The sequence below is a fragment of the Benincasa hispida genome, chromosome 12, assembly GCF_027475165.1.
Source record: "Benincasa hispida cultivar pf3 chromosome 12, pf3_genome.v1.1, whole genome shotgun sequence".
NCBI lineage: Eukaryota > Viridiplantae > Streptophyta > Magnoliopsida > Cucurbitales > Cucurbitaceae > Benincasa > Benincasa hispida.
The window spans coordinates 3,702,439-3,843,561 of NC_143489.1; the positions used below are offsets into that span (position 1 = coordinate 3,702,439).

The 141,123-nt window shown below is 33.4% G+C and overlaps 4 protein-coding genes across 9 annotated transcripts; 3 read left to right on the plus strand and 1 right to left on the minus strand.

The window, feature by feature from the left end:
- The first annotated feature begins 34,462 nt into the window (after positions 1–34,462).
- On the plus strand, positions 34,463–64,815 carry LOC120067924 (RING/U-box protein). 6 transcript variants are annotated; one of them, XM_090308522.1, is made up of 15 exons: positions 34,473–34,991; positions 35,188–35,270; positions 35,492–35,598; positions 39,847–39,937; positions 40,145–40,194; positions 52,573–52,639; positions 54,378–54,483; positions 56,309–56,374; positions 56,872–57,458; positions 57,548–57,628; positions 57,775–57,850; positions 60,927–62,127; positions 62,222–62,296; positions 63,178–64,230; positions 64,347–64,815. In XM_090308522.1, the coding sequence occupies exons 9-15, from the start codon at positions 56,942–56,944 to the stop codon at positions 64,560–64,562; spliced, it is 3,219 nt and encodes a 1,072-aa protein (XP_090164648.1). In that variant the 5' UTR covers positions 34,473–34,991; positions 35,188–35,270; positions 35,492–35,598; positions 39,847–39,937; positions 40,145–40,194; positions 52,573–52,639; positions 54,378–54,483; positions 56,309–56,374; positions 56,872–56,941; the 3' UTR covers positions 64,563–64,815. The 6 variants fall into 6 exon arrangements, with proteins under 6 accessions (XP_038875492.2, XP_090164648.1, XP_038875493.2 ...); XM_039019565.2 differs by having other exon boundaries at positions 34,525–34,991; positions 35,492–35,561; positions 54,374–54,483; XM_090308523.1 differs by having other exon boundaries at positions 34,525–34,991; positions 35,492–35,561.
- A 7,154-nt stretch (positions 64,816–71,969) lies between these two features.
- LOC120068365 (Galactose-binding protein) lies at positions 71,970–75,760 on the plus strand. Its single transcript, XM_039020103.2, has 4 exons — positions 71,970–72,416; positions 72,878–74,229; positions 74,322–74,407; positions 75,269–75,760. Exons 1-4 carry the CDS (start codon positions 72,203–72,205, stop codon positions 75,501–75,503), a joined length of 1,887 nt encoding a protein of 628 aa, XP_038876031.2. The 5' UTR covers positions 71,970–72,202; the 3' UTR covers positions 75,504–75,760.
- Positions 75,761–78,758: 2,998 nt separating this feature from the next.
- LOC120093006 (Glutaredoxin family protein) lies at positions 78,759–81,128 on the plus strand. The gene is made up of 2 exons (XM_039051298.2): positions 78,759–79,756; positions 80,605–81,128. Exons 1-2 carry the CDS (start codon positions 78,924–78,926, stop codon positions 80,843–80,845), a joined length of 1,074 nt encoding a protein of 357 aa, XP_038907226.2. The 5' UTR covers positions 78,759–78,923; the 3' UTR covers positions 80,846–81,128.
- A 742-nt stretch (positions 81,129–81,870) lies between these two features.
- LOC120093005 (DCD domain-containing protein NRP-B-like) lies at positions 81,871–86,278 on the minus strand. The gene is made up of 4 exons (XM_039051297.2): positions 85,703–86,278; positions 84,367–85,190; positions 83,224–83,307; positions 81,871–82,213 (listed from the first exon to the last, which is right to left on the minus strand). The coding sequence occupies exons 1-4, from the start codon at positions 85,923–85,925 to the stop codon at positions 82,061–82,063; spliced, it is 1,284 nt and encodes a 427-aa protein (XP_038907225.2). The 5' UTR covers positions 85,926–86,278; the 3' UTR covers positions 81,871–82,060.
- Positions 86,279–141,123: the final 54,845 nt, after the last annotated feature.

Genomic DNA, 141,123 nt, shown 5'->3' on the forward strand with positions numbered 1-141,123 from the left:
CACAAAGCGAAGCATGAATCTCGATGTGAAATCGTAGGGACGCAAGAGCTAAAAATAACATATCACATATGTTAATAATCTCCCACTAAAGTGTTCTAATAACATATCATATATTCTATTAAACTCCACTGAAGTGTCTAACATTTGTTTGGGTGTATATTTACTCATGTTTGTTTCGGCTAATTAAACAACCTAAGTCTAGGTGTTTATCCAAGTATAACATTTATATTTGAATTTAACCTACGTTGTCTAGGTGATAAACCAGTTTTAAAACCTAACACCGCTTACGTATTACTCATAAAACCAGTTAACAACATTCAATTATTCGGCCATAATCCCCAGGTAGGAGGATTCTATAGACCGTCAACTTAAATACCCCAAGCATTAGATAGGATTATATACCAGTTGAGTTTGTAACCAAAGTTTTATAAGATAACGACCTATTTTAACTATTAAAACAAGTAGTTAGCCTACGCGAGCATGCAACTTATCTTTGTTATGGATTTTAATGTCTAATTAATTTTATAACAACTTATAAAACTTTAGACATACTGGACATCCATAACCTACATCAGATATCTCATGATTTAATATAACACTTGTATTAAAACATCTGAAACCCTAAACATGTATATTACATATTAAAACACCTTATAATATACTTTCAATGCATGTAACATGCTTCCTATGGTGGAATTTTAAATCTACATGGCATACTATATGCATATACAAGATTTATTTAATTATAACATATATCACATGCATAAATAATTAAACACAAATCAATATGATTTAGTTTTGGCATTCTCAAGCAAACAAAAACCTAGATTATTACAATAATAACCAAAACTGGCTCCAAAACACATCTAGACCGCTCAAACTGCCCTGAATCGAACCTAAACCTCTTGAACCGGATCTTCAATGCTCAAAATTGGGTTGAACAGGCTTGATGCCATCGAGTACCATCGAGTAAATACCAAAAATACCATCGAGTAAAAGTCATCGAGTACCATCGAGCATCGAGTTACCGAGTAATTGAGTAATCGAGTACCATCGAGTACCATCGAGCATTGAGTAATCGCGTAAGCCATCGAGCACGAGCATCAAGTATGCCATCGAGCATCGAGTAAGTCATCAAGCATCGAGTAAGCCATCGAGCATGAGCATCAAGTATGCCATCGAGTATCGAGTAACAGGGCAGTGATTGAAAAAACAATTTATGCTACTCGACCTTCTTCACTTCTTTCTTCAATTACAACCTAATTTCAACTCTAATGACTCTAATTGGATTACAGACACTTGATCACACATTAAGGCCCATCAATCAAGAGCCAATTACAAGAATTATAATATGATTTAAGAGAATTGAATACCAAAACACAGAAAAAACATATCAATTCACCATTTTCATACAACTTATGAAAAACGCCCACCAAGCCAAAATTAACTCAAATTGAATACTTAAATGATGCTCTGATACCAATTATTGGTTTACATAAACATGCAGCAAAAGAAAACATGATCATTAGCCATTCTAATTCCTCAATTTTGACATCAAATTAAGAAGATTCATGGGGTATCAAGTCGGTTTCATTACATACCTTTGAAAATCCTCTTCTTCAACGAAATACAGCTGTAATCTTCTCCAATTCAGGTTGTGGGCCACCACTAGAGCTTTCCTACTATTCTCTAGGAGCCTTAGATTGAGTTGTGGGACTCAAAACAAGCTTGAACTTAGGGAAATTGAATGAGAGGTTTTCTGATTTTTCAGCTTGTTGAATAATAACTTCTTCAACTTTCAAAAACACAGCAATTCAGCAAATTGCATGTCATTTCCAACTGAATCCCTTTTGTATTTTATACCATCAACCCATGCTTTGAAGTCTTCATCCCATGAAGACACCGCCTACTTGGTGGAATTAGTGGATTATGGTGATTAAGGTGCTTTGAAGTTGAGTGGAAAAATCCCACTTTGTGGGTTTTTCCAAATTTCCATTTTTTTCCATTTTGAATTTTGAATTTCAATTTTAAAATCAAAATAAATTTTTAATTTTAATTCTTTAACTAAAATTGATATTTTATTAATTTTACAAAAATTAATTCAATAATTAATTTTTCTAATAAAAATAATAATTAATAATTAATTAAACATTTAATTAATTCTATTAATTTAATATCAAATATTAAACTAATTTGTTCCCAAATTCATCACCATGAATCTCTATTCATGAAATTAATATTTAAATCATAACTATATATTAATCTATTCTTCAATTACGTTTAATTCCAAAATTAAACGTGTAATTATATCACATATAATTACTAAATCCCTTAATTCGAATTTGGATGTTTCAAATCAACTTATCACGTTATCCTAAGGATAATTCCGTTTATGAGATAGTATGGGGACCTAATGAACCTATAGATCATGGGCTCTAACGATCCAGATTAATTGGCTAAACTCTTTACACCGAATTAACCCCTATTTGTTAACTATCGGGTCTTTCCACTAAAGCCCAGTAGTTGCACTCCTCTCACTGTAGATATATTGTGTCCACTCGATATAACCATGATTAGTAAGTTAATCTTACACAGGTTGTTCGTAATAACGACTGGTTCAAATGACTATTTTACCCCCGAGATTACCTTTTGTTCCTTAAGTTCCACTAATCCTCTAATGAACAATTTGTTTGTGATTCAATCAACAAAAAAAATCCTTATCGGGCCAATAAGAGAGTGAGGTCCCTTGTTTAAGCCTTGGAATCAGCACTTAAGGGAACAACCTCTCTACTATCCCTAAAAGCGGGTAGGAACGAATTCCATCTTGCACCCTATGTCCCTAGTTATCTAACGAGTCTTACCCCTGAAATGGGAGGCTTATTGAGCCGGTGCTGTTGAGCCAATCCTCACCTGCAAATCTAAGGATAATCCCGAATAAACAGGAGTTCATAATTAGCTTAGAATTAAGGTTAAGTTACCTAGGTGATCATTATGAAATAGTCAACCTTAAATAGTAAACAACGTTATAAAGTAAGAGTGACTTATTTCTTGGTCTGATCTTATGCAAACTCATTGCACATGATGCCCCCATTCCTCATGTCACCACATGAACAAATTAGGATCACTTCGTTTGTAGCACTTTATAACTCCTTGTAACAACTACAGAGTGGGCCGCATCCGATAGTGTTACCAAAATAAGGCACCCAAACTTATTCGTATACTATAGATCATTTTGACTATTTACTTGAACCTGATCCACTTTTATGTCTCCACATAAAGTTCAAATATTCATATAATAGTCATAGATCTTTTAGTTTATCGGATTTATTTCTAAAACAAAATAAGCAATTCATATATTCAATAACAACTTTATTGATTTACAAAATGAGTTTATTGTTTACAAACCACGAGTTTTAGGACATAAAACCCAACACCAATGGACACAAAAATATATCTATAGTGCGAAGAGTGCAACTGTAGGTCTTTAGTGGAGTGTCTGATAGTTAATGGATGTTGAGTAAATTAGTTAAAGAGTTTAATTCATTATTCAAATACCATTGGAGCTTCAAGCTACAGGTCCATGAGGTCCCCTCTATAGCTCAACGGGGATTTATGAGAATCAATTTTGAATTAATTTGAGTTATTCAAATTAATTGAGGGAATTAGTTATATGTGATATAATTATTTTAATTTAATTATCTATGATACAATTACTATAATGTATTTGATACATTATAATATAAAGTTTATTTAAGAGGAAATAAATATTTGAATATGATTCAATATTAATTATGTGAATTGGATTCATATAATTAAATTTAATATAAATGAAAATTTATATTAAATATCGTTGTTGAGAGAATTAAACTATAGGTTATATATTATATTTGATATAACATATAGTTTAATATATATTATATGATAAAGTGGTTATGATATATATATATATATATATATTAACGTTTTTTTATTCAAATTAATTTTATTTTTTGAAAAATAATTTTAGGACTTCCTCCCCTTTTTCTCTCTACTACGTGTTAGTGGGAAGGGGTTGGTTGAATTATGATTCATTATCTTCTTTCCCCTTTAGGTTTTATAGAAAAAGTTATGTAATTGTAGATCTATCCCTATCTCTCAAATCTCTCTTAATTATTTCCCTCACCAAAAACCTAAGAGCCCACGACTCCTTAGTGATTCTCATCCCATTAGAGACTACAGGAGGCTCTTTTCGTGGTGGTGACCATTTGGATCGAGTTTGTTTGTGACAAATCAGGAGAAAGGAAATACGTGAACAATGGTTCTTAAAGAGTAAGTTTTCTCTCACCCCAATTCTCTCATTTCATTTTTGTTTGCATGTTATAAATTTATGATTATGCATAACATTAGTACTTTGTAATTTTGATTATGTGGAAATAAATTTTGGATTGATCTCTACACTTCCACTCAAGGACCTTCAAAGATTTCTTCACCTACAGATTAGAGGCTCCAACGATATGATATATTAGTTAAACTCATTAACTAAATTAATCAATATTCATTAACTATGGGTACACTCCACTAAATACCCACAACTGCACTCTTCTCACTGCAAATATATTTTTATGTCCACGAATATAGACCAACGACAGCAAATTAGTCCTTCACAAGTGTTCGAAACACCAGCTAGGTCAAATTATCGTTTTACTCCTGGGTTACCTTTATATCCTTAACTACCAATGCTCTTCCAATGAATAACTTGTTTACGGTCCAATCATTTAAGGATAATTAAATTAAATTAATTAATTTAAACAATGCATAATTAAATTAATTTAAATAGAAAAAATTGGACCAATTTTGACATCCTAAAACAAAATTAATTAATTAAATCAATATAACTTTTATATCAATTTAATTAATTAATCCTAAAAATAACAAAAAAAAAAAAAAAACCAGGCCTTCAGCAGCCTCCTTATCACAGCACCACCAGGGTCTGTCACATACTCGGAGCGTCGCAACGCTAAGGGGCAACATCATGATGCTACGAATCAGTTCACGTATACCTCGCCTCATAGTGTTGTGGCCCTGAAAGGAAGAATGACTCTCTTTTGTGCGTTTTCTACTCCAAACTTACCCTGAACACCTCCCCTTTTTCCCGATCTCTTCAGCAACATTTGCTCTTTCGATCAACATGGACTTACATACTCGAAACAATAAGTAAATGCCTAGAAAATACAATAGGTCCTTACATTTTAATCACATTAAAAGCAATTAAAGTGCTAAAATTAAAAATATCCAATCTTGCAAACCTTCATTCAAAATGCAGATTTAAAAACTCACCTCTAAACTGATTTTTGTTTCGAAAATATAAAGAACAAAGATGTAAGAAATTGGCTCTAATACCAATTGTAGGGATCGAACCCTGAGTGGAAACGTGTGAACGCTTTGCATCTCGAAGATCGATTTTTTTATAAACAAAAATAGTGTTCTAAAACAAAACATATGAAGGATAAACATATGAAATAGCATGCTTTGGAGAAGGGAAACTAAGAGAGAACCATTCTTTCCTTTGAAGATTCTCGAGCTTTACGAAAAATCCTCTTGATCTTGGCATGAACTTCTTCTAAATCGAACTTGAACACAACCACGAGTCCTTGTTATTCTCAAGGATTCTAATAGAAGGATACGTGGTATCCAACTAATTGGAAGAGGAAGAAGTAGAAAGATTTTTCTTAGAGAGTAAAGAGAGGATTTGCTTTTTGGTGGCTAGGGTAAATCTCACCAAAATCAATTCTTGCTCTAAAAGGGCCATAAGAAAGATTTTATATGGAGAAGGTTTAATCCCTTCTCCAAGTCTTTCCCAATTTACCCTTGTGCTCAATTAATTAAATAACGTTTATTTGATTAATTAGCACATTAATCAAATAACCATCTATACATTAAATCCAATTTAACGTATATATTTAATTAACATAAATAATCATTGTATGTTTATGTGTATCACCTCTCTATCAATTAAATTAATTAATTCTTTATAAATCTTAAATCACTTGAATTAAATATTTGAATCTCATTCAAATATTTCTCTCGAACTTAATTTAAATTATAGATCACATTCATAATCAATTACATATTAATCACATTAATATTCATTTTTCTCAAATTAATTCGAACATTTCAAATCATTAATCTTTAATATCCTTTAGTGAGCTAACAAGAGGACCTAGTGGATCTGCAGATCAGAGCTCCAACGATATGAGATTAATTGGCTAAACTCATTAACTAAATTAATCGATTTTCGTTAACTGTGGGTACACTCCATTAAAGACCCACAACTGCACACTTCTCGCTACAGATATATTTCTGTGTCCATGGATATAGACCAATAACAACAAGTTACTCCTTCATGAATGTTCTTAACGCCAACTTGGTTAAATTACCGTTTTACCCTTGGGTTACTTCTAACTTCTTAAGTACCAATGCTTCTCTAATGAACAACCTGTTTATGGTCCAACTAATGAACAGAAACCCCTCTCGGGCCAATGATAGGGTAGGGCCCTTTGTTCAAGTCCCTGAGACACCACTTAAGGGAACATTCATCTACTTACCCTGAAGTCGGGAAGTAGTGAATCCATCTTCTATTATTATGTTTCCAACTCCTCACTCAATTTTGTCCTCAAAATGGTAGGCTTATTAAATCGGCAAACTAGCCATTCACACCCATACAAATCAAAGGGCAATCCCTCATGAACAGGAGTTCCTAATACACTCAGATTAAGACTAAGTTGCCTAGGTCATCCAATTGAAATAGGAACCAAACTAGTTAACGGTGTTACATCTAGTAGTTACTATATCGTGGTCTGATCTTATGCAAAGTCATTGCATAGGATACCCCCACTCGCGTGTCACCTAAACAAACGCGTTGGATCATTGCGTTTATATCAAATACAAAGTGGGTCATATCCATAGTATCACCAAGATAAGGTACTCAATCTCATCCCTATACTATAGACTCTTTAGGTTGTTTCTTGAATATTGATCCCAATATGTCTCCACATACAGTTCAAGACTCATAAGATAGAATTGGATGGTTTATTGGATTTAGGGTCATTAAGACAAAACAGAACACAACACAATCAATAACATGTATTGAATTAACATCAATAACTTGTTATTGATGACAGTCAATTGATTGCATTTACTATCTATGAATTTTATGGCATAAAACCTGATGGAACACGAGACATACACAGCGGAATAAGGATCTAATTACACTCTAATTGCTTTTAATTAAACGGAAAATAACATGCAAATATAGGAAAAAATAGTAAATAAAAAGGGATATAATACAACCTTTGTAGCTCCCGAAAAATGCTTTTCCTCACTGAATCTCGACCCGAACTCTTTCGAACCACCACTAGAGTTTACCCGCTATTCTCTGGACTCAGAACCGGGTTGTGGGACCCAGTGAATGAAGGAATGAAAAGGGGAATAAGTGGTGACTCAAAGTTAATGTGAGAAAAAGGGGATTTTTTGTGAGAATTTTGGAAACCAAAATTATAAAAATTTAGCTTGCTTAAAGGGGGAAAAACAAAAAGAAGAAATTATTTTTATAAAACTTCCTTTTTATAAAACAATTACATGCATCTAATGCATGTAAAAACTCACCAAAAATCAACACGTCACAAAGCACTAAATCAAAGTGGGCTATATGTTATTCTATAATATTTACCCATAGTTCACTTAAGTTAGTGGGATTATCCAACAAAAATGTTGGATAATTTCACTAACTCTTAATCAAGGGCAAAATGGTCTTTTTCTATTTGGTCAAAGTCAAACTTTGACTTTTAGCAAAAAATTCAACCCTTTGACTTTTTATAGTTTTAACTTTCTTAACTAATTTTGACCTCCCGAACATGAATCCGCATTCATATTTTTGAAATTCAAATCACATTTGAATATAGAGCGCCATACAAAAAACTGATAGCGATATCGCATATACTTGTCGGTTTTAATCCCTTTTCCTAATTCGAACAATTCGAATTAATCCAACATACTGTTCTAAGTTTAATCCATATGAGCTAGCAGGGGGACCTAATGGACCTACAGATCATGGACTCTAACAATACGAGATTAATCGGTAAAACTCTTTAACCTAATTAATGAACATTTTTTAACTAACTGGCTATTCCACTAAAGTCCCGTAGTTGCACTTCCTTCACTGTAGATATATTTTTGTCCATCTGATATAACCGTAACCAGTAAGTCAATTTTTCACAAATTGTTCGTGGTCTTGGCTGGGTCAAAATACCGTTTTACTCTCGAGAACACTTCTTATTCCTTCAGTACCACTGAACCTCTAAAGAACAATTAATTTGTGGTCCAACCAACAAATCCAGTTCCTCTTAGTCTAGTAAGAGGGTGGGGCCCCTTTTTCTTATTCCGAAGTCAGCACTTAAGGGAGCAACCTATCTACTACCATTAGAGATGGGTAGGAGTGAAGTTCATCTTGCACCCTATGTCCCCAACTATTTAACCAGTCTTACCCATGAAATGGGAGGCTTATTGAGCCAGCGCTATTGAGCTACTCTCACCCATGCAGATCTAAAGATAATCCTGAATAAACAGAAGTTCATAATTAGCTCAGGATTGAGATTGAGTTACCTAGTTCATCAAATTTGAATTAGTCAGTTTTATACAGTAAACGGTGTTATAAAGCAAAAGTGACTAAGTCATGGTCTAGTCTTATACAAACCCATTGCATAGGATGCCCCCACTCACATATCTCTGTATGAACGATTCAGGATCACATCGTTTGTACTAACTACAACGTGGGTCGCATCCATAATGTTCCCAGTTTTAAGGTGCCCAACCTTATCCTTATACTATATACCATTTTAGGCTATATACTCGAACTTGATCCATGTTTTATGTCATCACATAAAGTTCAAGTCTACATTAAATAACCTCAGGACCTTAGTTTATTGGATTCAAGATTACAATTTCAATAACAATTTTATCGAAAAACAAAACATAATATGTTTATCAATTTAGGATATAAAATCCAACAAACTCCCTCTTGGACTAAAACTCCTAGTGGAGTATCACAATGTTGAATTTAAGTGAGAAACATATGAGTACAATAAACATATAAATACAATAAATTAGGGCATATACCCAAAAGTTCTCCCACTTGTCCTAGTTTACAAACTTCGTAGACCTAGACTCTATAGGTGACCTTCAAACACTTTAGCCATGAGGGCCTTTGTAAAAGCATCAGCAATGTTTTGCTCAGAAGATATCTGGGTCACTAAAACGTCTCCATGATGTACAATCTCCCGGATAAGATGGTATTTGCACTCAATATGCTTGTCGCGCTTATGGCTTCTTGGTTCTCTTGAATTTGCAACTGTACCACTATTATCACAATATAGGGTGATAGGCATATGCATATTTGGAACGACTTTCAAATCTGTCAAGAATTTACTCAACCATACTGCTTCCTTTGTTGCTTCACATGTAGCTACGTATTCAGCTTCCATTATGGAGTCCGCAATACAGTTTTGCTTCACACTTCTCCACACTGTTGCTTCTCCATTCAAAATGAACACTGATTCCGATGTAGATTTTGTTACATCTTTATCGGTTTAAAAATCAAAGTCAGTGTATCCAGTAAGGATCAAATCCTTAGTACCATAAACGAGCATGTAGTTCCTCGTTCTCCTAAGATACTTGAGGATATTCTTAACGGCAGTCCAATGATCATATCCAGGATTGGACTGATACCTACTAACTATCCCTATTGCGTAGCATATGTCAAGTCTAGTACATAACATTGCATACATCAGGCTCCCTACTACGAAAGCATAGGAAATGCCTCTCATATCCTCAACCTCTTGAGGTGTCTTAGGACATTGATCCTTTGACAAATGAATTCCATATTTGTAAGGTAACATACCTCTTTTGGAATTCTGTATCTTATACCTAGACAATATTTTGTCTATATAAGTTGCTTGAGACATGGCTAGTGTTCTGTTCTTGCGGTTCCGAATAATCTGAATCCTGAGAACATACTACGCATTACCTAAATCTTTCATTTGGAACTACATTGCTAGATATATCTTGATGTCAGTTAGGTAACCTACTTCATTCCCAATGAGTAGAATATCGTCAACATATAAAACTAAAAATGCTATAGTAAAATTGACGATCTTCTTGTAAACACAAGGCTCGTCAACATTCTGCACAAAGCTATAAGATTTGATCACAGTATCAAATCTTATATTTCAAGATCTAGAAGCTTGTTTCAACCCATAAATGGATTTTTGAAGCTTACAAACCTTTTGTTCTTGACCCTGTGCAATAAACCCCCCTGGTTGAGCCATATAGATACTCTCCTCAAGATCGCCATTTAGAAAAGTTGTCTTGACATCCATCTGCCAAATTTCATAGTCATAAAAGGTTACAATGGATAAGAGTATTCTAATCGATTTAATCATGGCAACGGGAGAGAAAGTTTCTTCATAGTCCACTCCTTCTCTCTGGGTATAACCCTTTGCCACAAGTCGAGCTTTAAAAGTCTGTACTTTACCGGCTTGGTCTCGTTTTCTCTTGTAGATCCACTTACAACCAATTGGTTTTACATCATTTGGTTGATCTATAAGTTTCCAGACAAAATTGAAGTACATAGACTCCATTTCGAGGTCCATGGCTTTGACCCACTGATCACGGTCCACATCTTTCATCTTCTATTTATAGGTCGATGGATCTTCTTTGTCGTCATCAAGTATGACGACTTGTGTTTCTGTTAAACCCAAGTAACGGTTAGGCTAATGAACAACCCTCACACTACGTCGAGGCATTCTCAACTCTTGAGAAGGATGTGACCGACCAGATTAACTAGTTTTATCTACTACTTTAGTAGATGAACTAGTTCTATCTGTAGCGTCTTTGGAAATTTCATTCAATACTAGTCTACTGCAAGGTTGATGACTTCTTATATGGTCTTCCTCTAAGAATGTGGCATTTGTCGATACAAATACCTTATTCTCTTGAGGATTGTAAAAAAAGACCATCTTTTGTTTTTTTTTGGATAACCTACAAATAGGCATAGTTTTGAACGACGTTCCAATTTTTTAGGATTTTGCACCATACGTGTGTCGTGCATCCCCAAATCCTAAAGTGACGTAAACTGCCTTTACGCCCTTTCCATAGCTCATAAGGTGTTTCTGAAACACTTTTAGAGGGAACGTAATTCAAAATATAGACAGCAGTTTCTAATGCATGACCCCAAAAGAAATCAGGTAACATAGCAAAGCTCATCATTGAGTGAACCATGTCCAACAAGGTTCTATTTCTTCTTTCAAATACACCGTTCTGATGAGGCATATTAGGTGCAGAGAGTTGTGACTTGATTCTATATTCTATCATATAGTCCTGGAATCTTAAGTCCATGTACTCCCTACCTCAATCTGATCGTAGTGTCTTAATTGTTTTACCTAACTGGTTCTCAACCTCAGCCTTATATTCTTTGAACTTTTCAAAAGAATCAGACTTATGATGCATTAGGTAAATATGACCATACCTTGAATAATCATCAATAAAACTGATGAAATATTCTTACCCACCTCGAGCTTTGACATTCATCGGTAGACAGAGGTCCGAATGTACAAGCTCTAAGGGTATTATGGCTCTGAGACCTTTTCCAATAAAAGATATCTTAGTCATTTTTCCCTCAAGAAAAGACTCACATGGAAGTAAAGAATTGTCTTCTAACTGATTTAGGAGTCCATTCTTAGCCAATCTCTCAATCCTTTTGAGATTTATAAGGCCAAGTCTTAGGTGCCATAGATAGGCATTAGAAGAAACTTTTTGTATTTTATTCTGAGTTTTGGCTGCTCTAAGCATCTCAGTATTTAAGACAAATTTTGCTTTAATTGGTCTTAACTTATATAAGTTATTTTCAAGTATAGTAGAGCAAATTTGAATACCTTTTCTGAAAATGAACGCTTCATTAATTTCAAAAGATATTTTATACATTTGTTCCAATATATATGTGATAGATATTAAATTCTGTCTCATTTTAAAAGCATACAAAACATTTTTAAGTATGATATATCTATCGTTGAAAAACAACTTCAAGTCTTCCACTGCTTCGGCCAAGACAACCTCTCATGTTCTAACCTTGAGGGTGATCTCGCCTTCTTCAAGCTTTTTCCAGGAACTAGTTTCCTGAAAAGAGAAGCAAATATGATTAGTGGCTCCTGAATCCAATATCCAAGTTGAGGTATCATACTCCACTAAACATGTTTCAGCAACTAGTAAATCATATTTACCTTGTGCTTCTTTCGAGGCAGGGACCTGAGGACATTCCTCAGTTAAGACAAATCGCAGGTCATCTATTACTAGTATTGTATTCAGATTTGTTTTCCATGTTGAGTAGTTGTCGCCGTTAAGTTTTTCAGAAGCTAATATTTGAACTAAAGAGCTAGTCATACTGAAAAGAAAAACATATCCTTTTTATTAAAAAACATTAATCTTTTAAATCCAATCAAGTTTAGCAAAAAAATAATGTACCCATCATTATTTATATTTGCAACGATATTTCAACGGTTTAGAATAACCTTCACCGAGGGGTGATCGACTATTCCTCCATTGAACCAAGACTATCTTGACTAGATACTATCACCAAAATAACTCTTATTCCTATAGTAACTTAGTTATCGATACTTTGGTCAAGAATTTACTAACAGTTAGTAATTCTCGTAAGTGTGACCCTCCATTTTCATACCTCAAAGATCAAAATTATTATGCTCTCGAAGTTGGAAAGACAAGAATGAAAACGAACCTGAGAGACCCTACCAATTTCTAAAGTTCGCGGTGTTCCGAATCCTATAATACAACCCTCTGATTGGTAAGGTCACTCCAGGGCAGACATACAGCGCATTATAGGAATCTCACGGTGCGACCTAATAGAAGAGACCGTAGGATGTGTTGACACACTTCCTTCTCCCAATTACTATTAACAACTTCCCCTATTCACCTTAGTATTGAATCATGAAAACACTCTTTGAATGGAGTCCGCTCTCAGGGCGGCCCAAAGGCAAGCATGAATCTCACGTTGTGAACTCTTAGGGACGTTAGAGCTAAAAGTACATTACTTCTCTCTAGCTGAAGTGTTTTAGATGGTTAGGGTATAAAATACTTAGCGATACATTTCGGCTAACTTAAACATATCCTAAGTCTAGGTGATTCATCTGAGTATAACTTTTATACTGGATTTTTAACCTACGATGTCTAGGTGATAAACAAATTTTATTATCTCACACCGCTCACGCATGCTCATAAAACCGGTTTAACCTAACTCAGACGCCAGCTCGATCTCCAAGTAGTAGGTGTTCCGTGAATCGCAACTTAAAAACCTTCCACCTTAGTCATCTTATCTGACTTTCGCCAAGATCTTATCGGATGAGTTTTCTTGTAACTTCAGTTTTACAAGATATCGACCTATTTTCTATGAAAATTGGGATTGCTCGATGGTTAACCCTAAGTGAGCATGCATCTTGTTTGTATTATAGATTTTAGAAGTCTAGGTTATTTTATAACAATTATAAAATAAATTATAACAATTATAACCCTAGAGCATTCATCTATAACATGCTTCATTCAAATAAAGATGCTTTAATATAACACTTATATTAAAACTAAGTATGCATAGTATATATTTTATCACTTATAACATATAACAAATGCATGTCACATGTTTTTCCTTGGTGGGGTTTTAAAACTATATAGCATACTATATACACACATAATCAAACAACATTATACATCACATGCATAACAAGTAAACAACACTAAAGTGATTTTGGCATTAAAAACAAATAATAACTAATTTATTACAGAAATCAACAACCAGCTTCCCGAAACTAGCTTCAAACACTTTGAACCATTTGGAACCGCTCAAAAACCACTCGAACCGACCCAAAAACACCAAAAACAAAGTTGAACCGGTCAAACGAACCAGTCCAGACCGTCTGGACTGGCTGGTTAACGCGCGCTGGCACGGTCAACAGAAGCACGAGTAGGTCGGGTCGAACGAAAAGCACGAATGCGCGAGCGCGAATAAGCGGGTAGCGAACTAAGTCGGCGCACAGGCACGTGGGTCGCGGGCGAGCAGCGCACGCGGCTGCTTCGAATCGGGTTGGAACTCGAGCTGCCAGGTCGGGTCGTCAGGTCTGGTGGCTAAAACGGGTCTGGAAGCAAAATCCCTTCAATTTTGATGTTGTCCTCTCTCCCAGAATCGAGTAATTACAACCTAATTTCAATTCTAATGACTCTAAAAATTTACAGACCTTTTTCACACATTAATGCTCATAAACATGTGAGCAATTACAAATTTCCATAAGAAATTTAAAGAAAAACAATGCCAAAATCATAAAAAAAATCACTTTAGTCCACATTTCATTAAACACTTGAAAGAAAAAAAAAAAACTACCTACCAAAAGCAATTGAGCGTAATTAAAGCATGCTCTGATACCACATGATGGAACACGAGACATATGCAGCGGAATAAGGATCTAATTACACTCTAATTGCTTTTAATTAAAAGGAAAATAGCATGCAAATATAGGAAAAACAGTAAATTAAAAGGGATATAATACAACCTTTGTAGCTCCCGAAAAACGTTTTTCCTCGCTGAATCTCGACTCTTCCGAACCACCACTAGAGTTTACCCGCTATTCTCTGGACTCAGAATTGGGTTGTGGGACCCGGTGAATGAAGGAATGAAAAGGGGAATAAGTGGTGAACTCAAAGTTAATGTGAGAAAAAGGGGATTTTTTGTGAGAATTTTGGAAACCAAAATTATAAAAATTCAGCTTGCTTAAAGGGGAAAAAAAAAAGAAATTTGTTTTATAAAACTTCCTTTTTATAAAACAATTACATGCATCTAATGCATGTAAAAACTCACCAAAAATCAACACCTCACAAAGTACTAAACCAAAGTGGGCTATGTGTTATTCTATAATATTTACACATAGTCCACTTAAATTAGTGGGATTATCCAACAAAAATGTTGGATAATTTCACTAAATCTTAGTCAAGGGCAAAATGGTCTTTTTCTATTTGGTCAAAGCCAAACTTTGACTTTTAGCAAAAAATTCAACCCTTTGACTTTTTATAGTTTTGACTCTCTTAACTAATTTTGACCTCCCGAACATGAATCCGCATTCATATTTTCAAAATTCAAATCACATTTGAATATAGAGCGTCATACAAAAAATCGATAGCGATATCGCATATACTTGTCGGTTTTAATCCCTTTACCTAATTCGAACAATTCGAATTAATCCAATATACTGTTCTAAGTTTAATCCATATGAGCTAGCAGGGGGACCTAATGGACCTACAGATCATGGACTCTAACAATCCGAGATTAACCGGTAAAACTCTTTAACCTAATTAATCAATATTTGTTAACTAACGGGTCATTCCACTAAAGTCCCATAGTTGCACTCCCCTCACTATAGATATATTTCTGTCTATCTGATATAACTGTAACCAGTAAGTCAATCTTTCACAGGTTGTTCGTGGTCTTGGTTGGGTCAAAATACCGTTTTACTCTCGAGAGCACTTCTTGTTCCTTCAGTCCCACTGAACCTCTAAAACAATTGATTTGTGGTCCAACCAACAAATTCAGTTCTTCTCAGCCTAGTGAGAGGGTGGGGCCCCTTGTTCTTATTCCGAAGTTAGCTCTTAAGGGAACATCCTATCTACTACCACTAGAGATGGGTAGGAGTGAAGTCTGTCTTGCACCCTATGTCCCCAGCTATTTACCCGGTCTTACCCTTGAAATGGGAGACTTATTGAGCCAGCTGTTGAGCTGCTCTCACCCATGTAGATCTAAGGATAATCCCGAATAAACAGGAGTTCATAGTTAGCTCAGGATTGAGATCGAGTTACCTAGGTCATCAAATTTGAATTAGTCAGTTTTATATAGTAAACAGTGTTATAAAGCAAAAGTGACTAAGTCATGGTCCAGTTTTATACAAACTCATTGCATAGGATGCCCCCACTTACATATCTCTATATGAACGATTTAGGATCACATCGTTTATACTAATTACAAAGTGGGCCGCATCCATAGTGTTCACAGAACAAGGCGCCCAACTTTATCCCTATACTATAGACCATTTTAGGCTATATACTCGAACTTGATCCATGTTTTATGTCATCACATAAAGTTCAAGTCTACATTAAATAGCCTCAGGACCTTAATTTATTGGATTCAAGATTACAATTTGAATAACAGTTTTATCGAAAAACAAAACAGAATATGTTTATCAATTTACAAACTATGAGTTTTAGGATATAAAATCCAACAAAACCCAACACTAATCACTCTTCCCCACCAACAACAACTGAGGGAAAGGAAAAAGAAAAGTAAGAAGAGATTGGTGAGAAGGAAACAAATGTTGTTTATAAGAAGAAAGTTTAAAATCCTTGTAATTAGCCTACTTTGGTCAAGTGTTTTAGGTGTGGCCAAATGGGTCACTTGTCTAATGAGTGTCCCCAATAAAAAAAACACTAGTATATGTGGATGAGGAAGTCGTTGGCTGAATACAGTGAAGATGATGAGGAAGAAGCCAATTATATTAAGATGGAAAAAGGTGATAGGGTGTCTTGTGTTCTCCAAACGGTGTCGATTACTCCCAAAGGAGATTTTAATCCTCAACTAAATTGCAAAATGTTTGTTAAAAAGAGAGAGACTAATATATTAAACATTGTAGTTGCTAAAAAGACAAACAAATCCAAAAAACAGTGAAGATATTCAACACCATATTGACTTTTTGGTTTTAGGTGCTACAATCCCTTATATTCCTCACTATAGGATGAGTCCTAATGAGTACGGGATCTTCCGTCAACATATTGAAGAATTGTTAAAAGGGGGGCATATTTAACCAAACCTTAGTCCATGTGCAGTGCTAGTCCTACTTATGCCTAAAAATGTTGGTAGTTGGAGGATGTACGTTGATAGTAGAGCTATCAACCAGATTATATTGAGGTATAGCTTCCCAATCCTTAGAATGGGTGATTTACTTGATCAATTTGGATAAGCCTTGATTTTTTTTCAAAAGTGGATGAATAAGGTCGAGGGATAAGCGGAAGACTATATTTAAGCCTTACTTTTCATTCACAAACTGATGACCAAGCCAAGTTACTGCATTGAGTTGCCTTGTGACCTACATATTAATCCAGTCTTCAATATTGCTTATTTGAAGCCATATTAAGCACATATGACTTTTATTTAGCTTCTTAACTCACTCAAGGAAAAGTTTGATTTAGGGAGGGGTGGATCGGTGTAAGGCCGAAAGACCCTTTTTGTAAACAAGGAAGAAAGAGTTAGTTAATTGTTAGTTGTTGTAATAGTTAGTTAGACATCTTGTAACTAATTTATTATATGAATAAGATTATTCTCTCCCATTTTGAGAGAGAATTGATAACGGGTAGAAATGCACGTTATTACAGTACTAAGTTATTAAACAATGAAGGTTTGCGTTGATAAAATATGTTAGATTGCGTCCAAAAAGCATTAAGTTCATAATATTGCGGAAGCATGTGTTCATCGCATTAAAATAATTAACTTTGGTATTTTTATGCAGAATATACGTTAACGTAGGGCGAAAAGCGCGATCACAAGAAATCAATGGTCGAGCGTAGCATTACCGCAAGACTTTGCGATGATTTGTGTTTGCAAACATCTGCCCAAGAAGGATTGCCACATAGATCCGGCGCAACTTGGTGGGCGCATCTGGGTGAAAAGCATAATTAATCACGATAGGACAGAAAGCTGATGACGGTTGAATCCGAATTAAGTTGACAAGCCGCTAACGATAACAAGTACACTCAGCTTTTCGGTGACAAATATTCAGCGCATCATTCAGAGAATTAAAGTCATCCCATTTGTGCAATCATAAGAGAAAAGTTGCCTTTCACCCCCAAAGCTCTATAAATACCGAAGGCATCCTTCAGAAATGGGGTTCGGTTCAGCCAGTTCAGCAATTCATAGCTTTAGCCGTGTTCATAGTTTTCTTTTATTTTTAAGGCGGAGCGAGAGAAGAGTAGAGACGCCGAAAGATCACTCAGGGTAACTCGAGAGAGAACCTGGAGGCGTAGAAAGCAGAGAGCGGGCCGACTCTCGCGAGAGCGAGATTATCTTTTGAACAAGAGTAAAAAAGACAGTATAAACGCCTGGGAAGCAAGAGATTGCAACCAGGCTCTTTATTTTCTTCTTGCATTGTTATTTTGTACTTCAACTTTATATTTATACAATGGAAGTTCTTATTCTACATTTGTTCACTCTCTTAGCACGCATGAGTAGCTAAACTTGTCGAATGGGTTGAGAAGAACTAAGCTAACATGACCTAGGATTTTCATTGCTTGCGATTATCTTGTTTTATGTTGTGCCCAACATCCCTTTAGAGCTACTCGAGAGAGAGTCTAAAGAAAGAACCTAAGACTTGAGAGCGCTAAGTTAGAATCTAGACTCGAGAGAAGGGACTTAGAGATAAACTCTATTTGCAAACACGCATCGCATGCACCCTAGAGATAGGTTATGATATTATGTGGTCGCCTTATTTGTGTGTGTGTCATTTTGTCATCGCATAAATAAGAATAGAGGCTTATGTCTAGGTCCTATAAACTCATCGCATATATCGCATGCGTTCTAGCCTTAGAAGCCGTAGCATTCGCATCGAGAGATGGTTTACTATTGTATGTGTGTTGCATGGTCGCATAGCATGAACGCATCCTAGGAAGTGTTAGCCGAACCCTTCTCAACTCGTTCACCGCATACTCAATCTTCCGTTTTATCAACCCTTTTCGAAACTCCGCCACATTTGTTTATTTTCATTACCACAAACAACATTCCCAACAACTACTTGATTTATTTGGTTATCGCAAAGTTTTCTTGAGAATTACCACCGCAAACTATTTTCTCAAGTCCCTAAGTTCGACCCTGGACTTACCAGGAAACTCAGTGGGGTTTATACTTAGATTCCACTCAGAAAGCTTGATTGCTCAACGCATTTCATCACCGCATTTCATCCATAATTTCACCTCATAAAATAACGTATCAAGGTTTTGCATTTCATTTATAAATTAGTCTTTTGGTATTGCATCAGAAACAACACGTTTAAGACTAAGTATTTGAATGGCTTCAGGTGCATATCTTCCTTTTTATCTCCTATATAACCATTATGCAACTACCATCATCTCTTCTGCAGGTGTTTGAAAAAGAGTTCTTTTTTTTTATTGGATTTTCTCTTTTGCAGGTTTTTAAGTTGCCTTTTCTCTGTTATTATTGTTGTTTTTATGATGATGTTAATTTTTACACTCTATATGTGTATTTATTATGTAGTCTCATATCTCGTTGAGTCTTTACTTAGAAATATGTTAATATCATTAAACGATGGGTAGCTACTTAGAACTGAGAATTGTGGAAATGGAGAGGGACTTCGTTAAGTTTTTCAGTATCCATCTTTCAATTGCCAAATTATACAGCTTGAGTTTCTATCACTATGACACTATACACCAGCAAAGGTTTATAAGCTATAAGTATGTTGGAAGTAAGGATCTAATTTCTTTTATATTTCCAGCTCTATATTTTAGTGACCACTTGGCCATTAAATCATAGAACTTTATTTATTATATGAGTTTGTGTTGAAAATTATAAACTTCACTTTTTTGGGTTGTTTTGGCTTTAGTAAGTGCTTTGAGCCAAGTAGCTAACAATACCAAAATATTTAGCTTCTTGTGAATGTTAAGTCCTTTAGTTAGTCATTGCTATATTTTGAATTGGGTTGGTACAAATCTTTGTGAATGCAGGTTCTTAACTATTTCTCTTCATTTGAATCCAATGGCATTGCATGTTAACCATGAGTTTTAACTCTTTTTTTTCCTTTCTTGTTCATTTTCTTTCAGTTTTCCTTGAACATGATAATTCACTTTGATTGTTAACCTATCAAATATCTAGTTTCTTGAAAGGAAAGTATAAGCTAGGGAGAGAAATTGATGGTATATTAGTCTCTCTCCTATAAATTTTCTCCCTTTGATGTATATACAATAACTTCTTTTATGTATGCTAGTAAATAGAAGTTATTAAGAAGGAAATAGTGACTCTGCAAAATTTAACAGAAAAAAGATTGCGTTCATGGGATTGTACAATTAGGCTTATTTTGTGAAGTATTGAACAAAAACATAATTATTTAAAACATTAGGGGACCCTCATAATCACTATTTACTTCAAGAGGGCAAGCCATTAGAATACAATACAAGGCAATGATTGAATGATAAGTTTGTTGTTGAAGATTTAGGCCTACTCTTCAAGCTTCTACAGAAAGAACCTGGATCCAAGAAGATGGCTTACCAAATGGTGATTCCCACGTGAACGAAAAACCCAATAGGCTCTGGCTCACAAAGACCTCACATTCTCTTAATTTTTAATGTCATCTAGATAATCTAACACTTTTATCTTTTTCTGTCCTCCTAACATATGCATCCAAGATGCAATTAGAAGTACAAAATTTTCATATTTGTATATATATCTATTTATTATTTTTGTTCTTTATTTCAATAATTTTACTTAACTTTTTATTACTTGATCACTTTTTGTAGGTTGTTGAAGAACTATCATGCAATGTCTAGACAACAAACATAACTAACTTGGAGCTAATCAGATTTTTTATATCAATAATTTGTAATTTGTAAAGTTTATATTTTGTTCACCTCTAAATGTATGATACTAATTAATATACCTCTGTTTTTTTTACCATATGAATCTTGTAAATATCTTTTTCACTTTTATTGTGTAGCAAGGTATAACACACAATAATAGCAACATGAACATAATTGAGAAGCTATAAAAAGTTCTTAAAAAAGCTATAAAATTTTTTTAAAAGCCATAGGAAGAGAGTTTTTTTTAATGAAGGCTTATTATAACTTTCATTAAACAAATAGTTATAGCTGTAAATAAATGCTATAATGGACAAACAATAACCTCAAATTTTGGCTATGAAAATATTTTTATAGATTTTTCAAAATACTATCTTACATATTGCAAAGTTCAAACGTGATTCGCAAAATGCTATAAAAAGTTATGTATTTCATAGTGTTTTACTAAATGCTACAAAAAGGATGGACTTTTTATAACATTTTAAAAATGCTATAAAAACCCTCATACTTTTAATAGCATGAGCTGTCACGACTTTGCAAAAAAACGCTAAAGCTATTGTAGGTCTCTTTTCCTGTAATGTGGGAAGGTGTTGTTGTTCGTGAATTTGAGGAGATCATTTTGTAGAGAAGAGATGCGTGGAAAAAAAAAAGTCTTCAAGGGTTAGCATTTTCTTTTCCCTCTTTCTCTTCTTAAAAACCATGCTTAGCCTTCACTATATTGTTTTAATTCTGTGAAATTTTCTTATTGCAATTCAAAGACAAAAAGTGATGAAACGCTTCCGTATTGAAATTTTATCCTTTCAGATATTACTCATTCAAGGCCTTGGTTGCCGAGTTATGAGCCAAAATATTATGAGACCTTTGAACATAGGAAAAAGAAATATCTTCTGAAGCCTTCAACATGGCTTTAACCACTTTAATAATAATAATAATAAAAGATTCTTTAGTAATATCCATCTTATATCCGTTAGAAGATTGATAACCTCCAGACAATCAGATTCGACCTAAATAGGGTTTAAATTAATAGCAAGGGCCTCGACAAGCCTCTCATAACGAGCCTGCTCCTCAAGAAATTTGACCTATTGATAACTTGATATATATCTTAAATCAGCAAGATGAATACATCCAAGATAATCCGGAATCACCCAACCCCAACCCCCATAATGAGTAGAGGGGTTCATGCAGCATTTGAGTTCAGCTTCCAAGTGTTGCGCAAAGGAGGAAACCACTCGTCGGGTCCATTTAAAGGGTTAGAAGTGTTGGTATTAACAATCAATAAGCGGAAGCAATTTGGATCTTAAGCACTCTAATTCCATTAAATTGTGCAATCAAGCAAGCATGTTGATATAAAGAAAATAAGGTTTAAAAAACTTACCTTTGAAGAACTCTTCAAATCTTCAATTCCAGCTCGAATTTCCTCTACAATATCTTGTGGACCACCACTTGATTTTCCCTACTATCCTCTAGGACCATAAACTGGGTGGTAGAACCCAAAATGGGAATGAATTAAGGCGAAAGATTGGAGGAGAATTTTCTGATTTTTTGTGTTTGCATGAAGAAGAACATTTATTCTTTAGAATTTTCTGATTCCCAACCCCTGAATTCAGGCAATTCATTTTGTTTTTAAAACAATTAAACAAAAAAACAGAAAAACAGAAAAACAGAAACTCCTTAAAGAACTTTTGGTTTAGCGGTGCAGTCAATAAAGAGGAGAAAGTCTGAATGATCCAAGTGAGTGACTGCCAATACAAAACGAGAAAGTAGGTTCGATCTTTGGTAGTTTCAGTCAGTCGAATAAGTGAGGCTCTATAATGGTCATCACATTTATGGAAAAAACCTTCCAATCGATGGTTATGGAGTCGGGTTTAGGTAGAGTCATAATGGCTAGAAAGTTGAGACAGAGGGGGTAAAGATCGAAGGTGGAGAGAAGGGGTCATCGTTGCCAGAAAATAGTCGACAGAAAAGTGGTGAGGCGTGGGGTAAGTATTTGGGAGAGAGAGAAGAGGGAGACCATCTTTCCACTTGTTGTGAGTTTTCTTGTAAAGGGTATAAATTTCATTTGACTAATATATCTATTTGATTTCTTATGCTGATCTCCAATGCATTTATGTGGTCTACATGGTGTACAAAACAAGTAGTGAAGGAGAACTGGCACATTCATGAATGCATACACATCAGATTTCATTCTAATAAAGAGTAAAATTAGGACATTTACAAAAAAAAAGGGAAGAAAACAAGAAAAAAAAAGTTCTTTTCAATTTGATGGATGGGGAAGGGGACTTGTTCGAGGTCTTTCCCCACCAACCAGATAAAATTTATATTGCCAATCATAAACATCAACTACAGGATAGTCTAAGTAGTAAGACTGGATCGATTCGTGGGAAAGCACAAAGATTAGTTTCACAAAGTTAATTCTTTAACTAAGCTATAAATTGGGGGGAGAGGGTGGTTGTGTGTTGTTTGAGAAGCAACCATGGAAAAATAAAATGCGGAATGTAAATTGCAAAAAAGGTAAAAGCAACCTATCCTAGGTTTTAAAGATATCCCCATTACTTGCTTGATCATTGCATTCATATAATTTAATTTTTATCTCTTGCCTAAGCTTAGTCAACTCATTTAGTAATACTAAATGGAAGTCCTAAACACCTAATTAGCCAACATGTATAGATGTAATGTATGTTAAACATACTAGTTAACTGCATTAAGATTTGGGGAATTAGCTAAGATGAATGACGAATAGATAATGCCTCATTGGCCACTCAATACAATTTTCATCTAGACAATTAAACAATGCTAAATGAATGGGTGTCATACAGTCCACAAGTTTAACTTAACCTTTGCTACTTGGCGATTAAGGGACTTAACAATTACAGATTAAGTTTAAACCTATGGCAATTAATCCTGTAACTTTGACTAGTTTGTCAAAAAATCTCAAAGAAACACAATCACAGATATAATTCCAAGATGAAAATCCATAGACAAAATAGAAATAGTCAAGGTTTAGAGTTTAGCACAAGTCTCACAAGGTTACCATTGGAAAAAACCCTAAAAAACTAGGAATTGGATATCCTTACCTTCCCATTGAGATGAGGAAGCTAAAAACCCACGATCTTTCAACTCAATTAAAGAGAAATGTTATATGAAACTTAAGAGGACTATGATCGTTCAAAAGTTCTGACCTAATTACGGGAGTGCGATTTTATAGTTGGGCGATGTCACCATGGAGCGTTGCGGTGTCGCTAAAATTGCAGAGTCCGTTTTTTTAATGTCGTGATGAGGTCCTTGTTAGCCCCCCTCCCCTAATAAAGAAAGTATATAAGAGGAGGGATAGTGGAACCCAAAATGATAATGAATTAAGGAGGAATGAAGGAGAATTTTCGGGTTTTTTGTGTTTGCATGAAGAAGAACATTTTCTTCTTTAGAATTTTATGATTCTCAACTCCTGAATTCAAGCAATTCATTTTGTTTTTAAAACAATTAAACATACAAACAAAAAAACTATCAGCATGACACCAAGACAAGCTAATTTGAGTAGGATTTGAGTAGGATTTTTGGTGTCTTATGTGGACAAAACCCACTTAAAACTAATTTCCAATTTTAAATTGAATTCAAAATTCAATTTTCTAAATTTTGGAATCAAAATTTCAAAATTAAAAAAGGAAATTATAATTTTATATAATATATTAATTCAATAAATAATATTATATAATATAAACAAAATTAACTCCATAATTAATTTCGTATAAATTTAATTCATAACAATTAATTAAATAATTTAATTAATCATATTAATTTAATATCAAATATAAAAATAATTAAACACCAATTCCTTAAACATGAATCCCTATTCATGTAATTAATATTTAAATGTTATCCAATTCTCCAATTTTGTTTAATTCAATAACTAAATGTATAATCATATCGTATATAATTGTTGATTCCCTTAATTTGAATTTGAACGTTTCAAATTCTCCCATCATGTTATTCTAAGGTTTAGTCCATGTGTGAGCTAGTAAGAGGACTTAATGGACCTATAGATCATAAGCTTCAACGATCTGAGATTTAATTAGTTAAACTCTTTAAATCGAATTAACCAACATTTGTTAACTACCGGGTCACTCCACTAAAGCTCATAGCAGTACTCTCGTCACTGTAGATATATTTCTGTCCACTCGATATAACCATGATAAGTAAGTTAACCTTTTAAAGATTGTTTGTAATAATGGCTTGGTCAAAAGCTGTTTTACCTCCAAGATTACATCTTGCTCCTTAAATCCCACTGATCCTCTAATGAACAATTGGTTTGTGATTCAATCACCAAATTGAGTCCCTCTCAGACCAATGAGACAGTAGGGCCCCTTGTTTAAGACCTAAAATCAACACTTAAGGGAACAACCTCTTCACTATCCTTAAAAGCGGGTAGGAGTGAATTTCATCTTGCACCCTATGTTCCCACCCGGTCTTACCCTAAAATGGGGGGTTTTTTTAGCCAACCCTCACCCATGAAAATCTAGGTATAATCCCAAATAAACAAGAGTTCATAGTTAGCTTAGGATTAAAGTCAAGTTACCTAGGTCATCGCGGTCAGTTTTAAATAGTAAACAACTTTATAAAGTAAGAGTGACTTATTTCTTGGTCCAGTCTTATACAAATTCTTTGCATAGGACGCCTCCACTCGCATGTCTCCACATAAACGGTTTAGGATCACATCGTTTGTACTAAATACAAAGTGGGTTGCATCCGATAGTTTCCAAAACAAGGTACCCAGCCTTATCCGTATACTATAGATTGCTTTGGCTATCTACTCGAACTTGATCCACTCTTATGTCTCCACATAAAGTCCAAGTACTCATCTAATAGCCGTGAATCTGTTAGTTTATTGGATTTGATTTTTTACAAGTACAATTTACATATTTAATAACAGTTTTATTAAATAAACCTCAATAACATCTTTATTGTAAATAGAAAATGTTTGATTTTACAAACTGCAAGTTTTAGGACATACAACCTAACAAACTCCCACTTGGACTAAAACTCCAGTGGGTTTATATATATACAAATATATACAATGTTGAGTATGACAGAATAAATATAATAAATTAGGCCATCAGATACCCATTAATTCTCCCACTTGCTCTAGAATTATTTATCTTGTAGTTCTAGTCTGATTAGGTGACCCTCAAACTCTTTAGCCGTGAAGGCCTTTGTAAATGGATCAGTTAAATTGGCTTTTGAGGCCATGGTACTTGCATTCGATGTGTTTCTTGCGCTTATGGCTTATTGGTTTTTTGGAATTTGCAACTGCTCCACTGTTATCGCAATAGATAGTGATTGACAGATGCATATTTGGAACCACTTCCAATTCGGTCAAGAACTTTCTAAGCCATACTGCCTCCTTGGCTGCTTCACATGCAGTGACATACAGGCGTCCATGGTGAAGTCAGCAATACAACTTTGCTTTATATTCCTTCATACTATAGCTCCTCCATTCAGATGAATATTGATCCCAAAGTTGATTTCCTAGAATCCACACCAGTCAGAAAATCATAATTAGTATATCTTGTAAGGATCAAATCCTTAGCACCATACACGAGCACCTCATTCTTCGAAGATACTTGATGATGTTCTTAACGACAATCCAATGATCATATCCAAGATTGGATTGATATCTGCTGACTATTCCAACTACATAGTATATATCGAGACGTGTACACAATATGACATACATCAAACTTCCAACTGATGATGCATAGAGAATTTGTTTCATAACCTCAACTTCTTGAGGTGTCTTAGGACATTGTTCCTTAGACAAATGAATTCTATGCCTACAAAGTAACATACCTCTCTTGGAATTTTATATTTTTATATCTAGACAACATCTTATCTATATAAGATGTCTGAGATAATGTTAGTGTTCTGTTCTTGCGATTCCGAACTATTTGGATTCCAAGAATATATTGTGCATCTCCCAAATATTTCATTTGGAATTTCGATGTCAACCATCTCTTAACGCCAGCCATAAATTCTACCTTTGAGTAGAATATCATCAACATATAAAACCAAAAAAGCGACAGTCTTCTTGACAAATTTTCTTGTAAATACAGGCTTCGTCAACATTATGTTCAAAGCCATAAGATTTGATCGCAGTGTCAAATCTTATATTCTAGGACCAAGATGCTTGTTTCAACCCATAAATGGATCTTTTAACCTTGCAAACCTTTTGCTCTTGACCCTGTTCTATAAACCCTTCTGGTTGAGAAATATAGATATTCTTTTCAAGATAGTCATTAAAAAAAAGTTATCTTGACATCTATTTGTCATATTTCATAATCATAAAAAGCAACAATAGATAAGAGTATTCTAATAGACTTGATCATAGCAACCAGAGAGAAGGTTTCTTCACAGTCCACCCTCTCTCTTTGGGTAAACCCTTTTGCCACGAGTCTAGCTTTATAGGTCTATACTTTACCAACTTGATCTCGTTTTCTCTTGTAGGTCCATTTGCAATCAATTGGTTTTACCCTTTCTGGTTGATCTACCAGTTCCCAGACTGAATTGAAGTGTATAAATTCTATTTCGAGGTCCATGACTTTTATCTATTGGTCTCAATCCACATCTTCCATTGCCTGTTTAAATGTCAGTGGATCCTCTAAGCCATCATCAGGTATGATAACATGAGTTTCTGTTAAACCCATGTAACGACCAGGTTGTTGAACAACCCTCCCACTATGTCGAGGCACTCTTAACTCTTGAGAAGGATGTGAAGTACCAGTTTTATGAACAACTCTTGTTGAATGACCAGTTTGATCAACAACCTCTGTTGATTTGTCTGTAGCTTCTGTGGACATTTCACTTAATACTAGCTTACTACGAGGTTGATGATTCTTTATGTGATCTTCCTCTAAAAAGGTTGCATTTTTTTATACAAATACTTTATCTTCCTAAGGATCATAGAATAGACCATCTTTTGTCTCTTTAGGGTATCCTACAAAAAGGCATACTTTTGAACGTCGTTCCAATTTTTTCGGTTTTGCACCAACACATGTGTTGGACATCCCCAAATCCTAAAGTAATGTAAACTATCTTTACATCCTCTCCATAACTCGCTATGATGTTTCTAAAACATTTTTCGAAGGAACCATGTTCAAAATATACATAACAGTCTCTACTACATGTCCCAAAAAAAAAAAGGCAATTGAGCATAACTCATCTCGAACGAACCATATCCAACAGGATTTTATTTCTCCTTTCTGCTACCCATTACGTTGAGGTGTACGGAATGTTGTGAGTTGGGATTGAATTTCGTATTCTATCAAATAGTCCTAGAATTTTAAACCATATACTTACCACCTCGATCTGATCAAAGTGTTTTAATCTTTTTACCTAATTGGTTCTCAACTTCTGTCTTATATTTCTTTAACTTTTCAAGGGTTTCAGACTTATGATGCATTAAGTAAATATAGCCATATTTAGAATAATCATCAATAAAACTTATGAAATATTCATACCTTCCTCGTGTTTTAACATTCATCGGACCACAGAGGTCTGAATGTATAAGTTCTAAGGGTTCTTTGGCTCTAAGACTTTTTCCCATAAAAGATATTTTGGTCATTTTACCCTCAAGACAAGATTCACATGGTGGTAGAGAGTTGTCTTCTTACTGATATAGGAGCCCACTCTTAACCATTCTCTTTATCCAATTGAGATTAATGCGGCCGTCTTAAGTGCCAAAGATAGACATTAGAAGATATCTTTTGTCTCTTATTTTGAATTTTAGTTGTTTTAAACATCTCTATATTCAAAACACCTTTTTACCTCAGTTGATTTTAACACATATAAGTTATTTTCCAACTTTGCATAACATATTTTAATACCTTTTGAAATAATGAACACTTTATTAACTTCAAATAAGACCTTATACTTTTGTTCTAGAAAATATGAGATAAATATTAAAATTCTCTTCATGGTTGGAATGTAATAAACATTTTCAAGTAAAATGAATCTATCTTCAAAAAATAACTTTATGTTTCCTACTGCTTTAGCTAAGACAACCTCTCTGGTCCCTACCTTAAAGGTTGTTTCCCCTTCTAGAAGTTGTTTCCAGGAACTAGTTTCCTGAGCGAAAGCGCAATTATGATTATCGACACTTGAATCTAATATCCAGGTTAATTTATCAATTTCCACTAAACATGTCTCAGTGACAAGTAAATCACATTTACTTTGTTTTATTTTCTTAGTTTCATCATCTATAACATTTGTGTTTATTACTTTGAACATATCCATAACATGTTCATTAACATAGGTTCTACCCTTTATGTCATTGTTATAAAACATCTTCTAGAATATCGTTCCTGACAAATTGTCCAAATAATATCTGTAACAAATCCATGATTTCTTTAGCAGAAACCATGTTCTCGAACTTCTTAGCTAGTATATTGAATACATTTGTTAAGATATGGATTCGGGCCTTTTCATTTGCCTTAATCCTTTGTCATATACATTCTGAACTCTTTGGTTTGCAGATGAGCCGGGAGATGGAGGACATTCCTCTGTTAAAACAAACTTTAAATCATCATATACTACTATTGCGTTTATATTCGATGTCGAAAAATTAAGACCGTTAAACTTACCGGAAGCGAGTAATTTAGAAGAATTTGACATGCTGAAAATATAAATAAATTATAATCAGTAAATTGCTTTTAAAATCAATCAAATTTTAGCAAAAGTAATAATGCACCCAAATATTATTTATTTGCAACGATACTTTAGTGAGTCATAATAGATGCTATCGAGAGGCAACCAAATACTCTTTCACTAAAGTAAGACATCGTTGACTAAATGCTAACTCCATAATAACTCTTATTCCTATAGTTATTTAGTTACCGTTTTTTGTCAAGAACTTACTAACACTCAGTAGCTCTTGTAAGTGTAACCCTCCATTTTCATACTTCAGAGGTCGGTCCCAACAATGCTTCCAAATTGGAGAGTCAAGGTCGGGAATGGACCTAAGAGATCCTACCTATTTCTGGAGTTTGAGTTGCTTCAAATCTCATGTTACAATCCTCCGAGGGGATAGCTGCTGAAAAATGACTAGCTTATGTTGCCTAATAACAACAAGTAGGCGCAACATTGGAATCTCATGGTCCGAACTAATGGAAGAGACCACAGGATATGTTGACACACATTCTTCATCCACTTACTATGAACTATTTCCTCTATTCACCTTGCCATTGACCCATACAAACACTTTCTGAATGGAGGTCACTCCTAGGGTGACACAAAGCTGAGCATGAATCTCACAATGTGAACTTTTAGGGATATGAGAGCTAAGAACAACATATCGTATATGTTATTAATCTCCCACTGAAATGTTCTATTTGGTTTGGGTAAATATTTACTTAGGTATATTTCGGCTAATAAAACAACCTAAGTCTAGGTATTTATCAAAGTATAACTTTTATATTTGGATTTAATCTATGATGTTTAGGTGATAAACCAATTTTAAAATCTCACATCGCTCACGCATGCTCATTAAACCAGGTTAACAATGCTCAAGAACCGACTGACCTGGTCCAGTTGAACTGTTGGTCCGTTCGCGCGCGTGTTCTGGGTTGGCTGAAACACAACATTGCAATGTTCCAAAGTAGCGTTGCAACGCTTCGAGGTATCTCTTTATTTTGCTGGGCTGTCTGAAGAACAATGTTACAACACTCTAAGGGCAGTGTTGCAACACTACAAGGCAGAGGCTTCTTTTGTTGCAACCAACTGCTAAGCTTGCTTCGAATCTTCTTCAATTACAACCTAATTGCAACTCTATTGACTCTAACAAATTTATAGATGCTTAATCACACAATAAGACCCATAAACAAAGAGCCAATTACAATAATTATTACAGAATTAAAAAGAAATCTAATGCCAAAAACTAAAATTATCCATATCAGCACCCATTTTCATACAACTTATGAAAAACACCCACCAAGCTACAATTAACATTAATTAAGTGCTTAAATCATGCTCTATTGGTGTTGACAATCAACAAGTGGAAGCAATTTGGATCTTAAGTACTCCAATTCCATTAATTTTAACAATCAAGCAAGCATGTTCATATAAAGGAAATAGGGTTTAAAAAACTTACCTTTGAAGAACTTTTCAAATCTTCAATTCCAACTCGAATTTCCTCTGTAACACCTTATAGACCACCACTTGATCTTCACTACTATCCTTTAGGACTTAGATTGGGTGGTGAAACCCGTAATAAGAATGAACTAAGGAGGATTGGAGGAGAATTTTCTGGTTTTTTATGTTTGCATGAAGAATAACATTTCTTTTTTTAGAATTTTCTGATTCCTAACCCCTGAATTCAGGCAATTTATTTGTTTTTTAAACAATTAAACACGCAATCGGAAAACTATTAGCGTGACACCAAAACATGCTAATTTGAGTGGGATTTTTAGTGTTTTATATGGGACAAATCCACTTAAAAACTAATTTCCAATTTTAAATTGAATTCAAAATTCAATTTTCTAAATTTTGAAATCAAAATTTCAAAATTAAAAAAATGAAATTTTAATTTTATATAAAATATTAATTCAATAATTAATATTATATAAAATTCATTAATTTTTAAACAAAATTAATTCCATAATTAGTTTTGTATAAATTTAATTATTAATAATTAATTAAATAATTTAATTAATCATATTAATTTAATATTAAATATAAATTTAATTAAACACCAATTTCTTAAACATGAATCTCCATTCATGTAATTAATATTTAAATCATATTTAAATAGTATCCAATTCTCTAGTTTCGTTTAATTCAATAATTAAGCGTATAATTATATTGTATATATTTGTTAATTCCCTTAATTTGAATTTGAACGTTTCAAATTCTCTCATCACGCTAGTTAAAGTTTAATCTGTTTGTGAGCTAGTAGAGGAACCTAATGGACCTAAAGACCACGAGCTCCAACGATCCGAGATTTAATTGCTAAACTCTTTAAACCGAATTAATCAACATTCATTAACTACCGAGTCACCCCATTAAAGCCCGTAGCTGCACTATCCTCACTATAGATATATTTTTGTCCACTTAATATAACCATAATCAATAAGTCAACCCTTCACAAGTTGTTCGTAATAACGTTGGGTCAAAAGTTGGTTTTACCTTCAAGATTACATCTTGCTTCTTAAGTCCTACTGATCCTCTAATGAACAATGGGTTTGTGATCCAATCACTAAACTGAGTCCCTCTCGGGCTAATGAAAGGGGTGGGGCCCCTTGTTCAATACCTGGAATTAGCACTTAAAGGACAACCTTTCTACTATCCCTAAAAGCGGGTAGGAGTAAATTATAACTTACATCTTATGTCCCAGTTATCTATCGGTCTTACTCCTGAAATGGGGGGTTTATTGAGCCAGCGATGTTGGACCAACTCTCACCCATGCAAATCTAAGAATAATCTCGAATAAACAGGAGTTCATAGTTAGCTCAGGATTAAGGTCAAGTTACCTAGGTCATCACTTTGAAATAGTAAGTCTTAAATAATAAACAACGTTATAAAGTAAGAGTGACTTATTTCTTGGTCCGGTCTTATACAAACTCTTTGCATAGGACGCTCCACTCTTATATCTCCATATGAACGATTTAGGATCACATCGTTTGTACTAAATACAAAGTAGGTCGCATCCGATAGTGTTTCCAGAATAAGGTACCCAGCCTTATCCGTATACTATAGAACGTTTTGGCCATCAACTCGAACTTGATCCTCTCTTATGTCTCCACATATAGTTCAAGTACTCATGTAATAGCCATGGATATGTTAGTTTATTGGATTTAATTTTTTACAAGTGCAATTTACATATTCAATAAAAAATTTATTAAATAAACCTCAATAACATCTTTATTGCAAATAGAATATGTTTAATTTTACAAACTGCGAGTTTTAGGACATACAACCCAACAAGAAGTTGGGCCCCCCATAACTATGCCATCTACATATTCCATATGCTCATGCATATGCTTATCATTATAGGGACCGGTGGAGTATAGGTAATTTAATATCTTTGTACTATTTTAAATATTAATTTCATAAGAAAAAATTATTCAAACATGTTTTAAAAAAATTAATAGCAAAAATAAATCGAAACAGAGATAGAATAAGAGATTTGGGGCCTATTTAGTAGGGAATATGAAATTGAGAAATTTGGAAACAACAAATTCAACAAAAGTAAGGTTATATTTAATGTTTTCATATATATATATATATATTATAGCAAATTTAGAAATTAGATTCTGAATTAAATAAATGTTTTAAACGTGTTTAATACTACAATTATAAGCCATGAAACTAGTTGTTACTCAGTAAAACCATAAACATAAAACATAAACCATAAAACATTATGAGAGTGAACGTGGGAAAGAGAAATATCCCAAGCTTTCAAGCCCTAATTGCATTTATCATAGAGCATATCCCAAGCCTTCAAACCCTAATTACATGCCCCCAAACGTGGGAAAAACATTTTATCATAGAGCATAATTACAGAATAAGGGCTTATCCTCTTGAGTTAAAGAGTTTATATAGTGCACTTTTCAAAGCCCTAGGATCATAATCCTAAATAACGATAAATAATATAATATGCTAAATACGAAATGAACTTAGGTTTGGGGGGCATGTCCCCGACCCACATACTTGGTCGTTTGAAGCACCAGATAACGGATTCAAGGCATTTGAACGACGAACTTAGGAACTAGATTTTAAATTAAACAAATGTTTTAAATTAATTTATAATCATAAAATTATTTATTACCCACTAAATATTATGTTGACTATAAACTATTACTAATTAATTTTATATAACTTATAAAACCTTACATAATACATATTTTAGATTAAAAATGTGAGATTATTATATGAAATACTGTATTTCTAGATATTTATTTTATCTTTATTTAACATAAGCATGCATTTTAAAATTTAAAATTCAAAATTTGGATACACTAAAAATACAGGAAAATATTGTTTTCAAAATTTGTTCTATTTATATCACATAATTTTCAAGATCATAATCCATATTGTCATCCAAATATATATTTGTCGTATTCAGTATGAAAACATAAAACAATTTGGATTGCCAATCAAATAGGTGAATTTATCCTAGAGGAGGCAATATTAGATATGTAATTAATAATAAAATATTTACTTAATAAAGTATTTAAATTATGGAAAATTAAAAATTTAGTAAAATCATAAAATATAGTGTAAGACCTACAAAGGTAATAATGTAAAGAAAAATATGGCACTGAAAAAATATGACAAATTTTGTAAAGTTAAAACTAGAGATGTTAATGTCAAAGTGAACAACTCAGTAGTATTAATATGTGCTTTGTCTCTAGTCGGATGTTTAATCCTCCATCTTCGTAGTTGTGTTGTACTCAAAAGGAAAAAAAGCTTAGATATGTTCACATATACAAGAGGGATGTATCCTCATCGAAATTAGTTATTCGATTTCACATATGCCATCAAATCGTTATTTAAAAAAGTTGTCAACACAAGTATAACACAACTGATATGAATTTGTAATATCAATCTCGAAGTTTGAAGTTGTTGACAAGATTTAAAAAAAAACTCATTTGACACAATTTATGAATTTTATATTTGTAGTCGTCCATTAAAAAATTTACACGTGGAAAGAGATGTTGATCGCTCAAGGCCAACAGAGAAGCCCAGATAATTGGGCATGGGCGGGCCCGCCGTTCTGTAGCCCAATTCAAACCGATTGACAGGAGCCTAACATCACAAGACCTTCTCTCCGGGAAAGCCGAAAAAGCCGAAGAGAGAGAGAGAGAGAAATTCCGGAAGAGAGTTCATCAGTTCTGCAATTTTATCTCAAATTTACCTACCCTCTTCTGCAATTTCCCATTTTCAGTGATGATTTGACCACCATAGCCACCATACCTCCACACAACGTGATTCTGAACGAACAATTTGCATCCTGACAACGCCTTTGAATCTCCAATGGGGTCCTCTAAATGGGGTTTTACTTTTACCTCATCGGAATTCTCCCTGTCGTTAATCCGCTTCATCGTCATCTGAAACTGGAGTTCGCGGTGTACTCTATGCAACGGGTGATTAATCTACACTTTTCTCCACCGTAATTACCTGAACATTTTCTTCCGTTATTTGACCTCTAGCAATCTACGAGTGATATGATGGAGGTGGGTTTGGTTCCAAGTGGGATACCGGAGGAAGAAACCGCAGAGGCTTACGAAATCAATTATGTAAGTTTCTAGTCAGTTGCTTCGTTTTTCTATTTGTTTTTGTTGGCATGAGCTAATATTTTCTCTTTAGTTTGATCAAATTGAATGTGGTAGCAGGCTCTCTGACTTGAAAAAAATGCGTGACTATGTTGATATCGTACTCCATCTTACGATTTTCATCATGTTTATTGATATAGTTGGTTCTCTTGTGTTTCAGGAGATTACTGAGGAGGTGGAAAGATGTGGGATATGCATGGATGTCATTGTTGACAGGGGTGTTCTGGACTGCTGCCAGCACTGGTACATGGCTAAATCAGTTTTAGTTCCTTGGAATTCTATATTTCCCAGTTTAATGTTCTTGTATGCTTGTTAACTTCTGGAAAGATAGATTGTCGTTCTCCTCTGTCCTCTCTCCTCTCTTAAGTTTCAGCATCCTCTCACCTTGATGTAGTTTTAGCCATGTCTGTTAATACTAGTATAGATGGAAGACTGGAATTACCTAATGTCTTCATGCTCTGCAGAGAAGGAGAGAAACTCTTGTCTCTGGAGCTCGGTGAAACTTACCGGCGTGCAAGAGTTAGGCCGTCGGAGGTCTGGCCTTTCTTTATCTCTCGACTTAGAAATCTTGGTATGGATTCCAACCATATGTAGGGATGTGCTTAAGAACTTCCCTTTCTCATGATTTTCAGGGAACCCAGAAGCTCTTCCCACATTTTCTGGGTAGAATAGCTCTCAAATCAGAGTGGATGTTACTTATAATTTCTTAAGTTTGAAATTAGTAGCGGCAAAAATAAGTTTGAAGTTCCTAGGAATAGAAACGTAGATTGTTGGAAGGCTTTTTCTTCAATTTGGAGTTTCCCAGGTGTGTGGTGACTAGTTCTTAGAAGGTGTCTGTTAGCTTAGATGTAAGATCTTTTGCAGAGGTGGTCAAAAGGTAAGCCCCCACCCAGGTTGGAAAACTAGCATAAACTTAACCATGCTTGGAAAGAATGTTAATGAGGAGAAAGTGGAAGTTTGTGAATTGGTATATCATCATAATTTTGTCTAAGAGTTGCTTTCATTACTATTGGTTCAAGTGGCCAACCAAATCCCCTTCTTGAAATTCTTTTTGTCATCCTTTCTAATTAGTCATAATTTGTGCTTCATTGCTTATCATTTGATTAGTCAAGATGTAGAGCATTGATATAATATTGAATTTACCATAACCTATCAAGTTAAGGTTTTGGGTTGATGAGTGATTCAACATACTATTAGAGCAAAAGGTCCTGAGTTTGATCCTTTGGAAAGTCATTTCCTCTCCAATTAATATTGAATTATACTGGTTGGGCCTTCAACAAATTTTCAAGCCCACAAGTGAGGAAGAGTTTTCGAGTGTGGATATAATATTAAATTTATCATAACCTATCAGCTTAAACTTTTGGGTTGATGGTAATTTAACAAGAGGTGTTACTTTCTTAATAATTATTTTAGCTAGTCTTGCAATTTTTTCTTCAAAATCAAGCTCTAGCAGCAGAGACAACCAAGAAGTTTGCCTACAAGGTGTCTAATAGCTCACTGATCGAGTGATCTTGCGCCGAAGATGAATATGAATGAGGCTAAGGATCAACTGAAACTGTGGGATGTAAAAATGCATTGGTATAGGAGCCTTCCACCTTTGAAGGAAGCGCACGAGCAGTGGCGAACGAAGCGAAAGAATGTCAATGTCAATATTTGTTTTTAGGTGTAGTGCTTGGATAACCTCCCTTTAAGTGATGCAAGTGATGTGATTCATTCACTCTCTTTATGTGACCTCATCAACAAAGGATTGAAGAACTTGATTCATCAAGCATATAAAGGTGGCAGGTGCCTTACAAAGCTCAAATGGCTTTATTAGTAGCTATTCCAACCCTCTAAGTGTACTTGTGTTTTGAATGTTGTCTTTTATCTGCATCCTAGTTGGATTTCAATTTCATTGGGAGTTGCTTTGCATTCCTATCTTAGAAAACAACTTGTCAGCATACGAATAATCTAAAAGTTCAGTCAAGCGATGGATTGGAAAATAACACATTATTGTAATCTTATTTGATCTTAGATGTCAACATACAACTAACTACCATGTTCCATTTAGTTATGAGCTAGGATTGTTGGTACTCACGAGGACTTAGATTTTAGTGTATGCGACAGGGTATTGTAAGTGGCAAAGTGGCCTTGCTACCTCAATCCATTGAGATTCAACCCTTCTTCGCTCTGATTTGTATTTCTATAGTGTTAAGCATCCTTGTCCTTAATTGTCTAGTAACCCTCATCACCTTGTCCTTGATAATTGTTCTATGCTACATTTACTTTGGGGCCTTTTGGCTTCCCACATACTCGTAGAAGATATGTAAACAGAAGACAATCATTTGGTCTTGCATGTTTCTTTACTTCCTCCTCATAGGTTATGAAGCTGTAGTGAAATGGAGATCCTTAGCAAGCTGATTGTTTTGGTGTGGCCCATTTTGGCAACAATATGCTTTACTACGTTCTCCTGGTGATGAAGCCATAAATTTGCTTTTGAACTAAGAGCAGGGCTTCTTTGAGCTCCAAAATGGCTCGACTGTTTTTACCAGTTGGTAGGCTTCCCTAGTTTTGCTGGTGTAGATGACACTACTCTGTCTACTTCAGTTGTCCACAATTAGTCATGTGTTGGTCATTAATATTTATTGTGTTTGACAGATCTTATGTCTTTGTTTCGCTTTAGTTTAGTGTTAGTAAGATTTGTTGAAACGTACCACATAGATGCTAGGCAGGCACAAAGAGGAGTTCCTCACCACCCTCTGTTTCGCAATAAAGGGAAGTTTCTCTGACGAGTGGGGGCTTGTGCGATCTTGTGGGTATTGTGGGAGGAAAGAAATGATAGAACATTTCAAGGCATTGAGAGGAATTCTTGGGATGTCTGACTGTCGTTAATTTGTATGTTTCTACTGTAGGTGTCAATGACAACTTTTTTAATTATATGTAAGGCCCTATTGTTCATGATTGGAATCTTTTTCTTTACTGGAGCCATTTTTTTTGGATCCCCTGGTATTGTTTCATCATATTTTTCTGGATGGAAGCTTGACCCTTTATTTAAAGAAAAAAAAGAGGTCACACATATGCTTACCCCTTGTCACCTTGCACTTTTAACATAACTTCATCAAGGAGAATGATGATCTGTGATCGTACTTACTAGGGGAGATATTTGGGAAGGTCGTCTATTGTAGAATAAATTGAAGTTGCAGTCTTTTCTATAGTTCAAGACAAAGCATTCATCGGCGAAAGGGAGGGAGGAGAATTACAATCTTATTTTCAGGTTATATTTTTTTATGCATTGGGTATTGGGTTACAAATATAAACCTTCTCTTGGTTTTGTGCATCCTCTGCCAAATTGAGAGACGTCCAATGTAGTGAAATTTATTTCTTTGTTTGGGGGTTTTCTAGCTAGACCCGGGAGGAGGGATTTTGCTCTTAGGGGTTTTCATGTATTTCATTCTTTTTTCTTCTTTTGTGTGACCGCATTTCCTTGGACTCCTTTTGATTCCTTGTTTTGGAATGTCAAAATTCCTAAGAAGGTCTTTTATTTTTATTTTTTTTATTTTTGCTTAGTAGGCTTTACAAGGGAAGACGAACATGTTGGACCATGCTTAGATCCATTTTTCCTTTTTATTGGGGCCACTCAAGGATCTCAATCGCTTCCTTTGGAGATGCCCATTTGCCTCTAGCATCAGAGATGACTTTTTGGAGTGGTTTGGGATTTCTTTAGCCTCTAGTAGAGTCTAAGATTATAAGCTTCTTTGGTATCCATCCTTTCTGAGACAAGGAACGGCTCCTTAGGAGGGTTGGTTTCTCTTACAATTTTGTGGTGCACTTGGATTGAGAGGAAACAATTTTTATGGGAGCAGAAAGATCAAGCGTTGAGGTGTGAACTATATGGTCTAGTTAGGTTTGACGTTTTTCTCAAGGCTTTGTTTACCCAAAAGTTCTTTTAATTCTTCCATGGGCCTTTCTTGAATTGAAGCCTATTTCATTAAAAGTAGTTCTTATGACTCATTAGTTGGGATGGTCTTTTCGTATGATTTTTTGTATTCTTTCATGTTTTTGGAAGTGTTGCTTCTCATTTTTTTTTTTAAAGTACGTTTGTCAATCCTATTTTCTCTTTTTTTTTTTTTTTTTTTTTTTTTTGTTTTTCTTCCCTTCCCTCCCTTCTAAAACTTAAAACAAACCTTTTCATGAGACTAATGCTTAAAAGATAAACTCCACACAATGGAGTGAATGAAAATAAAATGAAAAGATTACAATGGAAAAAAATAAATAAAAGTATGCCAATTGAGACATAAATCTTGAATAGAATCTTCAACAAAGAGTTGGGAGAGAGCACACCCAGGAGAGGCCTTCTGGCGAACCAAATCAAACCGATCTGACCAAGGAAAATAGTTGTTGAAAATCTGGTAATTGCTTGCAAGCCAAATTTCAGACATAAGAGCTTTAACAACACTAGACTTTATAATATTGGATTTAGGGACCAAAGGAGGACCACCAAACAACGATTGAAAAATATTTTCCTTGAATGAGTTGGAAATCAATCAATAATTAAAATCTAAAAGCAACTTATCCCATCATTGCTGAGAATAAAAGCATTCAAAGAAAATATGTTGCAATGAATCCTCATTAGAGAGATTGAGTGCACAAGCTGATGGAGAAAGGGAATGCAAGAGGAGCTTCTGCTGTGAAACCTCGAAACAATTTAATGTGCCATTAAGCATGATCAAATAAGAAATTATACGGTTGAGTCTTTTTGATTTTCATAATGCTTAGTGAACCATTTTAAATACATTTGCAAAGGGTTTACAATTATTACCATTTGTCCATCTTATTTCAGGTTCTGTTTTGTATGCATTGACAACTGGGCTACTATTACAAACCTTTGTCCACTTTGCCAGAAAGAATTTCAACTCATCACATGTGTTCCAGTAAGTTTACATTTCTTTGTTCCAAGCTATACATTTGCTTTCATATTTTGTAGCAGTTCTTTTGAGTCTTGGCATACATACCTATTAGTTCTTCTTCTTCTTGTTTTGTGTCAGCCCATCTGTATTATTTCATTTTCTCAATGAAAGTTTGATTTTCTGTAAGAAGATAACTGAGGAACGTCTAAGAGATCTTGATCTGGTTTGTAGGTGTATGATACTATTGGCAGCAACAAAGTAGATGAAGAATCATTTAGCAGGTTTGCTTATTTTCATTTGACTAATAGTTTTTTTGATAAGAGACAAATTTCATTGATGTATGGAATTACAGAAGAGGGGAGAAAGAAGCCCCAAAACCAAAGGAGTTACAAAAGACATCTCCAATTGGTCAAAAGAGTATTAAAACTATAACATTTTGAATTGCTTAGATGATTTACACCAAGAGATAGCAATGCTAATCACATGATAAAAAAAGAGGTCGAAATGTTGGGTTTTGTTGTTGAAGAGGCGATTGTTTTGTTCAAGCCAGACCGACTCGAGGAAAGCTCTAGCAATATGTTTCCATAGGAGACTTTTTCTCCCCTTGAAAGGATGATCATCAATAACAAGGGAGAGGAATAGGTTGACATTCGAGGGAAAGACCACATGCCAATTAAAAGCAAGAAGAATGTGGTTTCAAAAGGTCCTAGAACATAAATACATGGCTTTGAGATTCATTGTCTTTTTTGCAAAGAGAGCACTAGTTGGGAGACATCGTAAGAGAGGGGTTACGGCGTTGGAGCTTTTCATGTGTGAGGACAACCCTATGTGAAAGCTCCCAGAGAAAGAATTTTATCTTTTTGGGGTAGTGGTTGGACCAAATACCGTTAATTGAGTCTGTAGAAGATAACCCATTATTGACGTACTGAGAATCAATCTAAGACTTAGTAGAAAAGATGCCAGTCGGCTCTAGCTTCCATAGCCATTTATCTTTTATTTGGAGGGGTTGATAGGTGGAGAGTGTTTAGGAGGGAGCTGCCCATTCCTCAGTTTCCAAATCATTAAGGTGTCTTCGAAGATGGAGATTCCATCCACCATTCGTCTCGTTCCACAAATCAATGACCATACCTTCTTTTGCAAGAGACAGAGCGTATAGATTTGGAAAAGATGTGTGCAACGGGTTATTGTTAACCCAGGCACCATACCAGAATCAGATGGAGTTCCCACGGCCTAAAATGGCAGTAACATGTTGATCCACAAGAGGTTGGAGATAGTGCAGTGCTTTCCCAGTTCCTTTGGTAGTGGACATGGATCTATTATCAGTTTTGTTACCACACAAGGAAATTTCAAGTTTAGCCATGATCACTCTCCGCCATAGAGCAAATCTTTCCATCCTAAAGCGCCAAATCCATTTTGCTAGGGGACCCTCATTTCTCAGCTTGAGGTTGGTGAACCCTAAGCCACCCATGGATTGAGAGGATGTAACTTTCTTCCAACCAACAAGATGTAAATTCGATTCATCTTCCTTCCTTTTCCATAAGAAATCTCGATATATCTTTTCAATAATGTTTGCCACTTTGCAAGGGAGGTTGAAAAGGGTTAGGTAATAAGTGAGAAGGTTGCTTAATGAGGCTTGAATAAGAGGTTAACGTCCCTCCCTTGGAAATATATGATGAAAACCACGCTTTAATTCTTTGCTCAATTTTCTCAATCACTGGGGCCCAAAATGAGAGAGTTCTGGGCTTGCCATGCAGACGTAGCCCGAGGTAGGTGTTAGGCCATGATCCGACCTTGCAACCATATATACTTGCAATGTCCTGAAGCCGAGTGGGAGTAAGATTGATGCCAAGAATTTCAGACTTTTGGTGATTGATGGATAGGCCAAAGCAGGACGGGAAAGTATCAATTACATCAAACAAATTCTTGATGGGAATAAGATGGTGTCGTCTGCAAATTGAAGATGGGAGATGGATAGCCCAATATTTTCGAGATCAAAACCTCGAATCTTTCTATCCAATTCAACTTGAGATAACAAATGACTAAGGGTATCAATGATGATATTAAAGAGGAAAGGAGATAGGGGTTCCCCTTGCCTAATACCCCTAGAAGCATGAATTTTTCCCCTAGGACGACCATTGATAATGATGGAATAATTTGCGGATGATATACAACCCAAAATCCATTTTCTCCAAAGGCATCCGAAACCTCTAGCTTGTAAAATGGTGTCAAGGAAGCCCCAATCGACCGTATCAAAAGCCTTTTCAATATCTAGTTTAATCACAATGCCCTTCTTTCCCTTTCTGGTCCACTCATCAATAAGCTCATTGGCAATAAGCGAGGCATCCAAGATTTGATGCCCTTCAACAAAGGCCGATTGGTGTTCTGAAATAAGTGTAGGGAGGACCTTCTTTAGTCTATCAGAGAGCACTCTAGCCAAAATCTTATAAATACCAGTAGTCAGACTAATAGGCTTGAAATCACGAACTCTTTTAGCATCAACATGCTTGGGGATGAGACAAATGTAAGTCTTGTTAAGATTGGCATTGATGATACCTTTCTTAAAAAAATCTTGATACACCCTCAATATGTCGGGCTTAAGGACGTGCCAAGATTTTTTTAGAGAATTCAATAGTGTATCCATCAGGGCTCGGGGATTTATTAGTACAAGAGTAGAGACAACCCCCCAAATTTCTTGTTCATTAAAGCTGTGAAGACTGTTGCATTGTGAGAGAAGGGTAACTACAGATAGGTATTATCGTGAGGTTGTTTTTCTTGGTGTACAATCTGGAGAAGAAGCCAGAAATTCCTCATCGATATCGAGTTCGGTAAGAAGGCTCACACCAGCTATGGAGATAATTTCAAAAATTGTGTTTTGCCTTCTCTTTGTGGCTACAACACGGTGGAAAAAATGGGTGTTTAGATCTCCTTCGCTAAGCCAAATGGCTTTGCACTTTTGTCTCTAAAGAGTCTCCTCCTTGGCCACCATTGAGGGGAGCTGTGGTTTTAGACTATTCTTTTGTACTCTATAGATGGTAGGACGATTAGATGACTCCTCCATACCATCAAGAAGAGTGATTTCCGCTATAAGCTATTTCTTTTGCGTGTGAACACAACCAAAGGTATCTTTGTTCCAAGCTTTGAGAATTGCTTTAAGGCCCTTCAACTTAACAATAAAGCCATGTCTCGGTCGCCCAAGCAAAGAAGTGTTCTTCCATCAATAATCAACCAGGTCATCGAAATCTTTGTGCAACAACCATATATTTTCGAAGCGAAAGGGGGTGGGACCCCATTTGTCAACACCAATGGATAGCAAGATAGGGTAGTGGTCGGATGTTAGTCTCTCCAGAGATGTAGTGTAGGCAAATTTCTGTTGGATGCTTTCAATTATTAAAAAACGATCTATGAGTGTGAAGATTGAGTAGTGTCTATAAGCGGACCAAGTGTAAGATCCATTTTGCAGTGGAATGTCCAGGAGATCGGCCCCATCAATGAAAGTATTGAAAGTTTTCATACTTGCCTTTTGGGGCTTGTCATTTGATTTTTCATAGGACAATCTGGACACATTGAAATCACCTCCCAAAATCTAGTTTTGCGTGCGAAAGCCTTGTAGATCGTAAAGCTCCTGCCAAAAGAGAGGTCTATCTTTTGCCCGAGAAGGGCCATAAATCCTAGAGAGCCAAAAGGGAAAGCCATCAGCCAAGGAAAACTAAATGGCAAGTAAGAAAAGACCTTTAAATACCTTTCCAAGATGGGTCGCTCCACATGATGATGATGATACCCCTAGAGGTTCTCGATGGCTCTAAAACAATCTAACTGATATGCCTAGAGCTCTAAAGAGACTTAATGATAAAACGATCTACATCTTTGAGCTTTGTTTCTTGAAGGATAACCATTGTAGGATTGTGTTTTAAGATAAGATTTATCACAATCGCACGCTTCTCCCAAGCATTGATGCCTTGGACGTTCCAGGATAGAATGATCATGTAGAGGAGGTCCACCCACTGAGATAAGACTTAGAAAGCTCCTTGTCATAATTGATAGAGGTGTAAAGCCTCTTTAGTTTGTTAATGCCTCTGGTTTGCTTCTGGGATCGTTTGGCCTTTTTGAGGTGGATGGAATAGCAACAATATGCAGATTTATGTTCAAGAAGCCAGGGAACCACAATTCGAAGGTGGGATGTAGGGTCAGAAGAGCTTGAAACAAGATCAGCCTCCGGTTCAAGGTCGCTCTTGGCCAATAAAGAGGCGCCAACCAACGTGTTTTGTAGGAAAAATTCGGGGGGAGGAGAGGTGGGATGAGTGAAAGGGGAAGGAGGAGCAATGGAGAGGGAAAGAGGACTATAGTCTAAGTCATCATGGTTAAAGAAGTTTGGGCAAGATGCCGAACAGTTGAATTTATTGCCGAGTTCAAGATAAGACCTTTTGTTTTGAATGGTGATGGATAGTTTGTGTGGGGAGTTATGAAGGTTGGAAGGTGGAGGCAGAGAGAGAGAAAAGTTTACGTTAGAGACTGGCAGGTGAGGAAGCAAGGAAGGGTTCATTTCAAGATTAGTGAAAGGGCTTGGATGGGCTGAGTGTGGTGGAGGGTTGATTTCGATGGCTATAGGAAGGTCAAAGGGCTTATTGGGACAAAAGTTGGACTGGGGTGAAGCAGATTATGGGAGTGGAGGAGGGAGCAAGGGGAAGGTTGGGCTGGGGTGGAGTGGGTTGTGATTGAGAAATGGTAGGCTGGGGTGAAGTAGGCTTTTTAGAGAGGGTAGATGGGTTGGTTGAAGGAAAATCGGCCTGTTAGGTTTGTAAAGGAGACGATTTGATAGGTATAGGTTGAGGGATGGGGGGTGAGATAGAACGGGTAGGTGAGGGGTCAGAGGAAGGTACCTGTGGAGCATGTGCAGACGCTGACACAGGGTACGGTCCGAGGATACCCTTCTGTAAGTCAAATCGTGCCTCGTGTTCTGCGTCGCCCGGGGAAAGGCGTTCGTTCGGTGGCTGAGAGCCATGGATTCCGACAACAAAACCCAGAAACTGGTTGCTGTTAAAGAAGGGATCGATTTGCACCACTATCGGAGATGCAGATGGAGAGGGGATCCCAACAACAGTCGAAATGAATCCATGGAATTTTTCTTAACTCTAATCGTCGCTTCTAAAAGATCCAAGCGAGATAATGTTTTCCTTGCAACTTCAACAAAATCGTCATGGGTATCCCCAATAAGCTTGAAGGTATGGTCATCCCAACTGTCCAAAGGGAGGTTTCTGATTTTGATCCATCCACCATAGAAGGGAACAACAGGATTCACTTTGGCCGCGCTATTACTCCATGTGGTGGATTTGAGAGAGAACGGACCAACCTTGTACCAATTTTTGATCGACCCAAGGGTTTTAGTTTGTTCTTCATCCTCGCATCTAAGGAGAGCCCGGTCAGCTTCTATAGGATTAATTGCACAATGGACACATAGTGTACTTGGAGGGCCCTCATAATATTGTACCAATCATCGTGGAAACAGTGTCTTGTGACAATGACGGCCGTGTTGAAGTGAATAGTGGCATGAGCTAACTTCGTGGAATGTTTGTAAGTGTTGTCCCTTTGGATTGTGTTAATGGGGTTTTTGTCTTTAATGCCTCTTTGGAAGATAGAGGAAAGGTTTCCTTAAAGGAATTTGTTGGTGCATTTAGGGGGGATGGTTGTGGGTCACATTTCTTTTTGTCTAAGAAGGATAGAATCAAGGTATAAAAGGCTTTCCAACCCTTTCTTCCTTCACCAATGGGACAAGAATCTTGTTTAACCCTCCATTGTTATCGAGTTTGGCAACTTCAGCCAGTATACCCCTCTTGTTGCTTGATTTCTCAATCCATACACTCTGTTCATCGAAACGAAACTCCTTAAAGAACGTCTGGATTAGTGGTGCAGTCAATAAAGAGGAGAAAGTCTTAATGATCCAGGTGAGTGTCTGCCAATGCAAAGCGATAAAGGGGGAGGGGGTGGGGGGGTTGAGAAGCAAGCATGGAATGTAAATTGCAAATAAGGTAAAAGCAGCCTATCCTAGGTTTTAGAGATATCCCCATTGCTTGCTTCATCATTGCATTCATATAATTTAATTTCTATCTCTTGCCTAAGCTTAGCCAACTCATTTAGTAATGCTAAATGGAAGTCCGAAACACCTAATTAGCCAACATGTATAGATGTAATGCATGCCAGGCATACTAGCTAACCACATTAAGATTTGAGGAATAAGCTAAGATGAATGACGAATAGGTAATGAATTGCAAATAAGGTAAAAGTAGCCTATCCTAGGTTTTAGAGATATCCCCATTTCTTGCTTCATCATTGCATTCATATAATTTAATTTCTATCTCTTGCCTAAGCATAGCCAACTCATTTAGTAATGCTAAATGGAAGTCCTAAACACCTAATTAGCCAACATGTGTAGATGTAATGCATGCCAAGCATACTAGTTAACCACATTAAGATTTGAGGAATAAGCTAAGATGATTGACGAACAGGTAATGCCTCATTAGCCACTCAATACAGTTTTCATCTAGGTAATCAAACAATGCTAATCAAATGGTGTCATACAGTCCACAAGTTTAACTTATAAACTTTGCTACTTGGCAATTAAAGGACTTAACAATTACAGATTAAGTTTTTTTTTGAAAAGGAAACAAGTCTCTTTATTCATTAAGAAAATGAAATGAAAAGACTAATACTCAAAATAAAAGGATACCAAAAAAACCAGTAGGTGCACCAGGAATCTCAACTAGGTTGACATCCCCTTAGCGCCCTCATCACTTCCAAATACTAGCAGCAAATGAAAATACAAGGATTCATAACATTACAGTGAGAGACAAATTGAAAAAGAGGGATCAAATAAGAACTAGATGACCTAAGAACAAAATAAAACAATGGTAGCTAAAAATCCTTTGGCTGGGAGGCTTCAAAATGCCAGAGAAAGAAAGGCAAGCCAATCAAGCTCAATTCCTGACTAGAGTAGTCTGTGAAGGAGCTTGTGGGAGAGCTCCAAAGATAAGCTTTAAAGCTTGGCTGCTTCAACCCTTGTAAACCATGGAGTTTCCTTGTCTTGGAAGATTCTTTGGTTCCGTTCAAACCACAACTCAGATAACACTGCCATAACAGCGTTGGTCCACAAAATTTGATGAGATTTCTTAAGGCTTGGACCTACTATCAGCTGCTGGACGTTATCTCTGAATGCAGTCTCAAAAACCCAACTTAAGTTGAAGAACTTGAAGAGTGATACCCAGTAGATTTGAGCATAAACGCAATCGAAAAGAAGGACCACCTCATTATGAGTAGTCCTACTGACCTTCCTTTAGCTTCTACTAAGGATCACCCTATATCTTATGAACTCCATAGGCCTTTGATAAATGAGACTTCGAAATTGACCTTTTTTTTTTTTTTTTTTTTTAAATTCTTGAAATAGGACAGAATCCGGATTGATTTTTCAAAAATCTTTTAAGAATCGATCTTTTTGAAGAATCCCCTAGCCCTTTTGTGTTCCAAGTAACTATCATCATTAAGACACACCGAAAATTAAGAGCCTCAGCTAATCTCTTCTTGCCCCTTTAATCAGGCTAGGACGATATCACACTCTTTCAGGATGGAATGCAAGGATTGGGGGATATTTGACAATTTTAGAGAGGGGAATGGGAAAGCTTCTTTCCTAACTTGTGGAGGATCTTCTGGATGACGAAAAAGTTGATTCAGAGAATGACCCAAGCCCTCTAGGCAATCTTCAAAATCTTTGATGTCATCGACTTCTATTTAGTCAGGCTCCTCACTGCTTACACTAGCCAGTGAATCGTCTTCTGAGTCTTGAGAGTCCTAAGCTGGCGATAAAAAAGAATTGCGGTTGGATCCTTGTTCAGTCGGGGAGCAACACTCATTTGGGACGCAGTGCTGATGAGATAATAAGCTATTGGGGGAAGGTAGGGGAAATGATCTCTCTTTAACTAGACTCGAGGCTTGAAGATTTGCACAGCTAACTTCAAGAAGATCAGGATTAGTGATGGCAGACCAAAGGTTAATAAAGGAAGTTTGCTTTCTGGCAAAGTGCCTGGGAAAGGGCCTAATCCCAAAAGGTTTTCTTTTACCTTGAGAGTCTTGAGAGGTTTGCTTCCTTTTTGCTGTTGGTGTCGGAGGGGAGTATAATTCTGATGCTGTGGGAAAAAAGTTTGAATGGTAGTGACTACGGGTATTTTTTTGGAACCCAAATCCGCGATATCTTTAGTGAGATGATCTGGAAAGAAATCTTCACTGAAGGGTTGGTTGGAGGCTTCCAAAAAAGCGAAGAGGGATTTGGTTTGGAAAGGTCGCCTTGAATACCAGAGCCAGTCAGCTCATTAATGCTTGGGGCCGATTCGACTTCCTGGTGAGAGTATGCAGGGCCGACTGTCCAATTCTTTTGAAAAAATTCTTTGGCGCCTTTTTGAGGAGATGTTGAGTGGCCGTGACCCTTGAGCTTCCTTTCATTAATATTATCTCTCTTCAATAAAAGCGCATCTGAGAGAGGAACCAAGGGAACCTCAACCGGCTAAGATGCGTGAAGAATTCGAGGGGGCGGTTCAGAATTCGAGTGGAGCCTTGACTTTTTGGCCCTAATCTGACCCTCTTTCTTCTTAGCCTCCTTGCCTTCAACAGAAAAGCCTGGACTTCTGGAGTATTTTGCTTTGCAGTTTGAGGGGAGGACGAAATCGAACTTGGGGTTTACTAGATCACATAAAATGTCTTCATCTTTCATAACTTCACTTAGACGAATAATGTCAATAGGATTTGTAAAATCGAACATAAAAAGCTCTCCTCTGAGCTTGTTTGGAGGGCTGATTGACAAGATGTCACCAAAATTCAAAAATATGGTGCCCCTTCTTTCATATGAGATTTCTAGAGTTGCTGGGATGAATCCACAAAGATTTTCTTTGACTTGGATTTTGGCTTCTGAAACATTAATCAAATTTAAAGTATCATTTGTAATGTTCACTAAACCTCTGAAATAGGCCCCGATTGCTTCGAAAGTTTGCTTGCTCTAGTAGTCCAGGGGCAGATTCTTTATTGAGAGCCAACCTCCATAACCTTTTGCATACAAAGGTCTGCCGTGGATGGATTTGTTCCATTTTTCTAATTTCAAGTGGAAGGAGCCGAACTTTTGCCATTTGCTTGGGCTTTCAATCAACTCATCCATTGAATCTCGGTTCAGAGTCACTAGTGCATTTTCTGCAAATAAAGGGTTGATAATAACATTAGATTGAAAGTGAACTTTGAGCGTGTTACTAATATCTAGCCAATTGTCAAACTCAAAGAGGCGTGAGACAACCCATAAGTTATTAAAGTCTGGTTGGAGCACTTTGGAATTCTTGATAACCCATTGGTGTTGTATACTCTGTTTTTTGAAATCTGAGGCAGGGGCTTTAGGAACCTTTGAGATTCTCCTTGTCTATTTTAGGGAAGGGGTGACTGCCCAAGAAAGGCCTGTCTTTTTCTGTTGGAGGCTGGGAAGCTTCTGAAACAAGCACGGGGGACAAGGAATCCTTGATGCAAACACTGACCATATCATTGAATTCTTGCCAACCGGACATTCCATCACCATAAGGGATATGGATGTTTTTTCTTCCTCCCGTCGGGGGCAGACCGCGCATTCCACAAACCAACCTTTGTTAGCACGGAATTTTGAAAGGCGGATGACACATTGATCTACTCTTTCCTTTAGAAGGAAAAATTCAAACGTCGGACCATTTAGTAGCTTTTTCAAACTTCCATCTAGCCATTGTGCCATTGATGTTGAGAATAGAGTCTTTTGCCCTTTTCCCATATCTTCTATGTAAAAGCCATTGCATGCTTTCCAAATACAGAAGAAGTGATCTCCAATGTTGCAACTTTTCACATCCATGAGTTCAGAGACAAGGAGTGGCTGGAATGGGCACCGGAGTTATTGAGGAGTTGGGGAGGAAAGGACTAATCTGACTGGCCGGAGAAGTTTCAGTAGATGCGGTGGAGGAGGAGGTTAGGATTGATGGAGGAGGAGGTTAGGAGGGGAGAGAGGAGGACAATTACAGATTAAGTTTAAACCTATAGCAATCAATCATGCAACTTTGACTAGTTTGTCAAAAAATCTCAAAGAAGCACAATCAAAAATATAATTCCAAGATGAAAATTCATAGACAAAATAGAAATAGTCAAGGTTTAGAGTTTAGCACAAGTCTCACAAGGTTACAATGGGAAAAAACCTCAAAAACTAGGAATTGGGGATCTTTACCTTCCCATTGAGATGAGGAAGCTAAAACCCACGATCTTTCAACTCAATTAAAGAGAAATGTTATATGAAAAACTTAAGAGGGCTACGATCGTTCAAAAGTTATGACCTAATTACGAAAGTGCTATTTTATAGTTGGGTGATGTCACCGTGGAGTGCCGAGGTGCCACCGAAATTGCAGAATCCATTTTTTTAATGTCGTGATGAGGTCCTTGCTAGGCCCCCCATTAAGAAAGTATATAAGAGGAGGGGTAGAAGGTGTTTTACACCTCAGACAGTGGGGTAGCTGGTTGTGGTCCCTGATGGTACGTGTTGCAGGGGAATGTTGGCATTTAAGCTATTGTTTTGGCTAGGGTTAGTTATCTTGTGTTTTGTGTATGAACAATAGTTCAATAGTGCTTGTGTGGCTGTAGTTCGTTGTTTCTTATTCCAGTGTAATCGAACTCTATTCCCCTGTATTTTGCTTATTACCATTTTGAATGTCAAATCAAGAGGAAATATCCTTACAGTCCTCTAGGGGTGTTTTGGTCTTTTTGACTTCCATTTGGCCTAGTTGCTTTATTATGGCTCTGAATTGGTCCATTTTAGCTTCATTCTCTTCCTAATGCTTGATTCTTCCTCTGAATTGTTTGATACCTATAAAATAATCAATTAAACACATTAAATAACATAACGATCTCGAATTAAGCAGAGTGAAATAGCACATTTTAGGTGCTATCAATATTGCATAAGAGCTTTTTTTTCTGTTGGAAAGTACTTAAGTGGAGCTTCTGCTATGTTCATTGACTCAAAATTTCATTAAGATAGTTGGTAATGTGGTTGGAGCAATTTGGGTGGACAAGTTATCAAATCAGCCCGTGGCAATTTCCAAGGATGGACAATTATGAAAAATAGCCTCTCCAAAGTGGTTAGGCCTCAAACTGTAGGTCTTATTAGATGGAAGAGGAACAAACCTTCACAATTTGCAAGGAAAAAAAATTCCTTAAGCACTTTTTTCATGCCACAGGATCGACAAAGAAGAGAATACCCTCTTATGTCGCATTCACTACAAAGTCATACATGTATGTCATATACGTACATACATATGTATGTAATGGGGGTTTGTATGGTCCCAAATCGTGAAGACATAGAGTAGGAGGGGTACAAAGGAGAGTTGTGGGAGTTGGCTGACAGTTAGTGGGAAGGAGTGTGAAGGCAAGGGTATGGATGGCAGGGGAATGTTTTATGAGGGGTTGGAGCGTTGGTGACTTACTATGCAAGAATTATCAGGGAGCTTGGGTGAGGGGAGGTGGTAGCTCTCTTGTGGTAGCTGGGGAGTGTCCTATCCTTCTCTTCTTGTTTCTTATTGCATTTGGGTAGTATTAGCTGTTTTACCGTTCACATGGTCAACATTTGGTGTTGAAGTTATCGATCAAGCTCTGTATCACTGCTCTGTTTGTGTATTTGGGTATTATTGTTGGTTTTTAGAGATGCTTGGAAGAAGTTTCTTAGGAGGCATTTGGGGCAAGGCTGGAGTTGTGAACTACATGGAGGTATGAAGTCTGGGGAATTGTGAACTCTTGGCCCATAGTGTAAGGAATTAATAAGGTATAAAATTGATGTTTTTTTAGTAGTGGGACCTACCAACTCCTTGGGCCGAAGAAGGGGGAGTTCACAACTCCCTACTTCTCAACTCCTTGACCTAAACACTCTCTTACGGACTCCTATTCTAATAAAGAGTAGAGAATGTAATCTACATGCCGTATTCTATGGCACCATGCTCTATTTCCCATTGTTTTTTTGCCATTTGATTTCATGATATTAAAGTGAGAATTGTTAAGGGGTGCCCAAGATGGCCCAAACACTAATGGATGTATAAAAAAAAATAACTCCAAAAGAATAAAAAACCTAAAGTGTGTGCTCTTTCCAGTTTAATGTCCCTTTAATGGACACAGATCGTAATAGCCCTCTTAGCCATCTCTTGCTAATTGTTTATTTCTCGGCTGTCCAGGCCTTGTTACAATTTATTATTTTTTTTCAACGTAAGTTGCTGATTTCATGAAAACAATTATTTACCTTGAAGAGAAGTAAAGCATACAATTTACATGCTGATATTCAGATATTTTTACTTTATGGTAATAATTGCTACACTTGTTAAATTTTTGGGGCCCTTTTAAATATAAAAAAAAAATATTTGAAAATACTCACATTTTATAGCAAAAAGTTCCAAAAGTACTTTTGTACTTCTGGAATTTTTTGCTATAAAGTGTAAATATTTTTGGGATCTTTCTATTTATAAGAATTTCCCTAAATTTTCACGTGGAATTGCATGTAAATAGTCAGTTTGATTCAACTCAAGCTTTCACTCTGATTCGTTTCTCAAAATCTAGTAAACTAATATCTCATGCCAACTTCTCTGCAGAAATGATGATTGGTGCTTTGAGGGGAAGAGTAACATCTCCTTTCCGTCATACTATATTGATGAGAATGTAACCTGTCTTTCTTTTCTAATCCTTCTAGTGCTTTTTGGTCTATTTTTATCACAATTTGGTTCCCATTATAGTAACCGACGATCAAGACACAAGAGTTAATTTTAAACTTTGAAGGGAGTCCTGAATTAGATTAGTCGCTCGTCTCTTTTCTTTCTTTCCATCTTCTTCTTTCTTAATAATCTTTCATTTGAAATAAAAAGGAACTAACATTCAATTTTGAAAGGTTCTCGCTGAATCATCATAATCCGTAGTTTTAGAACATTCATTGAGAACTGGTGGTGGAAGATAGCTTGGTGGTCTAGGTTTCAAATTAGTGCAAATACTCAAACTATATATATATATATATAGGACAGGAATGCTTTATCAAATAAGACTGTCTACTCTTGGAGATTGTGCAAGAAAAGGCCATATGTCAAGTCGAAGATGATTTTTGCCTTGGAACCTTGGGTACACAATGGCAAGTTGCAAAAGAGACTGAGTTGCGAGGTTTCAAATAAAAATGATATGGACGAAAATAATAGCTACAAAATACGGTTAAATTATAGGTTTAGTCCATAAACTTTCAAGATTGTGTATTTGTTCTCTAAATTTCAAAAAGTGTAGATTGTGTATTTGTTCTCTAAATTTCAAAAAGTGTCTAACAGGGCCTTGAACTTGAACTTTCAATTTTGTATCTAATAGATTCTTATCTAATTAAATTTTCAAATTTGTATCCTATGGCCTACGGGTCTTTGAATTTTCATTTTTGTGTTTAATAAGTCTTTTTTTTTTTTTTTTCTGAGATAGTGTTTAATTAATCGTCGATCTACATTTTTTAAAATTCACGAATTTAATAGATATAATTTTTTTTATGAGCAACAAAGGGTATTATTCAAATGGCCAAAAGCCTCGTCAAAACGACCTAAGAGAACAAGGGGTCATATCCCCGTTAGAAGGAAGGATCCAAATACCTTCCAATCAAGGAGAAGAGTATCTAAATTGTAGTTACAAAACAACTTGGGTTGAGCATGCCAGTCACAAAAAGAAGAAAAGGAAGACAAACTTATTGAGGAATACCTTTGCCTTTCTTTCCTTCCAAAGGCTATCCCTAGCAACATTCTTCCAGAGTACTCTAGCTTAAAATTGAAAGTTTAGAGTCCAATGTTGTATTTAATTGATACGTTAATTTTTAATGATTCGAATATTTCAGGGACCTATTGGCCATAGAATTGAAATTTGAGGGACACGTTAGACATTTTGTAAAGTTTTGGGACCTATTAGACACAAATTTGGAAGTTTAGGAACCTATGGATACCTTTTAAACTTCAGGGACTAAGTGGATCGAATCTTTAAGAGTTTAGAGACTAAATTTATAATTTAAGGATAAAATAAATATCTCAATTGAAAGTATACCTGACTACTAAGTTTTCCCATATTATTTACTGTATCTACTACTCAAATTTGAGAGATGTGAAATAAGGATGATTTTTATTATTTAAATGAAGATTTAGTTCAAATTAATCATATTTATTACAACTCACAAGTAATGCCTAGATCAATATTTATGTTAAGTAATGTTTTAGTACTTTCAAATTTGAGGTGCACCTTTTAAAAAGTTTCAAATATACTAGAAGTAAAGTATGAAGACATTATCGCCCTAGAAAATGTTTACCCACTATCACTGTTTTACATATAGTATAAATGAGTTTGAAGTCCATTACATAATTACTAATGTACTGCTTCATTTTGTAGGCAGTTATCTGCTTGGATGGTGACGGCTGTAAGATTAGAAATGGATCTGGATTTATTGAAGGAGAATCTGATCTTGATACCTCAATTGCTTGCGATTCTTGTGATACATGGTAAAGTTGGGGCATTTGGCCCCCTTTCCTCGCATTTGTAGAATGCATTATATGCATGCATGGATGCTTACATACATATAGGCACGTACTTATGCACATATATACATGTAATCATACATATATAAGCATGTATTTTATGAATATGTACGTTAATATATGATATATGTAGAGATTATCTCAGTTTAGGGCTTCCTAATAATAAGGTACAAAATGAAATTCTTATAGCTGCTTTTTCTTAAAGAAGATGAACAAATAAAGTCAAAATTTATGGTGTAGTTTGAAACTGAGGAATCTAGAAGACCATGTAGAAACAATCTCAAATCAAAAGATAACTTGTGCTAAAGTCAATATTCTAGTGGGAAATATTCTCAAAACTTGATGTTTGGATTAATGAAAGGCAACTATCCTTTCTCAAAACTCCTTCCTAGAATTATGCTATTTTCAATAACAAGCACCTCTTTCTTAACCAAGCTTGTTAATTCCTCAAATGCCTAAAGAAGATCAACCTTTCTTATGGGAGCTTAGTCTTCAAGGCATCAATACATATGAGGTGATCCCAATGAGATAGTTGAACTGCTCTTTATCGCCTGGATGGTGTCCCAGGTAGAAGTTGTAATGAAGTTCAAGACCACCTCTTTGTTACATGTAACTTTTCTCACCAGTTTTGGTGCATCATCCTTAAGGCTTTCTACTGGACAATGGCTCACCCAGTTCATTTGAAGTCCTTACGGGAGACCTGTTTAACCAGCCACCCATTCAAGAAGGAAATGAAACATTATGGCTCTGGGTTGTTTGGGGACTTCTTTTGTTTGATCTGATTAGAAAGGAAACAGTTGCATCTCCAATCACTCTTATACAACTTTTGATAGACTTATGGACTCAATTCATGACACTGGCTGACTCATTCTTGGTGTAAATGTTTTCCCCTTCACTCTTTTTCTTTTTGTTTTTTTGAAAAGGAAACAAGATCTTTTCATTGATATAATGAAATGAGTCTAATGCTCAAGGTACTAGAAACAAAAAACAACGAAAAAAAAAAGACATCGGGTACAGAGTTTTCCCCTTCACTAATTATAGTCTCAAAAGCTAACTGTAGCTATTATTGTGAGTACAGAGTTTCTCCTTTTGTTGTATTTTATATCAACAAACCACCATGAATTGGCCTTGTGATCAACAAAGGCCATGTAAATAAAAAGGAGCCTTATGGGAATGGAATAGATTCAAGCCATGGTGGTCGCCTACCTAGATTCAATATCTAAGTTAGCCTTGTTATCATTTATTTATTTTTATAAGAAAGGACCACTTTCATAGAGGGGAAAAAAATACAAGGGCAACAAAAAACCAGCCCACAAAAAGGAGGAAAACACACTATAAAAAAGGGCTCCAACTATGCAAAATAACATCTATAGAATAGTTACAAAAATCCTTCAAATTCGAAGCTCACAGTAGGGACAAATCTCACAAGGGTCCCTCACCACACCTCTAAAAACTCTATTGTTCTGCTCAGCTCACACCACCTACAAAATAGCACACGCCCCGCAAGCCAAAGAAATCTACCCTTTTGTTATATATTTCTTTATTTATTTTCCTGTTTGTATATTACTGATTATTTAGTTGGCTCTTATTTTCTCTGGGTTAGTTTCCCCTTCAACCCAATATAATAACTTTTTGTAGGTTCATTTTTCTCACTACATCATTTCTATTTGTATCGGATAGGAAATTATACTGTAGCTTGATTTACTGATATGTTTCGTTTGACCAAGTCCGAAACTGAATGGTATTGATTTTTATCCCTTAAGTTCTTGTTTTAATTGTATGGAGACAGGTATCATGCATTCTGTGTTGATTTTGATCCTGACGATACATCTGAAAGTACATGGTTATGCCCAAGGTTAGTAAGAGAAATTGTTATTTTGTTGTTTTGCTAGATGTTGCAGTTTCCAGTATTGAATGCAGAGTAATTGATCTATTTCTTTATGCTTTGTAACTATCAGTATAATTCAAACTGGTTCTCATGCTAAAAGCCAGAAATAGCGATAATGTAATAACAATGCTGATTAAACAGGAAAAGCTGTTTTCAGGTTCTGTCCGATAGGTTTGTTAATCCTCTGGCTTCTGAAGTTTTATTGTGCAGTACACGATTTTTTCAGCTTTGTTTTTAAATATTTGATGTGATTGAAGCAAGATCTGACATAGCATTTATTTAGGTCCTTCAGAAAAAAGTAGGAAGCTCGTTGAATAGTCCTCTAAAATGAACCGACTTAGTGTGTAGTTCTTACAAGTTCAAATTACGTTCTTCAAACTAGAACATAGATTTACCCTTTTCTGAGTCCTGGGTTTGTCTCTTCGTTATTTGTTTTTAACATTGGTATTATGGTTTTGCTGCAGATGTGGGGTTAATGATCAAGAAAGTTCCATCAATGATTCTGTTCCAAAGTTTAACAGCGACTTTGATTCAATGAATGCTTCGGCTGCACAAAGTTTTTCCAGAAAGGTGTCTGTTTCTGTTGCTGATACTGGAGAGACAGCATTGGTTGTCTCCATGATTGGAGGAAATCACGTTAAAGAAGAACAAATTGATTACAGCCCATCAACTGATGAAATTGAAAATAATAGAAAAATTGAAGATTTCATGTTGGCTTCAGAAGCTGGTAGGCCAAATGTATCTGCATCACCATTGGAGAATGCTCCCGTTCTGCCAACCCCATCAATGGAGAATACTTCTGTTGTGCCAGCACTTGGGGACAAAGAATTGGAACTTTCTTTGTCACATGATTTTTCCATCAGTTTGCCTCATGATTCCCTTAGGCATGTCGGGTTGAAAACAAGTTGTGCTGATGAAATCAAGACTGAATCAAATAGCCTTGAAAGCATCAGAAGTTTTTCAAATGCATCCCATCCTGTAAACAAAGTGTCCAAAGATGAATTCGGCATGGGTCTTCATCTTGGTTTACCTGTGGGCACATTCTTGTCTGGTATTTTTCCATCTAAAGATTGATGTGAACCGGAACTTATTTCTTTGTTTAGGCTCAGCTAATTACTATAATCTTTATTGCATTTTTAGTTGATTACTCGAATGACGAAAGTGGTGATCAAAGTGTTGATGTTAAACCACAGTTTCCTTCAGAAGAACACTTGTTACAAGGTGCGGAAGTATTTCCTCTATTGCTTTTGCGAATTATTTCAAGTCCAGAGAAAGGCTCACCTTCGCCCACACCCACCATGTAGTTGTTGAAAATTAGGAAGGAGTTCATATGCATTTCTATACTCACTTCTTGCTGGATTTTTCAGCTGATGATGTCGCATCACAAACCATCCAGGAAGCCTCTGTAATTATAGGCACAAAGAGGAAACGCACAGATTGCAGGTTAATTCTTCTCAACTATCCAATACAAATTTATAAAACAGTTTCCAGCAATTGGCTCTCGTAGCAATGTGCTATCAGCTTGTTTCAGTCATTCAGTGTTATGGTCTAATAAAAGTTATCTTTCCTTTCTCTTAAATTCTGTTTTGTTCTCTTTCCTGTCTTCATGATAAATTTCTCCATTGCCGTGGCACTGCTATATTTTCAGACAGGTGAACTATTTTGCTATTAATCTTATTCAGAAAATCTGTTAGGCATGGGTAGAACTATAAATATACCTATAAAAACTATGAATCACAAGAGTACTGGTGGCTCCGTTAAGGTTTTACATTTATCATTTGTTTGTTGTGCTTGATACTTGAAACTCTTTTTAGTTGTGACTTTGTTCTTTTGACTTTTGCCTATGTTTTTTGTTTTATTTTGTTTTTTTTTCTTTTTTAAAAAATTGTCTGCTTGTATATCCTTTCATTTGCTCTATACTTTCTCATAAAGAAATAGTTCATTTTGTACTTGTAGAGTTGTATCTTAAAACTGTGGATAAGGCTTTGCTTTATTTTTAATTTTGTTGGAACCACGGTTTTATTAGGATAAATTAGGAATTTAGGATTGCACAAGCAAACTGAAAAACCGAACTGTTTGCATCCAATGACTTGGTTTGGTTTCTTTTATAGGATTGGACATCTCAACTGCATTTTGAGGAAACCAAATGTTTTTTGTTCGGTTTGATTTGTGATTAAAGGAACTAGTCAAAACCAAACCAAACCAAGGGTATATATATACTATATCCTTAAAGAAAGCCCTAGGTCCCTTTCAATTTTCAGGCGTCTGCTTTAATTCTAATTCCCCTCCTTTGTTTCTTACTCCCATCTCAGCTCTATGCATTCTTTACTCTTCGTTAGTCAATTGCACCTGTAGGTCACAGGTTGCACTCTCAGCATTTACCGTTAGGCACTTGCACTCTCATGTTGCCATTGCACTCCTAGCCTTGCCTTGCACTTCTTGTAGAGTTGTATCTTAAAACTGTGGATAAGGCTTTGCTTTATTTTTAATTTTGTTGGAACCACGGTTTTATTAGGATAAATTAGGAATTTAGGATTGCACAAGCAAACTGAAAAACCGAACTGTTTGCATCCAATGACTTGGTTTGTTTTCTTTTATAGGATTGGACATCTCAACTGCATTTTGAGGAAACCAAATGTTTTTTGTTCGGTTTGATTTGTGATTAAAGGAACTAGTCAAAACCAAACCAAACCAAGGGTATATATATACTATATCCTTAAAGAAAGCCCTAGGTCCCTTTCAATTTTCAGGCGTCTGCTTTAATTCTCATTCCCCTCCTTTGTTTCTTACTCCCATCTCAGCTCTATGCATTCTTTACTCTTCGTTAGTCAATTGCACCTGTAGGTCACAGGTTGCACTCTCAGCATTTACCGTTAGGCACTTGCACTCTCATGTTGTCATTGCACTCCTAGCCTTGCACTTCTAGCTGCACTCACAAGTTGCTGCACCTTGCTGTGACTTCATTGCATCAACAATAAGTGAATACCTTCTTGCAACTAACCTCTACGCCATTCATAGGTAGCTCAAGTTAGCAAAATCGTGATCTGAACCGAACTGATTGGTTCTGCCCCTTATTGGACATCGGTTCAATTCCTATTTTTACGGAATCGATTGGTTGGTTCGATTCTTGGTTGGGCCAAAACTGAAGGAATTGAACTGATGATCAGCCTGGGACAAATGAAGCTAAAACATGGTGAAACCATATGCAGAATACTTTTAAAAAAAGGTGGGGGAGAAGCGTACCGAAAGACAACCAAACACGAGGGTAGGGTATTTATAAGTACATTTTCTAGCTTCTAGAAGCAAGTGAAAAAGCAAGAAATTCTTTAAAACATTGATGCACATGGGAGACACTGAAATGTTGAGTACTTTGAGCCTCCTATATTCAATAATGGTTTGGTAGTATCAGGTCATAGACTCAACTCGGTAATTTTGAGTTGAGTAGATTACCGCTCTATTTTAACACCCTTCATATATTCATGGCCCAAGGTAGACTTCCTAGGGAGTAGTTAAAAGAATGTCTCAATTATGTTAGCATTAGTTATCTCTTGTCAAAAAATTCTTTTTTGAAACTTTGTTTTTTTTCTTAAGTACAACAATTGCGGGGGTGGGAATTGAACCTCCGACCTCTAGAATGGAAGGTCATGCCAATAACCATGAGCTAAGCTCACTTTGGACTCTCGTTAAAAAATTCTTTAAAAATGAACCATCTTTTTTTAATCTAAAAGAAATTTAATCAATAAATAAAATATACGAAAAAAAGGGAAAGGAGGAAGATAAAAAAGAAACATGTAAAGAAGCCAGGGAATTCTTTGAAAACAACAAGTAAATCTCCTTTCAGGACCTTCCCGTTGCTTTGATAGAGGATCATAAAAAAAACCCACTGTGCGCACCACTGTATAACCGTTGAACGTCTAAAAAAAATCTTCCCTATTCCTACCCGTTTTGAGCTACTTGTGGAGATCCTTTGGAAATGGTTTCTGCTCCTTAGCCAGAGCATACAAGGAGGGAAAAAAATGAATGAACAATCTCCTTTTTTATTTTCTCATTCTCCAAGTCTGAACAAGCCTCCCATCCTCCATGTACAAAGATGTGAGAAGTTTACTGCTTCTACAGTCACTGGGTGTCCTATGGAACAAACTCAAATACTCACTAAAGTTTTGACTTTTTATGTCTAGCTTCCTTTGCACTAGGAGTTGAATTTCACTTTTCATTCTTAACATTCCATCTCCGGATGACTAAAAAGCCCACCCTTCCAAAAAAAAATTAAGTTTCTACAGCCTATTGAGAACCTCAGTCTTAATAAGCATTTGATCTCCAGAGTATTCTTGTTTTACTCCAGAAGCTCAATCGTTGATGAATTGTGGTTCAACTGCAGTTTTTGACCAATGCTTATTTTGGGTGATTAAATTGAAATCACTTGGATGTACATTCATCTTTGACTCATTTCCTAACAATTCCATTAAGATTGAATTAAAATCTTATAATTGTTGTCATACTGGTTCCTGAAATTCCTCAGTGACCACATTCAGAAGACGGCTGATAATCGAGATGATAAAGGCAATTCTGATACAAAACTTGTCAAGGGGAAGAACCAACCAGTTCCTTCGCAAAACGACTTGGAGCGCACTAAGCAAGATGATACTACAAAGAGTTTGGCTATGCCATTAGTTCCTACAGAAGCCAGCTTGAAACGAATGCCAAGAAAGAAAGATGCCAGTGCTGATATAATGAGTATAGTTAGGGGCCGAAACCGCAGGCCTCCTCCCAAAAACCAGGCAAGCTCAAATTCTAATAACGAAGAGTCAGATCAGCAAGAAAATTTGACTGGTTTGAGAGTCAAAAAGATCATGAGAAGAGCCGGTGAGGATCAGGAATCATCCATGCTAGTTCAGAAACTGAGAAATGAAATAAGAGAAGCAGTCCGCAACAAATCTTCAAGAGAGTTTGGGGAAAGCCTTCTGGATTCTAAGCTTCTTGATGCCTTTAGAGCTGCAGTATCAGGCCCTAAAACCGAATCCCAGAAAAGATTAACAGCTTTGGCTGTTAAGGCAAAAAAATCATTATTGCAAAAGGGGAAAATACGTGAGAGTCTAACAAAGAAAATATATGGGGCTACCAATGGAAGAAGAAAGCGTGCATGGGACAGAGATTGTGAAATTGAATTCTGGAAGCATCGGTGCATAAGAGTGAGAAAACCTGAAAAGATTGCAACTTTGAAATCTGTCCTTGACCTCTTAAGAAATGGCCCACGGAGCCCAGATACAAAACAAGGTTCTGAAGGTCAGCCTGCAAATCCAATTCTTTCTCGATTATATGTAGCAGATACATCTGTTTTCCCAAGGAATAATGACATCAAGCCTCTCTCGGCTCTCAAATCTTCCTCTTCTTTGGAGCAGAAGAAAGATCCACTCATAGGGATTAGCAAGGTTTCATCAAAGGTTGGTATTCCTTTGGCAGGAAATGTGGGGAATAATTGTTCTGTATCTGCCTTGAAAAGTGCAGTAGGTTCTGGAAAAGGAAATCATAGCATGAACTCAGAAGCATCAGTTGGTTCTAAACCTAGACCACAGAAAACAGTGGCTTCTACATTTAATAATGCAATTGATAAAAGAAAATGGGCGCTAGAAGTTCTTGCTAGGAAAACTGGTGATGGCTGCAGTGCAGCAAATAAAAAGGAGGAAGACATGGCTGTGCTTAAAGGAAATTATCCTTTGCTTGTATGTAATATTTCCGTTTTTTGTGCAGAATTTTATATTATATTTTGTATGTCTGAATTTGAAACTTATGATCTTGTTCTGTTTCTGTAAACAGGCTCAGCTACCAATAGACATGAGACCCAAATTGGCACCCAGTCGCCATAATAAAATTCCCATATCAGTAAGGCAGGTATGCTGGATTTAATGCTTTGACAATACAATTTTCTTATTTCAAATCCTCTTCAACAATTGTTTTCGTTTGCAAGTTAGGCAGGTATGCTGGATTTAATGCTTTGACAATACAATTTTCTTATTTCAAATCCTCTTCAACAATTGTTTTCGTTTGCAAGTTTAAAAATGAGCTTCCTCCTCCCTCTTTGTGTATATCTGGAAAGAGGGAGGGGGAAGCTCATTTTTTATACATACAGATCTTCTTTGTCACATCAGGAGGGAGAGAATATTGACCATTGCTACGGATGCTACATTCTCTGTTATACAACAAACATGCTAGTTTCTGTTTGTTTGTTTGTTTGTTTTTAATTATTATTATTATTATTATTACAAAAAGGGGAGGAAAGCTGACCAAAACCAACGGAGATTACAAAAAGTTCATTTAATTGGCCAAAATGTCATTGAAACTAAAGTTGTTAGTGGGAGAGTAATATTTTCACCATGATAAAGCAGTCACTGGAACCGTTTCCAGTCAAAAAGCTTCCCTTTATGTTCTTGTTTCATTCAAGATAGGCTCCAAAAACTGTGAAAGAACTTTCCAAGATTTTAATTTTGATTACGGTGTGTGGTTACTGGATTGGATCCTTGTATTGAAGCCATTAATTATAAATCTACATCTCCGCATGCTATATTGCTAATAGTCCTTGAATATTGTCTAAAATTAAATTTCTGCGGCAATTTCTGTGACCACTTTGGTTCAAGAACCTTCTCCTCGTTGATCTTATAGTCTATCCATTTGATACATCTGATGGTAGCGAGCAGTTGTACATGTTTTAAAGTTGATTGAATGCCTCAAGTTAGTCGTTTATTTTCATTCCTTGTATTGAAACGTTTGCACAGGCACAGCTTTATCATCTGACAGAGCAGTTTTTGAAGAAAACAAATTTGATAGAGATGCGCAGAACTGCAGAGACAGAGTTGGCAATTGCAGATGCCGTTAACATAGAAAAGGAGGTTGCTGATAGGTCAAACACCAAAGTCGTTTATCTTAATCTATGTTCCCAGGAGATATTGCATCGCACAGACACTGGCAGATCAAATACAGCAGCAGATTTGGATTCTCCATCCTGCGCAAATGAGCCAATTGCTGAATCCGAACTGGCAACTGATCCAGAAACAGATCCTGTAGTTGAAGAAGCACTTAGAAATGCTGGTCTTTTATCTGATTCGCCTGTGAATAGCCCGCCACATAGAACTGATGTCAATGATGATGATGATGATGAACTGCCGGAAGAGTTGGAACCTGAAAACGTAATAGAAATGGATGACCATCCAGATTTGGATATCTATGGTGATTTTGAGTATGATCTAGAAGAAGAAAACTGCTTCACCACCAAAGCTACGAAGGTTATGAAACCACTAGATGAAGGGGAATCCAAATTGAAAGTTGTTCTATCCACTCCAAACACTGAAAGTTCAATTCATGCATCAGATGTTGAAAAGTCTGAGAGGTTGGATAGTGTTGAACTTCCAAAGGATGCTTCTTGTTCATCGAAAAACAAAATTGATTTGGAGGTTGGAACCGCCCCTTCTGAGGGTGAGAAGGAAGGGTCTACTGCTGTTCCTCTGAATAGTAACGAAGTTGAAGAACCTTCCTTAGCAGAATATGAAGAGCTATATGGGCCAGACACAGATCCACAAATAAAGAATCTTCCAGGGGAAGCATTAACAGATAAGCCTTGTTTACTTACTTCAGAATCTGGTTCCGAGCAGAAAGATTCTTGTACTGATGTAACGTCTATGCCAATTCAAGGTGGAAAAGAATCGAACTTAAAATGTGAGGTGATAAAAGGAGCAAATCCCCCTGCTGGAGAGTGTTCTCCCCACAGGAAGGAGAAATCTAATACCGATGACAATAAGCAGTCTGATAGCAACAATTCTGTAGCTAAGAAGGTAGAATTTTTCTCATCATTTTATCCTCTCACCCCCAATGCTCTCTCGCCCTAAACTTGAACCGCTTGAATTAGTCTACAAACACATGATAATCTTTGGAGAATAACTCAATGTAGGTCGAAACATACATCAAGGAGCACGTCAGACCACTGTGCAAGAGCGGGGTCATAACAGCCGAACAATACAGATGGGCAGTTCAGAAAACCACTGAGAAGGTTATGAAGTACCACTCTAAAGATAAGAATGCAAATTTTCTTATCAAAGAGGGGGAGAAGGTGAAGAAGCTTGCAGAACAGTATGTAGAGGCAGCACAGCGGAAGGGCATTGATTAATATCGATCGACATTTCAGCTCTGCATATGTCAGTGAAGGGGTGTTCATTAGGATCTATGGTATGGTACAGGTAGGTCGATCCTTGCAGCGAATAGGAGTTACATATTTGGTAAGCAACTATGTTTCTAATTGAGCATAATTTCTGTCCTCACCATTGCAAATTGAAGCACCATGTAAGTTGGACACAAGAATCCAATTTCCCAAAAGCTATATAATAAAAAGTGTAAATTTCTATCTGAACACAAACAAGAAACTTCTGGGAGTAGCCTCTTTATTAGGGTTGATTTGATCTCCCATGATTGTTGACTACATTTTCTAAAAGCATTTTTGTTTTTCATTGTTTTTCAATTGCGATTGTTGGCTATTTTAAAACGAGAGCAGATATAATATCCGCCCTAGTACATAATTTTCTCAAAGGCAATCTTTTAGATGATGTTTCTTAAAAAAAAAAAAAAAGAATTATTGTGTTAATGGTTATATTGTACATTTAGAATTCGTCTTAAATTATTATTATAGTTTCTAGTTTTTGTATTTTGAGTTCTATTCTATTTTAATTTTTATTCTTTCGATTCTCCAATTTTACCTGTCCATTCAATAAATTTTAATTTTGTATTTCAAAGTTTAAAATTTATCATACTTGGTTAAGTAATGACAATTATTTTCATATTGGAAAATATATTATAGGATTAAATTTCACAATTAATAGAGGAACTACTAATAGAGTTATTATTGCTATTATTATTAGTTAAAAATCAATTTCGATGGATAAAAATCAGCCATAAATTAGTTATAGAAACTCATTTTAAGATTTATTGGATATTTGGGAGTATATAGATTAAAATGTACCAATGTATATTACACTAAAATAGTTAAAATAGTTTTTAACCTTCTAAAATTTAGCACGTCAAAAAGTTTTAGTTGGGGATTTAAGTCAAAAAGTTTTAGTTGGGGATTTAAATCAAAAAGTTTGAGTTGAGGATTTAAATCTGTAATTTATTTATTTGTGTTTAACATATTGACTGGGATTTGACTTTTTTGGTGAAAGATATATGTTTTTAGCTATTCTGAGTTCGAGTTTGTATTTTAATTTTTAATATTTAAATCAAAAGATAAACTCACTAATGCACTATTGTCTTTTAAATGGTCTATTTTTTGAACTATTTAAAAAAAATCATTTTTTATCCCACTCGATTGTCTAATAATAATTATCACAGTGTAAATTCTTTTAATTTTTCTTATAGCTCTTTTAAATTATTTAATTATTTAATAATTATCATTATTTTATTTTTTGTGTTTGATTACTATATAATACATAAAGATAAGTACAGTTTAAATGCACCTAACTAAATATAGTTTGGAACTAATAAAAAATAGCATAAAAATAAGTTTATTTATCAACCCCAATTGTACAAAAAAATTCCATTTATTCAACTGGCCATTTTATAAAATAAATAAATGGTTGAATTTAATAGTTAGGATATCACATGTCAAATTAAGATTTGTATATAAAAACTTTATTTTATCATTGAAGCAAAGATCTCACTATAGGACTTGCTGTATTTTTCTTATGACTCTTAGTGCAAATTTCTCCTTCAAAAAATAAAATCTTGTAAAAAAAATGTTTGTTAAGAACAACGGTGTGTTTCTTTCATTGCATACAAGTTGTTCTCTCATTTCCCCAACTTCAAAGGAAATTATGTTAAAACGTTTTCGTCTTATGAAATATCTATTAACTTTTGTGGATATAACATGATGAATCATGCATTTCATAAGTTGCATTTTAATTAAAAATAAAAACAAACTTCCATCAAAATTAATTTATTCGTAGTTCAAGTGCTTCACATTATCGGTTACAACTTACAAGTTTGAATTTTTATTGCTCACTAATTACAATTCATTGGATAAAATATCTATTAATTCAAAAGATATAGTAAAGGGATATCTCATCCAATTTTTCTATGATTCAATAGTAAATTTGTAATTTGATGAAGAGATGACCTATAAAATAAATAATTTTTTTTTATAAGTGTCAAAGATAAAGATGAAGAACGGTAGAACGAGAAGAATTTAGAAGTTTTTGTTAGTTTTTCCTTATATAATTAAGTTAGTATTAAATCTAGAGTGACCGTTTCTTGGGTATTTTGCTAATTTTTCACTTATTTTGTAGATCCAAGTTTACCAATAACAACATCAATTAACATTTACAAAAACGGACACTTTACAAATCCATCCTCTATTTTCACAATGGTTGAATTAAAAAAAAGTTGGACAAATATCAATTTATATCCTCGAACTTTGGTGGTTGTATCAATTTAAACTCTAAACTAATAATTATATCGATTTAAACCCTGAACTTTGGAGGTTGTATCAATTTAACTCCGAACAAATAATTATATCATTTTAAACCCTAAATTTTTATAGGTGAATCAATTTAAACACTAAATTTTCATAATTGTATAACTTAAACCTTCTATTATGTTTAATTTGGATACACTTACGAAAGTCCAGGGTTTAAATTAATACAACTCCCAAAATTTAGAGTTTAAATTGAGTTATTTAGATTGGGGGAGGGGGTTGTTTTGAATTTTTTTTTTTGGGGGTGTGGATACGTCTCTAACGCATTCGAGAATATTTTATTATTTTTTTCCGTACGCCGCATTTAAATAAAATAAACCTATCAGAATGTGTCTATTAACCGACGCATTCTGATCGAATTTGGCGTTATCCCTCGCGTTTTAGCATAAAAAATCCCACTTTTTTCCTTCATTTCACCGTTTTCATCTTCTCCTTCACAGATTTCATCCTCCTCAACCGATTTCATCTTCTCCTTCATTTTATCTTCCCCTTCATCACCAAATTATGATAATTATTTAAAAAAATGTATGTCTTCTTATTATGCATATCAAATTATGATAATTATTTTTAAAATATAGTTTAGAATGTTCAACTATGGTTTTTAAAATATTACATCATAATCTCAAATTATTTATGTTTAAATATATAAAAAATCATTAATAAAAAAATTTAACGTTCTTAATGGAAAAAAAATCTAAAAATAGGTTGAAAGAAAATTTTAACGAATCCTAAAAATAGGTATTTAAATATGTTCTCGATGTAAAAAAATAAATCTTTTTAAATGTAAAATTTATATTTAAATCTTTTTTCATTTTGTTAAAATTTTAAAATTTATTAGTAGTTTTTAATGTAAAATTAAGAATATGTGGAGAAAAGAATAGTGATATTACTTTATTTTGTGGAGACGAGAAAAAAAACTAAAACGAATTAAAGAAAGAATTTAAAGTTAATAGCGGTATTAGATTTAAACTAAAACGTTCAATTATTTATGTTTAAACACATAAAAAAGTCATTAATAAAAAAAATATTACATAGTAAAAATAATGTTTTTTTTTTTCATACTTTTAATAAAAATAATCTAACACAATTGTCACTATATTTAATTGATTGTATTTATAGACTGAAGAGTGTATTCTTTATTAATTGTATTTATTGATTGTATTTATAATGAAGGGTGTATTCTTTATTAACTAACATTATATTTGTTGATTGTAATCACATTGATTTTACTAAATTTAATATTTTTTTAATGGATCAGATGGACGGGATGTTACCACAGGGCCATACAACGACTCGATTTTGTACTTACAACGCAACCATAGATTCGAGGCTGTTTGGGAAGAGGTACATATTGATGCAAAGTATTGTCGGCTAAGAGAAGTTGTTATTCGCAGGCACGAGAACCCAGACCCTCATATATTGAACTATCTATGAGTTGTCGGATTCTACGGAGTCTCTTGTATAAAATTTATACAACTAGACTGGCATCTGATAACGGCATTAGTGGAACGATGGGGCCAAGAGACACACACTTTCCACATATTGCATGTAGAGTGTACAATTACACTTCAAGATGTAGCCATCCAATTTGGACTCCCGATTAATGGAAGACCATTTATCGGGTCTCTAAATTATGACTGGGAACAACTTTGTGCCCTTCTTTTAGGCGTAACCACGAATGACGTTGTTTTTAAGGGAGGCCATCTAAGTCTGCCATGGTTAGCTGATCAACTTAACAACTTCGCCCATCTACCAGACCATGTAGATGAAGAGGACCTGCAACAATATGCTCGAGCATATATTCTCACGTTGTTTAAAAGATTGGTATTTCCTGACAAATCCAACAGTAGAGTGCACCTGATGTATCCTCCTCTCTTGGTGGATTTTGATGTTTTCGGGACTTACAGTTGGGACGCTGGATGTCTTGCATGGTTGTATAGGCAACTATGCAAGGGTGCAGTTATAGATGGAAAAGACATTGCAGACCCACTTTTATTGCTACAAATTTGGGCATGAGATCGATTTCCTCTTCTAGCGCCTCGACAACTCCATAGATACGAGAATAACTTAGGCAATAGCCACTTAAAGTAAGGTAAGCATATTTACCTCATTATTGTTGTTTTCATTATGAAAATACTAATAGCTAAAATTTAACTTCTGATTATTGTAGATGGAATGACAATTATTCTGTAATTAGAGCACCTATGCATGTTCTAGTACAGTATAGGCACATATTCGATTCACATATGCCTAACCAGATAATATTTTATTCATTCACATATCATATATTCATAATGTTTCAATCTTCTGGTTAATTCATTTTTTGACACATATGCATACAAATTATTTGGGAGCCATATAATCATCTGATCCAACTATTGTCGTCATACTGTCTCAATGACAATGAGATATGGACATCCAGATGTCGACTCATATGCTTCTTCGTTGTGGAGTGGCATCACCCAGACTGTGTGATGCGTCAATTTGAGATGTTGCAATAAATTCCTCAATCTTGCAATACGGACGTCCGACTTCATTCACACGATCTAAGGGGTAGGCATGAGCAAGACTGGATTGCATATCTGGCTCCTCAAATTACAATCTGGAAAAATCGACACAGTTTGGTTGTCAATGGACCTCCTATTAACAACGGTGTAGGTACCGAGCTTGGATATATTGAATGGTATTCCACTGTGAGTAGGCAGTAAATAACTAAAGTAGGAGCATCCTATCACTTGTTGGTATGAGTTTATTGTTTACTATGATTGTTTGATTTTATTTCTTTATTGCACACCAAAATAAATTTTAAAGTCATCAACTTGTTATTCAATTCTTTTCAGGTCAAGCTTCCAAATTTGTCAATATCTGCTCAAAGAGCCTTGCGTAGACTGACCTCGATATATCGAGTGCGATATTTCGATGGTGACATTCCAATAAAAGAACAAAGTGATCCAGCAAGACATGAAGATGTTCCTATTCAACCTAATGTTCGGAATGAATATCCAACAACGCCACTCGATCAGTACACGTCCATGATGTCCTCTCCCTCAATATTTAATTTTTTTTCTAACAACCCTTAGTACACTAAGCATGGAAGAAGGACAAACTTCACATGTCCATCCAAATATCCATGACCAATATGTTACATATGGATAACGTAGTGAGGGTATACACTTTCTAGAGGAAAGTCAACCACCAAGTATAAGAGGGTGTGGCGATCATGGACACTATGTCACTCAACATGATCGATCTAGGCGTAATAGAGGATCTTTTTCCAGTTGTGAATAAAGAACATTGTACATATGATTAAATTTATTAATGAGATTCAATTACGAAAATGCACTTGCAGTCTACATCACATCTTAAAGAACCTTGACTATTATTTACAATAGTCGAAAGTTAATATCTATATTTTTGCATAAGTTTCTAACAAATTTAAACAAAAAAAAAATTGAAATTTAAAATTAATATTAAGTATATCAAATCAATAATAACAATTTCATAATCTCAAAATGACATTATTGTTTATACTGTTAAAAAACTAGTAATATTACTATCAAAATAAAAAAACGAGATTAGTGAGATAGTTGATTTTAGGTAAGAATGATTTAGAGTTAAACAAATAAAATATTATTAACTGTAAGTAAACATAAGTAATGAAAGAGTTGGTTTCGGGTTGTTAAAAGAATGAAAAAAATAATAGCAAAAATATTTTATTATTTTATTATTTTATTTGGAAAAGTTCACTAAGCGAGCATTTAGATATTACTAAGCGATCGAAGAGAATACTAAGCGATCGTTTACTATCCACTATAGTTTTTATTAAGCGATCGTGTAGAGAATACTAAACGACCGTTTAACTATCCACTATAGTTTTTATTAAATGATCGTTTGGAGAATACTAAGCGATAGTTTAGATAATACTAAGCGATTGTTTATCTAAAACTAAGCGACCGTTTAGTTAACTGTTACGCGATCGTTTAAATATGCATTACGTGATCGAGTACTAATTTATAAAGCGATCGTTTGGCTAATACTAAGTGATTGCTTAGGTTTTGTTATGCGGTCGTTTAGATAATACTAAGCGATCGTTTAGGTTTTGTTAAGCGATCGTTTAGCTAACTGTTACCCGATTGTTTAGTTTTCGTTTAGATAAATTTGTGCTAAATTTGTAGAATACAATTGGTATTGTATATTTAACTAAGCAAATAAATAACTAAGCGGTCATTTAAATAAATTTGTGCTAAGATTACATATTGTACAGTACAATTGGTGTTGTACATAATATAATTGGTGCTAAAATTATATATTGTATAGTGTAAATTTGTACAGAATAATTGGTGTTGTACAAAATATAATTGATGTTGTACAGAAAAATCGAAGCGATCGTGTACAAATTACTAAGCGATCATGTATAAATTACTAAACGATCGCATAGTAATTTACTAAACGATCGTGTTCAACAGATACATTCTGATCGGTTTAATTTTTTTTTAATGCGGCATACAAGGGAAAATAATAAAATACTCAAGAGACGCATTCGGATGGAGACAAAAAAACTACCTCTTTCCCCTAAATAAGTTGAAAACTCCCTTTTCCTAATTAACTTTCAAAATAGCCCCCAATCTAAATAACTTGTTTAAATTGATACAATCCCCAAAATTTAAGGGTATAAATTGATATTTGTCCAAAAAAAAATTAAGTTCCATAAGACACAATTTAAGTGTCCAACTAGGCACAAACCTGGAAATTTTTGTTACTAAATATATGACTTAATAGTTCGAGTAGTCTTAACCATGTACTATTTATCTTAATTTTAGAAGTTTGATCCTCTATCCACGTATGGTTTTAAAAAAACAATTTTATCTTAAAATTTGATCTCATAGATTTATCTTCTATCCTACAAATTGTAATAAAAAAAAAATAAAAAAAAACATTTTTCCTTTTTTATCTTAAAATTTATTTGTTTTCATCCTATTTTTTTACACGTCAGCAAAGGCAAACAAATTAGCGAAAAAAAATTTAAGAACAAATCATTTGGCATTGATTAATACAAGAAAGAAAGAAACCCCCCGAATTAAACGCTCTTCTTCAAATGGCTGAAAGTAGTTTCCGCTACCTCTGGAGTTGAGAGCAATGGATCAGCCACAAACTTACAAACCCAAAATTCCATGGCGTTTCCATTTACCATTTCCCATTTTCAGACTTCCCTTTCACTGAATTTCCCCTTCTTCTTCTTCTTCCCTTTTCTCTTCCTCTCCCGCCATTTTTTGTAGTTGAAGAAGATGCAGAATCCTCGAGATGATCTGTTGTGCATCAGATATCGGAGCAAGAAGAGGACCAGAAACAATGGCAAGAAAGATCACACCAACCAAAACCAAAACAACTGCATTAACAAAAGAACCAGTTTCTATGACTTCTTTTGGTCTTTGCTCTTTTCCCTCTCTTGTCTTGTCTGCTTATTATACTCCGAGCTCGTCCTTGGCTATGGCGACTCTGGTACAATCCTCCAACCCCATTTCCCCTTTTTTATTTTCTTTCCATTTTAATGTCTTTTGTCTCCTGGTTTTTTCTTTTGGTTTCTTCTTATTTTGTTCCTTATCATTTATAACTAATTTTGGGTTATCTCAACTCCCCATTTCTTCATTTGGGTTGTGTTCTGATTCCTATTGCGTGTTAAGATTATGTGGAATAGAATATAGCATACTGTTTAATTGGCACTGTTTAATCATTAATGTCACTTTTTTCACAATTATTACGCAAATCTGTGTATATTGGGGAGAAAGTAATTGATTCTGCATCTATTATATTGGTTTGAATTGGTTTATGTGAGTGCCTTATTTTCTTTTCTCTGTTTGATGAGGATGGCAGTAGTTTGGCTCCCTGTAATGTTTTTGAAAGGTTTTTCATTTTACTTATACCTTAAATTAGGTTAGAATGACTGCAGTTATGTTTTCTAGGAGATTCTTCTTCTGTAAACAGAAGCACTTCTTGCCACACTCATGGAAATCAGAAGCTTGGTCACGATTGTTCATCCATAGCAAATGGAAGCAATAGTGTGACATCCGGATCCTCTTTTGAACTTAATGTATCAATGAACTGTAATGAATCCTATGTTCATCACAACCATGCAAATTCCAATTACTCACTTCCAGAAACAAAGGCATTTGAAGAAGCAATATTGAGTGCACTTGGGTATTCATCTTTGATGTGTAAAGTACAACAGCCAGAGAAGAAACCAAGCTCAACAGAACATCAGGAAGGTCCTAGTGGCAGAAGTTCTCGCCCCACATATCTTAATTTGGATGAATTTCGCAACATTACCATGAAAGATAAAGAAGGAAAAGTGCCTAATCAGTTAGTTAACATCACTCATCGGCTTGAACCAGATGGGTCGGATTACAACTATGCATCTGCTTCAAAGGGTGCAAAGGTGGTTGCTCATAACAAGGAAGCAAAAGGAGCATCTAATATATTGGAGAAAGACCATGATAAGTACCTGAGGAATCCTTGTTCTGTGGGAGGGAAATACGTTGTGATTGAGCTCTCAGAAGAGACCTTAGTTGATACTGTGAAAATTGCAAATTTTGAACATTATTCTTCTAATTTCAAGGAATTCAATTTGTCTGGCAGTTTGAGCTATCCAACTGAGATATGGTCTAACTTGGGAAACTTTGTTGCTGCTAATGTAAAACATGCTCAAGTCTTCAAGCTGCCTGAACCAAAATGGGCTAGGTACTTAAAGCTGGATCTGCTTAGTCATTATGGATCAGAGTTTTACTGCACATTGAGTATAGTAGAAGTCTATGGTGTTGATGTCATGGAGAGGATGCTTGAAGATCTCATTGTCACCTCTTCAGAAACTGCTCCCAAGAAAATTTCACTAGAAGAGCCTAATTCAACTGCGTCGCCTTCTTTAAAATCAGATGTTGGTTCAGTTAATGAGATAGAAAATGATGAAAATAACTTGTCAAATGCTGGTGCAGGGGCAGAAAGCACGGATGATCCGACAAGTCTTGCTCTAGAGGTTGCAAAAAATCCTGGGAATGTTAACAAATTTCCTGACCCTGTAATTGAAGCTAGACAACAGCTGAACGGTAGAATACCTGGTGACACTGTCCTGAAGATCTTGATGCAAAAGGTGAAGTCACTTGAGACTAATTTGTCTGTGCTAGAGGAGTACATCAAAGAATTGAACCGACGCCAAGGAAAACTTTTACCGGATCTTGAAAAGGAGATAGTTAGAATATCATTGCTTCTGGAGAATACTAAGTTAGTTATCAAGGATCTCATGGTTGGGAAGGAAATGATTGTGAGTTACTACTTTCTTGCTTTTACTGATTAGTTACTACAATAAACAGCTTCCATCGTTCTAATAATACGTGTACCTTCACTGTTTTTTAGGAGAAGGAAATAGCTCACTTCAAGTCATGGAAGATTGCTGCTACGTCGGAAATGAATGAATTGGTCAGAGAGAATAATATGCTCAGGTTAGATAAAAAAATTCTCCTAATACATAAGATTTATGTACTTATTTTTCTTTCGCAATTAACTAGCTGTGTCTGTTTAGTTAATGGTATGTCTTATATTCGCCAAAACTAGTTTTCTGTCATGATGTCAGTAGAATCAGTTATTTGATTTTTCACTCGGAATGACGAGTGTTATCAGGGCAGCAACGGGGATGGCTTTGTTGCCCCTACCCCTTCCCTTTGAAATTCCAGTTAGATTTTGTGGGGACTGGGGATGGATTCCTTGTAGGTAATTATCCTCCTCATATAAATGACTTTTAAAATAAATTTTTAATTTAATGGTTAATTCTCCACGCGGTATCCCATTTAAATGGCTAAACTCTTCTTCAACAAGGGACACAGAGATGAGGATGGGGAACATATTCTCTGTCTCCATTCCCGTTTAGGTGATGGGGAAAAATACCCCCTCCCAACCCTGACCATTAGGGGGTGGGTTACCAGGAGAAAAGTGACATCTCTACTAGGATTGGATGAATCATTGAATTTATACATTTTATTAAAAGGCTTAAAATGTTAGTTATTGTATGAATTTTTTTAACTTTAAGGGAGTTGTCCAGATTGAGGACCATAAACCATTGGCCAACCTCTATTTTCCAAACCCACTCTCAAAAACAAAAGAGCAAATAAGTGTAAGAAGAATCTAATGGACTACGTTTGCATAATACAACATGGTAGCATTTTGATGGACAGTTGGGATGAGTTCATTAATTTGTTGTTTACATATTTATCTGAATGTTCGTTTTGCATATAAATCTTCTTTTCTTTTCATAACTTTGTTGCATATATGGTTTTTTTTTATTTGACTCCCAACCCTCATTACAGCTTAGATATTGAAAAAATTTTAAGCAACCAAGCGAAGCTGGAAAGTAAAGAACTCGCCGTACTAGCAGTGAGTTTTCTTTTCATGTGCATTGCAACTCTGAGGCTACTAGCAGCTAAAATTCTCATGTTTTTTGGAGACTGTCAATCGGAGAAGACGTGCTCGACCAGCGGGGGTTGGGTATGGATACTGGTTAGCAGCATGATGACAGTAATTCTCGCCTTCATATATAGTTAGCAACTGTTCTTTTCCTTTTTGTAGTTCTAGTTTGGATACCCTTCACCCTTTATGGAAGAATACAGAGGAGAAGCTACATTTTCTAAGGATTGACCCCACAAAAAAATAAAAAAAAGGGGGGGTCCCTGAAAATGGAGGAAAATGAGGTAAACTGAAACCTCTTCCTCTTTAACGATACAATATTTTTTCACTCTGATGTATTCTTCAAACGGCTAATTTTTTTAGGTCATATGAATATATTTGGCTGAGCTTTACTATTTGACTGTGTCTATACATACAAATATGTGCATATATATAGCAATTACATGTAATCTTCTAGACTTGGAAGAATGCTGTAATAGCAACTTTCTAAAGCTGCAGTTGTTTAATTTATTAACTTCCCTCTCAATGAAGTTGTGGAGGTTACAATTTGTTGCTCCAGTAAACAAATGGTTAAGACTTTTTTACATCACATCCAAAAGCTTGAATCTCAATTGAATTTCTGATTACCTCGCTGTGGAAAGGATATTGCCTTTCTTCTTTCTTTTTCTTTTTTTTTCCATTCATTTGGTTCAACCATCATGGGTTGGGGGTCGAAGGATGGACCTCTGGTAATTGATATCTTATCTATTAACTATGTTTAGATTTTCAGTCTTGATTTGTCATAATATTTTTTTGAACTTCTCAAGTAATGGTGTATTTGGTTTAATTGTTTAATTTCGAAAATAAGTTATTTAAAAAAATTGAAGTGTTTAGCAACTCTTCAAAATAGCTTTTGAAATACTTTCAAAGTGTATTTTAAATAGTTTTTATCAAAAGATTTTAAATAAAAATGATTTTTTTGAAAAACATTTTTCTCTCTAGTTAATCCAAACAGGTCATTAGCTTTTGAAAAAAAATTAAATTATAAAAATGCCTCTAAACTTTGTATTTTTTTATTAAAAATATCCTTAAATTTTTTAAAGTTTCAAACATACCTTTAAACTTCCAAAATGAATTAAAAAAATGTCTTTACCGTTAGTTTTGGATGAAAATTGCTAGTGTTTTGTGTCAAAAATATCCCAAAACTTTCAAAAATTTTAAAATACTCTTAAACTTTAAAAGATGTTCAAAAATACCCTTACTACTATATGAACAAAAACTATTAATATCGTCTTACTTCTTTATTTTTCATCTTTTCTCTCTCATCCCTTCTTCAAAACTCTCTTACTCCTCTTTTGGTTAATATTTATTTATTTAAAAAAATAAATAAATAAAATTATACATTTCAGTTCAGATATATGGAGTATAATAAGAAACAAGAGAATAAGGGAAGCAGCAAGGGATTTTAGGACTTAAATGTTCTAACAAATATGTATATTAGTTGTTGAGTGTCTATTAATAGCCTAATATATTTTTTTTGTTTGACTATTTATCATTTTTGTATGTTTTAAGGAGAGAATATGACTTTGAAATTTTACAAGATTTTGTGGGGTTTTATTATTTAATTTAAAATTTGGGTTGCTGGGAAAATTTGTGTAAGCTAAGAATTGGAAAATTAATAGAACAATAAACTATCTATACGAAAAAAAATAAGGATATTTGTATAATTTGTTTTAAAATTGGATTTTTTTAATTTAAGAAAACTTCAAACAAATTGATCATCATATTAATAGTACAAGCACTTTTAAACCTTTCTTTTAATTTTAAAGTTATTTTTGCAATAAGGCATCAATGGTTTTTGTTCATATATTAATAGTGAAGGTATTTTTTTTTTAACTTTCTTTAAATTAAGGATATTTTTTTAACTTTTAAAAGTTTAAGGGTATTTTTGAAACAAAAATTTAATTGTTTCTATCTAAAAAAAATTAGTGGCAAGGGCATTTTTTAACTCTTTTTGAAAGTTTAAGGGTTTTTTTTTTTTTTTAACTTTTGAACGTTCAGGGCATTTTTTTATACAAAATACAAAGTTTAGGGTTTTTTTTAAAAAAAAAAATAATAATTTATCAAAAAGAAAAAAACCCAAAAAAGAGGGGGGGAAAGGGGGGGAAATTGTAGAATTAATCTAAAATCAGCTTGATTCACATTCTTGTCTTAAAAATGTATACTTCTATCCTTTTGTTAGTGGAAGCACCAAAAAAATAAAATAAAATAATTTTCATTAAAGTCTTGTTATGATACAATCAAAGATTTTATTTTTCTTGTTAAATTATAACATCAGTTCTTATTCTTTAAACATTTATTTTAGTTAAAGAATGTGAAGTGAAAATTTAAACATTTCACATGTAATCAACTAGTTGAGATATATATTTAAATTTCATTGTGTCTAATTAATTTTTTAAAATTTTAAAAAATTTAATTAGATTCTTAAATTCCTAAACATACTTATCTTTTAAATAAAATTTGGATGAGGAGACAAATAATTTGAAAAATCAATAGAGCATATGGTTAAATTACTAATTTGTCTTTATAACTCGAGCGTAGTTTCAATTTGATTATTATAGTTCTACGAATTTAAATTAAGTAAATGTCGTTTAAATAAAAATCTTACAAATTATCTCTAAATTTTCTTTGATTTGAAAATTTTTTACATGACCTATTCTTTACTCAATCTTAAGATCAAATATGAAAAACAATACAATTAGCCAAATAGTAAACCTAATCTTATTGTCACATAAAAAAGTGTTAATATATTAATTGATATAAAAAAGTAGCACAAAAGAAATTAACCTACAAACTTCAAAACTTCAAGTTAAACAACTTTATTTTCTAAACATAAAGATGATGTTTGAATCACCAACGTTACAAATTTGTGTTAAATAATTCAACTTCATCAATTTTAATATTTCTTACCGTTGAAGTTTATACATTTATCCAGGAATTTCATATTCAATCATTTCTCTCTCTCGCTTCAACTAAATAATTCTATATTCCAAACACATACTTCTTAACTCTAAATTTTAAAACCATAAGCGTTCCATGCAAATTTTCTAAACTCGTATTAAATAATGATATTTTGACTCACAAAATATGTAACTCTACAAATTAATTAATTTTCTTGATTTAATAATTCAACTCCAACATTCCAAAACCTATAGTGATTGAGAGATGGGCCAACTTTGCAAGCCACCCACCAAAAATCCAAATAAAACACTAATTCCCAATCTTCCCGCCCAAAAAGCCAACGTGGCAAACACCACCTAATCCACGTGTTCACTCACCCACCACTTCTCATCCTGAGGCGTTGTAGAGAATTACACAAGAACTTCAAAATCCGATAAGCCTCGTTTCTTTCACATTTCAACCACACAAAGAATCCCCAATTTGTCCCCTTCTAATTTCCCACCACATTTCCAATTCCACCCTTCTATAAACCATAAACTCAAACACCCAGAAAAAAATTAGTTAAAAAATAACTTTAAAAAATCCCATACCCAGACGCCGGAAAGTTCATCGACGGCAATGGGGTGCTCCTCTTCGAAGCGAATCGAGGCCACCGTCGATGTATACCGTCCAGCGCCCGCGAGCTTTGCGGTTTTTGACATAAACGCCATAGAGGAGCCTTGGGTTAAAGTCATGGATGAGCTGCCGCCATCGCCCGCGGCGGACTCGGTAAAGGAGGAGAAACCGCCGATTGTTCCGGTTCCGATTCTGGAGAAGCTCAGTAGTTTCGAGTCTGAAGCTCCTCATTCGTGGGATGAGGTTAGTAAAGCCCTTGAAGACCTCAAACCTGCTCTCCGCCCTGTTACAGGACCACCGCCGACGAAACCCCCTGCCGTCCCCGCCGTCGTCGTCGCTAAACAACCTCCACGTAAGAGCTCGAGTTTCCACACAGTGGCGGAGCTCGACGCTAAGTTGTCGCCCTCCGCCAAGCCGGCCGCCGAGTCTAAACCTTCTGGGTTGAGGAAAGCGGCGTCTCTTAGACCCGGACCGGAAAAACCCGAGCCAAGAACCGGAGACCCAGACCGGTTCAAGTCGGTTAAGGAGAACATATTTCTAGTGAGGGACAGAGAGGAGAGAGAAAGAGAGGGGCAGAAACCGGTCCGGTTCGACCCGCTGAGCGAGTTTCCAGAGAGATGCCCGCCGGGAGGGGCGGAGACGGTGGTTCTATATACGACGTCGTTGAGGGGCGTACGGCGGACGTTTGAGGACTGTAACAGAGTGAAGTCGGTACTGGAGTTGCAGCAGGTGGTCGTCGACGAGCGTGACGTGGCGTTGCACGGCGAGTTTTTGAAGGAGCTCAAGGAGTTGCTTGGAGACGAGGCGACGGTGCCGAGGATGTTTGTGAAGGGAAGGTAGTTATTAACTAACTACTAAACTCTTTTGAACTAAATATATATTTTAGTCACTAATTTTTTTATGTTAAAAATATTTAATTTCGTTGCTTACATGTTTAATTATGGTTATTTTTTTCATCAGTGGCTTTTAAAATTTGAAATTAGTTGATGATAAGTTTACTTATGATCTTAAGTATGGTTTGTAAAAATTTTGTTTTTTTTTGTTTTTTTAAGTGGTTTAAATATGATTTTTAAATAAGCCTAATTCTAAAGATAAAAATAACTTTTTTTAACCATCTTTTCCAATTTTCATAATTTGACTTGATTTCTAAAAATATTTGTAGAAAGTTAATAGCAATTTTTTTAAAAAAAAAAAAAATGAAATTAGTGCTTATAAGCTTAATTTTAAAAACTAAATTCAAATGATGAACTTGTTATTTGATTCTAAAAGAATCTCTTAAAAAAAATTGAGAATTATAAGTTTTCATTTTTTGAGTTTGCTATGTAAGTTTGATTATTGATGGATTCTAGTAGTTTTTATTAAATAGGATATTATTGAAAAATCTTTGAAATGTAAAAGACTAAATCGAACCTATTAAAGATCAAGGACTAAACTGAGAAAAGATTCAAGCATTTATTTATTTATTTGTATTCTTACTATTGTTTCACATATTCTATTATTTATATATATATATTGTTCCTCACTCACTTTTGGGCTTCAAAATTAATACAAGTGATTACCAATATTAGTTGAAAAGGAAACGGCATTGCATGATTTTAACTAGTGCTTTGATACTATGTTACATCACGAACCAAACTCGAAAGTTTAAACCGAAGAATAAGATCGATTTAATTATTTTGAGCAGGTATATCGGAGGGGCAGAAGAGGTTGTGGCACTAAATGAAGTGGGGAAGCTTCGGAGAATACTACGACGAGCAGCAGTGGAGACGGGAGCAGGTCGTCAGGGGTGCGAAGGGTGCGGCGGAGCGAGATTTGTGCCATGTCTGGAGTGTGGAGGGAGCTGCAAAGTGATAAAAGGGGAGACAAAGGAGAGATGTGGAGCTTGTAATGAGAATGGTTTGACTCATTGCCCTGCCTGTCATTAAAACAATCCTTGATGGCAAAGAATAATGGAGGAAGATGATGAATATGAACTGCATTTTTATACTTGTGTTTCTTCAATGTCATTTATACTTAAAAATGCTTGTGGAATTTGGGTGTTTGGATGAAGGGAAAATTGAAAGAGAAAGTTGTGAAATAAGAGGATGGAGGGGATTATATAATGATCAATTTTAAGTAATGGGATCATGTGATCTTTTGGTTAGATTATTGTAAAAAATTTCAACACTTGTTTATATGGCTTCAATATATGTTTATAGTTCGAATTCACTTTCTCTAGATATCCCAATTTTAAATTTTCAATTTGATCGGGCGAGTTGATTTTAGTTATAAGTGAGTGCGAGTGTATTTGATTTAATTTGTTTTTCGTTGCTCCTCTCTTTTCATACACATTCGTAAAAGAGATCATGCGTTAAAAAAAATAAAAAGAAATAAGATGAACAGGTACAATTTATTAAAGGTGGGAGTATAATTGGCATTTATTAAAACATGAATAACAAAATGGAGATGAAGAGAAAAAGATTCTCTCGTCATGACACTTATTATATATAGTATTGATATAAATTATTATTATCATCATTATTTGAAGTTCACGTGGTGAGGAATCAAACCATTTACTATCGAAATTTGGTAATCTGTGTTTCATCAACTAAAGCTATGCTAAACATATTCATCTAGAAAAACTCAAAGGTTAAAATGTTAACGTCTCAAAATGGTCAGATAAAACGGCAATATTGATGAATATTTATGAAAAAAATTATAAAATCAAAAAATTCAAATTAATAAATAAACATTTCAGCTTTCTAAATAAGTTAATATAATTATTATTTATATCATATTTACATGAGTGATTTTTTGTTGTTTATTTTTTTATGTTTCATAGGAAATATCAATTTACCCTTCATGTCAAAGTCGATTCCATAGAAATATGAAAATGTCAACATCTCGACAGAAATTTAACATCATGGATAAACTTAAGAATCTAAAATGTACTTTTGCTACTAGACCAAAATTTAAAATTGAAGGTAGTATAAAAATATCTCAATTGCACGTACCATTATTTATATGTAGTATACAGTAAAATTTTTGCTCCCCATCCTGAACAATATTACATATATGATATCATATGATAGAGAGAAGACTTATAAGTATTTACATGAAGATATATTGTAGCTAGCTAGAGTTAAATAAGTGTTCAAAAGTTAAGAATCTTGGTTGGAAAGAACATCAAGGAGAGAAATGGCCTCCGGAATGCTAAGCTCAAGGCGGAATTTAGGGCCATCATAGTGGTGAAGAATTGGCCTAAATGAGTCCTCTTCCAATGGCTCACATATTTGCCTTCTTATCACTCTCACCTATACCATATTTCATAAATATCTTTAGTCATTTTTTCTTTTTTCTTTTTTCTTTTTTTATCGAGGTTAAATTATAAATTTAATTTCTAAACTTTTTAAAATACAAAGTAAAAGTTAAGGTCTCGTTTGGTAATGATTTATTTTTAGATTTCTATTTTTAAAATTTAAGTTTGGATTGATAACTTTATGAATTGCAAAGTAAAATGTATAATCTTTAAAGATATATATAGAGAGATTTTATATAACAATTTGGATAAATAAAGAGTAATTATTAAAAATGGTAAAATTGCTTAGAATATTCTCAAGTATAGCAAAATGTTACTATCTATCAACGATAGATTACGATAAATATCTATTACTGATACTAATAGATATCTATCGAGTTTTATCACTTAGGGATAGTGATATTGATAATTGTTTTAAATGGTAAAATTATTGAAAATATTTTCAAGTATAGCAAAATGCCATTTTCTATCAATGATAGACCGCGATAGACTGCTATAATTATAAATAACTTCGCTCATTTTCCTTTAAAACAAGATTTCAAAAAAAAAATTCAAAATTTAATTTAGGTTTTACAAATATTAATGGAAAGTGAATAACAAAACAAAAGTATTATATATCGAAATAGAATTTATAAACTTAATTTTTCAAAATCAAATTGTTATTAAATGGGACTTTAAGAACTGGTTAGACTCTTTTAAAATTTCAACGATTAGATAGACACAAAATTCAATATTTAGAGACTAAATTTATAATTTGACCATTTAATAAGGATCAAAATTGCAACTTTAACTTCTTAACTTTCATATTTTGGCCATACTTTGTCCTTCAAATTTAGAGTCTTTAAAATAAAATCAAACTTAAATTTTAATTTTATATCTAATAAAATCATTTATCAATCTTTTACTTTAATCTGGATTGAGAAATAAATTTGGTAATATATTTAATTTTGAACATTATATTAAGATGATAAAAAATTAAATTAAATAAAATTAAAAAAATTATACCTGAGCAGGGAAACGGGATTCTCCAGGGCATTTCTTGTCCTCCCAAGCCGTCGGATCAATATTTGTCCCTCCAAAGCTTGCAGCCTGACATTATTTTATTTTTTACTTTTATTAATTCACTATTAAACTTTCATTTAATAATCACAAAATACTTCAACAATAGTCAAGAAGATACTATGCATGTTACCTTCTAAATGGGTTTTAGAAGTTCAAAATAAACTCAAATTATTGATTTTTTTTCTTCTTAAATATCAAAACTAATTTCTTAGGAAAAGGTTATGTTATCCCAACTAGTTCTCAGAATTTTCAAAAACATTATATTAAAGTTTGTAAGTAGTATGTCAAAACATTTTTAGCAATATATTCATATTTTGTGTGTAATAAGTATTTTCAATATAGAAATTAAATTGTTATAAATTCGAAAATATAGAAGCTAATGTCCCATTTAGAAATGATTTTATTTTTTAATTTTATACTTGTTTCCTCTCAATTTTTTCAATTATATTTTTCATATTTCCTAAAAAGAAAATTTGAACTCGTAACTGAATTCTAAAAATAAAAACGAGATTTTTTTAACTAATATTTTTCTAGTTATAAAAATTTTATATAGGTTTTTAAAAACACTAACCCTATAACAAAACATAGAAATTTATAGATAGAACTAATGTTAAAATTTATGCTTAGGTGTCAAAACTTAATGATTAAAGCCTCATTTTGTAACTTTTTTTTTATTATTTTTTTTAAATTAAGGTTATTTTCTTTCCTTTTCTTACTATGGTTTATAGAAGAGTTGCATTCTAAATCAAATTCTAAGACAAAAAATAAATTTTTAAAAATTACTTTTTATTTCTTTTCAAATTTTGACTTGATTTTTTAAAACATAGATAAAAGATAGATTTCAAAGCAAGAGATTAGAAAAGATGTTTATAGACTTAATTTTTAAAAAACAAAAACAAAAATGAAATGATTATGCTTAAGTTATTACAAATTTGAAGTTATAAATTAAAATTAAGAGATATGGTTACCTCCATAAAAGTTGAAGAATAAAAAACAAATTTTAATCTCGATTAAAATTTTATTAGAAATTGAAATATTAAATAATAATGATAATATTAAAAAAAAAAAAAAAAAAAAAATCCTCACCTCAAAAACTCCATGAAGTTGGTGTGTAGAGTAATTGTACAGAAAAAGCGGCAGCCCCGGAGTTATTGCCCTAACCGAATCCCTGTATCGCGGCGGCAGCCCAAAAAGCTGCCGTTTCAAATTCTCCGCCATCGTATCGTTATTGCACACAAATATATATCCGCCTATTCTCTCGTTTCGCGGCAGTGCCTCCGCCGCCGGCAACGTCTTGAACCTCTTCTCCTTCTCCGCCTCGTTTTTCCCCTTATTCCCCTTCTTCCCCCCTTTCCCTCCGCCCTGCTCCGCCTCCTCCCCGCCGTTCCCTCTGCTGTTCTTCCAATTGAAATTCCCGTTAGTGTTCGCCGGAACCCCCAATTTGTAGGACAATCCCTTGCTGTTAATTCCGATTTCCTTAGGGTTTTGGTTTTTCACCGGTATTGTTGGTCCTCCGTTGTTGATTTTCCACCCGTCGTTGAATCCGTTGTAATCGGCGGTGGTTTTTGGCTTGAAATTGTTCCATAATCCGTATCCGTTCACTGGATCCTTTTGGGTTGTGCCTGACCCGATGGGATTCGGTTTCGGAGTCATAAAATTTGACCCGATTCCTGACTTGAAACTGTTCCATGATCCGAAATCGTTCGCTTGATCGTTGAGGTTAGTGTTACCCGACCCGATATATTTCGGGTTCGGACTGGTGCCTATAAGATCGGACCCGGATCCCGGCTTGAAACTCTTCCACATTTGGTAATCGTTCGCCGGCTCCTTGATTTTGTAACCCGACCCAATTGGCTTCGGGTTCATATTTAGAAGATCCGACCCGTCCGTTTTGAAACTGTTCCAACCGTCTGTGAAAAGACACCACATTAGCTAGAAAGCTTTATTCAAATAATAATTATTACTATTAAATTACAACTTAGTTGTTTAGTCCTATCAATTTTGTGTAAAGAATTAATAAAATATTAAATTGATGTTTTTTTAATGGATCATAAATTTTTTAGGCCAAACAAGAAGTAGAGTAACTATACGGTCATTAAATCATGGGATTCTTAAATTAAAAGAAAAAATAATAGATTTTCAACATTTTAATTGGATAATTCTTTGACTTATTCGATAATTTTGAAAATTATCAGATATCTAATTAAAAATTTAAAAATTAGAAATTCTTAAAATTAAAACCTTAAAAAAGAATGTTAATAGACTATAATAAAAGATTGGAAATTCTAAATCGACAATTTTAAAAATAAATATATAGATTGTTATGCTTATATCAATTCATAATCACATACTTGAAGGCATCGTTTAAAATAACGGATAAAAGATCATATTTATCGTAATCTATAAACTTAAGCAAACGTACCGTTATTAAAAGTATTGAGGTCGGAGGCAAGTTTGGGGTTAGAGTTAGAAGAACCAAGCTCGGCTCCGACCCGAACATCGAAGTTGTTGTGGTTCTTCTTAGAGACAAAGGAGTTGCTCCAAATGGAATCATTGGTGGACAAATTGGCAAGATTAGCAGTCTGAAGCCGAAGCTGGTCGCTGAATTGCCAGAACGATTGAAGATTGTTGTAATTTTGATCCATAATTGAATTTCTTTCACCTCGGAATCGTCGAAAAAGAAGAACAAATAAAGAAGCAAAATTAAACAAAAAAAAAGAAGGGAGTTTGAGAGTTAAAAAAGAGAGTTGGTGTATGAAGAGAAAGTTGGTGGAGAAATGGAGTGATAAATAAGGAAAAGATGAGAGGGGAAAAGGGAAGTTTCGAGGAAATGAAGGATGCCGTAGAGATTTGTCAATATAGTGGAAAATTTTTCCTCTTTAATTATTAGGCTAAGCTACAAATTTAATCCGAGTTTTAAATTTGTGTCTTTTTGATTTTTTAAAGTATTTAGAAGTTTAAAAAGAATTTTAAAAAAAAATTACTCTTATAATTTGATAATAGTTGCAATCGTATCTTTTCAATTTTAAGAGTGAGTTTTCAAATTCATACAATTGTTAAAATTATATTCGTAAATGATAAAAATGTAACTGTTTTTTTTTCTCATTTTGGGTTTAATTTCTTCCACTATTGTAAGTTTGAAGGTTTAATTTAGTATTCGTATAAATTTGAGAACTCATTTTTATAATTGAAGTTTGAATGTATAATTGCAACTATTCTCATACTTCGCCATTATGGTGAAATCCTTTACGAAGGAGATACCTTAGTTACATTTATATATGAAAAATCACGATCTGACCATAAAATTATGTAATTTCAAACTGTATTAAATAAGTTCTACATCTTGTATCTAAATAGATTATTGGACTTTACACAATATGTCTAATAAGTCATGAGATTTTCAATTTTGTATTTAATAGATATCAAGTATTTTCAACTTTTTTAAAAAAGATTAATGAACCTATAAGACATGAAATTAGATTGTGTATCTGATAAGACATTGAATTTTTTATTATGCGTTTACTAGCATTGTAAAATAAAAAAGAATATATTGAATAGGTCAATGACCTATTAAACACAAAATTGAAAATTTTGTTTCTCATGAGATATAGAATCAAATGTTTAAATTTAAAAATATATTAGACACAAAATTGAAGGTCTAAAAGAACTATTTAATACAAAATTGAAAGTTCAATAACTAATGCTTTTTTATTCAATAACTAATGACCTATTAAATACAAAACATTTGTTTTTTTTTTTTTGTTTTTTTAAAATTAAGCTTATAAACGCCATGTGCATCTTTAAATTTCTCCCTTTTTATCTACTTCCTATCAATAGTTTAAAAAATCAATCTAAATTTTGAAAACTAAAAAAATGGTTTTCAATAAAAATTTAGTTAAGGATTCAACAATAATACTAAAAAAAGATATAAATTATTATAAAAAAATAGAAAAATATAAGTTTAATTTTTAAAAACTAAAAAATAAAAACAAAGTTGTAATTCAATTGTGATTCTTTTCGGACGAGAGATATGTAGCCTAAGAGAATAGAGTTGTGACTTTTTTTGTTTTTAGTTCAATTAATTTATTTGGTTGATTATTTATTCTTTGAAATTTAAGTTATTATTGTTGTTCGTTGAACTAATACTTCAATGCTGATGTGAGTGACGGCAGAAAAAAACGCGTTTTTTTAGGGGGCTGTGACACCTTCACTTTTTTTTTTTTTTCTCTCTATTTTTTTTACGTCGTTATTATTCTTTTCTAAATGAAATTTGTTTGTTTGTTTGCTTTTACCGGTTAGAGTTTTAAGTATTTTCATATTTTAATTCACAACCTTATATTTAAAAATAATTTCTATTTTTTTTTTTTTTAAAGTTTGAATGTGATTGAGACGATTTAATTAAGATTTTGTTTCGTAATCATTTTATTTTTTTTAAATTAATTCTATTTCTTTTTATTGGAATAGTTTTCATCTTTTTTTAAGTCAACGAATTGATTTCTTAATCAAATTTTTAAAAATATATATATTTAATTCTTTTAATTTGTTAAAATCTTGAAGTAGTTTTTGAAAATATTAGTAGAATGTAAATAACAAACAAAACCTATTTGTTAACTATTTGTTTTTTAAAATTAAGTGTATAGATACACAACTTCTACGTCCAAATTTCTTCTTTTGTCATCTATTTTTTACCGATGATTTAAAAAATCAAGTCAAATTTTGAAAACTAAAACAAGTAGCTTTTAAAAATTTGTTTCGTTGTTAGAACTTGATTAAGAATTCAAGTATTGTACTTAAAAAAGATGAAAATCATTATAAGAAATAGGGAGGAAATAGGCTTAAGTTTCAAAAATCAAAAATAAAAAACGAAAATAGTTATCAAACATAGCCTTAAAGATGAAATGAATATTTAATGTTTATAAACTTAATTTTTAAAAATTAAAAATGAAAAATCAAATAATTATTAAATGGACTCTAAAACTTTAGAAATGGTTCATAAATAGGATTGGCAAAATTTCTCGCGGGGAATCCTCGGTTTGACCAGGGATGGGGTCAAATTGGGGACATCTTTGGGGTCTCCGGACCGGGAACGGGGCGGGGATGGGGAGGGTGTCCCCGCCCCGTCCCTGACCCTGGTCCCGACCTGACTAGGTTTTTAAATATTTTTTTTATATATATAATTAGATTTTTAAATATTCTCTCTCTCTATTAGATACTTAACATTTTACATTTAGCTTAGTTTTTAATTTAGTCTAATCTAAGCCCAACTAAAGCGTCCAAGCCCAAACCAAAGATAATTTTACACAAAAAAAAAATCTCATAAAGAAATAAAAGGGAAAATAGGGAATGGGTCCCCACGAAGACCCGTTTTCCCGACGGGAAATCCCCGTCCCCGTCCCGGCCTTGAAATGGCGGGGATGGGGATAAAATCCCCCATTGAGGACGAGAACGGGGAACCCTCCCCCGCCCGTTGCAAACTCTATTCATAAATAGTTATTGATGTAGCCAAAAATCCACTTGTGATCAATAAGTTGTTCTTCTCTCAAGATTCCAACAACATTTTTTATTTCCGTCTAGGCCAAAGGTTCATTGATATTGAGGTGTTTTGGAGTGTCGATTAAAAAAAAAAAGATGTTTGTTGTCAAGCGTGTCTATCACTTGGGGGCCGTTTGGACAATGACTATTCTAACACTATAATAACCACTTTGTGCTACAGTAAATACTATTTTGTAGTTCTCAATTAGCTTAAGTAAACACTATTTCAAAACTCTTATTTGCTACAGTATTAACTATTTCCTACGATATTAACTATTTTTCATTTTTCATTTTTTTATTCCTTACTACAGTTTTTTCTATTTCATTCTCAAACTAAAACAGTTTACACCTCAAACACATATTATTATAACTCAAACTAAAATAATCTATACCTCAAACACAAACTATTATAACCTAACTATAATAACTCGTGACTATAATAATCAACTCCTTGCCTCAAATGCCCCCTTAGAGATTAAGTGCAGAATGTGTTATTTCCATCACCCTCTAACATAGTGAAGATCTCAACTACTTGAAAAATTCTTTTCGGGTTGGGAGTAAAACCAAAAATAAAAATCTCATGTTGTGGAATCTTGGATCCATTGGATGGATGACCTAAAAATTAGACAAAAAATGTGAAATGAATCGTTTTTTGAAAAAAAAAAAAAAAAATCAAATGAACCTTTGCTGACGCAAATTTGGGTGAAATTACCAAAATATACTCGTGTGTACGCAAAAAGTAGTCTTGTTCTTTCTTTTTTTTTAACTCACAAATCACTAGCTCGTCTCACCCTCTTTTTTTTTCCACTCACAAATCTATGTCTCTCGCTCTAGCTCTTCTCGCCCTCTCTTTGTTTCCTCACTCACATCTCTCTCTCGTCTCTTGCTACCAGGGTTAGTCGCATCAGAGCTGCTCACGTGGACTCGTCGTGGAGAAGAAGAAGAAGACGTACAGAGGATAAGAAGCCGGTGAAGAAAAAAGACAACGTGCAAAGGAATATTTCTCGCATCGGAGAAAAAGAAGGAAAAGAAAAAAGAAGGACAATAACAAACTTCACATGGTCATGACATCAACAAAAGGACGTACATTTTTTTTAAAAAATTGGGCCATTTGCCATTTTGGACCTTTAAAAGGGGTCTTTTAAGCAATTAACCACTAAAACATTCAACAAAGAGAAATACATACCAACTCGTATAGTTTCATCTATAGGTCGCAAAGGAGACAATGTGTCATGTCATGTGAGAGTATAAGTTCTCGAGGTGTTTAGGTTAGTTCGTTTGGTTCTGGCAGGGGGTAATGGTCTTCGAAAGACTATTGGGATCGGCTACTAGGATCGAGAGAGAACCTAGACTTTGCTTTGATCATACTCTATTGCTTGTGGAATCTTAAAAATAAAATCTACTTCAGAAAATGGAATATCGATTGAGTCTAACCTTGTAGATAGTGGCACATCTTGTCAACTTAGTTCCTAATGTTTAAATTCTGAAATTTGTAATGTAATTAAATATTTTCAAATAAGTCCTTATTGTCACCAAACTTTGATATTAACTAATAAGAGATGTGATGTACAAAGACGGAAAGTATAATTTAACTAATCAAATAAGTTTTAAAATATTTTGGTACCTACACTTTTATTATGATAAATACTTAGTCTCTAAACAATCGATTTAGTCTTTATACCTTTATAACAACTTAAGAGGTATTTAGAGCACTAAATTAATTATTATAATAAGATATTATAGTTTATATTGAGGGTAAACTATTTAAATTTAGATTATAATAATTTGTGTTTGGAGTGTAGCTTACTTTAATTTAGATAGAGATTGTATAATAGGAAAAAAATCATACATTAGCAGAGATTTATCTCTATCTTTTATGGAGGGTATGTATCAAATTCCTCTTGCCACGAGTATGCAAAACGATAACCCCCTTAAGACCAATATGTTTATAAACTGCCAAAGTTCAATTGAAAATTGAGGTTAAACTACAAATTTAGTCAAAATATTTATTAGATTATTGAGTCTCCGTTTGGTAATTATATAGGCTCCTTTAATAACTATTTTATTTTTTGTTTTTGTTTTTTAAGGTTAAGCATATGGACACTATTTTCGTCTCCAAATTTCTTCATTTGCTATCTACTTTTCACCAATCAAGCCAATTTTTTAGAATTAAAAAAAATAGCTTTCAAGAAGTTTTTTTGTTTTTAGAACTTCACTAAGAATTCAACCATTGTACTTAAGAAATATGCAAATTATTGTAAAAAAAATAAGGATGAAATAAGCTTAATTTTCAAAAATAAAAATAAAAAATCAAATGGTTACCAAATGGGGTCTTAGTTTTTTATTTCCATTTTTAAAAATTAAGCTTATAAATACTATTTTCACCTCCAATTTTTTTCATTTTTTACTTACTTCTTACCAATGGTTTGGAAAAACCAAGCCAAATTTTAAAAACTTGGTTTTATTTTTTAAATTTGGCTAAGAATTCAACCATTGTACTTAACAAAGATGGAAATCATTCTAAAAAATGGGACAGAAATAAGCTTAATTTTTAGAATCAAAAAACAAAAAATGAAATGGTAATTAAGTGCGACCTAAATTTTTAATTTTATTTTCAATAGGTTCTTGGACTTTTAAAAATGTGTAACAAGTCATTTTAATTATGTATATATCCCTGAATTTTCAATTTTGTGCCTAACCTATTTGGTTAATAAATTTGTAGATATATTAGAAACAAAATTAATCTTTTATTGTATATTTTGACATAATTTTTAAATCTATATTAAATAGGTCGACCATGTTTAAGAAATTTAAATGTATTAGATATCTATTAGACATAAATTTAAAAATTCTTAAACATATCATACAATTTTAAAGTTTAGGAACTAATTAGATATTAACTTTAAAGTTTAGTGACTAAACATGAATTTAAGAATATAAAGCTCGAAAGATATCAAAATGATGTATATAATATAAGGATTGAAAATACAATTTGACCTAATCAAAATCGATATTTCACCTTGATTTTCTAATGTAGAAACTTCGATAATTAAAGAATTTAAAAAGTGTCACTTCAATAAAAATACATAAATCAAAGTGATTTCTAACCAATCAAATAATATGTGATAAAGAAAAAAACAAAAATAGTCTTCCTCAAGAAAAAAACACAAACAAAAACAAAACAAAAATAGTCTAAAGTGTGAGGCCATATAATCAAATATAAAAATTATTTACACGTAGCATTCTAGAATGCACCGCCGTGAAGTAAGACTTGAATAATAAAATTGAAAATTTATCGTGTATATATATATATATATATTTTATGTATGATTTGCTTAGGAGCTAAGTCTTTTCTCTCTCTCTTTTTGACCAATTATAAAATTTAGTCAGTGCTCAAATTTATGACGCGTGAAAATTAGATCCTTAAACTTATTATATTATATAAATTAGAAGATTTAATTTTTATTATTTGATCGTTCAATTTTTATTACTAATATAAATTTGAGAGTCTAAATTTTATAATCATAAAACTTTGAGAGTTCAATTTTTACACTTATAAATTTGAGAATGTAGTTGCAATTAGTTGAGTTTTGTTTTTTTTTTCCTTTTTTTTAAATTAAATAAAATAATAAAGCCAAAGTCTTGGGAGGAGTTGGGTTCAATTGACCGACTGTGAAGTCTGTGACAATGATCTAGTGACGTGGCGAATGGTTAGTGGGTATTGACTGGATCGTATTCAAATGCGCGTTTGCTGTCACGATACGTGGCGTAACAAGGAGAAGACTTGATGGACTTTTGGGCTGAACTGAGGTACACTTTCATGGGCTACGTTTTATACATGGGCTAATAAATAAATCAGGGATATATGTATAAAAAGTTCTATAAACTTTCCTTTCTTTCTTACATAAACTTTCCTATTTTTTACATACATATATATAAGCCACATGTAAAGGAATCATGTTATGGACTTTTTAAAATTGTATTTTTAAAAAAACTTACATCAATAAGTAAAGTTTCTCCAAAAATTTAAAAATTATTCTCGAAAATATTAGTAAAAATCTTTAAAATGATAAAACTAATATATATATATTTCGATATATATTTGAATCTCTAAAAAAATTAGGTTATATTTGATAAATGCATGGAGAAAATAATTTGTACTATATGTCGTGTTATTTAAACACACTAAATATAAGTCATGGTATTTGCGATGTATATGAGACATTGTTAGAAATAGCATGTTTGAATTTTTACCTTATAAAACTAGTATTCTTTTTAAAATTCATAAAAATAATTTTTCTCGATTCATCTCGAACAAGATCGACCACGAGATTTTAGTTAAGAAATCAATTATTTCCAACTTATCGATTGTTTGGGGCTTTCTCAGTATATCTCGCCAGATTATATATCGAGATTATGTACATCTCGGTGTTAATCTCAGGTAAAATAACACTGAGATTCTATATATTTGAGCTTTTTCGATGAAATCTCGAGCATAATTAACACCAAAATTCATTATTTGAGCTTTTTCGATGGAATCTCTGATAGGATTAACATGGAGATTTTATATACATACCAAATATTACCCAATTTTTCGTCAAATTTAATCTTTTCCAAAAATTAAAAATGTTGAATCGATTTGAAAAATCTATTTTGATAATTAGAAAACTCATTTGGAATTTTGGAAATTCATATAATCGTAAAAACATAAACTAAAGATTTGAAAAATTATATAATAATTTGATATAATATTTAGTAAACATAATTGAGTTTAGAGAAAATTTGAAAATAATATAAGATTTGGGAAGATTACATAAAAAATTAGCAAATTTCGATGTGTAATCATGTACCGAGAAGGCTCAAAACAATCAAAGTTAGAAAAAGTTGATTTTTTAACTAATTCGATTTCGCCCCAGATGGATCAAGAAAAATTATTTTACTAGTTTTCAAAAAGTGTGCTAGTTTTGTAAGGTGAATACCTAAATGTGTTATTTCTGACAATTTTTCAATATATATTTACATTTTTAAATATATTATTTGTATATTAAACATATATTTGTGATCTCAACGTAGAAGTGATCATTTTTTATCTGGAATATGGAAGAAAATAAATGAAATCTTATAAAATGAGAAAACATTAATTCGAAATATCATACCACAAATAAATATCAATCGAAATTATTTATTTATTTTTTTGAAAAAAAATTAATAACAAACTAACAAGAGAGGATACAAGTTCAACAAAACCTGAACCATACCAAGTTGAACCATTAATTTGGTTCGATTTCTTAACATAAAATTGGAGATATCGGTTTATATTTCGACAAACGAAAAAATGATTGATTTATTTAATTTTTAAATTAACAAAATTCAAGTCGAACTAATGGTATATATACATCCATCAATTTAGGTGGACCGTATATTATTTGAAACTTTTAATATTTTACCATGGAACAATGAACTATATTGATATAAGTACTTTCAGTAGATTTTAATTATTAAGATGCATGTATATTTGTTATTTAGGTAAACTCATTTATTGAGTCTTTAATATTCTTCTTTAGCCTAACTCGTGTAACTTGAATAATAACTACTATTCACGAACTCTTTCACACAAATTTTCAAAATAAAGGATATGTTCAACCTACACTCCAAACACCGTTTTTCTATACTCAAATTTTTTACACCTTTTACATAAACTCCAAATTTAAGATGTCAAACCATACTTCAAACACGTATCGTCCCATAACGAGTTTTCAATGAGTTGCCTACAATGTGTTATCTATGAAGATTCATTTTCAAAATTAATGACCCATAACCCATAGCTCGAGTTGGGCTTAAAGGGTCCAAATCTACCTAAATCCCATTCTTAGCCTTATGATTCAAATCAATTTTATGTAAAATAATAATAATAATAATAATAATAATAATAAGAAATAAATAAATTATTATTATTATTCTTCAACTATTAATAATGGAATATAGAATTTGTGCTTAATTCAGCAGATTACAGTGAATATCGTCTATAAATAGAAAAAATCTAAAAACTATTAAAAGACTTGTACTTTTGATTTTTTTTTTTTTTTTAATAAAGTGTAAATATTTTTGAAAGATCATAAATCTAATTCCAAATTGTCTTTCATTTTACTTTTCTATATTTGATGGTAAATAAAAGCTTAAAAGCTTCTTTTATTTTGTTAACGAGGGAAATTTTCTGTCAACATCACTAGCTTATTAATTATTAATATTTAATAAATATTACACTACAAAATGGATAATATATATAAGGCTCATTCCTGTCGAGGCATGTGCAAACTTTTATTTCTTTAAGATTATTTAATGATTACCATTATTCATAATTCAATTAAAGTTGCAATTATTATTATTATTATTTTTTAATTCTTTATTATTCGAATAAATATATATCGATTTAATCTTTTTATTCCCCAATCACATGACATCAGACAGGTGCCACCTATGTAATAAATTTTTTTTTTCTTTTCATAATATTGGTAAACCTTTTCCAATATAGAAAATTAAAATTTTTATTTAAGAAAAAAGTTTAATGGGTTGGCCAAAGGGATATGTTGGTGTTTTATTTTACTTTTTTTAAGTAAAAACTTAAATCCAAATCTCAAGCACACGAATATGCTTCTAACCGCATATAACTTAGGTTATGTTTGGCATTGATAAAAAAAAAAAAAAAAAAAAAAAAGGTCCTTTGAAAAAAGATCTTAACCGCTTTTTTACGTTTTATCAAACATATTTAAATTAAATTCATTAAAACCACTTTTAAAAACTACCTTAAAATTAATTTTAAGTAAGCACTATTATACTAGCTTTTTAGATTTTCCTAGAATAGGTAGAATTTTTAATTAATATTTAGTTTTCAATTTTATACTTTAAAAAAAGTTTTATTTTATATATTTATATATTTCTCATATAATTTAATCTATTTTCCATGAGTTAAATGTATCAATTTTTTTTAAAAGTATATCATATTGACTTTTTTTAAAAAAATAAGATCATTTTTATTAATATTTAAAAATTAATCTATAACAAGCAAAATTTATCATACTAAACAATTATTTCAAATTTTAGAGAAAAATTAAAAAAATTATTATAAGTATTTAGTTGTTATATCTAGAATAAGATGTTTTTGTACTTATTTACCAAAAACTTATTTATTTATCAAACACTCTTACTCACTTACTTTTTCAAGTTTCGGATGAAATTTATCGAACATTATTTTACTTCTTTTTACAATTGATTTTTCTAAAAGCACAACTACCAATAATTATTTTAAAACTACATCAACCCCAAACAAAGCCTTAGTTGTGAACTAAGCTCAACTAATTAATACTCATATTATCGGTTAAATTGTTAAAAGTTTGAATTCCTATTCTATATTATCAAACTAGTACACATATTCAGTGTTATATTATTAGTTTTTTTTTAAAAAAAAATAAAAAACGAGAATCGAAAATATTGATTTTAAAGTCAACGGGATTAAATTAGACATTTTAAAAGCTCAAGCATAAAAATAGAACATTTGAAAGCTTAATGACAAAAATACATGTTTTCAAAATTTATGGATCAAAATAAGGATGGAAACGGTTCGGTTTGGCCACAACCGAATCAGAAATTCTAAATTTTCTATATGTGAAACCAAACCGAACTGCATATATACGATTCGATTATATTTTAAATTCGGTTTCGATATTTGTTAAAAAAATTATGTATATATTTTTTAAAATTAGAAAATAGTTTGGTTTGGTTCGGTTTGATTTTGAATTTGATTTTGTTCTTTAAATTAAAAACAGTTCAATTTTAAATTCAGATTTACTCATTTTTAAAAATATATAAATAAATAAATTATATATATATATGTATATATAAAAGTTAAAAATGGTTTGGTTTGGTTTCAAATAAAACCGAAATCGAATCGAACCAAATTAATTCGATTTCAATTTTTTTCCAAACTGGAACGAATTGACATTGTCGAGTTTACTAAGTTTTCAATTTAGTTACTTTTAGTTTTTATAAACGATTCAATTTTTGCGGTTTGAATGACAACTCTTAGACCAAAATTAGGGGTATACATATACATCAAACCGTCCAAAACCTACTGAATTAAGGTCAGTTGGTTGGGGCTAGGGGTCGGTTGATTGGTTTTCGGTTTTCCTAGAAAAAAAATTTGAAAATTGATCGACCGATCGACATATATATTTGTTTTTCTTTTTCTTTTTCTTTTTTTTTTTAATAAAAAAATAAGTATAAAAGCAAGTCCATTACCACAACCCAAGCCCAAACATACTATTTTAGTATTCATTTATCATCATTTTTTTATGTTGCCTAATTTTCAAACCCATTACGTGATTTATTTAATTTTTTTCATAAAAAAATGATTGATTTAAAATTTAAAAAATTACTAATTTTATTAACCTATCAATAACACATTATCAATTAATCTTTTCTTTTCATTCACCTTAGTTCCTCTTTAAAAAAACCGACTGGTGGAACAAATTTCACACTCTTTTTTTGGGTCAGTTTCCGACCAAGTGATGTACACTCCTAATCAAAATAACATTTTAACCAAATTACATGAGTTAAAGATTGGGAAATGTATTTAAATTCTAATTCGCTTGGATTCCTCTGGTTGCCCCTTTTAAAGCCACTTTATTCAAATTCTCAACCATTAACATGCTTACGTAATTGTTTTCTTTTCCAACAAACACAAACATAAATAGTTGAAAATTTTGAACCACTGATCTCAAAAAATGAGAAGATACTTCAACTGCATGTTATCTTTCATGATAGTTCTTCTTTTTGTGTTCTTTTATAACAAACATATCAGTAGTGAAGAGATTTTAAACCACTGGTCAAAAGCGAAAAAAATGAATAGATGCTTTAACTGCTAAACCATGTTCATGTTTGACTTTCATCATAATTCATTCATATAACGCTACAAATTAAAATCATTCATTTAAAAAATATTAAAGATAACAATACATGAAGATAACAAAATTTCTAATTTATGCTAATTTCTAGTTTGAATTTCATTTCTAACACCACATCAATTTTTTTTACCTCAAAAGTGCATTTTCATTTTAAAAAACAAAACAAACAAATAAAAATAAAAAACAAAAAGGCGTTTAAGGTTTTATATATATAGTGAAAGATGACGGTTGAATAATATATCCAAACATTGTACTTTATTACTTGTATTAGACATTATATTTGATAATGATACTTTATTTACTTATATTAAGATTGAACTACATATATCATCACTGTTTTTTATTATACCGATATCATTTGGATATTGTCGTAATTTTAAAACCTTATTTTAAATCTTATCGACATTATTTTTCTATAAAAAACTTATTAAATGTGGTTGATAATTGCTTAAAATGTATATTTAAATACCAAATAATCTCTTCTTTTCATGAATTTCAGAAAAATTACCACTAATCATAAAGAAGTAACATGCATGGATGTAGACTTAGTTTCCTTACAAATATAGTATTGACCAATCTCTCCATGCCTACATGCTCTCTACTTTATACAAATGTAATTTGTTACTTTTTTAAAAAAAGAAAAAGAAAAGAAAACATACACATATAATTGAGCTTGAGATGTTTTCTTGTTTGGCCCAACCATAATCTCCCTAATATTATTTTCTTCTAGAGAATTTGGGGACCAAAATCCCACTCAAACCCCAAATTATCTCTTTGAACCACAACTTTATTTTATTCTATTATAAAACCCACCATTGCAATCACATGGATTACAACCCAATAACCTTTTTTTTCTCCCTTTTGTGATCTTTAAAACAGAATTGCCATAGTTTTTGTATAATAATATAATAAGTTTGTATGGCCTTTGCATTATGTCTACTATTTTCCCCTAGAATTTGTTTTTGTTTCTGTTTCTTTTTATAAGTTAGCTTATGTATTATCAAGCCTATTGTACTTCGATGCTTAAATTAGTATTACGAGTTGTTTATTCAACTAAATATATATAGAAATAAGGTCGGATCTTTCTTTTGGAGATTACTTACTATCTCCTTTTGGAGTGGTCGAATGGAGCTCTTTATAAATTAATCCTCTAACACATATCCACGTTTGCGTGTGATGATAGGGGTGTCAAAGACATTTCAGGTGCTCAAAGTTGTAGAGTGTCAGTCCAATCTCGACTTATTTATTCCTCAATTGGTATATATTACTAGCTCGAATGGTCGCCCGAACCCTAAAATACTAACATTTCCTTTTCGAGATGTATGCTCTCCTATGCCCTTTTCCAATACTCTTTGAATTTTGATCCACCCACAAATTTGAATCTTGCTTCGATCAACTCTCAACAGTATACATCACTTAAATTCTATCCTCTCACTTGGCTACCTAGCTTTGGTTAGTGAATCAAAGTGAATATCATTTTTTATATATATATATTTTTAAAGCTAAACATATCTTGGTCCTATAGTCAAATTGGAGCACAGTTTAATTAAGAAGATAGTAGGTCAATAATTAGATCTTTCATCTCATAATTATTGAATTAAAAATAATAACAAATTGGATTATTTATTTTATGTATCAAATAATTTTTTTAATCCAAAATTTTAAAACCAACCTAATACTAAAAAGAAGGATCATAGGTCAATTCTAAAAGGGTATTTTGTTATGAGGTCATCAACTAAATTTTAAGAAATTTTCACATAGAACATATCAAATTATTTATAGAAATAATAAAAAAAATACTGCTAGGCACCGATAGACTTCTATCAGTTTCTATCACTAATAAACTTCTATCAGCCTCTATCAACCTTTATCAAAGAAGATTAAAATTTTATTACTTTATGTAAATAATTTTCTCTATGTTTCTTTTTTTGAAACCCCCTGAAATTTTGATGGTATAACCTAATGGGTCGATTTATTCAATTTTTTACAAATAACAATATATCAAATTTGCCAAAATTAACGTAGCACAATTTATATAAATTAATATGTACTATCAACCTCAAGGTAAGAGGTTGAATCAAATTAATAATAAAGATATTTAGTTCAATCAAATTAATGAGTAAAGATATTCCTAAATAGAATTAACTAAAATGTATTCTGACTTTAACTTGTTAAATTAGTTTAACTATATGAGTAAATAATTTCAAAATTACAATATATTTTTTAATAAAAATAATGGTAGGTATTATTGAGAAGGAAAAGGAAAAAGAAAAAGAAAAAGATTTAAAATGGAAAAATGGTTGTGGTCCTCAAAAGAAAAAAAAAATGTTTGTGAAGACTAATGAATCCAAATAAGAACAAAGAAAGAGGGGGACATATATACCAACCAACCAACCAAATTGGTCTCAGCGTGAGGATTTACATCCAAAATAATAAGACAACCAATCATCGTACACTTTCTTTTTCTTTTTTAACAAACCTAAACCCATTATTCAAATTATAATAATCTCATATGCAAGACTCAGAAAATTAAATAAAATAAAAGGTTGAGAGAGACAATGAAACAAACAAAAACCATTATCTTTTTCTAGTTATAACTCACCTACCTAAACTATATATTTCCGACCAACACTAATAGGTCAGATGTTTGAATTCCTCATTCTTCATTTATTATTGAATCAAAAAAATCAATTCATTGAACGGTTCGGATGGACTTGCACCATCAAGTACGTTTGGTTTTTTTAAAAATCTTATGTCAAACTTATAATTGTATCAATTATACCTATAAAATTTCATTAATCAATTTAGACTTTTAGACAAAAAAATTTTTTTGAAAATCGTCCATGAATATTACTCTATTTGTTTATTTTGTACAACCGACATTTGAAGAACTTTATACACATTTGAGAAAGGTAATTGTAATAAAGGGACTAAATTGATTGGCCTATGAAAATTTAGGAGTTTAATTAATTAAAATTATAAGTTTCTCACGATATTGGTCGAACAAAACTTGGAGAATAGACTAAATTGATATATTTATAAAAAATTATGATTTAAATTGATACAATTATTAGTTAAAGGTATTAATTGAAAACAATTCTTAAAATGTATAAATTGATATTTGACCCAAAAAAAAATGATAATAAAGCAATTATACAGTATGATTGACTTGCCTGAGTCACATGGAAAGAGAAAATTTTGGGTGTCACGATCATGCGTATGTTGTCTAAAAGGAAACTACTATTTCTAAAAAATTTAAATACTATTTTAGTCTTTATATTTTTTTATTTTGGTTTATTTTTGTTCTTATACTTTTAAATTATTCATTTTGGTCTCCACACTTTCAACTTTGGTTCATTTTCATCCTTATACTTTAAAAATGTTCATTTTAATCATTGTACTTCTAACTTTAGTTCATTTTGGTTCATACATTTTAAAAAAGTTATCATTTTGGTCCCTTCATTTTCATTTTTGAAGGATAAAAATGATTATTTTTTAAAAAGTTCAAAAACCAAAATGAACAAAAGTTGAAAGTACAAAGACTAAAATGAACATTTTTACAGTATAGGGACCAAAATGAACCAAAGTTGAAAGTATAGAGACGAAAAATAAGATTTTGAAAGTAGAGGGACCAAAATGAACAAAAACCAAAATAATATTTAAACCATTTCTAAAATATGTCAATTATTTCGATAGATGTTAAAATGAGTATAACTCAATGATTGGAATGTACTATCTCTTAATTTAAAGTTTGAATTTCCTACATGTACTAAAAAAAATATTACCTTGATAGGCCATTTGATAGTGTAGTAGTTGTAAGAAACTAATGGGACAGCCACAACTTTCTTTTATAAAAATGATTTAAAAAAATAAAGAAATTTTAGAAACTAACCGATTTTAATTTTTATTTGCAATGGACACACACATTAAATATAGTGATTTGCGATTAGTAATTTATATCTTGACTTCCAAATCTCTAAAATGATTAAAATTTTGTGAAAATTAATATAAAATTTAAATTTTGTAGTATTAACCCAAATTAAAAATAATGGTTTGAGTTATAATTTTTTTTATATATAGACAGTGATAAAACAATGGACATTGAACATTCTACTTTTGATACAAAATAAGAGAAATCAGAGAGTCAAAGTGAGTTTAGTTCAACAATAATTGACATAACCTTCTTCTTCCAAGGTTGAAGGTTCGATCTCCTATCTACACAATAAAAAAAAATAGAAGAATAATAAGCCATCCAATACATAATAAGAACAAAAAAAGGTTATATGTGATCACTTTGTCTCAAGCCCCTATTTGGAATGAAAAAATTCCTGTTGGTCTACCATTTATCATAATTGAAAATGAAGTGACATAGTCCATTATCAAGGATATCCACAAATCATCAAAACCTAGCTTCAATAATTCAATTAGGAAATTATTACTCCACACTGTCAATCTATTACATAAGTGGTTCCTTCAATTTGATCTTATATCATGATAATAAGTAACGAGCATTCATTGTATCGATTGTCGAGAATGATATGAGCTTTTGACCTATATTAAAAATATTTTGAGAAGAACTAGTATGTTGTCCCACATTCGAAGATTTTGAATTACTAAAAGATTTTATATACAAAGACTTGCATGTGAGCTTCCAAATTGCGATTATGGTGAAAATGAAAACTTTTCACACACATGCATGGTGCCACTGCCATCTGTCAATAAATAACTTTTTACTATTTTTCTCTTCAAATTTTTACTAGAAATTTACCGTTTTATGAATATTACAAACCATTTTACTAGCGTTTCATATCTATGTTTTCCACATTAATTGTGGGTCTCGAAATTATTTCACATTGAAATTTGTTTTCTTACCTTCTATATTTGAAATTGATTTTGAGAAAATACACAGGAAAACTTCTTTTTTCTCTCTGATTTGTGCTATTGTTTTTTAGCACACTTTATTATTCTTTTTATTTTGATCTTTTTTCGATAAGTGCACATCAAATATATATAGAGGTTGTGTTAGCCTTAGGAAACAACCAACTATTAATGACATACGTACATGGATTTTCAATTTTGTATCCTCTTTGAAAAAGTTTTTAATAGACTCTTCAACTTTTAATTTTGATTTTTTTTTAGTCCATTAGGCATATGAATTTTCAAGTTTGTGTCATATAGGTCATTGATAACTTATTTTACATTTTTGAAAATTCATGGGCATATTAGGAATAAATATGAAAATTTTCTACCATTCTATTAGACATACAATTCAATTTTAGATCCAGTAGATGAATAATTTTTTTTTAATCTTTGAATACATCAATTAAGGATTTATTAGGCATCAAATAGAAAAACTTCTAAAATTTTATTAAACATTTTTATAGTAATTCTCAACACCATTAAAAATTTAGAAACGTATTGCACACTTTTTAAGATTGAACATTATGCACATATATGTATCTCCCTTAGGGTTTGTCAGTGCATGCACATATATACCTTATTTTGTGTAGTTGTTTACCTTTTCCTACCATCTACTAGTACTATCACATGACTAAATGTTTAAATAACAACCATTTTAATATTATTCCATACCACATCATCATCTTTTTCAGTGTTAATGATAATGAAATATTAAATTCCAACTCAAAAAGTTTAACAGAGATATAATTAGTCAAAATGAACACGGTTATAAAGTTTGTACTATTAATTTCGAAGTATGAGATTTGAAATAGAAAAAAAAGTGATGTAATTAAAATTATTTTTAAAAAAATAGAACTAGAAACATAGCATCTATCAATTAATAGACTAAATTTCTAATTTGACCTAAACAGAAGAGATGGGCTCAAAGTTTTGGTGGAGTGATTGAGAAAAACACATGATTAATAAAATTTGTTAAAGAAAAAAAATGAAACTTTACACAGCCCCTACTTTTCTCAAGTCAATTGTGATTTTTGGTTCATAAGGGTTCGTCATAGTTACTAAGGAAAAACCTAGGACTAGAAGGTTGATTCAACTAATTCCTTTTAGGTCCTAATCATACCTAATTCGTTATCATAGTTTTTCGTATAAGAATTTTGACAAAAACATGCATTTACGTATTTTTTTACCTCTAAAAGTTAGTTTGAATATGATAAGGTTAGAGAATATTTGAATCACATATATATTATATCTGATTAAAATGTAAGATAGGAACATCACATTAAACTTTATGTCTTATAAAATTACTTGTGCATTTATAGAAAAACATTAGACAGTGACATTTAAAAGGGGAAGGGGGGAACCAAAATAATAATGTGTGATATTTGTATGTCTAAGTGAAACCAATCATGGGGTTGGTAATACATAGTAAGAGAAAAGCTCATACTTTTTCAAGTACACCTTAACAATTTCACATGGCTTAGAGTACATGAGCAAAACAGGGGAAAAAAAGAAAACAGTTATAAGAATTGGAAATATTTATACGAAATTTTTGTATGGATGATTCACTCTGAGCTCCCTAAATGGTAAATAATATGTTCCTAAAACCAAATGAAATCTAATATTATGCTTACATGTTAAGGTGAACTATCGCATTTCATATACTATCGCATTAAGAATGACTATATCTATCATAGCTCTAACATGATGATCATATCTATCACAATCTTTAGTTTTCTCCGATCCACCATAATATTCATGGTGAAAGCCCAATAAAGCGTGAAAAAAAATGAAGGTCGCAATAGACATGGTCATCGCGTTAAGGATGACCATATTTATTGTATAAAATGACCATCCTAATGCGATTCTGTATAAAATACAGTAGTATATTTTAATGTAAGTAAAAGGTTAGATTGGATGATTAATCATTTAAGAGATTGAAAATAGATCCATTGAAAAATGATATTTATATAGAGGAAAGTGGAAGTATAAACATATTTTAAGTGAAAGTTTCCTTTTAGAGAGAGGGTTATAGTTAAATGACACTTGCAAATATATAACATTTTTTTAGATAGAGGGTTATCTTTAAATCAAATGACACTTGCAATATATATATCATTTTTTTCAAACAATGCATCATCCCTTACATCATGTTTTTTTTTAAAAAAAATATATTTTATTATCCCTTTGATTATTTGTCTATACATCATAAAATCCTTATTACTACTTTGTAAAGTTTATAAATTAAATAGGCATTATTATTTGGAAGGTATTGATTACATTAATATTTTTATAATCTCAAGCACCTTTATCAAAATTTCAAAGTCTAGATTCTATTTTGTAATAGAACTTTAAGATTTAGTATATTTTCTCATTAAACTTGATTTTTAAAAGTTTAAAAATTTTGAGGTGAGAGTTTGGACATCAGATTTTAAGTTGATATAACAGATATATCATCTATAGTTGATTCCAAAATTTTGAAAATGCAAAAGTTTTGTCTTGTTTGGTAATCATTTTATTTTTTGTTTTTAAAAATTAAATCTGCAATCATCCCCTCTACCTCTAGATATCTTTGTTTTGATATCTACTTTCTACCAATATTTTCAAAAATCAAGTTACATTTTCAAAACTAAAAAAGGAAAACTTTTAAAATTTTGTTTTTGAAACTTTTAAAATCTTGTTTTTGAAATTTGGAATTTGGTTTAAAATTCAATCCTTGTTTATGTAGGATTGATGAAAACAATTATAAAAAATTGAGGTGAAACCATCACAATTTTTTAAATATAAAAATAAAAAAACGAAATGGTTATAAATGAATGATGAAATTTTTTATTTACTTTTTTTTAAAGAAATCATTTTAGACATCATTGCTAAATCTAGTCACCTTGTACCCCTCCCACCCAATAATTCTTTACTCATCCAACTTAAATAACTCCAATAAAGGTTCATGGCAACATGTTAAACATATATATACATAATTAAAATTGCATTATACACCCATTAAACACTTGATTATGCTCTTTTCAAAATACGAAAACCATGAGTAACTAATAATGGAAAAATAAACATCATTTTTTAAAATTAAACAGTTACTAAATCAAACCTAATTATAGAAAATATCCTCAATACAAGCTCAGAGATATTTTCAAAACTTATTATAAAATTTAAGGATATTTTCTATAATGGTTTAAATCCTATTTTGATTCCCGAACTTTGAATCTTATTCTATTTTAGTCCCTAAACTTTCGAAAACGTCGCAGTCTCTAAACTTTTAAAAACTGCTTCTTTTCGTCTCTGTCATTAAGATTTTGTTAACTCTTAAACATAATAGTGAGATAACTTGTATTTTTTTATAACTAGGTTGCCAAATAAGTTAGTCATGCTAAAAAAAATCTAGGATTTCGATTTTGACTTAAGTGGTAAAGTGATTTTCTATAGAAAATCTCAAGTCATTTTATGTCCAAGATTTTTGTCGTTCACTATTTTGGCACATTGATTGTTGATATTTTACTTCACCTTTAACTTACTCAACCAATACTAGATGCAATTTTATCTCTAATCAGATTTTATCTTTAAAGAGTTAACATAATTTTAACAGCAGGGATCAAAATAATCACTTTTTAAAAATTTAAGAACTAAAACGGACGTTTTTTAAAGTTTAGAAACTAAAATAGAATAAGATCGAAAGTTCATGGACCAAAATAAGATTTAAACCTTTCTATAGTTTAACCACAATAAAGATATGAAAAGTTCATATACCTAAGTGAAAGAATCTTAAAAGTTGAAGGACCAAAATGTAAATAGGAAAATGGAATTTCTTTTTGGAGAAAAAAATGATGAGTAGAGTAGAGGACAGGTGTCGGGCAAAAAAGTAGGGAAAAGAGAAAAAAATAAAGGGAAAGAAAGAAATGGGGCCTAATATTTTGCAGAGCAGAGCAAACACGTTGGAGCCAATTGATTGGTCTGTCCTTGCTCCCCCACAACTAAACTAATGTTCATCCACGTGGGAATACTCATTCTATAACTCCTCTACTTTAATTTCTTACCTTTTGCTTACTCTCATCAAATCTCATTATCATATTTTAAATTTCCAAACTAGTTACAAAATCTAAATCTAGATTAGAAAAAAATAAATAAATTCTATCTTATATATATGGTTAATGGAAGTCAATCTAAACCTAATTTAGTAGATAAGATCTTTAAGGGAGGGAATGCTTATCATATATCGTTGAACTAGACTCGTTTTGGCTTGTAATTGTGAATTTAATAAATTAAGAGGATTAGGCTAGGTGGTTCGTGACTCCCTTGAGTCTCTCTTGAGTGCTGGGTTGAAGCACATATCATGATTTTAGAAAATAAAGTAACTCGAAGCTTGTGCAGTTTGGAAAGGGCTCCATTGTTGTTTTTCTCTGTTTGATGCGTCTCGTGAGGTGCTTATTGTGGAGTCGAACACTCTCGACATGGTTAAGCTTCTCAATTTGGAGGCAATTGACCTTGAAGAAGTTAGCAAAACCGCAAATGATATTTCTAGTTTAGCTTGTATTTTGTTTTTTTCCCCTTTTATAATCACTCTACTAATTCAATTGTGCACTGTCTTTCTAGAATTGTTGTTGGGTAGATGGGTGTTATTGATTTGAGTGAGTCTTCTTTTGTGGAAGACAGTGAAGCTATTTTGGGATAGTTGTTTTCCTAGTTGACCTCTGTTATAATTGAGGGGGGGCCTCATTGTGGATGTTTTTTGTGGTAGTGGTTAATGAATACTTAAAAATTAAAAAAGAATTATATATATATACACACATACATATACACACACACCCACACAAAATAAAATTGAAAAGCATACCATATTGTCTCAAGTAATTTTAAATGATAAAACTGCTGAAAATATTTTCAAATATAGCAAAATGTCACTGCCTATCAATGATAGACACTGCTAGACACTGATAGATAGTAGTGTCTATCATTAATACGCAATAACATTTTGCAATATTTGTAAATAAGTAAACTCATTTTTTTAATTTGAAAACGATCGGGAGTGGATCTATTAAGGGGCTAGGGGGGTACATGCACCTCAAATCATGACATTTTCTTTTTTTTTAAAAAAAAAAAAAACAAATACCTCATATTATATTAATAAGTCTCAAAGGACAAGAGAGTCATTACAATATTTTTCAATAATACGAGGCAAAAGAAGGGAAAGTTTTTCACTCTAGGGTGTTTACGGATCTTTCTTCACAAATTTAGCAACACAATCAACTAGGGCATTGGATGAACGAGGAGCAAACGAGAATAAGGATGATGTAAAGCTACTTTGGAGTGAGCAAATATCGTCTATACAACATTCAATTTCGACAATGCTAGAGGATTTCCCTTGAAGAAGATTAATCACAGACATGCAATCAGATTCCAGGATGACATTTTGGCATTTCAAGGTGATTGCTAGCTTCGGACTTCCTTATTTGCAAGGGGTTCAGCAAGAGAAACATTAGGGATATACTGAGTATGGATTGTTGAAATAGCAATAATCGATCCTTCGAACGACCTTTCGGTAATTCCTAAGCCAATCGAAGAGAAATCAGAAGTCCAAGCGGCATCAGTATTAATCTTGAAGCGGTTTGGAGGAGGAGGCAACCAGACTTTTGGTACACTTCGATCTTCAGTATTTCATTCGCATGTTCCTTTTGAAATTTGTACGATTCCATGAAACATTCATAATAATTAATGATCCAAAAACCTTTAATTAAGGGGGAAGATAGTTGAAGCCCTTTTAGAGAATTATTGCGATTGTTCCAAATAGTCCAGCAGGATATAGCAATTAAATCTAGAATGCTCGAACAAGTATTAGATAAGACATTCCATCTATCAATAAAACTGTTGTCGAAATCCTCAAATAGTGCATTCTCATTCAGAACATGGTGCCACACAACTTTAGTTCTTTCACAAGAGAAAAGAATGTGGTCGATGTTCTCCTTTTGTCTTCCACATATAGGGCAAAATGGTTAAAGATCCAAGCCTTTATTCAACAAATTAACTCTAGTTGGAAGAATGTTTTAAGAGCTCACCAAACAAAATGCTTTATCTTAGAAGGAACCATAAGCTTCCAAATCTTCATTCGCAGATTTTTCATATTATTCTCACTGGAAGAGCTGGGACAAAATCTAGATTTTTTATACTATTTATAGCCAGATTTCATCGAATAGAGTTCGTACTTGTCATGATGCCAAATTAGCTTATCTTCCATCCTTAGATTTAGAGGAATTCTTCTATAATTTCACACTCATCAAAGGTAGTAGCCTTAAAGAGTAAATCGATGTTCCATTCACCATCAAGAGTAATAAAATCAGCAACTTTTGCATTTTCAAATAACGCATTTTGTCATCTTGTTTTAAATGTTGATTCTCTAGGTAACCAAGAGTCTTAACACTTGAACTTTCATGGGATTCCTTAAGTGGAGAGAAGAGCTCAAAATTCAAGCCTTGGAAGGGAAAAGTATAACTAAGTACCTAAAACTATGCCTTGGAAGAAGTAAAAGTACTTCAGAAAATTCTAAATGTTGGAGGCACAGTAGTTTGAAGTAAGATTTTTTGGCTAAGTATGTAAACTATGCTATGAACTCATAGCATAGTAGGAAATTTGGCCAAGTGTTCAAACTATATTGTGAACTTAGAGGAACTCCAAGTTGATCTAGAAAAGTAAAGAATTGACTGATTATCAAGGATAGAGGAGTAGGGGCTTTACCTTGGATGAGAAATTCCAAGTGGAACATATTATGGGAGAAGAAGGAAGACTTAGACGCATACTAGGGTAAGATTGGACATGTTGGGTGCATACCAAGGGATTTTCGACGCATAAGAAGTGTTGTTTTGAGATGATTAGGATTAAGTGAAAATGTAAAGAAAGAATTGATTCAGTGTTGTTTTGAGATTTTTAGGATTAAGTGAAAACGTAAGGAACGAATTGATTCGATTGGAAAATCATGCGTTGAATTATGCACCATCAAAGGGGGAAGTAAGGGTTGGATGCATAAAGAGAGATTGATTGACGCATAGAGGATTCAAGGGAGAGATTTTGGCTAAATGTTGGGCAACATAGGACACTATGAGTGGGGGAAAATCTAAAAATGGAGTGTTGGGTGCATAGATGGCCATGTGGACGCATATTTTGAAGTGAAGTAAGACAAAGAGGACACATGGCTATGCCTTGAGCCTAAAGGAGAAAGCTATGCTTTGAGAATAAGATAGAAACCAAAGAATAAGGAAGTAAGGGTAGGTTGGACACATAGGGGACTTTGTGGATTTCATCTTGGGTCTATATGGAGCAATATGGAAGCATAAGACAACCCTTTGGGAAAGAGTTACACCAAGGAAGCACAAATTCCTTAGTTAGGTACATACCTAGGAGGGAAAGTGTAGGTTGGGCGCATACCCTTGCTATGAGCCAAAGAAGAAGCTATGTTTTTAGATGGGAAACAAGTTGGCAGCGTAGTTAGGGAACCATATGTTTAAACCTAGAGAAACATGTGTTAGAACACTGTGTAGGCGCATAATGAATGAGGTTGGACACATATGGAGTGGTTGGTGAAGCAACCATGTGCCCAACATAAGCTACTATACGTTGATTCAAGCAAACTTGGGGTGCAAGGTTAAGTTGACAGCAAAATGGGATACGTGGCTCAACCAAATGAAGTCTTGGCCGAGCCTAGGATGAGGTGGGCTCATAATAGGACATGCAAAAGCTTGGAAGGCCACCTCAAGGGTAGATATGTGTTGGCCTATGCATGGTGAAGACACTTAAACTCTGCATGCAAGAAGAAGGTGTCAAGGGGGATGCGTTGGACTTTACATGGTGTTGTCACGTAGGCTTACCATGAAATTGAGGTTTCATGTGATGGGAGCATAGGGAGGATGACAAGGACCCCGTTGGGATGCCTATAAATACCCGAGGAGACCCCATTTCATTTCACAACTCAAATTTCATCAAGAAGACTTAAAAAGAGAAAGTTTGAGAGAATTGAGGAGTTTAGGGAGGGGCCTATACGTTGAAGTAGGGACACCATGCTTTGATCATGCGTATCTTGTGTTTGTAAACCTACTTAGTATAGATATTTGTAGTTGTAATCAAACTAACTCGAATTAGACATATTTGTTTTATAAGAGTTATCTAGTGAACAGGGGTGAGTGGACAGTAGACATCACAAAAAAGTGGTGCCTGCCATCTTCATGTCTTCTTTTGGACTTGAGGAGTAAGAACGGGAAGGGGTGTGACATATTGGAACTAGGGGTGTTCGTGGGTTGGGTTGGGTTGGGTTGAAGTACTTTTTTGACTCAACCCAATTGTTTGCTTTGTAAATTTCTTCAATCCAAATAACTTTTATTAAAAAATGAACCCAACCCAACCCAACTACGAAATTTTTAGGTTGGATTGGTTCAGGTTACTCGAATTATTTACTTAAATTTTTTCTAAAAATAAGTAAAATATTAATACGTAAAAATTTGATTTAGTTATTTTTAAATATTGAATTAAGATTAACAACTCAATTTCAATTTATATAATGTAAATTTTCTTTTCAAAATGTTAAAAATTATTTTTATGAACTATTAGAAATTAAATTATCTAAAAGATAATGAAATTAAATATAACAAAAGTAAATAAATCTATATATAATTATATCATAAGTAAAAAAAAACATATACATTTTAAAGTAAATAATAAGTTCGGGTTGGTTTGGGATATTTAGATGAACTCTTGAACCAAACCAACAAAAAAAATCATTTATTTGAACTCAACCCAACCTGAATGAGTTGATAACCCAACCCAACCGCATGACCTGGGTTGGGTTGATGAATTTTCCCGGGTCATCAAGTTTTTTTTTAACACTTCTACTTGGAACATTCTTATAGAAGCCCATTAGCAATTCTGAGACATATTCCTTCCTTAAGCAATGAACAGCCCTGGTGGATGTTTTTCCACAATTATTTTAGAAATAATTGTACTATTTCTAAAATAAAGACTTTTAAGAACCTTCGATACAAGTATATTATTATTTGAAAAAAATCTTCATGCTTGTTTGTTAACCAAAGCTCTATCGAATCATTCAAGGTCCCTAAAATTTAGATCACTCAAAGGCTTTTGGGAGGCAAAGATCCTCCCATTTGATCTAGTGAATTTTCTTTTTCCTTGAAGTTGTTCCCCACCAATGTCTTGAAAAGTTGCTTGTAATCTCTAAACATAGTTGCTTAGGCAATTTGAAGATATTCATTTGATGCGTTTTGATATATGTGATGGTTAAATGCTCTATATGTTAGGTTGTATGTCCTAAAACTCGCAGTTTGTAGAGTAAACATATTCGATTATCAATAAAGATGTTATTCGACATTACTTCAATAAAGATGTTATTGAATCTATAAATTGCACTTACAAAGTCTAAATCCAATAAACTAATATCCATGGCTATTATATGAATACTTGGACTTTATATGGAGATATAAAAATGAATCAGGTTCAAGTAAATAGTCAAAATGATCTATAGTATACGAATAAGTTTGGGTGCCTTATTTTGGTAACACTATCGGATGTGGACCACTCTGTAGTTGTTATAATTTTTTGTAAGGTGCTACAAAAGAAGTGATCCTGATTCGTTCATGTATTTACATGAGGAATGGGGTTGTCCTATGCAATGAGTTTGCGTAAGATCAGACCAAGAAATAAGTCATTATTTTATAACGCTGTTTACTATTTAAGACTAACTATTTCGCTTAGATGACCTAGGCAACTTGATCTTAATCCTGAGCTATATATGAACTTCTGTTTATTCAGGATTATCCTTAGATTTGCATAGGTGAGGATTGGCTCAACAGCACTGACTCAATAAGCCTCTCATTTTGAGGGTAAGACCGGGTAAATAATTGGGACATAGGGTGCAATAAGAAATTCACGCCTACCCGATTTAGGGATAGAAGAAAGGTTGTTCTCTTAAGTACTGAATCTAGGTCTTGAACAAGGGGTCTCGCTCTCTCATTGACCCGAGATGGATTCGGTTTAGTGATTGGATCACAAACCAATTGTTTATTAGAGGATCAGTGGAACTTAAGAAGCAAGATGTAATATCGGGGGTAAAACAACATATTAACCCAGTCATTATTACGAACAACCAGTGAAGGGTCGACTTACTAATTATGGTTAAATTAAGTAAATACATATATATCTATAGTGAAGAGAGTGCAACTATCGAGCTATAGTGATGTGATTTAATAGTTAACGAAAGAGTTTTAGCCAATTAATCTTAAATCGTTGGAGCTCATGATCTGTAGGTCTATAAGGTCCCTCTACTAGTTCGTAAAACATGAACACCTTGGATTAATAAATTGAGTAAATTTGGAATGATATCAATTTGAAGTGTTCAAATTCAATTTCAAATTGAAATTAGGGTTTGAATTTGAATAAGTTTAAATTCAAATTAGGGTTTGTACAATTATATTCGATATAATTAATCCATGTTTAATTTATCGAAATTAAACGAAATTGGAGAGTTTATAATATTTAAATATTGATTTAAATATTAATTACATGAATAGGATTCATGTTTAAAATTAGGTGTGTGATTAATTTAATATTTGATATTAAATTGTTATTTAATTAATTAAAAAATAAAATTAATTTTCATTTTCAAATAAATTTGAGAAATTGAATTTAATTAATTATGAGTTAATTAAATTAAATTTTAGTTAATTTTAGAATTAATTAAAATTTGAATTTAAAATAACAAAATTGAACATTGATGGAGTTTGTCGAAAAATCCACAAAACTCCAAGTAGGAGGTGTATCACCTCCAGTTACACACCTTGCCCACTAAATTTCAGGTGATTGAAATTTCAATGTTGCTGAACTTCAGTGCTTGCATGTGAATCAAACATACAACCTCTTCAATTTGAAGATGTGGGAAGAGTTTTTTTGCAGCTAGAAAAGTTCTTGCTGCAGTGTTCTTCTTGACAAAACCCACTTTTTCCTTCACAAATTCACTCCAATTTGGTTTTCCACCACTCGTTCTTATTCTCGACAAAACCCACTTTTTCCTTCACAAATTCACTCCAATTTAGAATTCCACCACTCAAATTCAAGGCCGGGAATAGTAGAGAAGATCTCTTGGTGGTTCACTATTGAAATTGGAGCTGGAATCACGTGAAGAGCAACTTTGAATTGGGAGAATTCATCAAAGGTATGTAGTTTAGAAACCATCTTCTGAAGTTTCTATTTAAACATGCTTTTAGAACTTAAATTAAAATTAATTAGAGTGCTTATTGATTCTGTTTGTCGGTTGCATGTTATCTTATCCTAACACTCTGATGTCTTCAAGAACACATTATTTTGCCTAATTAAATCCAAGTATAAATGTAACTAGGCGCTTAGTGAGTCCAGGGTCGAGCATAGGGATTGCTTGCTATTGATGCATTGACACTATTGTTTCGATCTTGACGCTAATTTATTGTTAAATGAAAGTGACAAGTTTATGTTTCTAAGTGTTGAAATGAACGATGATAAATGCATTAGAAATCACAATCGTAATGGAAGCAGCTTATGCAATGCGATGGAGTTTTCCAAGAGCTGAATTAGGGTTGAGGCACATATTCACTAACATTCCTTAAGTAAATGTACAAACCATGCATTCAAGCAAATTACTCACAAATCATAACTAGACTTCTCAGTATATTTAGCCACATTGTCCTATTTCTAGGATGCATGCGATGAGCTTTTAATTCATGAGATATTTTTTTATTTCTAAAAGTAATCTCTTATTGTTTTATGCAGTCTAAATCCTTTACTTTTTCAAGCATAGATTCAGTCTATTTAAAGCAATATTTCAACTGATTCAAATAGCTTACAAAGCATGCATAAAACATGTTGAACACATGATAAGGCTTTACTTAGTTCATGTTAGTTGCAATGATTTTCAACCTGTACAAATATTAGTTACTCATGGATAAAAATGAAGAGATAGATGAATAATAAATTGTGAATGCATTCATATTGGTAAAATGAGTTTTTCAGCGTTTTACACAATATGAACAACTATAGTAAAAAGAAGATATAGAGATAGAGATAGAAAGTCAAGTCATAGGTGAAAGTTTCTTGCTCATTCCAGCTCTTTAAACAACTGCTTCTTGAGGATTGTGTTGAAGAAGATGGCTTCCCTTATGCTCCAAGAGAGCTCTTGAGTTTTCACGAGGACTCGAAAGAAATATGTGAAGTGAAGATTTTTGCAGAGTTCTTCCAACACCTCCTTACTCTCTTTTGCATGGAAATCTTGTGGGGTATTTATAGGCATCATAAGGTAGCTTTTCCATCTCTCACTAATGATTATTCTGATGACATGCATTAAATTTCATACCCTGACGCACCATCTGCTTCGTGCCAGAAGTTCATTGGCTCTACCATGAACCTTTCTTGTAAGCTACCAACTTGGTTTTTGATTTGACTTCCACCGCCTATGCGTCATGTCACCTTCCCTTTCTTCTATCACATGAGTCTATGTGTCTCCAGCTATGCAGTTTCAATGTTGACGTTAGGAATTTCCTCCGCGATGAATTGTTCATCGCATGACAGGATTTCTGCATTTCAAAAAGCATAATTTTATAACTTTTAAGGGTTATGAGAGGTTGTACACATGCAATCGCATAATATAATGAAATCATGAATTTTTTTACCAATTTTGTCACATTGTCCATGATTTTTTTTAATTATTTTAGATAAAAGAGGTAAAATAACTTGTATTTCTACAAGTCAAAAGTTTTGATGCATTGCCTAGACCTTTCAAAGTGCCTCATATTCTAGATTAGTAAGACCAATGTCTTCCTTGGCTTAATTGTTTTGCCTACAGAGATATTTCTAACTTTTAGATGTGGCAAGCTTATTTCTCAAAACTCCCTTACTCATTTCTAAAGCTGTCTTATATTCTATTTTCAGGAATTGGCTTTTGATTCAAAATTTAATAAAAACATTCTTTTTGATGTACTTATTTTGATTATGCTCTAATTCGAGCATCTTACCTTCATTTTGGCCTGTCACCAATGGTGTCATGCGGACATCCAACTACGAACAAGACACTCTTTTGAAATAACTCATGCCTTTGAAAATTTTCAATATAAGCAATGGAGTTGTGATGCATTGATCATGATTCCCATCTTCATTCTGGCTTACCCCTATAGGTGTCATGCAGACATCCAGCTACGAGCAGGTTCCAATTTCAACGTATTGGTAAATTTTTTGTTTTTAAATTATTTTTTAAATTATTTTTTACTTTTAAATAAAGTTAAATATTTTTTTTTTTTTTTTACTCAAACCTCTCCCACCCTTAAATTTAGAGGGCATGCGTACTAACTTTAAGAAATGTTCGAGATAAAGCTTGCATGCGTACTAACTTTAATAAATGTTTCCTAAGACAAAGTCCTAAAGCTAAGTACTAAAACTAATCCAACTAATCAATGTGTCGGCTAGCACAAGTATCATCATTGAGATCGTTTGTGGAACGCAACAAAACAAATAAGCATGTTAAGAAAGCGATAAAAATATGCAAGCGACGAGCATAAAGAAAAAGTATAGAGTAGCTAACACTTGGAAAAAAATTCATTGATTAATTAGAAAATATACGATGGCAAGTATACAACAAAAAATATATTAAAAAACTTCAAAGAAAATACCCCCAAATTTAATTTTCTCCTGCATCGTTGTTGTTGTGATCCTAAGGCGGTAGATTCTCTAGGAACTGCAATGGAGCTTGAAGATGAGGGTGAATGGTTGGTCCAACCACCAAGAAACATCCTGGAAAAACTGTATCATGAAATGGAATTCTTCATGCTACCTCTGTGTCTATTGGCAGATAAAGGTCCTAGTCAACATCTATTACCGTTGAGCCATCTGGACTTATTGGTGGACAAATTCTCTCAACACATTCTGTCGAGTAACGAATTCTTGTTGTTGTCGTGCCAGTTCTTTCAATTGCTCTATGATGGTATTCTGATGCCACGAAAAGTTGTTTAGACCTCCCATGATAGGTTCTCTGAGGTCATCGTGGAGAAATTTGTACCATTCATCATCATCCGGATGGGCTTCCTATTTAGATGCGATAGAAACTTACATTAATTTTTTTAACCAGCTGGACGCTCATTTGTCTCACCAATGTTTTATCCTTCTCCTACTTCAAAGGTGGGAATGGTACACGTGTCATCAGAACGGGAAAAAGTGGAATGCTTAGGACCTTGGGCTCCTCAAGAACTGGAGCTTGCCTTGTTTCTTTAGGAGAGAGTGGAGGCATTGGGATTTTTGGTACAATGGGCAAAAAAGGGAGAGAGAGCGTTGATTCAGATCGACGCCTAACCTAAGAAACTCCCTATGATTTGTCGATGCAGTTGATTCTACATCCAAGTCGTTCTAATGTGGGGGAATGGTTGGTCTAGGCTTAGGAGAAGGGGTTTTCTGGGGCAAGAGGGAGGAGTCTTCTCAACTTGGGGTGTTATGTTCACCCTTTCAGTATTCACTCTTATTTTCTTTGATCGAGAAAATTTGAGAGGCGATGAAGCTTGATGCTAGGACAGTTGCTTCGCTGGTTGTTTCGGCTGAGCCACTTCGACTTAAGGTGTCGCATGAGGTGGAAAAAAGATTGATTTGTGAGCACACTTTTTACCGCCAACTCTTTTTCTTCCTCAAAGAAGCCCTGAGTCGTGCACAACCTAGTGATTACTAGTGGAAAGAACAGTTGCCCCCTTGGTCTCGAGAATGACGTCCGAACTTGTTTAGCAATAAGGTGGCCAACATCTATTGGAATGAGCCGCATTACGCAATAAATTGCCATGACGCGATCTCTTGAAATTGAATAGTCATGCGAAGTGGGGAGAAACTTTCTTTTGATGAAGTAGAGCCACACATTTGTCTCAAGCATCATGCTATGTTGCAATAGTGTTTTCATCCCTTTGGTAGATGTTATCCACTTCGTCCCTAGTGCGGTAACCACTCTCAGCGTATCTTTTTGTTCTTCGCTGGTTGGTTCTTCTATGACTCAGTTGCCTTCGCATTAGATTCTCCTCCAAATTGTACAAATTATTGATTTTTCTAACGCCAAATCCAATTGTAATGTCCCTTACATCTACTCTATATCGATTTGTATGCGGCGACCCACATAAAAAGCGTGAACCACTAAGGGCTTGATTGTCCTGGCCCCTTCACAAAAGTCTCTCCACCTTAATGGGTTAACAACGTCGGTGACGAAGGTGGGCAACGTTGTGTTCTCTAGGAAGAATCCTATTTCCAGCAGAATCTAGGGTATTTTCTTTGACTCTCTCTCTTCTTCCTCTAATATAGGCGCCTTTCCCTTATCCTTCTTTTTGGACGCCGCATCTTTACATGTGGCCACTTCTTTCTCGAGTTGCTTTCTTTTGCCTGTTGCCCTTTTTTTCTCGTCTTTCTCCTTTAATGTACATTTTTCCTCTTGTATTTTCTTCAAATTACGCTTTATACACTGAGCCTTTTCCTTTTGTTTTTTCTTCTCTTCATAACTCTCTTCCCTCATCTCTTTTTCAAATTCAAGTATGGCACACTCTACACTGCCCATAGATATTGTGGGCTGATCTTGCGTCATGATGCCCAGTTCCTCAATGTTCTCATCGTGCGTTTCATGGTGAAACGCGATCGCAACGATGAAAACTTCGGCTTCCTTTCTCAGTTCTTGAAAGCCTTCCATAACCTTTTTTGTTTTGGCAGCCAAGTGGGCGACCAACTGCTCTCTAGATGAGGCGGGTAATGCGATCACTTCCCCCTCGCTTCTCTTCCCTTCTTTGGCGTTCCTACGTTACAAGGGCTCATGATCCTCTTACGCCAAGTCTACATGCTCCATAGTGGTTCTCTCAACACTATCACCTTGTTTCATGGTTGCCTTCTTTTACTCAAATGCAACAAACATCTTTTTACAGTGGTGAAACTTTCGATCTGCCCCCACCTTGCTGAACTGGTTGACAACACCTTCGTCATCAAGAGACTCAAGCGACTTTAAGTTTTTCAAGATCTCTCCATAGACTTCTTGCTCGTCTCTTCGTTGTGCCTCGCTGGCGTTTGAAGTTGGTGGTTTCATTTAGTTGTGTGATGAGGACGATTGAGATAGTGTTGGTTGTGGACGAATTGTGGAGGTAGTTGTAATTAATGTAGGGTTTAATGGTGGGTGGACCACCGCATTTGGTGGCGACGCGTAGATTGGTGCAAGGACAACTTAGAAGGAAATTGGTTGGAAGCTCATCGACGACATCACCACTTCGTAAGAGGAGGAGGTAGCCACGAGAGTGGAGGAAGATGGGTTTTGGTGGGCCATTTGTGCTACAAGAAAGGCTAAGGGACTAAAATGTGAGTTCGAAGAAGCAGAAAATTACGATAAAGAGGTTGTCGGACGGAATAATCATCGAAAAATTTGCAAAAGCTAGGGTTCCTTCGAAAGTGTAAGAAGAACAATGAGGAGGAATGAATTTATAAAGGTGTGATGGGGGAGAGGAAACGAATGGATGCTTTCTTCAATGATTAACGTCATTGTGATGGACGCGTATTAAATGAAAGTTGATGTGAAATCGTGTCATATAACGCTCATGATTGTGTCCTTTTAGAGACCTTAACGGTTAGATTTTTTACGTTTTAGTTTCCTCTCCTGTGTAAGTCATGTTTGGATGCACTGAGCTGAGTTTTCAGCGCATCCAAAAACTCATCGCATTTTAAAAACTCTATTTTTAGCTAAATCTCAATCAGACACAATCTCATGAAGCAATCACAAGAAAACAAAAAAAATCAACGAAAGCAATCAACAAAAAAGTAAAACCAAAGTAAAAGAGAGCATAAGCACAAAGATACAAAAAAAAAAAAAAAAAAAAGATATGATACGTCTCTGAAAAGATGACAACTTTCTAAACGCAAGGACTATCCACTCAGTATCATTTAAGTCTTTCGAGATCAAAGGAGGCTTTTTCCCAATTAATATCACCTCCAAAATATGGTTTGATTTGCTGGCCATTGACTTTAAATGCATTTGATCAATCCTCATGCGTTAGCTCCACTGCTCCATAAGGATATATTTCTTTGAAAACAAGCGATCCAGACCAACGCGACTTTAATTTCCCTGGAAACAAACGAAGTCGTAAGTTTGAATAATTGAACTTTTTGCCTAATTTTAAAATTTTTCTTACTAATGTGTTGGTCATGCCAACACTTTCTTATCTCCTTATAGATTTTGGCATTTTCATAAGCTTGTAGCCTCCATTCATCCAACTCATGTAATTGCAACTTACTTGCTTCTCCAGATGCGTCAATATCAAAATTGAGTTTCTTTATAGCCCAAAATGCCTTATATTCAAGCTCCAAAGGCAAGTGGCAAGCTTTGCCATACACTAACGCATACGGGGACATCACAATAGGCGTTTATACACCGTTCGGTAAGCCCACAACGCTTCATCCAGCTTTTATGCCCAATCCTTCTGAGTTGCATTGAAAACATTTTCAAGTATGGATTTAATCTCTCTGTTGGACACGTCAGCTTGTGTATTAGTCTGAGGATGGTAAGCTGTCACAATTTTATGATGGACATTATATTTGATCAAAAGCTTGCTAACAATCCAATTAGTGGAATGAGTTCCCTCATCGCTTATAATAGCACGTGGTGTGCCAAAGTGGGTGAAAATATTTTTCTGTAAGAACTTGGATACTGTTGCTGCATCGTTTGAGGCACATGAAATTGCTTCAACCCATTTTGAAACATAATCGACAGCTACTAAAAATGCAACTGCGTCCATTGGAGGGCAGGAATGAGCCCATAAAGTCAATTCCCCATACGTCAAATAATTTAACTTCTAGAATAATGTACAACGACATCTCATTTCTTTCGGAAATGTTCCCTATATGTTGGTAGCTGTCACATTTCATAACGTTATCATTTCCATACTTGAACAGTGTGGGCCAATAGTACCCACTCTGAACTACTTTTGTTGTTATGCACTAACTTCCAAAATGGCCACTGAATGATGACTAATGACATTGATATAAAATTCCATAAAAGGAAGTTTATGGAACGCATTGCCTTAGGATATGATTTGGGCCTCGTTTATAATGGTATGGCTCGTCCTAGTAGTAAAATTTACATTCATGCATAAGTTTCTTCTTTTATTGAGACGTATAGTCATTTGAAACTGCTTACAGACCAGAAAATTAGCAATATCTACATACCAGGGCAATAATTCATCAACTTTTAATATTGTTTCATCAGGAAAAAAGACATTCACTTGTGGTTGGCGCCGATCAATTTCAGCATTCTCCAATTGCGATAAGTCATCAGCGACTTTGTTTTCTAATCCTTTGCGATCAACGATCTCGGTGTCAAACTTCTGAAGCAGTATACCCATCTGATTAGGTGCGGCTTTGCGTCCTTTTTGGTCATCAGGTATTTAATTGTTGGGTGATTTGTATGAATAATTACTTTTGATCTCAACAAGTATGGTATGAACTTATCCACTGCAAATACATCGCGAGCAACTCTTTCTCGATTGTTGTAAAACTCTCTTATGCACTATCGATAGTCTTACTTGCGTATGCGATAGGATGCATAATTTTTTCTTTGTGTTGTGCCAAGGATGCTCCCATTGCATAATCGCTTGCATTGCACACCAATTCAAATGGCTTTGACCAATCTAGTGCGATCAGAATAGGCGTTGTAACTATTGTGTGCTTCAGTGTTTCAAAGGCTCTTAAACAACTTTGATCAAATTCAAAAGGTCTATTAACTTCCAATAACAGTTTCAAAGGCATTACGATTCTAGAGAAATCTTTGACAAATCTTTGGTATCCAACATGCCCAAGGAAGCTTCGAAGTGTCTTCACGTTAGTAGGCAATGGCAATTTTTCTACCACTTCAATCTTAGCCCTGTCAATTTCCAACCCCAATTTAGACACTTTGTGCCCAAGCACAATCCCTTTAATTACCATGAAATGACATTTTTCCCAATTCAGCACTAAGTTGGTTTCTTCACATCTTCTCAAAATTTTCTCAAGATTAGCTAGACAAGCTTAATATGTCTTGCCATATACGAGAAATCGTCCATGAAAAATTCAACCGATTCTTGAAAGTAGTCTGAGAAGATGACCATCATGCACCTTTAAAGAGTGCTTGGGGCATTGCATAGCTCAAATGGCATGCACTGAAAGGCGAATATCCGATATAGGCAAGTAAAATTTGTCTTTTCTTGATCTTCGGGTGCGATCATAATTTGATCATAGCCTGCATAGCCATCTAGAAAACAGAAGCATTCATTCCTAGCCAATCAATCCAGCATTTGATCTATAAATGGTAGGGGAAGTGATCCTTCTTCGTTGCCACATAAAGCTTCCTGTAATCCATACATATTCTCCAACCTGTGACCATGTGCATCGGAATAAGGTCATTATTTTGGTTGAGAACTACTGTCATGCCTCCTTTCTTAGGGGCGCATTGCATGGGACTGGCCTATTTACTGTCTGCAGTAGGAAAAATAACCCTCGTGTCCAACCACTTAATAATTTCTTTCTTGACAACTTCCTTCATCTAGGGTTGAACCTGCGTTAGTGCTCAATAGAACCTTCATGTCCTTCCTCTAGTCTAATTTTATAGGTTGGGCTGATTTCATTGATATCTACTAGGGTCTACCTTATCGCTTCGATATATTTCTTCAAAACTATCAAAAGAGCATATTCTTTTTCTTTGGAGAGTGTTGTTGATATAATCACGGGCAGAATATTGCCTTCACCAAGGAATGCATATTTCAGGTGATATAGGAGCGCTTTCAACTCTAACACTAGCGATTGCTCAAGCAAAGGCTTAATCTTACCTTAGCTTTCTAAACCCAAAGGTTCAAAGTTCCTTTGAATTTCTCTGATCGCATAGCAAGATTCAAGCATTTGACCATCTTCCTCATCTTTTAGTTCCTCAATCACATCCTTGGCTTAGAATTCAAACATATAGGACCAATTATCTTCTAATTCAACTGATTGATATGCACTGGCCTCATCAGGATATTCCATCGCCTTGAGAATATTAAACTTCATCTTTTGGCCATTAACTTGCATGGTTATCTCACCTTTGTACACATCAATTTGGGTCCTCCCAGTAGATAGTAAAGATTTTCCCAAAATAATGGGCACATCCTTTTCGGCTTTGTAATCCAGTATGATGAATGAGCTGGTAAGATAGACTTATCCACCTTTACAAGTCTCCAACTTGCCTCCTGAATGTACTATAGAGCGATTTACTAATTTAGTAATGTCGAGTTGAGTATAACACCACCACAAAGGCTACCTTGGTATTCTCGATGTGAGAATCCAGAAGTCTGGGCTCTGTGTGGACTTGGTTAGAGAACGAGACCAGAGAAAGAACAATCGTGTAAACAATTGAGCAAGTGGAAGATGACAAGGTCTATTGTATAGACGATGCCCAATCGTTTAACAAAAGCTAAATGATCGTTTAACAAAAGCTCCTCGATCGTTTAGCTAATCGGCCAGATGAGTGACTATCGTGTAGAGTCACTCCACGATCGTCTAGTTTCTCTTCAACTATCGCTTAGTAAATCCTATTCACTTGACAACCACCGTGAGTAATTTTCGAGAATATAAACTCTCAATTCATCAACCACTAAATTTAGGAAAACATTTTTTCTTTTATCTCATGGTTACCATGAAATCACCTATAACCTCCCACTCAATTTGTTATTAGAGAAAAAGAGATAATTATCCAACAGTTAATATTTTAAAAATATACATGATAACCAACTTACCATACTATATTTATAACCTATAGTTTTAATATGTCATCTCATGAAATATATAATCATAGCTTTTTTTTTAATTCATGGTACTTAATGTAAATCTCATTTATATTAATCCTCCACTTGATGTATCTCATATATCACATCGATCATATCATATATAATCAAATTATCTCTTGTCAATTTGAACATTTCAATTCAACACCAAAAACTGATCTTCAACTTGAATCCATTAAGCTACCAAAGGGACTTTATGAACCTGTAGCTCGAAGCTCCAACGGTACGTGAATAACTAACTAAACTCTTTAGTCACGGGATCCACCATCAGTTAACTGTCAGGCACTCCACTAAAGACCGACAGCTGAACTTTCCTTACCATAAATATATTATGTGTCCATATCAACCAATCAACAGCGTGATAACCCTTCACAGATCGCCCGTAAGTACAGTTGGGTCAATAACTATTATGCCCCTATAGTTACATCTATCTACTTACCCCTGCTTCAGGGAAGGAGTGAATTCCATCTTGTGTAACTGAGTTCCTAGCTTCCAAATCAGACAAGTCCTAAAAAAGGTAGGCATGTTGAGTTGGCAATCTGGCCACTCTCACCCATACTAATCAAAGGACCGCCCTCAAGGGTAGGAATTCCCAAAACACTCAGGATTTAGGTCATGTCACGTATGGTCGTTTAGGTGAGATGTAAGTCTCCAGTATCAACGGCATTATATACAGAGACGAATCATCTCGTGGTCCCGTCTTTATACAAACTCTTTGTATAGGACACTCTCGCTCGTACGTCTTTACATGAATGGTCATGATCTACCATTTGTAGTAGTTCACAACACTTACAAACCTCTACAAAGTGAGTCGTATCCATAATGTCACCAAGATCAAGTATCCTTCTTAATCCTTATACTACAGACCTATTTAGGTTATCACTTAAGGCATGATCCACTTGTATATCTCATATACATGCTTAAATTTACATACGATAACTATAGAGCTTTGTTTATTGGATATGAGTAAATGCCAGAAAAAATGACTCTTATTTTATTCATAACAGTGTGTATATATTACAAATTACGAGACTCCGGGAGAATTAGGAGACCAATCCCAACATCTCTTCCTTAGAAGAATTTTTCTGCATTTCATCAGCAAGCTTGATTGCCTTTTCTTTCTGATTTTCACTCATCATGCAACCACTTCTCAATGTTATAGTGTGACATTGTTCTTTGCCTAAACTCCCCACCTGGCGTAGAACCTCTGTATTGCTTGGTACTGCACCTTGTGGTTTGTTTTCAACTCTTCAATGATCTATCCAATCTGAAGTTCAAGGTTTTAAATGGATGATGTCTAGCTTTGCAGCACTGCCTCGTTTTTCTAGATATACTCTTTAAGAAGATTTTCCAATGGTAAAGAAGTTGGTTGTTGAGATGAGCTGGCATTTGTGAATCGGCTTTTCCCTTGATGCAGCCCAAGTGATCCATCTCTTGTAACATTAGGAACTCCATGGTGGCCGGTATGTGCCTCCTGATTTCCATCCCATGAAAAATTTAGGTGGTTCTTCTGAAGGGACTTTTGAAACAGAGAACTAATGAGCGGAAGTAGATCATTCCAAATCCCATTATGAAAGAATAAGAACATTTACAATCAAACAACAACAGCTATGCATCAACGAGTAAATTTCAGCATGCTTTTAAGTTAAATACAAAAGGATCGAGTAAGACAAACCTTTGAAAAACTTTTCTTCGGGTATTTTCTCGATCAATCAGCCAAGCGTTCAAGCAAACTTGATCAAGCGCACAACGCAGCGAACAAAATGGAAGGTGTGGGCTCTATATGGATTTGGTAGAGAGAAAAAGGAACAGGACGATTGAGTAAGTGGGAGAATGAGAACGTCTATCATATAGACTGGGTACTCGATCGTTGAATAGCAATGAGCTATCGTTTAGCAAACTCGATGATTGATCATTTTCTCTCTCAAAGCTATCGCATATATTTTTCTCTTTACGTGATTGGAATGCATTGGATTCTCAAAAAATGAAAACGATTTTCATTTTTATCCATCAGTTATGAAAATTGAATAAAACATCCCACTAATTCGATTATTAGGAGATAAAACCGAAAATTAATTATCTTATAATTGATTTAATTATAAGTAAATATAATAACTAATTTATCATATTATATTTAGAACCTATAGTTTTAATATCACGTCATATGCAACATATAAACTATAGTTAGTTTTCTCCTTTATTGCATTTAATATAAATCATATGTATATTAATTCCTCCAATTAATGTATCAATAAATCAAATCAATTATATCATATATAATGAACCAATTTAATTATATCATATATAATCAAATTTCTTTTTGTTAATTTGAACACTTCAAACTAACCCAAAAACTTATTCTCAACATGAATCCATTGAGCTACCAAGGGGACCTTATGGACTTGTAGCTTGAAGCTTCAACAGTACATGAATAACTGACTAAACTCTTTAATTACGATATCTACCATCCGCTAACTGTTGGGCACTCCACTAAAAATCGACAGCTTCACTCTTCTTACTACAAATATATTTTTGTGTTCATTAGATATAACCAATCAACAGTACGATGACCTTTCATAAATCGCTCATAAGTACAACTGGGTTAATTTACCTTTTTGCCCTTGCAGTTACATCTAACTCCTTAAGTACCACTGATTCCTCTAATGAACAATACATCACAGTCCCACTATGAGTAAACACTTATCGTGCCATGAGAAGGTGTGGCGCCACATTGTTTAAGCCTTGGAATCAGCCCTTAAAGGAGTAATTTATCTATATATCTATGCTTCGGGAAGGAGTGAATTCCGTCTTGTGTAGTTGAGTACCCAGCTCCCCAATCAGACAAATCTCCAAAGTGGTAGGTTTTAGTCGCCGATCTGGCCACTCGCATCCCATGCAAATTAAAGGACCGCCTTCATAGGCAGAATTTCACAACTCACTCAAGATTAAGGTCTTGTTACCTATGGTCATCCTAGTGAAATGAAAGTCTCTGTCATGAACGGCGTTATATAATGAGACTAAACATTTCATGGTCCAGTCTTATATAAACTCCTTTGTATAGAATACCCTCGCTCACATGTCTCTACATGAATGACCAGAATCAGATCATTTGTAGCACTTTACAACACTTATAACATCTACAAAGCGGGTCGTATCCGTAGTGTCACCAAGAAAAGGTTTCCCTCCTTTATCCATATTCTACAAACCATTTAAGTTATCACTTAAGGCACAATCCACTTGTATTTCTCCACATACATGCTTAAGTTACAACGATAACTAGGAATCTTAGTTTATTAGTTTGTGGTTAATGCAACTAAAATATCTCACATTTCATAGACCGAAGTGAATAAAATATCTCATAGTATTACAACACAAATGTTTGTTCATACATGTGTTTACAAACTACAGTACCCTACGAGATTTAGCATCAATCCCAACATCTTCCACCCGGGATTGTAAGTGTTTGAAAATAGATTATTCTTGATGAAGCAAACTAACCGTGGATTATGCGAGCATCTATCAAATGAGTGAGGCTCTTCGCAGAGAACACAATTCTCGTTGGCTATCTGGGTAACCGCATTTACTTGCCCATTTCTGATGCCAATTTTTGTTATATTCATAGCTTGTAACAGGCTAGTCATCGCATTCACCTGCGTTTTGGAGTGCTATGATGGCATCGTTGTTCTACCCTCTCTCGTACGATCTTGAACCGTATTCACTTTCCTTACAATCCTCATGGTTCTTAGATGCGATCAAAGATGTTTTTGGCTTCAGTATAAGTCTTGTCCAACAAAACTGCCTGCTACGACAGCATTTACAGCCGCTTGAGATGCCAAATTCAAGCCATAATAGAAGATCTCCATTTGTAAACGATCGGGGAGTCCATTGTGTGGACAATCTCTTATTATCCTTTTGAACCTTGCCTACGCATCACTTAGTGTTTCATTTTTTTCTTGTTGAAAATTCTTGATTGTCCTTCTCCTTTTTTCATTTTTTGTGGGTGAGAAGTATTTCTTCTAAACTTCTCCACGACTTGTGTCCCTACGATGTGATTTCACCATGTTCAAGTGAATGTGCCCACTTTCTGGCATCGTCACATAATGAAAATGGAAATAGCGTGAGCCTAACTTCTTTAGAAGTAATGTTGGAAAATACAAATGTGTTGCAGATTTTGATGAAACTCCTCAAATGAGCATGAAGATCTTTACCTCATCTTCTTTCAAATTGACAAGCTGTCTAAATCATCTAGAGCATAACAGGTTTCATTTCAAACCTGGAACCATCTAATGTTGGTCACATGATCCCTAGTGAGAAATCATATAGGATTGGTGAAGCACAGTCCCTAATGGGTCTATTGCGATCATTAACTAGAAGAATGGGGTTGGCTAGAGCATTCGCTTTATCTTTGATTACTACATGTGGCTCTTTTAGATTATCTCGTTGATCAACCATCCTCTAAACCCTATTTCTTTATCTCCATTTTTTATTTACTCTTCTTCTTCTATGAAAGGTCTTCTCGATCTCTTCTTTCCTGACAATAGCACCAAAAACTTGATGCGTTTCTATATATGCGATGGTTAAATGCTCTATGATGTCTTCAAGAACGCATTGTTTTATCTAATTAAATCCAAGTTTTAATCTAACTAGGTGTCTAGTAAGTCTAGAGCCGAACACAGCGATTGTTTGCTATTGATGCAATGACACTGTTGTTTCAATATTGATGCTAATTTGTTGTTAAATGAAGGTGATGAGTTTATGTTCCTAAGTGTTGAAATGAAAGATGATGAATGCGTTAGAATCAAAATCGTAAGGGAAGCAGCTTATGCAGTGCGATGAAGTTTTCCAATGGCTGAATTAGGGTTGAGACACATATTCACTAACATTCCCTAAGTAAATGCACAAACCATGCATTCAAGCAAATTACTCGCAAATCATAACTACGTTTCTCGATGTATTTTGCCACGTTGTCATATTTCTAGGATGCATGTGATGAGCTTATAATGCAAGAGATATTTCTTTATTTCTAAAGGTAATTTCTTCTTGTTTTATGCAGTCTAAATCCTTTACTTTTTCAAGCATAAATTCAGTCTATTTAAAACAATCTCTTAACTGATTCAAATAGCTTACAAAGAATGCATAAAATATGTTAAACACATGATCAGGCTTTACTTAGTTCATATTAATTGCGATGATTCTCAACTTATACAGAAATTAGTTACTCATGGATAAAGATGAAGAGATAGATGAATAATAACTGTGAATGCATTAATATTGATAAAATGAATTTTTCAACGTTTTACACAATATGAACAACTATAGTAAAAAGAAGATATAAAGATAGAGATAGAAAGTCAAGTCGTAGGTGACTGTTTCTTGCTCCTTCCGACTCTTTAAACAATCGATTCTTGAGAATTGTGTTGAAGAAGATGGCTTCCTTTCTGCTCCAAAAGAGCTCTTGAGCTTTCACTCAAGATTTCACGAGGGCTCGAAAGAAATATGTGAAGTGAAGATTTTTGCAGAGTTTTTCCAACATTTTCTTAGTCAAGTCGTAGGTGACTGTTTCTTGCTCCTTCCGACTCTTTAAACAACCGATTCTTGAGAATTGTGTTGAAGAAGATGGCTTCCTTTCTACTCCAAAAGAGCTCTTGAGCTTTCACTCAAGATTTCACGAGGGCTCGAAAGAAATATGTGAAGTGAAGATTTTTGTAGAGTTTTTCCAACATTTTCTTACTCTCTTTTGCATGGTAATCTTGTAGGGTATTTATAGGCATCACGAGGTAACTTTTCCATCTCCAACTAATGATTATTCTGATCGCATGCATTAAATTTCATACCCTAACATGTTGTCTGCTTCCCGTCAGAAGTTCACTAGCTCTGCCATGAACCTTTCTTGTCAGTTATCAACTTGGTCTTTGATTTGACTTCCACCACCTATTTGTCATGTCACCTTCTCTTTCTTTTATTGCATGAGTCTATGCGTCTCCAGCTATGCGGTTTCAATGTTAGTGTCAGGAATTTCCTCCTCAATGAACTATTGATCACATGACAAGATTTTTGCATTTCAAAAAGCACAATTTTATAATTTTTAAGGGTTATGAGATGTTGTACACGTGAGATTGCATAATATAATGATATCATGAATTTTTTACCAATTCTGTCGCATTGTCCATGATTTTTCTTGATTACTTTAGATAAAAGAGGTAAAATAACTTGTATTTCTACAAGTTATCATCATCCCATAAGTTGGAATGACTTGGGCAACACTTTTAATAAGAATTTCTTTACCCTCAGTTGAGAAAAAATTCGTTTTCCATCCTTGTAGTGCCTTCCATATCTTGTCAGTTAGAAATTGAAAATCTTTACACTTGCTTCCTGAAAGGGAAAATGGAAGCCCCATATGATGACCCAAGTTTTTAACATTTGGAATTCCCAACATACAGTAGAGGAATCTACTTCATCATCATTGACATTAGGGGATACAAGAATTGCTGACTATTAAGTTAATACAAGCCCCTAATGCTACTTCAAAGACCTTCAAAATATCCTTTAAAAAGGGAGAATTCATGCTCATTTGTCCTACAAAAAATTAAACTATCATCTGCAAAGAATTAAGTGATCAATGTAAGAAAGATGATTTAGGGATGCAATTGGTAAGATTCTACATGGGTGATGGGAACTATGATCTCCTTGTCTAAGACCTCTACTTGGAGTAAAACACTCACTAGCTTCACCATTCACTAGGATAACAAAGTTAGTAGAAGAAATGCAATTATTGATAATAGAAATAATTTTGTGATTAAAACCCAAACGGTCCAAAATAGCTAAGAGAAATGGTCATTCCACCCTATCAGCTTTGCTTAAGTCAAGTTTAATAGCAGCATGGGCAACCTTCCCCTTTTTTGTTCATAATGAAACTGATAAATTCATGGCCAATCGTAATATTATCTGTGATATTTTTATTAGGAATAAAAGCATATTGATTTTCAGAGATAATTTCATTAAGAACCAGTTTAATACGATTAGCAGTAGTTAGACACAAATTTATAGTTAACGTTGCATAAGTTAATAGGTCTAAAGTCACCTATTGTTTTAGGTTCATTATTTTTTAGGATCAAAACAACATTTGTTGAATTTCAGGAAGTGATATTACCTTGATTGTTTAAAAAGTTAAGACAATCACGAATAGTAGTATTACCAATAAGACTCCAATAATGTCGATAAAAGATAGTTAGAAACCTATCAGAGCTTGGTGCCTTTGTTGGGAACATTTGTTTTACAGCTGTCTCAATCTCCTCTTTTGTATAAGCTTCAGTTAATGTTATGTTCATGATGTCTGAAACTCTTAGTGTTATTGCTTTTAATGCCTCTTCCATTTGATCCCATGATGGATTTGAAGGTTTAAACAGTTCCTTGTAATAATAGACAAACGTGTCTTTAATCTTACTAATATATGAGACCTAGTTTCCATCTTTGCCAATTATCCCGTGGATTTCATTTCTCATCTTCTTTAGGGTAGCCTTTATGTGGAACCATTTGGTATTCCTATTCTCCCTTATTTCAACCAATTTTCCCTAAATCTTTGCTTCCAAAATATTTCTTCTTTTTCTAGAATAAGCTCCAACTCAAATTGAATTTCATGGATTTGTGCAAAATCAACAGTGAGAGAATTTTCATAAGTAGCCTGCAAGGCAAGTTTGTAGTTCTTAATTTTTTTTTTATTTAAAGTTACGGTTGATTCTTTTTCCTCACGATCCTAAATATTTTGAACATCTTTTTAGTCTATCATGGAGAGGAAGGGCATAATTTTTATGGCCGACTTCCTTAATGATTTTTGCACAATCTTCCTCATATGTCCAAAATTCATCTAATTTAAAATTCCATTTCTTTATTGTAGGAGATATGTCACTTTGGTCCGAATAAAGAATTATAAGGCAATGGTCAGAATAGTACCAATCTAAATGTTTGACTGTTGCTATATGGAAATGATCCCAGAAGGAAAGAGAACGGAGGAATCTATCAAGCCGCTCCCAAATGGTACCGCCATTTCTTGTTCGGCACCATGTAAAATTATGACCAGTGAAACTCATATCAATTAGATTACATCATCTAAATTATCTTTGAAAGTTTGAAGTAACATAGGATTTTTCGAATGTTCACCAATTTTCTCATAATCAAATAAAGTCTCATTAAAATATCCTTTAATAAGCCAAGGAATGTCATCATCCATATAAAACATTTTAATTAAATCCCAAGTGAGTGTTTTCCTATTTGATTCGAGGTATCCATAAAGATCAATGACCTCCACTTTTTATTTTCCCATAAGATGATTGAGTCAATGTGGTGGGAAAGAAATTTTTTGACTAAGACATCAACTCTATCCTTCCAGAAAAGACATAGACTACCTTTAGATCTATTACTATCTATTGGTAAGCAACCAACAAACTTGCACTTCATTTTGATTCGGTTACAAATCTCTGGGCCACTTTTGTTTTAGAAATAAAGACAATGTTAAGGTTGTTTGTTCGGACAAGATCAATGATAGCATGGATGCTCTCAGGTTGCCTACACCCCGAGCATTCCAACAAATGATTTTCATAACTCGCAACAGCGCTGACTTATAGTCTCTGCAAATCATTGGAGGGGATTAAAACACTGAAGTTTGGGTAAGAAAGGCATGGTCTTTTCTTTGCTAGAACATTTTCAGCATCACATAAAACCTTTATTTTGGAGTGAACTGTATGGTTAGAATTTGATGAATCCTCACTAAGTGTCCTCGATCTCTTTTTCTAAGTTTTCAATTTCTTTCCACTTGATACTGTATCATTTTTGTCATTGGTTGCATCACAAGTAGGAGTAATGTTTTGAGCCAAAATGTTTGTTATGTTAGGAATGTCCTAGAAACTCGCAGTTCGTGTTAAATATTCTATTTATCAATAATAATAAGTTGTTGATTTTGCATTCTATTATGAAAATCCAATAAAAATATTCATGGCTATAGTCTGAATACTTTAACTTTATGTGGTGACATAAACAGGATCAAATTGACAGTATATAGCTTAAATGGTCTAATAAGTATATGGATGAAATTAGGTATCTCATCCTGGTAACACTAATGGATGCAGCACACTCTGTAGTTGTTACAAGAAGTTGTAAAGTGCTACAAACGATGTGATCTACAAATCGTTCATGTTGAGACATGTGAGTGGGAGCATCCTAGGTAATGAGTTTGCATATAGATTAGACCATGAAAACAATCACTTTTCTTTATAACGACCGTTTACTGTTAAAACTGACTGTTTCATTTATTAAGTAACCTAGGTTAACTCGATCTTAATCCTGAGCTAGCTATGAACTCCTGTTTATTTGGGATTATCTTTTGATCTGCATGGATGAGAGTAGTCCAACAGCACTGTTCAATAAGCCTCCCATTTTGGATATAAGATCGGATGAATAGCTGGGGACATAGCCCTACAAGATGGAATTTGCTCCTACCCGATTTAGGATTAGCAAATACGTTATTCTCTTAAGTACTGATTCCAGGTCTTGAACAATCGGGGCCTCAACCTTCTCATGATAGAGAAAGGACTTGATTCATAGGGATTATGAATCAAAATTGTTCATTAGAGAGTCAGTAGGAACTTAAGGAACAAGATGTATTCACAGGGGTAAAACGGTGATCTTGACCTAACTGTGATTACGAACAACTTGTGAAGTATCGACTTACTGATTATGGTTATATAAAGTGGACATAATATAATAGTGAGGGGAGTTCAACTATGGGCTATAGTGGAGTGACATATTAGTTAACAAATGGGGATTAATTTGGTATAGTGAGTTTAGCCAATTAATCTCGGATCGTTGGAGCCCATGATCTGTAGGTTCATGAGGTCCCCCTACTAGCTCGTAAATAGATAAGCTTTAGAGTAGCATGACAAATTAGAATTAAACGGAATAGGAGAATTTATATGTAAATATGATTTAAATATATGAAGGTGGATTTGTGTGAAAATTAATTTAATATTTGATCTTAAATTAATTAGAATTATTTAATTGATTGTTTAAATAATTATTTATTAATTTTATTAGAAAATTAATTTGTGAAATTAATTTTATAAAATTAATAATATTTTCAATTTTAAAATCAAATAGATTTGAAATCATTTGTTTTTTTTTTTGGAAAATTTGAAAAATTACAAGATTTGCACAAAATGGAAAAATAGGTTTTTCTATTACCATCTTCTACTAGCTCACACAAAAACCACTTACCTCGTCTTTAATTACTCCAAGCATGAGCTGCATCACATGCAGTCATCTTCTTTGCATGTTCATCTGCAATAAATAAAGAAGATTGGAGTGGAATTGAGGCATGCATTCAAAAAGATTTTTACTAAAAAATTGGGCAGAATAATTGTTCTTCAAGTGGTTTAGTAGCAATGAGCTTCACACCTCATTTCTGTTCGTTCAAGCTGTTCTTGAGTCCCACAACTCATTCTAAAGCTCCAATAGGATAGTGGGAAAGATCTTGAGGTGGTTCACAGGAAGTTTTGGAGAAGGCAACTACTGAGGATCAAGATCTTGAAGAGTTCTACAAAGGTATGCCTTCAAACCCTCTTATATTAGATGAGCATGCTTTAGTTTCTGCTAAAATTAATGAATTAGAATGCTTATTGATCCTTGTTGCTTCTGCTGTATGATGATATATTGTGGGATTTGTGTCCCTCGCTTGTGGTTGGCTGATGTTTAATGCAGAAGCTTGGAATGTAAAGATTTGCTCCCTAAGTTGAATGTTATTCATGTTTTCTTGAATTTCCTTGTTTAAATCTCACTTTAAATTGTGCTTCTCATGCTCAGTCATAAATTCCACATTGTTCTTGCTTATGACCTTGACATTTTTGCTTGTTTGGTGGACTTCATTCAGGGGTTGATCCTAATGGAGGGGCAAGTTAGTGTCTTCTTGATTCCTAGAAGAGGAATAATGATTTATTGGACTCTTTGAAAAACCAGAGAAATGCAGCCATGGGCCAAATTGGTACTTCACGTTTCCACCTAAATTATCAACCTCAATGCTCAGCAGGCAATCTTTTGTAACATGGCCTATGCAAGCACGAGAATAACAAAACTCATGTAGTCTTTTGTATTTGATTTTTAACAAATTTTCTTGCCCATTTTTGAACATTTCACTTTTATCCCCCTTCCAATGGTTTTATAATATCAATTATGATTCTTAGTCTCAAAGTTTCTTTCCAGCAATACCCTTCTTGATCACAATCAACCTCTAAACACTCACCAATATGATTACCAGTAGAAGTTGTCATTTCTTTATTTTGAATGCCAAAAGGAACATCATATAACATAATCCAGAAAACGACTTTGTTAAACCCAAGATCAGATGGTTTGAGGTTCGTCCGTGATTCTTCTAATATTATGGTGTGCTTATAAAAAAAACCACGGACCATTTATGATAACCCACTCTTAATATTTTGCAAAATTTAAAAGGGAACCCGTTCTTCCCTATTGATTCAACACTGGTGTTGTTGTCTATCTTCCAGGCATTGAAGAAAGCATTCCTTATTGCATATGTAGAGATCACTTTGTTTGTAAGAAGTTTACCCGTGAGACAACGATCAAGGAGACCATCCACTCGAGAACCAATAGCACCATCCATGGTGATCGAATCCTTCTCTTCAATCGATCAACGTAGGTTTTCCATTTCATATGATATGTCATATGTGTCTGCCATAATTTTTTGAAACAAAACACAGCAGGCGCAGGTTGAGGAAGAAGACGGGAAAGAACAACGTTTGATTCGTTTTAAATATTTATATATATATATATATATATATGTTGTTGTGTATGTATGTATGTATAATCAATTATTCACTATATTCATTTATATATTGTTTTTAGTTTCCATTTTAAGTTTTGAAAAATATATACAATAATTTAACTTTGAGTTAATTTTAATTTTGATTGTTTTTTCTTCAATATATATATATATATATATACTGATCAATTATTCGCCACATATATTTATGTATTATTTTAATTTTAAATTTAAATTTTTGAAAAACATATAAATTATGTTAAATTTTAGTACATTTGAAATTGGTTAGAAAACTTAATTACAATTTAAAATTTTCTCATATATACGTGGAGACATATATAAATATCTTGAATCTTTATAAAATTATTTTATGAAAATTGATTGAATGATTTTTAGCTTATATATTTAGGTGAATAATTCTATATAATTTTGTAATTAGTATTACTTAATCCAGATATCATATATAAATTCATCTAAAATAGGTTGATCTCAAAAGTGTTAAAAAATCAATTGTTTTATAAGGCAAAAAAAAAAAAAAATAGTTTTGTGTCTAATTGAATCTTAAATTTTAAATTTGGTAGTTTTTAGATACATTTCTTTTTTCTTAAAAAAATGTCCAATCATATCTACTAAACACAAGTTAAAATTAATGTCTAATATCACATTTAATTTTTAACATTATCGATTATATAAGAGACCTATTGGATGCAAAATTGATGTTTAGAAATCTGTTAAACACAAAAATCTAGAATTCAAAGACTTGTTAGATATTTTTTAAAGTTTAGGACTATATAAACACAATTCTAAACGTTCGTGAATAAAATTATAACCTTATATACATTTGTGCCCCTGACATAAAATTCTAGAACTGTCATTGAAAACAACCCTATTATCTGTAGTCTACTATTTTGGATAATTCTTAACTAAGATTTTCTTTAATCCTATTATTTTTTTAAAAAAAAAAATGGCTAACAATTTTATTAAAATATTGTTTCCTTGGATGAGGACTTCTTGTAGAGGTAGGTTGGATTTTATTTCTCTAGTAATATCAATTATCAAGTGTATATGCTTATACGTCTAAATAGATTAATAAAACTATGGTTTAATGATTTTGTTTAACAATTTTTCTTTTATAGAAGTGCCAAATTTATAAATTTTTAATACACTGAAGAGTAAATTGAGAAAGACTACTAATAAAAATAAAAATAAAAAATAAAAAATAAAAAGAGTTATAAAAATTATTTGGAGGGAAAAAAATATCAGAATTCTTTTCCGTAAAACTGTTATAAAAATTAGAGAAACTATGATCAAAATTTCCAAATCAACTTCTTGTTTTCTTTTATCTTTAACCAACGCTTTTCTTTTTCTGGAGCTTTAACAAACATCCTAAAAATTGTCCATCTAATTGTGAGTGTGAACATTTTTGGTGATAATGAAACTTACTTTTAATTTTTTTAAAAATATTTAAAGGCTACATGGCAATAGGAAAAAGAAAAAAACATTTTATAAAAGAAACACTTCATTAATTTCTTCTAAAAACACTACTTTAAAATGGCCATTCTCAACTCACTAAACAACTTAAAAAACTACAATTATATATATGCACTATATTTTAAGAATTGGGTTTTAAAATAGGTAATTATTTTAAATGTCAAATCTGTCGAAAATATTTTAAAATATAGCAAATTGTGAGTGCTATCAGTGATAGATACTAATAAACATCTGTCGGTATTAGTGATATATATTGATAGATGTCTGTCAGTGTCTATCACTGATATACACTCACATTTTGTTATATTTATAAATAAGTTGGTTTATTTTTCTATATTGGAAAACAACCTATATTGAAAAACAACCTTTTTAAAATTCCCATCAACATAGTTGTTGGAATTTTTTATTTTTTATTTTTTTTTTCTTTTGATAAAATAGTTAGAATAAGCTTTCAATTTTATGTATAATATGTGAGGAACTCTCAACACATATGTTTTTCAATTTTTAATTTTTTATCTGATAGGTCAATGAAGCATTCAATATTTTTAAAAAATTAATAAAATTTATAAAATGTAAAATTGAATTTTATGTGTAATGAGACACTAACCTTTCATTTTTTATCTAATATCAGTCTATATATTTTTTTAAATGTCAAATAGGTCAATGTCATTCTCTATTAATAATAAACATTGATAGATGTCTATCAATAATAGACATTGATAGATGTCTATCGGTGTCTATCGAACATTGATATTTTGCTATATTAAATAAAATTGACTCATTTTTTAATATTTGAAAACAACCCTATTGTCATGTAGGTCAATTATATGTTAAACCCAAAACTGAACAAATTGAGATGTATTTAACACGAAATTGAACTTTTAAGAACCAATTAGATACATTTTGAAGTTCATGAACTTTTTGGCACAAAAATAAAATTTTAGATAGCTATTAAATATTTGGTTAATATATTATTTTGGTTTATGTAGGGTATGTTCAATTTTATTCCATAAACATTCAAATATAAAACATCAATTCTTGTACTTTCAATAAATCTTAAATTTAACATGATCGTCTTTCATTTTGATAATGGGTCGTTTTTATAATAATAAGTCAAGTCAAGAATAATAATCGAATTGGGGGAGCAAAGCAGTTCAATCGAAAAGGAGATAAGCGAAGCTATCGTGCAAAGGCGGCTCATTGAGCTAGTCATCAGTTGCTAAGAGCCTTTTCTCACTTTAAAATAAAAGCCACTTGATTTGATTATTAGTAAGGGGATGGATATTCGTTATATATCTATATTAGACATTCGATTTTGCGTTGTTTCTTCTTCTGTACATATAATCCAATGTTCAATGAGATGACTTTCCTACTGGCGTTTCTAGTTGTTTATTCTTGATTTTCAAAACTTTTTCGTCTTCTATGAAATTTTTACTATTAAATGTGAAAACATATTCACATATTAAGTTTTTTTTTATAAAAAATGTTTAAACTATTGTTTCACTAAATTAATTTTGAAAGACTAAATATAAGATTCATTAAACATATGAAAACTTATGTTGAACATTTATAACTTTGTGAACTTTCTTTCTTTGGTAGAAAACTACATGAACTAAAGTTGAACGAAGGCCACATTTACTAATTTGTAATAAAAATTGATGTAATCATAATGGATTTTCATTGATAGATGAATTATAATGAGCTAAATTGCAAACGTAATTGGATTTTTTTTTATCATATTTACTTAGAATTATGAAGTTGTCACATTTATTGATATTGATATAGTTACCGTTAACGTTTGACCAAATGTTAATGGTTACGGTAAACAGTAAATGTGACATATTTATACCTCTCATATTATAATAGCAATGGTAATGATAAAGGTAATGTAATTTCGAAACGCAAATGGATTAATCACCATCCGCTCGTCAATCAGTTTGCGATCTTATTATAGATTGGGTAGTGGATCCACATGTCATTACAAGTAAGAAACACAAGGTAAACAACAATGAATGTAATTCATTGGGACCCACTATTCAGATTACCATTTATTGTATTTATAGAAGCCTCGGAATAAGATGCCTAGAAATAGGATGCATGAGAATCAAAGATGAATATGTTTGGTTGTGCATGAAAATGCTATCAAAATTTTGTGAACAACAATTATATGTGTATTTAATTTATGAAATTAAGCTATAAGCCTTTTATAATTGTAATAGATTAATATATTAACCAATAAGCAATATTCAATATATCGATAAAAAAACATAATTAATTATGAATCAATAATCACTTTAACTATAACTATTTGAAAATTGAGTAATTTATAATTAAAATTAACTAACTAATGTATTTAATAAACGTCATACTAGTTATGATCTAATACTTAATCATTTTATAATTAATTAAGTTCAATATTAGTAATTTTAATTTTAATTAAATAATATAAAAAAATATATTTTAATAAACAATTTATTGTATAAAAAGTAAAAAATGAGATAAAAATATGATATATTAATAAAGAATACTAATAAAAGTTTTATAAATATGATATGCTAATAATAAATGAAGTAACAAAAGTTAATAACAATAAATAATTAGCTGATCAATAGTGACTATACATTCATAATGAATGATCAAATTAAAATTAATCTCAATAAATAACTTGGTTGTTAAAAAAACAATAAACTAATAAATTATTATTAATGAAATATGAATTTTTGTACTGATTAATTCAACTAATCCTAGTTTATTAATTAAATATATTTAAGACAATTTTGGCTAATAAATTGTTAATTTATGTAAAAAGTAATTGTATTTATTTAATAAATTTTTATTGCAAAAATAAGTTAAGTAAATATTTTAATAGATTATCATTGATTTATTAAAATAAATAGTTATATTAATTTGATCAAATTAAGGTTAAAATCACTTTTAATTTATAATTTTTTTACAAAAGTAACAATTTAGTTTATGAACATTGGTTTATAACGATTTAGTCCCTAAACTTCAATTTTATAACAATTTAGTCTATGGACTTTACTATGTAACAATTTAGTCATTGTAGTTTCTAATTTGTAACTATTTAATCCTTGTTGTAGAAACTACTGTTAAGATTTAATGAAGTTTTTTTGGATAAACTAATTAGACACTCAATGTTTTTTTTTTTTTTAAAAAAAAAATCAAATACAAAGTCTACATCATAAAATAATAAAAGTTGGCATCGAACTTTGATATTTTTTTAACGTTAGGGATTAAATTGTTACAAATTCAAAGTATGAGGACCAAATCGTTACAAACTAAAATTTATGAGTTAAATTGTTACAAAACTGAAAGTACATGAACTAGATCCTTACTAATTAAAGTTTAGGAACTAAATTGTTATTTGCATGAAAGTTTAAGAACAAAAAGTGTTTTTTAACCTTAATATTATTTAGTTACTTAATTAATTAACTATATTTAAAGGGAAATCATATATAAAATAGAAAATAAATGGAGATGGGAAAAGAGAAAATTCACCGTTTTGGAAGATAACATAAAACCTTTGTTTGTGGGAAATGAGGATGCCTGAGATTAACTTATTCCCAGGAAAATAGTTGAAAACTATGAAACAAACCTGAGATTTGGATGTTTGTGCCAATTCTCGTACATAAAATCCTTCAACCAAACGACCCATAATAAGGAGTTGTTTGAGAGGTGTAATGTAATCGGGTTTTACTGGAAATTATAGGAGTGTTGGAATGCGTGAAGAATTGAAGGTGAAACAGAAATGATAAAACCGTGAAAAAGAGGGTTATGTTAAAAATTGTCGAAACGAAATGAGTTTAATATTACAAATCGAACCCAAAAACGTTAATCCAAACATGAATTTTGGATTACATTGCAATTCAAACTAATTTCATTACGGTCTCCCAAGCAACCCTTAAATTGCATAACCAAAAACAATATCTTTTACTTTTTTTTTTTTTTTCTAATTTAGAATTAACTTAAATATATTTATACAAACCTAAAAAGGTACAAAATATAAACTTGTAACTTGACTAAATATCTATCTTAAATATGAAAAACCCTTGTGAAAACATATTTTTCCACCTCAAAAATGCTGACGTGGAGTGACCACGACCGTCCAAGTGTCACTCAAAATTTGTGGGTCTAATGGGAACGAAAAGACAATAAAACTTCCACTTCAGCCTACGTCATCAGCCATCCAACACACCACTGCCCTCCATCATTTTTCTCCCATCTTAATATT

What these genes read in the sequence shown, in the direction of transcription:
- LOC120067924 (XM_039019564.2), top strand. Translation starts at nt 34,920, where the DNA reads ATGATGGAGGTGGGTTTGGTTCCAAGTGGGATACCGGAGGAAGAAACC. An exon ending in AGGCTTACGAAATCAATTAT is followed by an intron (nt 34,992 to 35,187) that starts GTAAGTTTCTAG and finishes CTTGTGTTTCAG; the next exon opens with GAGATTACTGAGGAGGTGGA. An exon ending in AGTACATGGTTATGCCCAAG is followed by an intron (nt 56,375 to 56,871) that starts GTTAGTAAGAGA and finishes GTTTTGCTGCAG; the next exon opens with ATGTGGGGTTAATGATCAAG.
- LOC120068365 (XM_039020103.2), top strand. Translation starts at nt 72,203, where the DNA reads ATGCAGAATCCTCGAGATGATCTGTTGTGCATCAGATATCGGAGCAAG. An exon ending in CCTTGGCTATGGCGACTCTG is followed by an intron (nt 72,417 to 72,877) that starts GTACAATCCTCC and finishes TATGTTTTCTAG; the next exon opens with GAGATTCTTCTTCTGTAAAC. An exon ending in AGAGAGAATAATATGCTCAG is followed by an intron (nt 74,408 to 75,268) that starts GTTAGATAAAAA and finishes CCCTCATTACAG; the next exon opens with CTTAGATATTGAAAAAATTT.
- LOC120093006 (XM_039051298.2), top strand. Translation starts at nt 78,924, where the DNA reads ATGGGGTGCTCCTCTTCGAAGCGAATCGAGGCCACCGTCGATGTATAC. An exon ending in AGGATGTTTGTGAAGGGAAG is followed by an intron (nt 79,757 to 80,604) that starts GTAGTTATTAAC and finishes TATTTTGAGCAG; the next exon opens with GTATATCGGAGGGGCAGAAG.
- LOC120093005 (XM_039051297.2), bottom strand. Translation starts at nt 85,925, where the DNA reads ATGGATCAAAATTACAACAATCTTCAATCGTTCTGGCAATTCAGCGAC. An exon ending in AACTTCATGGAGTTTTTGAG is followed by an intron (nt 83,308 to 84,366) that starts GTGAGGATTTTT and finishes AAATAATGTCAG; the next exon opens with GCTGCAAGCTTTGGAGGGAC. An exon ending in AATCCCGTTTCCCTGCTCAG is followed by an intron (nt 82,214 to 83,223) that starts GTATAATTTTTT and finishes AATATGGTATAG; the next exon opens with GTGAGAGTGATAAGAAGGCA.